Source organism: Dryobates pubescens, chromosome 18 (genome assembly GCF_014839835.1).
Source record: "Dryobates pubescens isolate bDryPub1 chromosome 18, bDryPub1.pri, whole genome shotgun sequence".
Classification (NCBI taxonomy): Eukaryota; Metazoa; Chordata; class Aves; order Piciformes; family Picidae; genus Dryobates; species Dryobates pubescens.
In genome coordinates, this window is record NC_071629.1 from 5,750,463 (window position 1) to 5,852,367 (window position 101,905).

Consider the following 101,905-nt stretch of genomic DNA (forward strand, 5'->3'; position numbering starts at 1 on the left):
CTGGCTGATCCTTGGGGTCCCTTCCAAACCCTAACAATTCTATGATTCTATGATTTCTCTCTTCCTATCCACACCTGGTTTTGGGGGTCTAAACACAGCCTTTCAGAACGCGTTTTGCTCCATCAGCACAGCTCTTGTGGAAGCAGAAGCTGTTGAAGAAGCTTTTAAAAGCAGGAGGTGCATGGAAGGAGTGCTTCTTGTTGGTACTCCAAGTATTCAGTGTTGCTCCTTTTGGAGGCAACTGGCATGAGGTTGCTAGCTAGAAAGTTCCTCTCAGTGTAGTTAGTTCCATGAGGTTCCTTTGCATCCTTCTCACTGTGTGCTGACAGGCTCTGCTCCTAACTCCTGCCTCACCTACCTAGGATGAAAAAAGAGCTACCTTGGGCTCAGCCATTCACCTGCTGGAGGCTGTAGCAGGCACTACCTGAGGAACATGCTGATTTTTGAGGGCTCTCTTTGAAACGTATTTTACTGAAGATCAGTTGTGTTTTGGCTGCCTTCCCTGGGCTTACAGCAGTGCCCTAGAAAAGCTTCACAGCTCTTCATGTCCACCTTCTAACAATGGTGTGACACTAGAAACTTTTGTTCTCAGAGCCTCAAAAGTGGCTGAAAGGGTAGGCTTGGCCTCCCCACCGTGCTGGCCACAGCAGTGGGCACCATGAGGTGGGTTGGGCACTCATGCTCTACGTGACAACATTTCCTGACTGATGTTCCTCGATGCAGGGCCCAGGGGAAGCCCTCTGACACCATGAGCAGTTTGCCAGTCCCATTTTCCTTTGCTGTGAGAGGTGTCTCGGCCAGAAATTCCTTTCAGAAGCACAGTGGAGTTGTGAAGCTTTTGTTGCATCTCCATTCACCGGGTCTGAATGAGCCAGGTGAACCTGCGTACTGAGGTACAACCAATCTACCCTTTGTGAGGAATAAATGGATGAAAATGGGCAACCTTTGCAAACAGCAGTGATTATTTCTGTGGAACAGGACTGTGTGAGTACAAAATTAACAGCTTTAGTCTGTCAGCTCTGGCAGAACAAGGGCTAGGGCTCATTAAAGGTTGTTCTGAAAAGGACCAAGCTTTAATTTTCCCAGGGAGAGGCCAAGAGAGTCTAATGGCTAAAGCATGGGGCTGGGATCAGATTTGAATCCTCTTTCTGACCAAGTTAATTAAGTGTTTCTGTTTGTGTAATATGGGAATAACATCACTGGCATCCTGAGCAGCTGGAAATCCTCGGGTGGAATAAGCTGCAGAACTGCTAACTGTTATGTACAGACTGAAATCCCAGCCCCAGGTCTGCTTCTGTCCTCAGCCAAGCCAGCAGCTCAAATCCTTCTGTTTCTTGTGAAGACACCCTGAGACTTTAAAAACCTTGGATCAGGATTTCTCTCTGCCTTGGAATACTGGCTCTTCACCCCCAAAATGAAGTGGTTATCCTGTGGCCTTTTTGCTCTGCGTTTTTAAATTGGGATGGTTTAAAGGTGTGACATGTTATACCAGACACCAAAACCGTGGGGAAGAAAGGTGGTGAATGTGCCTGGGGTTTTCCAGCACATGCATGGCCATATCTGACCTAAAATGAGAGCAACCAGTCCTGAAAAGGGGGTGGGGAGATGCCGGCGAGCAGCAGGAAGCATGTCTGAGCCCGGCAGCCCGTGGCAGGTCTCCGGAGGTCAGACCCAAACGCCTTTTGTGCGTTCGTATTTCTCCTCCCCTCCCTCCTTTTATTTCCTCCCTCTCCATGTGTATTTTGTCTCCTCCTCCCGTTCATGTCTTCGCATCTCCGCTCATCTCCCTCCCCTCCTCCGGATCGCTCGCTCGCTGGCCGAGGAGACCTCCAAAGGACCAGCCGGGCTGTGGAATCGTCCTTGTTCTTTCGCGTTTGCCGAGTCAAGGGTAGCTCTTTGCCGCCTCGGAGAGATGCTGTTACTCCTGGTGATGTGATTGCATAGCAACACAGCAGTGCGGGGCGGTGGAGGAGGAGAGGCAGGCAGCGTGCAGCCAGCAGCGCTCAGCCTCAGCATGCATCCCTGTCACAGGGTCTCCTTTGCTGATTCACAGAGGCAGCCCCAATCCTTGCTTCCGAAGCCCGGCGGCCACTGCCCCCGCATCTCAGACCCGGTGGACTTGGAAGGTAGGCCATGACAAAATTTGTTTCCCACTCAGATACCGGCTGGGCTGGAAAAAAAGGGGAATGCTGTCGGCTGGTTCACCTCGGAAAGGCACTCTCTGGGCGTGTGTGTGTGTGTGTGTGTGTGTGTGCATGGCTGTGCTCCTTCACAGCAACGCTGCCCGGGGATGTGCCGCTGAGGAAACTCACAGAGGCGAAAAGAAGGCTGTCAGGGAGGACACGGTGGGAACAAGAGAGGTGGCCAAGACCCATTTGCACGAGGGAGAGGCTGGGAAGCAGTAAATGATGCAGCTTCCCGTGGCAAACACCGGTAGCTAGCACCCCGTTTTCCCCAGCCTTGGTTCTTTGCACACTGAAGGCTTATTTCCACTGACAGTATTTTTGCCTGACCCCAAAGGACTGCTCTGGGCAGGGTGCATGGTGGCCTTCTAGCATCCTCCTGGGAGGATTAGACAGCAGAGCAAGGCGGGGACCCAAATATTTCTCGAGTAGTAAGCGGGGATTAGGCTCTAGTCCTGGCTCTGCCCATTTCATTCACTGTCTTGCCCAGTCCAGCCTTGCGTTTTTATGTGTCCAGCCTCCCCTTCCCCAGCTTCTCCCCAAACCTTTTCACTCATTCCTCCTCCTCTCCCAAGGCCTTATGTTGCCTCCACTGACCTTCCCTTTGACGTGAGCAGTCTTAGCTGGCCATAGAAGCGCCTGCAGGAGGACCTTTCCTGCTCCCCAGGGCTCAGCTCTCTCCATGCCAGACAGGGCAGCCTGGGCAGTGGCCCTCCAAGATTGACTGCCACATTGCACAAGGTTATTACCAGTGCCCACTTCAGCTAGTTTCCTTCAGCCTTCCCTCCAGCACAGCACTGCAGGTGTAGGGCTGCGCTGGTAGAATTGGTGGCATCATGTTCATGGGGTCTCAGTGCTGAGATTGCCTGTGAGCAGAGACAGAGATGAGGAGCAATTACTCCCACACTTTGAAATGCTGTGGGAGAAACTGATGTTTGTTTGGGTTTGGGGTTTTAGTGTTGAAAAAAAGAATCTCTAGGCAAATCTTTGTCAGTCTGTGTTTTACCTGTAGCCTAATCCAAGGTCCTTGACAGCTTCTCTGATGCTCATCGATCTCTCCGGAGCCATGAGAGTTCCTGCATGATTATTCTCTTTGGTGGCCCTTTGTTGCCTGACCACAGCACCCTACAGAAACACTCTCTGCTAAGTCCCAGCCACAAGGCTCAGTGGTGCTGGGAGGGTTTTCTGGCAGCCATGTGTAGCACATGTGCCTGCTGTGCCTCCAGTGCCATCTCACATTCTCCCCTGCCAGTTCCCCATGCCGAAAGCTACTTTCTGCGCTGCTGCAGGAATTGGGCAGGCAGGGCTCTGGTGACAAGTGTGTGATGGCACTGTGGAAAGGGAACACACTCTGGATGTGCTATTTCCAACTATCTTGTTTCACAGCTCTGTGCCCAGGAATATGGGTGCCTGAAGTGCTGGAGTGGGAAGGTGTTGGAGTGGGTGCTGTGATGTGATGCTGTGCTCAGGTCCTCAGTGGTGACTGTGGAAATGAAGATGAGGACCATCTCTCTCTGGATGAATACCTGAGGTGGAGATCAATCCTCCTGGCTCTAACTGGCCACTGTAGCCATGAGGAGGGTTGCTCAGGTTGGAGTGACTCTTTTCAAAACTAAACAAAGTGAGACAGGGAAAGGGTTAAATGAATTGATTCAAACAAAAGCCTCGAGTCCTGGAGCTGTGTGAGGAATCTCTGATTATAATGCTGTTTTGAGAAACCATCTGCCCCTGTACTCAGCACTGGTTAGGCCACACCTTGAGTACTGTGTCCAGCTCTGGGCTCTTCAATTTATGAAGGACATTGAGACTCTTGAATGTGTCCAGAGAAGGGCAACAAAGCTGGGGAGGGGTCTGGAGCACAGCCCTGTGAGGAGAGGCTGAGGGAGCTGGGGTTGCTTAGCCTGGAGAAGAGGAGGCTCAGGGGAGACCTTCTTGCTCTCTGCAACTCCCTGAAGGGAGGTTGTAGCCAGGAGAGGGTTAGTCTCTTCTCCCAGGCAAGCAGCACCAGAACAAGAGGACACAGTCTCAAGCTGTGCCAGGGGAGGTTTAGGCTGGATGTTAGGAAGACGTTCATCCCAGCAGGAGAGATTGGCCATTGGGATGTGCTGCCCAGGGAGGTGGTGGAGTCCCCATCCCTGGAGGTGCTCAAGAGGGGACTGGACGTGGCACTTGGTGCCATGGTTTAGTAGCCATGAGGTGTTGGGTGACAGGTTGGACTCGATGATCTCTGAGGTCTTTTCCAACCTTATTGATTCTCTGATTCTATCCAAGGCTCCCACCTGAGGCTGGATGCCTATGATAAAAGCATTAAAGAAAAGAAAAGGAATTGTAAGGCTCAAGGAACAAGATTCACCACAAAGAATTCAACTTTCCAACCCCCCCCCCCCGATTTCTCCCAGAGTGTACAAAGATGAAACTGAACTTTTCAGAATGCAACCAAAATAGCTCTGTGCCATTTTCCTTTGCAACTTCCCTTAGCATAAGGATAAGATTGCTCTTACACCTCTCAAGAAAGAAAGGAAATGTGACTTCATGTGGCACACAGCCTGCTTATGAAATGCATGGCCTCAGGGGGCTAGAGAAGCCCATGCTTTGCCTGGGGGTTTATTATAAACCCAAGCATTTTGGGGGGCAAGGCAGACTATTCAGTGCAGAGAAACAGATGCCAGTTTGACACTGAGAGAAAATATCCAGGAAGCCAGGAGTTAGCACAATTACCTTGGCTGTCTCTGTGTGGTGGATGTGCTCTTCCCACTCTTGCTGCTCAGTTATATGGTGTGGCAAATGGGTGCTCTGCAGCACGCAGCAAGATTTGTTTCCTGCCTCCGACAGCGGAGAAGGGAAAGCTCAGGCTCCTAGAGGAGAAAAGCAGAGGCAGGACACTCAGGATTTTCAGCATCTTTAGCAAGGTTGGTTTCAGGGTTGCAGGACACAGCCAAGCCTCTGAAGGACTGGCTTCAATTTGCATGGCTGCTGCAATCATTAGGCAAGTTACTGCCACCCTTGCCATCCCTTTTGGGAGCCTGTTTGCTGCTTCCCCTTGCTCCTTCTGTCTGCTCAGGTCTAACAGATAGCAACTTCTCTGTGTCCAGCACGGTCGGGCTGTGTGTTTACAGCTTGAGTCCTCAAGCTGCTCAGGTAATTATGTTGTAGTCCTTGTTTAATTGAAGGTGAAGAGACGGGGAGAAATGCTTGGCAAAGTGAGTTTTGGAGCGAGCAGCTTAAAACCCAGCTGGGAGTCTGAAACAGAGTGTGAAAGGAATTTAGATTTCAGTCTTCCTAAATAAATTTCTCTAAGTTATTTTTAAACAGAGAGAGAGGAGCAGTCAGTTCTGCGTGGCCATGGTGTGGGCCTGGTTAGCTGGGGACATCACTGTCCCAGTTTCTGGGTGCAAGACTCACTGGAGCCAGTTTTCAGCTGGAGCTTTTGTGTGCATGTTGTGGCCTTTTGCTTGGGAAAAAACGGGGAGCGAGCACAGGCGGTGTTGCTTCTTTGTTCTGACCTCTGGCACCTCTTTATCCACTGGATTAAAGCACCTTTTTGGTCATGAGCTGCAAGTTTTAAGTGGTCATTTAAGAAGGCAGCTGATTAGAAGCAGGAGTGCCCCACTTCAGCCACCCTCAGACAGGGTGCCACTTGCTCACTGCCAGACACAGCAAAGGTTTTATGCTACTTCTTAAGGACAGCTGCTTAATTGAAGGACCCTTCAGTCTAATTAATCAAGGGGACCTGGTACTCAGGTGGAAGTGCAGTGTGAAGCCCAGCTGAAGCTTTGGCATCTGGAGTTTTTAGCCCTGGGGTGACAGGGATGAATGCCTGCCTTGTGTGGAAGATTGCTGATGGTCCTTTCCCCCTTCCCTTGTACACAGGAGCCAGGGAGAACCAGGAGACTGCTGGGGTGATTTTTGTTTTAAGGAACCTGTTTGGGTATCTGTTCCTGGTTAGTAAAGAGATGGAGACTAAGGGTCCGTGCTCCAAGAAAGAGTTATGTTGTCTGCAGGCTTGGTCCTAGCGGGACAAAGACTTCTCTTCCTTCTCTCTCATCAAACCTTGACCTAGTGGGGTCATGGGAAGTAGGTCTGCTGGCCCCCTATCTCAGGCTTCAACTACTTAATTCCAGTGCAGAAAGCAATTTTTGCTGAAACAGGATGTGCTCTTGCACTGCCAAGGGAGTCCTGCTGTCTGACAGCTTGGGAATGCTCCCTTTGTTAGCATCCACATGGGAGCTGAACTTTGAAATAGCCACAAGCCTCCCACCTTTCCCCTTAAAGGACACTGAGCATGCTGAGCTAAGATGTTATTACTTCTCTTTGTACAGTAAGTTAAACAACAACGAAGCCATTAACATTTCCAGCAGCAGGGAATGTGTTTGGCTTTCCATTCCCCTCGTGGGACAAAGGCTTGAGCTGCCTTGCCTCAAAATCTTGCCATGGGTTTTTTTTTTTCCCTGATAGGCCAAGATCTGAAGTGGAAAGTTTCAGCCCAGAAAGAACAGTTTGGAGGAAATTAGCAATTCAAAGCATAAGCCTTGTGATCAAGAGATCTCTTGACCTATATGCTGCATTTGCTGCTGAGAGAAGTGGTAAGGAGCTGGAAATTCAACATCTGACGTTGGACTCTAGCTTCTGTGGCAGGTCCCTGATCCTGGGGGTTACCTTCAGCACTGCAGATCAGCCGTGGTGATAGTTCCCTCCACGTCTGGGAGAGTTTGGGTCTGGGTTTGCCTGGGGAGGGTTTTGAACAAAGGCAGCAAAATGGCAGGGACTTGCTGTGCAGCCTGTGCACTGGTGGCAAGCTGTCATCTTCCTGCTGGCTGGGATGGAGAGGAGCTGCTGCAGAAGATGGGGCACAGGCTGTGCACCCGAGCGCTGCCTCTCCAGCCAGCTGCTGCAGCAGATCTGTCAGCAGCAAGGGTGCAGAGGTCACTGCGTGGAGCAGTAAGTTGTGTGGTAGAGCTGAAGCAGAAGTGGTTGAGCAAAGACCATTCCAGCTGCCTTTGGCAAGACACAGTGCGGTGAGGCAGGCTCTCCAGTGCTGAATTCAGTACAGGGACAGCTCGTGGAGGAGGGGGGAAAAAGCTTCTGCTTCACTTTGAATGCACCCTAATGCCCGAGCACTCCAAGGTGAAATGGAGCACCAAAGCTTTTGGCTGTCTCATTTTTCAACCAGAGGATCATGGTGGTTTCCAACTAGACTAAAAGGTAGTGGGTTGGTTACTAAAGTGTTTGAAAGCTGCAACACAGCACCCTGAAACATCCAATGCTTCATTTCCTGAGGTGTATTAAGAGCAGAGGCAAGTGTTGGGTGCTTTTAATGTGGGAGGATGCAAACCAGCACCATGTAATGAGGTCGTACTGGCTCCTTCTGAGGAAGGGTCTGATCACCTTTGGGCACCTACAACAAAGACCAGGTGAGAGACAGCAGGGGGAAAGGTTTCACTCCTTGTTTTCTCCATGGTACAGGTGCAGTGACTCAGTGCCTGCTCTGTGATGACTTTAAGACTGCTTCTTGTGATGTCTTCCTGTGGCAGTCCTCACATGGGCCTTCCTGGCTTTCCTTCTTGCACAGAAATGTGCCTGGGGGACCAACCTTGCTTTAAAACTGCTCGATGTCATCCTGTGGCTGTAGCATGCTGGGTCTCCAGCACCAACCCAAAGCTGAGTGCAGAGGGTGAGGGCTGGTGTGGGAGAGGCAAGGTGAATCACAGGGTCTGTTCTTGACAGGTGTAGGCAGCAGGCAGCAAACATGTAGCTGAGAAGAATCCACAAATAAACTGCTCCACATGCTGCAGTGCCCAGTCACAGCACCACAATGAAGCAATAAAGTAAAAGAGAGAGAGAGAGTCAGAGCTGTTTCATGTGCCACACCAGAGGAGCAGAGCAGATCAAGAGTGTGTCTCCTTGCCTGGTTCCTATAATAGCAGGGGATCTGGCAAGGCACCCTGGTTTGCCTGCAGTCTTGCCTCACCGTCTGGTAGTGTCTCCTTCTGCCACTGAATGTCCTCCTTTGGGCTGGTTGCTGTGCAGCTGAGTTATTTTCACATTATCTTGGGTTCTCCATGTCTGGGCTTTGTCTTTGCTATTGCATAGTGGCAAAGAGCAGCTGAGCCATTGCTGTCAGCCCTGCAATAAGAGTTCTGTGTCAGCAAGGTGTTGCACAGGATGTGCTTCAGACAGTGGCCTTCTGCTGGCACTTAGCTTCTCAGCTTGAGCCAGGGCTCCATGTCCTGATAGACTCCGTGACAGCTGAAGGAGTTCATGAGCCCAGCACTCCAGAGGGGAGCCCAGAGCTGTTCTTCATGCCATAATGCTGGCAGAGAGCATGCAAACACACAATGTCCTACAGGTGGATGTGGTTTACCCATGTCTGTCTCCAGAACTGCACTCACCCTGTGCATGGAGACTTATCCCTGAGCAAAATGCAGTGACCTCCCCAGTATGGAATGGAATGGAATGGAATAGAGTAGAATAGAATGGAATGGAATTAACCAAGTTGGGAAAGACTTTTGAGATCATCAAGTCCAACCTATCACCCAGCACCATCTAATCAACTAAACCATGGCACCAAGCACCCCATCCAGTCTCTTCCTAAACACCTCCAGTGATTGCTTCCATTCTGCAGCACTGGTGGGAGGAACAGGAGACCAGACTATGCAGGGAGGACTGGGAGCAGGGAGCCTGAGTGTGTGTGGTGTTGGAGGTCTGGCTGCACCTGCTGGGCCAGCACACACTGCTGCAGTTACATTGCCTTGCAGCACAGGAAAATGGAAACCTCAGGATGGCAGCTGCAGTGAGACATCACAGAACCTCACCAGCAGGAGCCATGGAGTTCCCAGTCATGCAGCAGAGCTCAATGGCATTCCTCTGATGGAGGCTTTGAGGCAAAATAACTTTTCATGCCCTAAGAATTATATCTCTGCTAGGTTGAGCCTCGCTTAGGGGATGGGAGACAGCTCAGATCCCAAGTAGCACGAGGACTGGAGGACTAGGGTGTGGGTTTACCTGCTGTCAAAGACAGAAATCATTCACTTGGATGGTACTCTTGGAGTTACTTAAGACTCTGGAATTTACAGCTATTAATGTGTCCTGATTGACCCTAGGTGCATGGGAACAGAGCAGAGCAAGAGCGCCGTGCTGCACTGTGCACAGCATTCATTTGTGCAAATGGGCAGGAGGGGCAGAGCACCTTGGATTATCTGCATGTTGGAGAGCTCAGCACAGGCTGTTCTGCTGGAGAGGGAGAGAACTGTGGCTGTAGAAATTGCTAAGGGATTAAAAGAATCATAATGTGATAAGCTGTGCTCTTAATGTGTGTAATGGAGGAGGGAGAAGCAGCGAAAGCTCAGGCAGGGGAGTGAGGGATGCGAAAGCCTGAGAGGTGGGCAGTGTGTACCAGGACTTGGGGGCTTTCTTCTCACCCTGGCTGTCCAGTGTGACTGCTGGTTATGCAGGATAGGCTGACTGCTCCTGCCTTGCCAGGACCAAGCAGGAATTTTCTCAGCTGGTCCAAGTGAGCTGGGTATAAAGGAGCCAACGACCTTCTTCCAGCAGCGTTGCTCCATCTGTACCTTGGAAGCAGCCCCATCTCCACTTGGACATGATGTCTGGCTGCTGCAGCCAGGTGATAATTTACTTCTAAAAGTAGGAAAGCAATCACCAAGTTAGGCAGTGGGCTGGACAGGAGACAGCAGAGTGCCTCAGCACTGCCTCAGCCATCACAGGCAGTATTCAAGCATCACTCTTGATGTTGCTCTTCTGATCTCAGATGCGTGGAGCCTGGCCTGGGTGAAGCCCTGTGTAGCATTCACAGCTCTTGTATGGCAGCTCCCCATGCTCCTGTGAACTTCTGAGTGCTCAGCTCCTTTCATAGCACTACCAAAGGCAGAGTTGTGGGATTGTGCTTCTGCTCTAGAAATGTGCCAGACACAGGCTAATGAGGCACTGATTTCTCTGGCCTTTACCTGCCCATGGCTTCTTGTAAAGCAAGATCAGGCTGGCAGTGAGATAAATCGTGATTTTTAACTTAGTCAGAGTCCAAACAACAAAACAAAGCAGCATTGTGACCTGAGGTTGGGTTTCAGCTCTACAGAATGGGCAAGAGCCCATTGCTAAGTGACTTTATGGGTCATACCATACAGTTTTTAAAATGGGATTAAAAAGGGGAATTTTATAACTCATCATGAGTAAAAACTCATTAAAAAGTAGCTGATAGCTACTGAGGGGATTGAGGCTCCAGGCAGTTTTCCTTCTGAACATAAAAGGAAAGAATGTATTTGAAAATGATGCCTGTTATGCCCAAGCATAAGTGGTCATGACAGTGAGACCCTCCCCTCTCCCTTTAAAGCCTGGCTACCTCCTGGAGTTCAAGAAATCCAAGCCTTTGTCAAATGACAACACAATCTGTGGCACTCATGAGGACAGGAAATCATTACAGCGATTTCTATAACCAGATGGAAAGGGGGGGGGGGGAAGAGAAAGAAAGGAGTTTGGCTTAAATTGCAACACTGGCATGAATTTATTTAAACAACAACAGCAACAACAAAAATCTGCATCACTGTAGCCTCCAGCCTTGGTGAAGGCAGCGCCCCAGGCAGCGCCCCAGGCAGCTAGGGAGGAGCTGAGCTCCTTGCTCAGCTCCGGCAGGAGTTGCAAGCCGACCGAGGGACTTTCCTGCTGCTTTTCAGGTGCTGGTGCCCAGAGCTGTCTCCATCCCCATGAACATCGGTTCTGATGCAGCCCCTGGTGATGCAGGAATGGCCTTATGTCCTCCCGCGATGTCCTGAGTGGCATGCCCCAGGGCCGGTGCAGCACGCCAGCGCTGCCCACCCGCTGTCTCAGGTAAGAGCTGGCTCCGGGAGCCTTTCTCGTGGCACTTCCTTGCAGCAGTTGCAAGCATCCGCGGAGCAAGCCAGGATCTCTGTTCCTAGTGGCAGGGAAAGCTGTTAGCTCCAGCACTGCCCTCCCCCTCCTTCCCCAATCAGCACTGCTCTCCTTCTCCTTCCCCATCAGCTTGCACTTAATGAGTGCTAGCTCTCCTTCGGCGTTTTGGCTGCAAACTGTTTCCCAAAGCAGAGCAAAGGAGACGACCTGCAGAGCTGGATTTCAAGCTAAAGAGCAAGAGGCCACCATTAACAGCTCTTGTGTATCTGCTTGGGTTTCCTTTTTTTTCCCCCCAAGAACTTGGAAGAACATCACCTTTGGCTGAAAATGTAGGTTTCTAACCTTCCTGGTTGCAGAGAAGGAAACAAGCCCCTGGTGAAAGCTGGAAGGCAGAGGAGGAGTCTGACCTCTTTCCAGTCTAGTTAGCTTGAGGAACAGAGCATGGGTGCTCAGCTGCTGGTCTCCCTCCTCCTTCACTCAGGATCTCTAAGCCAGCAGGCCAGACTCCTCACCTAAGCTGTGCAGGGAGGTGAAGGTTGGTGGGATCCCCAGGGTAAAGTAGAGGAGGCAGCACATGAGGAGGGAGCAGACATCCCCTGCTCAGGTCACAGGCACCACAGGTTTCCCCCAGTGCCTGCCTGAGCCTAGCTTTCTCCTGTGTGGCTGTCAGTGTGGTGGGTGCCGTGCACCAGCTGGCTACTGGCTCCTGCAGTGTAATGGCAACCTGCCTTGGTCAAAGGGTCTGCCATGTCCTCCTCACAGGTGTAGGTGTTGTCACCTAGGAAACAGCTTTCCTCACTTGTCCTTGCTTGTCCTGAAAGCTGCTGACAGGCTGCAGACAACACATCCTTAGTTGTGCCCTGGCCTTGCTGAAGCCCCCTCCTCCAGTCTGGGAGCTGGTCCTGCATCTGTTGTGCCTGGGAGGTGGTGGGGAGAGGAGGCTGACCCTGCTGGTGCCAGAGGGAGGAACAGCAGGAGTCAGATGTGCAGGCAGGGAAGGAAGGGAAGAGAGGGAGAGATAGAGGGAGCTTTTCATCGCCTCCCTGTAGGTGGAGGAGAGCACGTAAACAATGCCGGGCAGCAGGACTGCGGGGGGCACAGGGAGCCAGCCCAGAGCCTTCTGGCAAAAACACGTATTTGCACCCAGTCCAGGCAGGAACATCTGTGTTGGCACCCAGCACTGGGGCACATGGTGGGCAGGGAGGGCATCTTTGACTTCTCAAGGACCTGACTGTTTACCTTCCAGTAAGACAAAGCTTGCTGGGGTTATTCCCCGGTTAGAGCTTTTGCCTGGCAAACACTCCTGAGTGCCCTGCATGTGCTCCAGCGTCTGAGGGCAAGGTCTCTGCTGGTGACCCCATCTCAGCCCTCTATCTCCTTTGCCATGGCCTGGCAGAGATGGATCTCCCCCAGTTCCCGGAGCAATCCCTCCGTGCACAGCCAGCTTCCCGCCAGGAGCTTTCCCACGCCGGGATGCCCTGCAGCGGGCAGATCCCTTTGTGCTTTGCCACAATGGTACCCTCGGGGTTAAGGCAGGTTGGAGGCTGCTGGAATGCCTTTGGACAAAGCTGGGATTGAGGCACTGCCGCCTCCCTGAAGATTCCTGGGGGGTCAGTGCTCAGGGTGTCCCTGCTCTGCTAAACAGCGCTCGGCTGCTTCCCTGCCGGTGCTGCCCGCGGCGCTCGGAGGGGCGGGAGGCGATGCCCGCGGCGCTCGGAGGGGCGGGAGGCGATGCCCGCTCCCCTGGCGCAGCTGGGCAGCCCTGCGGCGGATCTGTGGCTAAGCACAGGTAGAGGTGTGCTCCAGAGCTGGTGTGAGTGTTCTGTGCCTGAATGTCAAGCTGCTCGGGGGTGGAGGAGCAGTGCAGATCCAGGCTGGGGCTCTGGGGAAGGGGATGCTTAGAGGCAAAGCTCTGCTTTTCCCCTCTGTTGGCTCCACAGGGAACAGATGTTCAACACCTGGGCCCTGCTTAGCCATTGTCCCTGGCTCATCTACTGGGCACGGCCTGCAAAGGCTCGATGGGCTTTTAACTTCTTCTTAAGGCTGGGAGGATTGTGTTGCCTGCTGAGCTGTGCTGCAGTTGCACTCAGAGCTGATCTCCTCCTTCGGTATCCTCTGGGATGGACGGGTGGGCTGGGCTGGAGTGTTCCCTGGCAGCACTGTGGGGCTAACCTACTTCAGCATCGTCAGGATGTGCACATGCAGAGTATTGATTTTCTTACCTGCAAGCAGCAGTTTTAGCTTGAGCAGTTTGTTATTCATGGCTCTAAGATTGCTGTGAGCTCTGTGGGTGATGCTTATTTCCCTGTTTTCTCCATGCCCCTGGAAAGACAGGATGAGAAGGCAGACGTCAGATGTCTTTAGATGAAGAAAGCTTAGCACCAATGTCAGCAATCATTTGGTTTTTCTCTGAGAGCTGTGGTGTGGGGAGGGTATTCTTTTGGCTGTGTGGCCAAATTCCTTGCTTGGTGGTTTCCTCCTACCTGTTGTTCCCCTTGCCTTGGCTGGATCTGTCCACTGGACTCCCGGGAGCCCTTGGACAGGGACCAGTGGCAAATTCCCCTTAGAAGAGCTGCTGCTTTTCCCCAGAGGTGGCTTCCCTTCCCTGGCAAAGAGGTGCCTGTTGTGTGTTCTCTTCAGAAAGTGCTAATGCGTTTAATTATGGTTGATTAATCACCTGGGGATAATTATCCCGACTGAGCTCTGATCTCAAAGTAGCATTAGAGGGAACTGCTGCCGCTTCCACAGCAAAGCACTTCGGGGGCTCACTTGTGGAAAGGCAACGTGACGCCCTGCTTTGCACAACAAACTGCTTTGTGGAGAGGAAATCCCCTGCCACTCACCCAGTCCTGCAGGAGATGCTTCTAGTCCTGCTCCTGTCTTCCTTGCCATCACAGGCAGGAGCATGGTGCAGTGCTACCAGCTTTTGAGAGGATTCCTTCCCCCATCTACTGAGGATTCTGGAGCACAAGCCCTATGAGGAGAGGCTGAGGGAGCTGGGGTTGCTTAGCCCAGAGAAGAGGAGGCTCAGGGCAGACCTCATTGCTCTCTACAACTACCTGAATGGAGGTTGTAGCCAGGTGGGGGTTGGTCTCTTCTCCCAGGCAACCAGCACCAGAACAAGAGGACACAGTCTCAAGCTGTGCCAGGGGAGGTTTAAGCTGGATGTTAGGAAGAAATTCTTCACAGAGAGATTTGCCATTGGAATGTGCTGCCCAGGGAGGTGGTGGAGTCACCACCCCTGGAGGTGTTTAGGAAGAGACTGGATGGGGTGCTTGGTGCCATGGTTTAGTTGATGAGATGGTGTTGGGTGATAGGTTGGACTCAATGATCTCAAAGGTCTTTTCCAACCTGGTCTATTCTATTCTATTCTATTCTATTCTATTCTATTCTATTCTATTCTATTCTATTCTATTCTATTCTATTCTATTCTATTCTATTCTATTCTATTCTATTCTATTCTATTCTATTCTATTTCCATTTGTTGTCCAGGGACCAGCATTTGGTTTTCCAGGCTGAGTGGTGTGGTGCAAAGAGAGCTTCCTTTGTGCAGTTGGGTTAGGATTTGCTGTCATCTGCTTCCATGGCTTCTCAGAGTATCCTTCCCACTGCACCTCCTTCTGGAGAGGTGTGCAGGAGAAGTAGCACTTCAGGTTTGCTGTGCAGGTTGGGAATATCCTTGTGCTTTGGGGTATCAGCTTTGGAGATGACATAAAGGAGGTTCGCAGGTCCCCTTGGTCCTTAGAAACAGCAGGACCCACAGTGCTACCTCCTCTCAAAGGACAGCAGCCCCATATGGCATGGAAAAAAATGGCTGTTAGCCCTGCAGGGACTCTGACACACGAGGGCCAGCTCTGATTTAATACCTGTCAGTGAGATAAGGTCATTGCTGGACAACTGAGGAGTACAGAGAACCTGCAGAGCAGAAGCCGAGTTATGCCTTCCTTCAGCCTTTACTTTATGTGCTGCTGGTGCTGGCACTTCATCCTTCCTCCAGGCTTAGCCATGAGCTTCCCTGGAGCTGCTGGCAGACCTGTCTTGAGGACAGGACACCCTCCTTGTGAGTTGCAAAGCCAGGCAGGGTCAGGACAAAGTAGGGTAGGTATCCACAGTCTGGTGCCATAAGCACCGGGCAGCGATCTCTGGCTGCAGTGTGGTTCTCTTTCTGCCTAGGTTGATGTCTCACAGGATGGTGCAGGACCTTCGTGCATAACCCCCCGGGCTCTGAGCAGTGCTGCTGGGCCCCAGGCCCCTCTGGAGATGAATCTTTGCTGGAACGAGATCAAAAAGAAATCCCACAGCCTTCGGTAAGGGTCCCTGCCCGGAGCAAGCTCTGCCCTGCCCTTCCAGCTCTGCCCTGGAGCAAGCTCTGCCCTGGAGCAAGCTCTGCCCTGGAGCAAGCTCTGCCCTGCCCTTCCAGCCTTGCCCTGGAGCAAGCTCTGCCCTGGAGCAAGCTCTGCCCTGCCCTTCCAGCTTTGCCCTGGAGCAAGCTCTGCCCTGGAGCAAGCTCTGCCCTGCCCTTCCAGCCTTGCCCTGGAGCAAGCTCTGCTCTGCCCTTCCAGCCTTGCCCTGGAGCAAGCTCTGCCCTGGAGCGAGCTCTGCCCTGCCCTTCCAGCCTTGCCCTGGAGCAAGCTCTGCCCTGGAGCGAGCTCTGCCCTGCCCTTCCAGCTTTGCCCTGGAGCAAGCTCTGCCCTGGAGCGAGCTCTGCCCTGCCCTTCCAGCCTTGCCCTGGAGCAAGCTCTGCCCTGGAGCAAGCTCTGCCCTGGAGCGAGCTCTGCCCTGCCCTTCCAGCCTTGCCCTGGAGCAAGCTCTGCCCTGGAGCGAGCTCTGCCCTGCCCTTCCAGCCTTGCCCTGGAGCAAGCTCTGCCCTGGAGCAAGCTCTGCCCTGCCCTTCCAGCCTTGCCCTGGAGCAAGCTCTGCCCTGCCCTTCCAGCCTTGCCTGCTGCATTTGCTTTTTGAACTTGTTTGCTTGATGAGCCACATGAGTCCATGGTGACCTTGATTCAGTTTTCTCCTCTTGTCCACAGATCTGAGTCGTTCTCCTTATGCTGAAAACCATTGCCTTAATTTCCAGCCATCCCCTCCTCGTCCCCCATCCCCTCCTCTTCTGCTTGCTTTCTGCTGCTTTCTCTATCCTCCTCTGCTGCTGTGCTTGCAACTGGTCTCTTTTCACCTCACTACCTTGCTGCCATCTCCTCTAGCTTGTCCCTTCCCTGGGAACCCTCTCCACCTCATGGGGGGCACCACCTTCCAGACCATCAGAGGTTGCAGCTCCACAGCCAGCATGACAGAGAGCTTGACTGGGGTGTGTTAATGGTCTCTTGCCTCAATGCAAGGCTTCTGGAAGCTACTCAGTCATGTCAATGCTGACCCAAGCCCCCTCTGCTAAGCAGAGCACAGTCCTGACCTACAGGAGCAACTGTCTTCTGCTCTGGGTTCCAGGGTGATGAACAGCCTCAAAGTTTACACTCCCCACACCTCCATGCTTCACCCCACGTGGCAGTGCAGCATCTGTGCTGGCTGAAGGTTGTGCACAGTCACTAGTGAGGTCCTGGGGCTGCTTGGGGGTCACCACCCCAACTATGGTGCTGTGCCTCCCCTCCCTAAGGAGTCTGCTCCTCTGCAGCTGACCACCGTCTCGCTGTCCTTGCTCTCCTGCCAGGGCTCGGCTGGAGGCCTTTTCTGACCACAGTGGGAAGCTGCAGGTGCCTCTGCAGGAGATCATAGACTGGCTGGGGCAGAAGGATGAGGAGCTCTCAGCACAGCTGCCCCTGCGGGGTGATGTCCTTCTGGTGCAGCAGGAGAAGGAGATGCATGCGGTAGGTTCCCTCACGCCTCCCCTGCTGCTGCTCTGGGCTACCATGGGCTACCAGGGACCTGCCCCTGCCTGGGACCCCTACGGAGGGGTCTCATGCCCACAGCCTGTGGGCATCCCAGTCCTTGCCTGTCTCCACCTCTGCTTCCTGCAGAAAGGCAGAGCCTCACTCCCAAGCAAATATCTATGGTATGCCCCAGGCAGAGCCCAGCTGGGCTCAGAAAACAAATCCACCCTCAAGTCATCTGCAGGTGCTGTGGCTGGTAGTGGGTCCCATCCCTTCTCTCCTAGTTTCCTGCTTGTGTCCTACCTCTGCAACAGGGGGAAGTGCCTCTCACTCTCCTCTGCTTTTGGGATCTTGGGCCTGAGAAGGACATTTGGTCTGAAGATGACCTGGTGGTCAGGACATGAGTGATTCCTGTAGCAGCACACATTATCACCACACCTGAAACTGGGGTAAAGCCAGACAGATCAGAACCTCCTGCTTCCCTGATCTTGCTGCCAGTGACAGTTGGGCTTTAGTTGTTTTTAACAGGAAAACAAAACCAAACTGTTGCTTTGTCTCTTAATTTCTCTCTGTATCTCCACTGAGGTTTGGATCCTCAAGTGAATAAATCCCTGCAGACCTTGGTGAGGGGGCAACAGGGGCACAGCTGTCCAGCTCAGCCTGCTTTCTTGTCTCTCTGCTCTGCTCTCCAGGCTTTCATGGAAGAAGTGAAGTCTCGGGGACCATACATTTACTCTGTCCTGGAGTCGGCACAGGCTTTCCTTTCCCAGCACCCCTTTGAGGAACTAGAAGAGCCAACTTCAGAAGGCAAAGGTCCATGGAGCTCCCCTTTCCTTCTTGTTTCATGGCACAGCTCCTCCTGGGCTGGACCAGAGAAGATGAAATGAAGGTGGTTGGTGTGGCACCAGGCTGCATGTCAGTGCTCTGCCTCGTGCCATCATGCACCAGGCTGTTTCCAGTCCTTTGGCCAAAGAGCAGACCATTTGCAGGGCAGTGCTTCAGTCCTGGGTGCAGGCAGAGGCTGCTGGTGCAGAACATGGTGGGGTATATCTCACGTGGCAGTATCAGATGTGCTCCAGGGTAGGTTGTTTAAAGGGCATGAGGGCCTCTGCCTGTATGGATGGCCAGAGGAGGGCAGGCTGGATGCCTGGGGGAGGCGGTGCACAGATGGATGCCACCTGGTTTCCCTCCCTCTTCATAGTCTCCCCTAGATTAAAAAACCCCATCATCTCCTTTTGCCCTGCTCTCCCTCCATCTCTTACCCACTCTCCTCGGGGCTGGGCTCTCATTTTTGCTCTCTGTCGCTGCTCTGCTTTGCCTTTGCAGATGCCTCTCCCCGGCACCGGATCCAGAACCTCAGCCGCTTCGTCTGGAAGCAGGCGAACGTGGCCAGCGAGCTGTGGGAGAAGCTCACCGCCCGCTGCGTGGACCAGCACCGCCACATCGAGCGGACGCTGGAGCAGCTGCTGGAGATCAAAGGGGCCATGGAGGAGCTCAGCACAACGCTGGACCAGGCTGAAAGCGTGCGTGAAACCTGGGAGCCCATCGGGGACCTCTTCATTGACTCCTTGCCAGAACACATCCAGTCGACAAAGGTACTTCTGCCTCCGCCCCCGGGGGTGATGAGATGCTGCTTTCCCCGGGGGCACTACTGCTGCTCCTTACTGCTCAGTCAGATGTAGCCTCATCCCCTGGGGTCTCGGGGGCCAGGTCCTCCCTCTGACAGCCTCCTAGCTTTGTGAGGGTGGGTTTGGCTCACAGAGACTTGAGCACCGTGCTGAGCACCGTGGCGTTGCGCAGAGCTTCGCAGGCACAGTGGCTCAGCAGAGATGAGGCATTGTCCGTGTCTCACTTCTCAGGAGGTTTGAGTAATCTCCAGCCTGCCTGCTTTGTTCTGTGAGGTATTTTTGCCTGCTAAGGTACCATGTGGAAGGGTTAGTCAGCAGCATCTTGCCAGCCACTAGCCTGCCCTAGCTTGTAGCAGAGGAATCAGATGCAAGTTCTGACCACTTGCCTACTTCTTTTTCTTCTTCCCTTGCCCTGTGCCTGTTCCCCCCTGGCATGGGACTCCAGCTGTTCAAAGAGGAGCTCTCCCCCATGAAGGATGGGGTGAAAGTGGTCAATGATCTTGCACACCAGCTTGCCATCTCAGATGTCCACCTGTCCATGGAGAACTCCCGCACCCTGGAGCAGATCAACACTCGCTGGAAGCAGCTGCAGGTGGGAAGGAGGCAGAGCCAAGCACTGCAAATATATCACAGGCAGGGGGATGCTGGGGAAGGGCTGTCACTTTTGAGCTTCAAGGATGATAAAGTAAGGCTTGGCACAGCAGGGGTGGCATAGATGGTGGTCCTGGAGGAAGAGAGCACCAGTGCAGTGTGAGGAAAGTGGCTGGTAAATCTGTAGAGGTCTTAAGCAGGAAAAGGCAATAGGGGGAGCAAAGGAAGCTGTCTGAGGAGAACTAGGATCTGAGGGAGGGGTCAGTACCAGCTGTGACTTGGATATGGATATAGGGGAGCTGGAGATGTGACCTGTGCTACCTCAGCCAGCGGGAGGAGGTGTAGAAAGCTGAAGAGACTGGGGCAAATATCAAAGCAAGCAAGGACAAAAGAAGACTTGCATGCTGGAGCATGTCTGAGTCCATCCACAAACCTTCCTGAATGGGGCTTCAGTTTGAAATGCCTGATGGGCTACCATTGAATTCTCCTGTCCTGTTCTCCAGGCCTCCATAAATGAACGCCTGAAGCAGCTCCAAGATGCCCACCGGGACTTTGGACCAGGCTCCCAGCACTTCCTCTCCTGTATGTGGTTGCCTCCTCCTGGCCTCCTGCCATGAGACTGCAGAGTGGCTTAGCATGGGCTGTGGTAGGGGAGAATAGGGTGCAGAGTTCTGTTGCTGTACCCAGAGCTCCTAGAACCACACAGAAAATGGCTCAGGTCAGTGCCTGGTGCACAGGAACCAGAGCAGGAGGCATCTCCCTAAGTTAGCATTGTGCTACCTCACCTTCTGGGATGAAGAGTGGGACATGAGTGTGGTTCCTCTTCAGAGCATGGAGCTGTGACACTTGTGGCAGCAGCTTCCAGGTGATGCTGAGACTGTGCCAGCCCCAGAGACTGAGTGGGCAAGAAAACAGATGGCAGGAAAAGGCAGTGTCCTGTATAGCCACGTTAGTCATTTGAAGGCCAGAAATGTATGCTTTAAGGAGAGGTGAGGCAGGGGGATGCTGTTCCTGTAGAGCTGAGCTGCTGCAGGCTGATCACCCTCAGACCTGCAAAGGATGGAAAAGCAGGTTGTGTTTCAGCACCTGGGATCCATCCTCAGAGGTGCTGAGCCCTGCAGGGTCTCCAGAGGTCAGTGGGGTTTGTGTGCCCGTGTTTCTCTGCAGACCATGTCCTCGTGTCTGAAAGGAGGAACAACTTTTCCAGTTGCTGGAATCGATAAGCTGCCTATGACAAGGGAAAATAACTGAGGGTCATAAGAGGGCTTTCAATCTCCTGATCACAAACATAAGGTGGCAGGCAACTGGTATGGGAAGTGTCCTCATCTTCCCAAGATACTGCAGCTGATAGAGCATGAGTAATGAGAACAGCAGATGCTATGGGTGCCCAAGCCTGGCCATAGCAGACAGTGCTCTGTGTGTGCCCAACTGCAGCTGCTGTGAGCCCTGCCTACTGTTGACCACAGTATTGCCTTGGGCCTCATCAAAATCGTCAGTAAGTGTCTCTTTCTCTGTCTCAAGAGAGGCAAGATACCTCTGGCAAGCCCAGCAGACCCGTTTCTTTCTTATAGGCAGCATCTGCCTGCCTGCTCCAGCACCCACAGCTGGTGATTTGGGCAAGGACAGCCTCTTCAGAGGCTCCCACCTGCTGGCACAGTGCCACTGGGCTCTCATCAGAAACAGCATCAACATAAAGGGATGCTTGCAGCTGATCTGACCTCTATGCCTCTCTCCTTGCAGCCTCTGTCCAAGTCCCCTGGGAGCGAGCCATTTCCCCCAACAAAGTGCCATACTACATCAAGTGAGTGTGCTCCCACCTGCAGCCCCTGGTCTGCCCTGGCCCAGTGGGAACAGGGACTGGAGGCAGTGAGCTGACCTCCAGCAAAGCCTGTCAATCTCAGCCTGCCAGAGCCAGGCTCTCCCTGCCTGCTGAGATGCTCCAGATGAAGGGGGGTGCTAGCTGGAAGCAGGGAGTGGGCTGGCAGCAAGCTGGGGCATCCTCAATGCTGCTGTGGCTGAGGAGTGTGCTGGCTGGGGTGCAGCAGCTCCAGCATCTGCAGACTCAGCCCCAGGGCTGGCTGGGTTCTTGTTTAAATCTCTCATGGCAACGCAGCTTCTTCAACTTGTATCTTCATTTCTGCACTGAGAGGGAGGGATCTCAAGCACTGGAAGAGACCCCCTCAGGGAGGTGGTTGAATCCCCATGCCTGGAGACGTTTCAAAGAGGCAGAGACACGGTGCTGAGGGCCATGGTTTAGCCCCAGCCTTGGCAGAGTTAGATGGTGGTCGGACTTGATGATCTTAAAAGGGCTTTTCCATCACTTCCATGATTTCGAGACGGGCAAGAAGGACTGGCTGAGTGGGAAAGCTGTGCTTAAAAAGTACATTAAATCACTCTACGTGTAGTGAAGTTGCCCAATTCCCAGGCTGACCCTTGATGTCCTTCTGTTTTCCTTCCAGCCACCAGGCCCAGACGACATGCTGGGACCACCCGAAGATGACAGAGCTGTACCAGACGCTGGGTAAGGAGGCTGCCACAAACCCATCCCAGCACCTCTGTGCAGCGTGGGGTGCCGTGTGAGATTCCTCCAACCCACCTGCTTCCCTCCGTGCCACTCAGCCCCAGCAAAGCAATGGGTGCAACCCCCTGCCGGGCTCTGTCCCTCATCCTCTTCCCCCGTGCCCCTCGCACTCTGCTTCTGCTGGCGGGGCTGGTGTCTGGCAGCTGCCACTGCTGCTTCCTGCCCTGGAGATAAATGGCTGTCAAGCTGCGGGTTTATTCTCCTTCTCCTGTGTTATTGCAGCGGATTTGAACAACATCAAGTTCTCAGCCTATCGGACGGCTATGAAACTGCGGCGAGTGCAAAAAGCCCTGCGATGTGAGTGCCGGGAGCGGTGCCCTCCTGCTGAGCCTCCCCTGAGAAAGGCATTAAACTAACACAGGCTTTTGTCAGCACATCAAAGGCAGGAGCCCACCAGGGGACAGGTAGCTGAGGGGAGAAGCGCTAGGAAGATGAGCGTGTGGCTGGAAACCGAGCAAATCCGGCAGCGAGGGGTCTGTGTCAGCTCCTTTCTTTGCAGGGGTGGTGGTTTGAAATTAGCAACCCCCCAAGGTAAAATTGCCAGACCAGCTCGGTTGAAAGCAAATGAAGCTGTGCTTACAAGCAGAACTGCAATCTAAAATATGGACTTCAATGAATATGTACAAAACATACAACATTTGCATGTGTTTGCAATGTAGAAACAACACAAGAACCCCCCACTGGGCTAAAACCAGGGGGCTAGCAACAGCTTCCCCACTCCCTGCTCCCTTCCCCACTGTACAAGGTAAAAGGAAGAGAAGAGCAGAGAGCTGCTGTTAGTACTTAACCACAAGAAAGAACACAGCAGCCAGGGCTAGTACCTGCTAGAGCAAAGGAAGCTGAAAAGAGAGGAAGTTCATTTACCAAACTGCTTCATGTTGGTAATCAGACCAGTGACATTATTTAGACCTTACCATCGTTTTGCTTTGTACATCCAATGGTCATTTATTTACATTCCACCACTCCCCTACTCAAGATCTGTGGAAATGTTTCTAGGCATAGCCTAAATCTGCCACAGCAGGCTTTAGGTGAGGATGCCTCAAGGGCTGGTGTCAGGTCAAAGGGATTTGAGAGCAAAGTGGTCTGGCTCAGAGTTACAAAGCTGTGGGATCAGGCAGGGTCTGCCCCAGGAGCTCCAAGTGAGCCCAGAGAAGCTTTGGATGTAACCTAGAGGAGCAACCAGCCTTGCAAGCAGGGGCTGGGAGGGCTCCACTGCTTAAAGAGGAGGAGGAGAATCAGTAGAATTGACTGCAGTGGACAGGAGATTTAACAGCCAGGTGAAGCTAATGCAATGGAGTTCAACACGATGCTGGCGCTCTGAGAGGCAGCTGCTCTAGGGGAACTGGTGAGCAGGCAAATGGCAATCTGAGAGATGGGGCACCCTCAGCTGCTGGAAACCTTTCTGCAAGGCCTCTCACCTAGGGCCCTGCCAAAATAAAACAGCAGGGACACCTATGCTGTTTGACATCTTGTGAAAGGCCTGGAAGAAGGCAATGAGTGAAGGTGAGAAGAGGTTTGGTACTTAGGAGAGGTGAACACTGACTCATGACCAGGCTGTCCTATACCGGTGGGCATTCAGGGACAATATAGTGTAAATGGGGGAGCACAGCAGCTAGCTTTAGCTACCCTGCCTCCATGCAGCAGCAGCTGCAGAAGGACCAGGCATGGTGAGGAAAAAGGCAGAGCAAAGCAGAGGCTTTCCTTGTGCTGCTTGTGCATCTTTGGTTGCTCTTCTCTTGCATCTCATATGCTGTGCTGGCAGCTTCTTCCAAGCCCAGAAATGAGGTGGAGGAACGTGAATAAGTGCTTCTTGTTCAAGACTTACTTGAGAAGGGCAAGAAGGCTGCCAAGGCTTCCTCATGAGAGTTTTGACAGAGTGAGTGGCAAAAAGGAAAGAGGCAGTGTGGGACACGTCAGAGCCATATGCAGCCGTGGGCAGTGCGGATGCAAGGGTGAGCAGGAGCAACGCTCACCGGCATGTGAATTGGGTGTCCCCAGAGCAACTCTCAGCAGCTTTGACAGAAGCAGGGAGGACTTTTCCAGAGAATGAAGTTACAGTGTTAGGGTTAGTGATCCCCATGGCACTGAGAACAGGAATGCTTTCAGAGATGGAAAGACTTTCAGGAAAGAAAGACTGCTAGGCGCTAAACACAGACACAAAGCTGACAGCAGGGTAGCTCATGCTGTCCCAGCTCCGTTTCAGGTTTGTGCCTTTACACCTGCTGCAGGTCAGAGCTGGGCTCAGGTCTGCTCCACCTCTGGGCAGTTGCTGATAGGGTCTGTGTGGCTCTGTGCTCCCTCAGCTCCCCAGGCCAGCCCTGCAGGGACCTGGCACAGGCTGGGTGCCTGCGACTCTGCACGGTGCCTTTCATGGGGAGCAGCTTTGTGACCATGGCTGGCTACAGCAACAGGGAAGGAGGGTCACACAGCATGGTGGATCAAGTTGACTATAGGTGGAGATGTGGATGTTTTGGGAGAGGCTTGTGGGTGAGAGAGTAACCCTGGGAGCTGTGTCCACCCTGCTAGCATCTTCCCTGTCTCAGTGGGACTGAGATGCCGCAGGTCAAGGTAGGGCTGCGTCTCCTTCCTCTTGATTCTTAACATCTTCTGTTTTCCTCTCTGCCTCTGATCCACCCTCTTGTGCTTTCTGCACAGTGGACATGGTGACCCTCACCACAGCCTTGGAAATCTTCAACGAGCACAATCTGCAGCCCAGCGACCGGGCAATGGATGTGGTAGAGGTCATCCACTGCCTGACTGCCCTCTACGAGAGGCTGGAGGAGGAGAGGGGCATCCTGGTGAATGTCCCACTCTGTGTGGACATGAGCCTCAACTGGCTGCTGAATGTCTTCGACAGGTACCACTCCCTCGGCATCCTCTTGAGCTGTGGGGCTGCCATGCCTGGAAGGAAGCCTCCATGGTGCTCTTCCAGCTGGCAGTGCTGCAAAAAGGTCCTGGCCACTAGCAAGGGGGCTTCTGGTGACCCCTCTGCATAAACCCCCTCCAGGACCTTTGCAAACCTGTGCAATGTCTTCACCTTGCAGTGGCCGCAGCGGGAAGATGAGAGCGCTCTCCTTCAAGACAGGCATTGCGTGCCTGTGTGGGACAGAGGTCAAGGAGAAGTTTCAGTGTGAGTGCCCCATCTCCCTCCTCCAGAGCCTGGTGTGCTGTAAACTGGGGAGAGTGGAACTGCTTTTGTTCTCTGGCTTGCCTCTTCTTTGCCCAGAAAGAGCAGAGAAACAGCTTTCCTGCAGTGACTAATGTGCTTGCATCACCTCCCTCCCTCCCCCCCTCCCCAGGCCTATGCTGCCTAAATCAGGAGGTGTTTTTGCAGACTAGCTGGTGCTGTGATGACCTTGCTTTCGTGGCACTGTAAGGAGAAGCTAACAAGCAACAGTTATCCAGTGCTTCCCAGAAGGAAATTGTGGAGGGTGTGTGGCTGGGGAGGAGGTTTCAGACAAGTTAAGGGAAGCCTCTTTCCTTGCTGCGTTTTAACCGTGGTCCTCTCTGCCATGGGATGCTGGGGGTGGGGGGTAGCACAGGAGGAACCAAGGGGTTAAATAAAGGGATTGGGCAGAGGTCAGCTGTGGCCATTCAAGAAGTGATGTATGGAACCTCTGTCTCAAGAATCATAGAATGGTCTGGGTTGGAATGGACCTCCAAAGGTCATCTAGTCCAACCCCCTCTGCAGTCAGCAGGGGCACCCTCAACTACAGCAGGCTGCCCAAAGCCCTGTTGAGCCTCACCTTGAATATCTCCAGGGATGGGGCCTCAAACACCTCCCTGGGCAACCTGCTCCAGTGTTCCACTACCCTCATGGTGCAGAACTTCTTCCTAACATCCTATCTAAATCTCCCTTTCTCTAGTTTGAAGCCATTGCCCCTTGTCCTGTCACTGCAGACTTTGTTTGAGCTCCCTGCTGGAGACAGGCAGTGGGACCCCCGGTGTGATCTGCACATGGCTCCCATGTGCCCACGTCCTGCCCGGTGTGCCAGGGGGTCAGCTGTGTCTCTAATGGGGCTCTGTCTGTCCTGCTGGCAGATCTCTTCAGCCAAGTGGCGAATGCTGGGGGACTGTGTGACCAGAGGCACCTCGGCGTCCTGCTCCACGAGGCCATCCAGGTCCCACGCCAGCTGGGGGAGGTGGCAGCGTTTGGAGGCAGCAACGTGGAGCCCAGCATCCGCAGCTGCTTCCGCTTTGTGAGTGGGGTGCCATGGCCTGTGGGGTGCCATGGCCTGTGCCCTGCCCTCCGCAGCAGCCCTGCTGGGGGGAGGCTGCCAGAGGCGGCAGTGAGCTTGCGTCCCGTCACAGACGGATCTCGGCTCTCTGAGCGGCTCCTTCCTCTCTCCTCCCCAGAGCAATGGGAAGTCCACCATTGAGGCATCCCAGTTCCTGGAGTGGGCCAACCTGGAGCCGCAGTCCATGGTGTGGCTGGCCGTGCTGCACAGGGTGACCATGGCCGAGCAGGTGAAGCATCAGACCAAGTGCTCCGTCTGCCGGCAGTGCCCCATCAAGGGCTTCAGGTAGGGGTTGTGACGTGGGACCTCGGTCCCCAAGAGAAGGGCGTGGTGCCCTACAGGAGGGATCTGAGTTGGCTGCTGGGGTAGCCTAGACCTCTGCATCAGCAGTGTTTCAGGCAAGGCAGGCCATGTGTCAGCAGAGGGGGAGCAGAAAGATGCTCTCCTGGGGATTTCAGCCATCGGCATTATGGGCTCAGTGGGATGGGAGAGCAACACAGACCACCTCCGTCCAAGGTTCAGCTCCAAAAGGCTGTGGGGTTTTTTGCTGCCTCTCACTGCCTCCCTATGGGCTCTTGATCTCTGCAGGTATCGGAGCCTGAAGCAGTTCAACGTGGATATCTGCCAGACTTGCTTCCTCACGGGGCGAGCCAGCAAGGGCAACAAGCTGCACTACCCCATCATGGAGTACTACACCCCGGTACGGCGCTGGGCTGGGCTGGAAGGGTCCCACCTCACGTCAGGCCCCCATCAATGGCAGCAGCAGGGTGGTGCAGCCCCTAAGTGGATCTCTTGTATGGTTTTGTTACCCTCCATGTGCTGGAGGTGGTCCCTGCCATTCTGGGACTCCTGATGAGTGGGATGCATGGTGCCCACCGACACCCAGCTCAGCCTGTGCCGGACAGTGCTGGCAGAGCTGCTGTGTGCCCTCCTTTTGTCCTTGAGGTCCTTTCCAACCTTACTGATTCTATGATTCAGTTTTGCCTGTCTCTTCCTCGTGCCCAGAAGAGATATTTTTTCCCCTGCAGATGCTGACCTGTGGTCCCCAGCTTTTCCTTAAGCACCACCTTGGTCACGTTTGTGTCTCCACAGACTACGTCCAGCGAGAACATGAGAGACTTTGCCACAACGCTGAAGAACAAGTTCCGGTCCAAGCAGTACTTCAGCAAGCACCCACAGAGAGGTTACCTGCCTGTCCAGTCTGTGCTTGAGGCTGACTTCTCTGAAACGTGAGTCAGCTGTACCCCAGGCTGTGTCTTTGGACCCTGCCTGATGTGTGAGCTCCACAGATGGAAGCTGCCTCTCAGCTGTGAGAGAAAGGCTCCCACGGGAGGGCTGGATGCGGCACTTCATCTAAAGATGGTGTAGCACCTGGGAGGAGATTTCAGTCTCCCCCTTCTACCCTGGCTTTTCTCAGCTGGGGTGAGAGCAGGGCAGCCCCTCCAAGCCCTAGGTTTGAGTGAGAGCTGCCCAGCCCTGCTGACCAGTGTGCCTCTCTTGCAGCCCAGCCTCCTCCCCGATGTTACCGCATGCTGACACCCACTCCCGGATCGAGCACTTTGCTAGCAGGTATCCCCACTGGCACTGCTGCCATCACAGGGCATGGGGCATGACTCTGGTGGACGTGGAGGGGGTTTGGGGAAGATACATGCTGATCTCCTGCTGCCTGCAGCCCCCTCCATGCTTCCCAGTATGCTGCCAGGTGAGCAGAAGCCAGCTGTGGTGGCTCAGGCTGCAGTGCTGTTGGGAAGAGGAAGCTTCAGGGCCTGGCAAACCTTCCTCAACAGCTTTGCTCCTGCCTGGGACACAGCTGATACCACTTGAGATGGCAGTGAGCACTGTGAATTTGACAGCCAATGTCTTAGTGATGAAGTAGCCTCTGTGTACCTTCCTGCTCTTCCCAGTATGAGCTGATGGTTGGATGCTCACCAGGCAGATCCCTCAGTGCCTGCCCCTGTGCTCACCAGTGCTGGTTGTGTCTTTCCCATTGCTGCTGCCTCGTGTTTTTTAATGCCTCACCATGGGTCCAGGCAGAGTGGGGACCTGAGAGAGCACAGGGAGCCTGTGACTCAGGCTCTAGGGTGGAGCTGGTAGGCTTTCACCCTTTCCTTTGCTTCTGCAAGAGGAGGCTGAGCCAGCTGCATGGCAGCAGCACTGTGTTTCAGAGACTGTCACCCAGAGCAGCAGTGTCTCCAGAGCCTGTAAAGAGAGACAGACTGCTGCAGGCTAGCTGGCAGACCTGGCCTTGCAGGGGCTGCTGTAAGTAAAGTGCACTGAGCAGACATTCAGGGTGTCTCTGGCCCTATCTCAATCTGTTTCTCTTTCTTCCAGGCTTGCAGAGATGGAAAGCCAGAACTGTTCCTTCTTCAGTGACAGCCTGTCCCCTGATGATAGCCTGTGAGTTCCTACTTCCTTTCCCTTCTGCTCAACTCCTACTGAGTCAGGGCTTCTGTGTCTTCATCCCTGCCTAGCCAGGGCACAGAAATGCTTTCCTTCACAGCTCTTTGGGTCTGAGGCTCTGGGCATCCCCAGCTATCCAGAAGTGCTGAGGCAGTTCTGAGCTCTAGACCTGGAGCAGCCAGAATGAGATCCCCTAAGAAACCACCTCCCTCCAGGCTGTCCTTCCCCAAGGGCACCCAAACCCCATGGGTGTGATGTTCCTCACTGAAGTGTCTCTTCACCTACTGCAACAGGGATGAGGACCAGTACCTGCTGCGCCATTCCAGCCCCATCACGGACAGGGAGCCTGGGGGCAACCAGCAGGTTCCAGGAAGCCTCAACATGGATGACAAGGGAGATCTGGAGAGAATCCTGGCCCACTTAGAAGATGAAAACAGGTAGGGGCACGGGCAACTCTGAAAGTAGGGCTTGTAGTCAAAGGGGAAGGGGCTGGAGAAGCCTGGCAGAGCTCAGAATGGAGCCAGGGAATAGCTGGCTGAGGCTGGAGGGAGGGATCAGAAGAGCTGAGTGGGCTGAGCCATAAACCTTCATGGGTATGCTGGGTGAGGGCATGGCCTCTAAGGAAAGGACAAGAATTTGTTCCCCAAAATGCTCCTGAACTCCTCCCCAGAACCTGTTACCCTCCTGAACTCTAAAGTGGTTGAAATGAGCCCAGGCCATGGCTGACCCTCTTGTTCCTGAGCACCTCCCGGGCAGTGGTGGCACTGCTCTGGACCACGTGGGGTGAGAGTCCAGGAAGAGCAGATCAGCTTAGGAGGAGGTGATGCTTTCCCTGCCCTTGTCCCCATCTTCGTAGGAAACAGCTGCATGTCTGTTTTACACCACTGGAGCTGGGTAGAGCTGCAGGCAGGCCACCATGTGGTGCAGGGACAGTGTCTGGGAGTGTGCTAGTCCTCAAGCCTCACATCTGGCAAAGCCCTGGTGCTGTCTTTGAGTCATGGGCCACCCCCAGTGCCCAGCTGCAGGTGTTGCCAGCAGTCTCTAGATAGGAAAGCAGCGATGCTGACCTAGGCTGTCTTGCAGAATCCTCCAGGGAGAGCTGAGACGTTTGAAATGGCAGCATGATGAGGCAGTGGAGTCTCCAACCTTGGCTACAGGTTCCCCTGAATCCGTGCAAGACCCACACAACGACGAGCTCCTGGCCGAAGCACGGATCCTCCGGCAGCACAAGAGCCGCCTGGAGACTCGCATGCAGATCCTGGAGGACCACAACAAGCAGCTGGAGTCCCAGCTGCACCGACTGAGGGAGCTCCTGCTGCAGGTACTCTCAGGGCAAGGATTCAGGCAAGCCTGTCCTTGGGCTGGACTTTGCCCTAACAGAGTTGGGGCAGTGGTGGAAGGGGATGGTCTAAAAGCAGGTAGGAGACAAGGACAGAGATTGTGACAAGCCCCTTCTCTCTCCAGCCTCCAGCAGAGTCAGAGGGCAATGGCTCAGCAGTCTCCTCCTTGGCTTCAACTCTGCATCAGTCTGAAGGCAGCCAGGCAAAGGAGAATGAGCACAACACCCCTGACACCGAAGCTGCCGGTGAGGATTGGGGTTCAGCTGAGCTCTGAGTCCCGATCCCTTGGTTCCTTGCTGGAGGAAGCTGCTGCCTGTGCCCTTGCAGAGGTGCTGCCTGGCAAGGCAGATGCCCAGAGAGCCTGCTCACCCACACCTGCCCTGTTTCCTGCTGCAGATGAGGTGGAAGCCAAAACCCAGGAAGTCAGCGTGTGCCTGGAAGACATCATGGAGAAGCTGCGGAGCGCCTTCCCCAACTCTCGAGGTACTCGAGTGAAATCCCCCTCCATGGCCTCCTACTGCTCCCTCAGATGAGGTTTTCCCCACAGACCCCTGCCCCACTCCCAGCTTCCCTGCCACGGATGACCCCCCCTGCAGCACCTGCAGCCAAGAGCTCTGCTGCCACTGCACTGCTGGGACCTGGGCTCAAAGGATGAGGATGAGGTTTCACATCTGCAAGGAGAGGCAATCAGGGCTGCCAAGAGTACAGACCAACTAGATGCCCTTAGATGAGCTGCAAGGCAGCCTCCTGCCCTGCTCAGGACCCCCCACACTGCAGGGTTTTCCACTGTGAAGATGGAGAGACCTGCCAGCATCGAGTTTGCAGTGAGCATCTTGAGCAACCTCCTCATTTCATCCCTGTCCAGACCCCTGCTCAGGAGAGGTCAAGGTCCCAGAGACCTGGCAAGATGGCAGCAGTGGTGCAAGACGGAAGCAATGGTGCAGACTCTCCTAACTGCTCATGGACAGCTCTTTCCAGCAGGAATGGGGACTAGGGGATTCGTGTGTGGATGGTGCTCCGCTCACCCAGTGGGGTTTGGTGTTGGTCTTTCTGCTGCCCCCCTGTGCTCCAGCCTGGGGGCAGCACTCGGCCCCCTGCCCAGGCTGCCCATGCATGTGCTGGGGGGAGATGCTGCTTGGTGCCATCACTAACATGATGCAGAGCAGAGCTGCCCTCTTTGCCCATGCAGACCCTCACCCAGTTTCTGGCCTCCCTGACCAAGACCCTCCTGACTCTGCAGCACCCTCATGCTAACCAGGTGGCTCTGGGTCCTATTTTCCTGACCTCTCCATTTCTCTTTCAGGTATGACCTCCCTTATCTAACACCTCCTGTGAGCCAGAGGCTTTTCCTAACCAGCTACCTGGCTGCTTTCCTCCCCCTCCTCTCCCTGCCATGCTCCCTGTGCTGCAGCAGACCTCGCACAGACTCCTTCCAAGCCGGTCGTGCAGGATGCTTGCCAGCTCCAGAAGATCTCAGGGGAACATAGGCCATGCAGGAGTGGGACCATGGGCTCCCCAGGAGGCTGTCTCAGCCACTTGGCTACAGTGCCTAAGCCTGAGTGGAAAGGTTCAGAAGGCAGAACTGAAGCTGTGAAAGCTGCCTGTCTCCCCCAGCACTCATGGGCTGCTGCCTTTGACTGCAGCTCTTGGGGGATGCAGAGCTCAGCATTCCATCCCCTTCAGTTTTGCCCAGACACATCCAGGTCTCTAGGCACCAAAAAAACCTCCTGGAGCCAACTAGTTTTTATAAGAACTCTTTCTAACAGCACCCAGCTGCCAGCCTTACAGATGGAACTGTCTCTGCTACCCAGGGCTCTGCAGCCAGCCAGGCACATACAGAGAGTCTGCAAGGTTTATGGAGCAGGGATGAGTCCATGCTAGAGCTTCAGCCCTGCTAGTAGCCTTATCTTGGGAGGGTCTTTATAACAGAGCCTTATCCTTTAATTTGCATATATTTCTCTATGTTATATACATATTCTGTACTCAAATACTCTCATGGACTCACTCCATTAAATTCTAATGCTCTTAAGTGTAGCTGCCCTTCAGTCCAGCCCAACATCTGCTCCCTTGAGGACCAGCACCTTCCCCATTGCTGGTGCTGCCTTGGGGAAAGGCTGCTGCAAGGGGACCTCAACAGAGGACTGAACCAGCAGCAGGTACTCTGTTCTGCCTGAATTCCAGGGGAGCTGTGCCTTTGCCATAGCACAGAGAGCCTGTCCTGCCTGAACCCAGCTCCATTCCCTGGGGAGCCTCAGCTCCTGCAGTTGCCCATGCCCATAGCACTGCAGGAAGGGGTTTCTCCAGTCACAGCTCCAGCCCTGGGACCACCAGGACATTCAGCTGTGATGCAGGCAGGCACCTCCTTACTGCCCCCAAGGAACATCTGCCCCACTGCTGACCCCAAACTTGAGTTGGGCTGAGGGGCTGGAGGCACTTGTTGGAAGCAGGCAAGAACCACCAGGCAGTGGAGGAGGCTGTTCTGCAAGCTGGCAGGGTACCTCAGTGGTGATGGCTCCTGGTCCCAAAGGCTCCCTCAAGCTGGCTGTCTGGTGCTGTGTCATGTCGAGAAAGAGGCAGAGTCAGGTGCTGTGAGGTGCCCCAGGGCAGAGGCTGAGCTAACCCTGATGCTCTGGGGCTACAGGCTGTGAAGGGATGAGATACCTGAGCCCTGGGGCAGGGCTTGATGCTGGTGCAAAGCATCCTGCCCGAAACAGGGCTTGCTGTGAGGACAGGGACAGGGCTGTTGTCACTGGCTGGGATGGGATGCAGTGATGTGAGCTCCTTGGGGAGGCTGGGACCAAGGCAGCATGTAGGGGCACAGGGCTGTGCAGCTTCCTCAGCATGCTGGCAGAGCTGTGGAGCAGTGCCAGCCATGGGCATCAGGTTGTGTGAGCCTTATGGCCTGTGTCCACCAGCAACAGTGCCAGTTGCTGTCCTGGTTGTCCCCTCTCGCACTTGGGTGAGTGACAGGAGTGCAGTAGCAGTGGCACTGTGGCTGCTGTGAGCATTCTGTGTGCCAGGCTTCTTATTTGATCATGCTGAGGGACCACAGGCCAGTCTGTGGCAGGAGGGGGGTAAGATGGGAAGGAGCAAGGCTTTGGCCTGAGGATGGGGTCTGGAGCACCCAGCCTGGTGGGAGCTGGAGGAAAGACAAGGTAGGATAAGGACAGAGCTGCTGGTCCCAGCAGCGGGTGCAAGGAGCAGCGGTGAGCAGGCTGGGTGCTTGGGCTGTGTTTGGGAGCTGGGATGCAGCAGGGAGGGGAGCAGGCTGGCTAATGCTCTGGTAACCACGCACTGAGGTGCTGCTGTCCTCACTGCTTTGCACCATCTCTGCTCTGGAAAGACAATAAATTTGTATTTATACTGAGACCCAGATCAGTGCTCTGTCCTCTTCTGTCCGAGCACCCCGGCTGAGTCAGGGGCTGTGCCCCCCCTGGCACTGCTCCTGCAGAGCTGCCAGCACACAGATGGCTCCGTGCTCTGTGTCACCCTGGCTCTCCACACCAGCTGAGGCAGAGCAGAAGTTGTGAGCAGGGCTCTGGGCTCCCCAGACACAGGTGTGTGTCCCAGCCACCACATTCCATCATGCTCTTCCAGCCAGCTCTGCTCAGCGCCCTGTGGCAGCGCCGTGGCTGGGCCAGGAGCTGTGTGGGGATAGGCTCTCTTCTTCCACCAGCGGCTTCTGCTGCAGCAAATCCTTCAGCCTCAGGAAGGACTTAGACAGTAGTGGGATGCTGAGCAGGCAGTCCTCTCCCTCCATGCCTTCTCCCTGGAGCCCCATTAGGTCTCCAGTGCCCAGAGGGGTCTGGGTGCCTCTGCCCCAAGTGCTGCCCATGTTCCCAGTGCCCTGGTTTTACAGTGAGTGCCTCAGCTTAGGACTAGCCCAGGGCAAGGCTGAGGGCTTTCAGGCCCTCCCCACTGCACTGAGTGCAAGCCCAGCCTCAGCTAATGGTGAAGCCTGCTCAGGACTGATACACTTAGGGCTGGCCTTGCTCTCAGCCCTGCCTGGAAGGGCTGGCAGTGCTGGGCAAAGGTCTGACACGGTGCCACTGCAGGGCAGAGCATGAGCAGCTGTCACCCAGGAGCGATTCAGGAGCTTTAACAGAGGTGAAATGCAGCCTCTTCAAGTCCCCCTCTCATGGGCAGAGCAAGATGCCCCATCCCTGTGCCACAGGCTCCAGGGCGAGGCAGGAGGTTCAGGCTATGATCAGGGAAGCTGGTCACGTCCAGGAACAAATCCAGCACATGGTGCCAGGGAAGAGCTTTTATTTCTCAGCCAGCAAAGCTCAGCAGGACACAGCTGAAAGCGCTGGAGCCGATGAGTCGGGGCAGGGAGGCAGCAGGGAGGGCTGCACAGCAGCAGCAGCGGGAGGACAGCTTTGTTCCTGTGTCACTGCAGTCCCCAGCTCTGGGGCTCTCTCTCAGGGTACAGCAGCCCTCCTGCCTGTGCTGTGGTCCAGCAGCCTTTCCTCCATCAAGGGGTAATGGGCTGGCTGTGGCCCATGTTGTAGCCCTGAGCTCTCAGCTCTTCCCTGGGCATGCATCATCCCCTTCCCTGGATACTGGGGGGGAAAGGGGTACTTGTGCCCCTCCACCCAGCTCCTCATCTGTCCCCAAACGCCCAGCCTGGAGCACTGCACCAGGGGTGAAGCTGCCAGGGTGGATGTTGCCTTCCTCAGCATCACTGGTGCCTGCTTGCTGCTCCCCCCAGCTCCCCTCTTCCACTGTCTCTCTGGGTGTTTCATCCTCCAGCTTCAGGGGCCCCTTAGATAGTCCCAGCCCCTTGCTGGGGGACTCTGGCTCTGGGGCTCTGCCTAGCTCAGTCCTGGCCCCACACCCTGTGCCTGCACCCTCTGACCCACTGGCTTCCCCCTCCAGCCTTTCCCTAAGGCTTGTTGCCTCTGTACACCCTGCTGCCCTGCATTGCACTACAGCCTGCTTTTCTGTCTCTGCTGCTGGGTTCTCCTCCTTTTCAGCTTCCCCCTCCTCCTTCTCCTCCTTCTCCTCCTTCTCTTTCTCTGCCTTCCCTTTTTCTGCCTCCTCCTCCCTCTCCTTCCCTTTTTCTGCCTCCTCCTCCCTCTCCTTCCCTTTTTCTGCCTCCTCCTCCCTCTCCTTCCCTTTTTCTGCCTCCTCCTCCCTCTCCTTCCCTTTTTCTGCCTCCTCCTCCCTCTCCTTCCCTTTTTCTGCCTCCTCCTCCCTCTCCTTCCCTTTTTCTGCCTCCTCCTCCCTCTCCTTCCCTTCTTCTGCCTCCTCCTCCCTCTCCTTCCCTTCTTCTGCCTCCTCCTCCCTCTCCTTCCCTTCTTCTGCCTCCTCCTCCCTCTCCTTCCCTTCTTCTGCCTCCTCCTCCCTCTCCTTTTCCTCCTCTGCCCCTCTTTCTGCTCCCCAGCAATCTGGCTTTGCATCAGAGGTGCCCAGGTTTACTTCTCCCAGTCCTGTCCCATCCCTCACTGTTACTTCTGTCCCAACAACCTGCCCCTGGGCTACTTCTCCTCCTGCCCCTTCACACCTGGCCCTTCCCTGTTCTGCTTGTTGAGCCCCTTGATTTTCTGCTTCTCCAGTCCCTGCACCACACCTCCCCTGCTCAGGGGTCTTTAGGACCCCGGCCTCATCCTGGAGTGCCTCTTTCTGCTGCCCTGACTCATCGCCCTCCTTCTCCTGCCCCTCACTGTCCCGTGGCCCTCGGGGTGTCTGGAAGAGCCCCTGGTAGCGCTTCCGATCCTCCACGTGCTTCTTCCTCATCCTCTCCCCCAGCTGCTTGAGCTCCTTCTTCACAGCAGCTGCCATGGAAGGGTCGAGGTGAGCCACCCGCAGGAAGTCCTCCCGTGCCTCCCGCTCGTTCCACACCGCAGCGTGAGCCTTCGCCCGCTTGAAATAGGCCTTGGCGTTGTCTGCAGGGAGAGGAGAGCCCCTGGCAGGGGTCCTGCAGCCCAGGGCCACCAGCCACGGGAGCTGGGAACCCAGGGGGCGAGGAGAACAAGTGCCAGCATAGACAGGGGAACATGGGGTGGGCAGAGAGACCTGGGCCAGGGGACATGGGGTGCAGGGATCATCACAGGCAAGGGGAAATCATTTGGACATTTGGATGGTGTGGAACAACATCGTGGGCACCTAGAGGGCATGGGGTGCAGGGGCCACTGAGGGCAGGGGAAACAAGGGACATGGGCACTGTCGTGGGCAGAGGGATCCACACTTGGGTTCTGCAGTGGGCATGGAGAGCTAGATGACACAGGTATCATCACAGGCAGAGGGACCTGGGATGAGCATTGCCACGACAGAGACAGAGGCCTCAGGGGCCACGGGCACAGCAGCAGGGGTGGGATGCAGGGCACAGGTACCATTGTGTTTCTGGAGGAGCTCTGTGGTGTGTTCCAGCACCTCATAGTACTCGCCCAGCTCCAGCTGGCACTGGCAGTAGTTGAGCACCAGCGGTGTCACCAGGCTCTCCAGCTTCAGCCAGCCATCCTCCCATGGCTTCTCCTGTCCAGGGAGCCACATCGAGCGGTTGATGCCTGTGACCTGGGCACCCAGGGCCCGCAGGGGTGGCAGGAGGTGGGTGGCTGAGCCCTGCCCACCTTGGCCTGGAGGTTCCTCAGGCAGATGACAGCCTCCTGGTACTTGGCTGCCGCCTGTGCGAACTCCTTGCGGAGGACCAGGCGGTTGCCCTCGCTGTGCAGCACGGGCACCGCTGCCAGCTTCTCCTCCTTGCTCATGGCCCAGGTGTCTCGCTTGTACGCCGAGGGCTCCTCCACCTGCAGGGGCAGCGGAAGCTCAGCTGCCAGCCCTGGCCCTCTCCGTGCCAGCAGCCCTCCCCCCGCTGCCATCTCGCTTACCCGGAACAACTCCATGATGAAGATGAGAGGCTGCGGGGTCCGCTGCAGCTCATCCAGGTCGGGGTAGCCCGTGCTGTGGTAGTCGAACATGTTGCCCATGCCACAGCGGTGCTTCTGCCCTTCCAGGGGGTCCCGGCCCTCTGCGATCCTCCGCATGCCCCTGGAGACCAGGGCATACATGCCTGTGTGCTGCAAGGACAGGGAGCGCTCTGCTCAGCGCCACCGCGCCAGCCCCTACCCCCTCCTCTGGGGCAGCCCCCAGCTGAGTGACACCTGTGCCCGCTCTGCTGGTGCCAGGCAAGGCTGGAGCACCGGTGGGGTGTTCCCTGGCGCCTGTGGGCCCCTCACTCACAATGGTATCACACCAGAACTCGGCCACCTCCCCGGCTCTCATGGAGCTGAGCAGCGTCTCCCAGATCTCCAGCTTGAACATCTTGCCCACGATGATCTCCATGGGGATGCCAACTTCCCTGCTGTCATCGATCACTGTCCGCTCAAAGTCATCCTTCAGCGTCTGGAAGTGGAAGGTGATCTGCCACAGGACAAACTCTGTGCTAGGAGGGGCAAGCACTGCAGGGAGACATCTCCCTCCCCTCCCTGGCCCCACATCCCAGTGCCAGCAGGGGCTGCTTTGATTGGCAGCTCTCCATCTGCAGCGGGAGACTGTGCCTCCTAGCCGCTTGTCTTAGGCAGCAAGCAGATGGTGAAGTGTCTTAGCACCCATCAGTGCTGGATCTTGCTGCACTCTCTGGATCCCCCTTTATAACCCAGTACAGAGTGCTCCCAACAGCATGCAGCAGGACCTGGTGGAACCAAGCCCAGACCCACAGGCTAGGAATTCTTGGAACCCCCCTGCCAGGAGCTCTGTCTTTACACCCCTGAACTCCTGTTTGACACACATCAGGAAAGGCAGATTTCCAGCAACCCATCGTGGCTGTTAAACTCCAATGACCCCAGGACAGAGGGAGGAGGTAGGTGACAGCACTAAGGCAAGGTGAGGGTTGTGGGTGGTGTCAGTAGCCACTGTGAGGGCAAGGTGGCTGCCTGCCTCCCACTTGCAAGGGATCTCCTGGAGATGGCATCTCCCTGTACCTCAGCTTATGAGGGAATCTAATGCTGAGCAGGGGTGTCAGACCCCCTTCCCTCCCCTAGGGCTTTAGGGTGACAACCAAGATGATTTACCTTGCTCCCATCCTGCAGCTTTGGCAGCTCCCCTTGGCCTCCATGCAGAATCTTCTTTTTGACCCCTTCAACATTCAGCAGGTAGGTTTCCTCCATGGCCACCTTTGCTGGCCCCAGAAGCAGGTCACATGCACACAGGTGTACTCTATCCTTCCCTAGAGCTGTGTCTTCCTCAGGTTATCACTCTTAATTGACTATCTGAACACACAGGTCATCTCCAGGGCTCTTGGTGGCCTCTTGCTTTCTGTGCTGGGGACAGAGCTTGGAAGCCTTCTTCCCCTCCCCTTCAGGCTGCAAGATGAAGGTCCTGCTGTGGTGCACCCTTGCTGAAGCCCCCAGCACCCTTTTCTGCATGCTGGAACTGCCTTTCTAATCCTCTTTCCACTCTGCCAGGTTAATCTGGGATTTGCCTGCCTGTTCTGTAAGGAATTAAAGAAGCTCTCTGGAGCTAGGGCCAAAGCTTGTTCCTTCCAAAGTAACAGATCTTGGGGGTCCTGTCACAGTCCCCTTTTGACCCAGCCCTGCAAGAAACATTTCAGAGGAGCCCAGCAATGCTGGTGCCAGCACCAACCAGGGGCTGTGTGTGGTAAGGCACAAGCTGGCAAGAAGCAGTGCCAGCCTGTGCTCTGGAGACTGAAGAAGAACAGACTGGGGTTAGAAATGGTACTTTATTGAGCCTGGTTTGCAGACATGAACATCCCACAGAGACAAGAGCAAGCTCCTACCAGGCCAGAGTTCATCAAATCCAAGACACAGTAAGATGCAGGAGGCTGCACTGCACTGTCCCAGGGAGAACTAAACCCCTCTGGGAGAATGGTGCAGAATATTTACAGTAAATTCCATGTTTTGGCTGCTCTCACAGGCATAGTCCAATGCTTTAGCTCCACCAGCCAAGCCCAGCACAATGTGAGAGCCCCTGGCACTGCTCAGCAGCACATGTGGCAGCAGAGGTGTGTGACTAGAGCAGAGACTTCAGCAGTGCAGGTGAGCACCACTTCCAGCTCTGTGCACAGACACAAAGACCCAGGCCTGCTCCTCACTTCTCCATGAGGGACTCCAGCTGCTCCTGAAGGGACATCATCTGGGAAGGAGGAGTGAGACATTACAGTAAGGCATGGCTGATACTCCTGGCAGCTCTAGCCCAAGTACTTCTGTGTTTCTGCAGATCTACCTGTGCCAGTGGCTGCTCTGCCTGTACATGGCAGAGATCTGTGCCTCAGCTCCTCAGGGGCAGAACTTGGTGCTGCCCCCAAAGTGAACCTGCACAACAGGAACCTGGGAGTGGGAACCTCCTGCCTTGGTACCTGGTTGAAACTCAGCAGAGGTGCCAAGGTCCTACAGCTACTGGCTTTCTTCTACATGAGTGCTAAGGGGCTCCTGTGTCATGTTTTAGCCCAGGCAGCAGTCCAAGGCTGCTAGGACTGCTGACCAGACATGTTTTGGCTCACTGCTCCTCCAGAAGGAACGCTGCAATCAACCCCATTGCCTGTACCTCCTTGGGCCTGAGGAAGCTGCAGCTGCATGGAGCTAAGGGACAAGCACAGCTGCCCTGTAACACTGTTGTGCAAAGCAGCTGGTGTGGTCCAGGATTCAGGAAACTGCCAGAGGCCAAGCCCAGAACCGTGTGGTGCCCCAGTACTTCCCACTCCACTGTGGGAGTTTCCTCACCTGCTGCTTCTCTCGCTCTTCCTGCTGCTTGAACTCATCCAGCACAGCCTGGAGACGGGTCTGCAGAGACAAATGTGCCAGGCCAGAGTTACCAAGGTGCTCTCAAGTGAATGGGTGCAGGCACAGCATGTCAAATAGTGCAGCGAGCCCCAAGCTGCACTGACAACCAGCCCCCTTATTCCCTGCAGTTTCATGGATTGCTTTGCCTCCATGGGGAAATGCTGGAGTGTGTATGGTAACACCATGATGGTTCTTAACCCTGCAGAAAAAGGCCCCTGGCTTCTCTGGGACAGCAGCTGGATTATCTGCTGGATCTAATGGGAAGGCAGTGCTAAGACTTTCAGAGATCCCAGAAGAGCTCTTACCTTGAGGGCTAGGTTCTCCACTTTCATGATGAGATCTTCCTGGCGCTTCCTCCTGTCCTGAGTCTCCTGGAGTTTACTTTTCAGGTTGTCAATCTGTTTCTGGATCCCCATGACTGGAAGGGAGAGTGAGCTCAAACCCAGAGCAGCAGCAGAACCGGGCTGCAGCGCCTGCCTGGCACCTCAGTGATTCTGCTGCACTCTGCCACCCACTCACCTATCTGGTTGGATCCCTCATTCTCCTGTTGCTGCCCATCAGACTCATTCAGTTTGTCCTGCAGCTGCCTCTCCAAGTCCTCCTCGGTGTCCATGATGTTCAGGTCCTCGTCATCATGATGATCTCTCTCATCTTCATCTTCACTGCTGCTGCTGATGTCATTAAATATCTCCCGCAGCTCATCGTGCTCTAGAGAGGATGCAGAGTCAGCACACAGCTGAGAACCTCCCAGCACCCTCTGTCTGCCAGGGACAGCTTCCCTGGCCCAACTGATTACTCAGTGGCTAGAAGAAAACAACAGCCTTCCCCACTGCACCTGAGCCATGGCCTTGCTTGTGTCCTGACATCCCTGGGGAGGAGATGTCCAGGCTGGTGAGAGAGCCATGGTTGTCTACTTCTTTTGTTTCATCTTCAGCAATGACTTCCCAGCCTGACAGCAGGATCAGGCAAGTCAAGGGAAAAACAGGAACATGCAATAGGGTAAAAGAATGCCAAAACCTGCAGATCACTGCCCCTCCAACAAGTCTGGCTTTGCAGCTATGGATATTGTACTGCTCATATGGATAAAGAAGAAAGCTTTTTTCAGCTTGATGGAATGGAATGGAATGGAATGGAGTGGAATGGAATGGAATGGAGTGGAGTGGAATGGAGTGGAGTGGAATGGAGTGGAGTGGAGTGGAATGGAGTGGAGTGGAGTGGAGTGGAGTGGAATGGAATGGAATGGAATGGAATGGAATGGAATGGAATGGACCAGACCAAGTTGGAAAAGACCTTTGAGATCATTGAGTCCAACCTATCACCCAGCACCATCTAATCAACTAAACCATGGCACCAAGCGCCCCATCCAGTCTTTTCCTAAACACCTCCAGTGATGGTGACTCCACCACCTCCCTGGGCAGCACATTCCAATGGCCAATCTCTCTGTGAAGAACTTCTTCCTAACATCCAGCCTAAACCTCCCCCAGCCCCCTTTCCATGGCTTCCCCTCTGCTTTTTCTGAAGCTCTTGCTCAGTACAGCTGTACAATCTCCCAAGGAAGGCCACCATGAAGAATCCACGAGCCTTGAACAAGGCAAAGATGAAGACCTGAAACTTCAGTGCTTCTTGTGTGCTTATGTCCCAGTCTCTCCCACCCACCCAAAGGTGAACCTCCCCTTTTCACAACTCCCAGCTCCACACAGAGCTTTTGTTTCCCCAGTCTCAAAAGGATACGGACACTGACAGCTTCAGCATCTGTGCTCAGGAGACGCTTCACCTCTTTCTCTACATCAGGAGACTCAATATACTGGGCCAGAGAGAGGAAAGAGAACAGAGGCACTGTTAAATTCTTTGTGCATGCTGCTGGGGCTGGGCTGCTCAACTCCAACCCTTCACCCCCAGACAGAGCCCTCTGTCAAGCTTTTCTTCTCCTGTGCTTTCTGCTCAGCCTTTGCTCATGCTCAGCCTAAAAATAATTCATGCACCTCCAAAAGCATTCCATCTGTTCTGTGCAGAGCTCCTTGGTGGGTTGTATGCTCTCACTTCCCTACTTATACTACTTATGGAATAGGACTCTCAGTGTATGCACAAAGTCCCTCAGGTGCTGTTTCCTGGTGTACCATCAAATCAGCTCCTCCCTATCTCGCTCAGAAGGTTTTATTTTTCACTTTTAAATTAACCAGGAACCTTAATGCAGTGATAACCAATCTCTCCTGTGGACCACAAGAATGCTGCAAGTAATTTGTTTCCCAAATGTCAGGCAAAACAGCACTTCATTCTGTTCTCAGAAACTGCAGAGCAGAGATGAAGCCTTCCCAGCCTTTTGGTGCTGCATCTTCCCAGTACCTTGCTTGGCTTCTCTATATGCACAGAGCCTCTGAGCTCCATCTGTTGTCACTCCCCCAGCTGAAATGAGCTATTCTATTTGTAGCACTGCCTGTTGGGGAACTGAACAAGCCCTGCACAGAGAGATTTTGCTTGAGAAAGAAGCAATGAATGAATGAAGCCTCATTTCCAGGCAAGTCTTCCTTTTTTTTCCCCCCTCTATAAGCAGGAAGAGACAGGAAGAGACAGCCACAAGACTGGAGTCCAGCAGTTCCCTGCACAGAGGATCTTGCCCTCAAGAGCATCTTGGAAAGCACGGAGGAATCACCCAAAGAAATGTTTAAATCTATCCACACTCCCTTCACTTGCACCTTGGGCAAGGAAACATGTGAAACAATGCTGGGAAATTACATGTCTTTTGAACTAACAGACAGTTCCAGCTCTAAGGTCTCTGCCTTCCTATCCTCTGACTACTGCATCTGCATGAGAAGCAACTCACTTTCTTCTTAGCCGTCTTCCGGAATCGTCTCTTCCGTACATTTTTCAGGGGAAGAGTGACTGCGACAGAGGAAACAGATGTCATGAGTCAGGCAGATGGCCTGTTGGGAGAGCTGCATGCCCAAAGGGAGAAGATCCCTTCAGGAACAGAAAAAAACTATGAAAAATGGAGCAGCAATGCAGTCAGGACATAGTGAGCCCCCGCACAGCTGTGAGGACACCAGGGTGGTGGGATGGAGGCTTTGGCACTGCCTCTACTCACTGCCATGGTTCCAGATGAATTTCTTCTCTCTGTCCTTGTCCTTCTTCTTGTTTGCCTTGGGGTCAGTGCTCACAGTTTGCTCTTCCAAAGGGGGGTAGAGATCACCATCCACAGTGCAAACAAGCATCTGCAATTCCCACATAAACAGAGAGGGTGCTGCTTGTAATCCGAGGACAAAAAGCTCTTCTGGAAACGAACACTGACTGCCCACTGCCTGTTGGGAGCCAGAGGGAACCACAGGCATGGGCTATGAGAAACATCATGTCTCACACCCAGCTCAGCTCATATCTAAACACAGCAGCAGTCAGGCTCAAGGACTGTCTGTTTGCATGCTTCAGAAATGGGATTTCTAAGCACCAAAGAGAGTGGGGAATTATAAACTGCCAATGCTGTGAGAACACAGAAACCGGCTGCGTGTTACTGGGTGCCCAGCTGCAGAGGGCAACAAGGGATGAAGCTGCTGGGCAGGAAAGGAGGACAGCCCCTACCTGGCAAATATCAGCTGTCTTATAGAAGGTTTTCTTGTCAATGGTTTTTAAGCTCTCGATGATGCAGGGCAGATCCACCAGCTTGGCCGCTAGCGGCACCCGGTCAACGCGGACGATGCCGTGGCGCCCATCCGCTGTGGGAAGCCATGGCACAGGTCAGTGATGTTGCTCAACAGCTAAACAGGAACAGGGGGCAGAAGTTTCAGAGGAAAACACATGCAGGTTGCTCTGATCCTGCTCACTCACCATGCAGCTCAATAGTAAGCCTGTCCTTCAAGTTGACGTTCCCAGACTGCACTGCTCGCCGCACCGTGGAGGCATATTCCTGGGAAGGTTGGACAGACTTAAGTCAGGACTGGGTGTGCTTCCCCCGAGAGTCACCAAAGGCTTCTGTTCAACCTACCCAACCTGACCCTGCCATCCCAGCAAAAGAAAAAAACAGCAGCAGGAGCTGCAGTGAAAGCTGCACCCTTCTCCCAACACCACGCACTAACCCTGCGGCTCTGCTATTCCCAGTGCCCTTCATACCCCACAATGCAGCTGTGAGAGCGGTGTGAGGCCCCTGACAAACCCTTCCAGAAGGCTGCAGCCCTGGGCAAGTTACAGCTCCCCACACCAAGCTCTTGTGTTCTCAGCAGGGCAGTCTCAGCATTCAGCGCCTAACAAATAGCATCAAGTGCAGACACCCATAGCAGCTTTAGACCCAGCACTTGCTAAAGGTCTGCTCTCCCAGAAACTTCCTCCCTAATCCTCCAAGCTGTCTTCCGAGCCCCCTGCTCTGTGTCCTGCAGCATCTGTTCACGGAAAATCTGCTCGAGTGAATGGAAATAGCCTGTAGGAGACCAAAAGCATCCAGCCCGCTTCCACATCCCTTGCCAAGTCTGCAGATTTCGCACTGAATTCGCACGCCCTGCTAATCCCTCTTCCCACGCCCGGTGCCCGCCAAGCAAGCGGGGCTGAGCCGTGCGCGGGCAGCCCCCCGAGCCGCGCCCGGCCGACAGGGCTCTTACCGGTGGCAGTCGCAGCACGAACTGGCTCTCCAGCTCATGCGGAGCATCGTCCTTGCTCTTACTCATCCTCTCTTCTTCGGCTTGGAAAACAACAGATAACTACCGTGTCGCCGAGAAGGCTCCCACAAGGTACCCCCGACCCTTTAAACCCCGCCAGGGCCAGGCTCTCGGCCGTGCGCGGAGGGGACGGCGCGGGGAACCGGCGCCTGCCGGCGGATGCGCCGCTGCCGGGATGCCACCCCCGGCAGGGCCCGGCCGGCGCTCACGGGCACCACCGGCGCCAGACCTTGCCCCGGCGCCGCTCAGCCGGAAGCCAGGCCTCGTGCCGGCGCCGACAAAGGCTGCCCGTGCCCGCCCGTTCCGTCCCGCCCGTTCCGGCGGCAGGGGAAGGCGCTGGCCGCTCACCGGAAGCGGCGGCCGCGCTGCTATGGGGGCCGCGGGCGGGCGGGACGGCTTCTACGTGGGGCTGGGGCTAGCCCTGGCCTCCAGCGTCTTCATCGGCAGCAGCTTCATCCTGAAGAAGAAGGGGCTGCTGCGCCTGTGCCGCCGCGGCCGCGCCAGGGCAGGTAGCCGCCTCCAGGCTGGGGCGCGGAGCGGGGCGGCGAGCAGCGCAGGGCGCCCCGGTGCCTCCCGTGCCAGCGGCTCGTCCCTTCTGCTTCCGGCCGGTGGGCACAGCCCCCCGGGCTGTCGCTATGTTGCCCGGGCACCGCAGGCCGCCTCAGCGCTGGGCCTTGGCTGCCCCGCTCCGTGCTTGTGGGGCGTTTGGGTCTAAAGGTAGACCCGTTTCTAGGAGCGCACACGTGTTCTTGAGAGTACTCTTTCAAACGCAGGAGAGCCAAGGGAGAAAGTCTCACAGGCTGCAAGAACAGGGGCTTGTCCGTGCCTGAGTCAGGCCAATGCGTGGCAAGGCAGGGAGCCCCAAGGCATGTATAGGAAGTCAGGCTGCTCCTGCTTGCTCCTCCGTGGTAGCTCTGGCAGGATAATGAACCTTTTGTGTAGCTTCACCTGAGCTGTCTCCTTACTCTTTCTTCCACACTCAGGGCAAGGAGGCCACGCATACCTGAAAGAATGGCTTTGGTGGGCAGGACTGCTGTGCAGTAAGTACCTGCTTGGAAACTAGCAAGATGTGCTTGAGACTCTCATTGTTTCCAGTTGCTTTTGTGTTTTATTATTATCTTCGTTCTTTGACTGTTTGGTTTGTATCTGAGGATGCTGTTGATCTAATTGCAACTCTTAAAATACTCTATAAAGTCTCATCCATTACCAGTTTCTCTGCTAAACAGTAGTTGAGGAGCTGGTCTAACTGGGATGGCCTGCCCAGAAAATGTAGTTAACAGCACATCCAGCATCATGCCTTTAGTACAGCAGCAGTTGCAGCACATCCAGCATCATGCCTTTAGCCCTACAGCAGTTGCAGCACATCCAGCATCATGCCTTTAGTACCACAGCAGCTGCAGCACATCCAGCATCATGCCTTTAGCCCTACAGCAGTTGCAGCACATCCAGCATCATGCCTTTAGTACCACAGCAGCTGCAGCACATCCAGCATCATGCCTTTAGCACTACAGCAACTGCAGCACATTCAGCATCATGCCTTTAGCACTACAGCAGTTGCAGGAGCCCAAGTTTACACTTTTTAACATTCATAACCAATTGGACTTGATTCACCCTTTGAAAGCTGTAAATTTTGTGGCAGGAGAATGTTGACTTAAGAAACAGAAAACCAGTCAAAACTCCTCACAGCTTTGAGGACATTAGGAAACTGTTTCTCTGTGCCTACTGCTCAGCTGCCTAGCCATGTGTGACTAAGGATCATCATGCATACCCTTGAGCCTTCTCTTCCCAAGAGAACCTATAGTGGGCTTCTACTTGTTACTGGTGGTTTTCTTTCATGCCTGGGAGAAATAAGAATGCTCAGGTGGAAACCAAGGTGCTCTTCTGACTGCACTCAAATTTGTATTATGCTGAAATGCTCCTACTTTGATGCTCAGCTGACACTTTCTCTTGCAGTGGGAGTTGGAGAAACAGCAAATTTTGCTGCCTATGCTTTTGCCCCTGCAATGTTGGTAACTCCACTGGGTGCTCTAAGTGTCCTTGTAAGGTATGTAGCCCCAGAAACACCCTTCCCTCACCTACCACCCCTTAGTGGTGCAAGCAGTCATTCTGCTCTCCTCTGTCTCTTCCCTCAGGTACTCCATCTCTTGGCCTGATTGTTTTGGGGTTGTTCATTTGGTATTTGTGGGTTTTTTTTTTTTTGCTATCTTTCAGTGCAGTTCTGTCTTCCACCTTTCTGAATGAGCAGTTGAATGTTCATGGGAAGATTGGCTGCATCCTTAGTATGCTGGGCTCCACGGTGATGGTGATCCATGCTCCACAGGAAGAAGAGGTTAACAGCCTGGAGTCAATGGCAGAGAAGCTGAAAGATCCAGGTACTTCAATAAAAGGAGTCCTGACAACTTCAGGCTTAGAAAGGACAGCAGAAGATGGGATACAGGTTGGCTAGACTGGGAAGGACTGAACTAAAGGGTAATTGAGCTGTTTTTTTGTGGAAGAAACATTCCCCTGTGACCAGGACAGCTTGTGGCTCACCTGCTGTGGTGGGAAAAGGCTGAGGTCTTCTTGTTCTAAACATGAGAAACTGGTGACAGTTAAACAACATGTAATGCACATGCTCAGAGGATTTACACCTTATTGAAAAGCTCAAAACACACAGGGACACATCAGCTTCAGAATGGCTTTTTTAGGACAGTCAAGTCCTCTTGAGTCCAGATGAAAGAAGCAGATGGGAACCAGCTTCAAAGAGAGTCTGGGTAATGCTCCCAAGTCACTGGGTCTGTGCCAAAGCAGGGATGAGAACCTGGGTCATGAAGAGTTACCAAGTGTGGTTTTTTGGTATTGTGAGGTGTAGATGCACAAAGTGAAGAGTATGGGAATTAGCTGCAGCTGTCAGCAGAAGGGGTTGGGCTGTGGCAGTGCCAGGGTAGGAGAGGGAATTCCTGTACATGAGGGTGGCAGTGGTGTGTCTGAGGGAAGACAGAGGAACTTCAGGCACAGATGAATGAGCAATTCAGGAAGTTACACTTAAGCTCAAGTAATGCTGGTATTTATGTTAGAGGGTTAATCAGGTTGCAAGGATATGATTTGCACAAAACAAGCCACAGAAGGTGGAAGAAGGAAGCATGATGGGGGGAAAAGCAAAGTAGAACTGCTGCTCATTAGAGGGAGCGGTGTGGCAGGGTTCTTCCTGGGCCTCCTGCAGAGCTGTGCCCCTTTGGCTCCACTTGTGCCATACAGGCTGGCTGTGCCCCTGCCCACTCCATCACAAGCAGTATCCCCTGACAGGTTGAAGTGGGAGGCAGTGCTGTGATTAGCACTGTAGAGCTGCTGTTTTCTCTAGACCTCAGCTCAGGCTGGAGATAACCCTGCTTCCCAACCCTGATCCCTACGGGTAGAAGCTAAAAAGATAGACAGATGGGGCAGTTACCTGCCTCTCCTCCACCCCTACTGGCTGTTCAGTTACATCTGTCAATGGTGCTGCTGCTTCCTGACAGAGCTCTTTAATTCCTTTCCCCAAGGATTCATTGCATTTGCTGTGTGTGTCCTGGTGAGCTCTCTTCTGCTCATCTTCGTGGCCGGACCCCGTTACGGACAGAGCAACGTCCTGGTTTATGTTTTGGTCTGCTCTGCCATCGGCTCACTTTCTGTGTCCTGTGTCAAAGGCTTGGGGATTGCCCTGAAAGAACTGTTTTCTGGGAAGCCAGTCCTGAAAAAACCACTGGGCTGGGTGCTTCTGGTGTGCCTGGTGGTCTGCATCACCATCCAGATCAACTATCTGAACAAAGCCTTGGACATCTTCAACACCTCTTTGGTCACACCCATTTACTATGTGCTGTTCACCACAGCAGTCATGATGTGCTCTGCCATCCTCTTCAAGGAGTGGCAACACATGGTGCTGGAAAACATCGTTGGCACTATCAGTGGCTTCCTCACCATCGTGGCTGGCATCTTCCTCCTACATGCCTTCAGGGATGTGCCCTTCACCCTTGACCTCCTGCCCCTCTTCCTGCAGCAAGGCAGGGCAGACTTGCAGGCTTCATGGAGGAGTGCAGACAGACATCAGTCACATCAGCACCAGCCTCTTCTGCCCTCAGAGGACAACGGCTGTCAGAGCACAGAGGAGGAAGAGGTGGAAGGTGAAAGTGTGTGAGGAAGCCTCTGAACTGGTAGCTTTCTGCTCCCACTTCTTGAGCAGCTCTCCTGCTACTGTTGCACTAGCAGGTGGCAGTTAGTGCCCACCTGCCTCAGGTGGGAGCTGAGTAACCTGCCACTGCCAGGAGGCTGGCAAAGACAGCAACCTCCTGGGGCCACAGACAGGTGCTCCAGGACCCATCTAATTCCTGAGATCTGATGCCTCTTCACTGTTGTTTTCCAGGAAGAACTGATCCCCCCCTCATTGGAATACAAGCTTTAGCTGCACAGAGGCCTGCAGCACTAACACAGTTCTAACCCTTACTGCATGTGAGGGCCATCCATTGGGGGAGGCCTCACAGCCCTTAAAAGAAACACATAAGTTACAAGATAATAACCTAACGTGGTGCTAGGATTATATAGAGAGAAGACAGATGTCTGGCTTTAAAGATGACATACCCAGAGCATTAACTTAAAAATTCCTGTCAAGTACTTGTTTTGCTCACTCTGCTAGGATTTATTTTCAGATTCACACCCAAGAACAGCATACAACCAAAACTGGAAACCTTCAGTGGTGCTGCCACATGGTGCTGTGGCTTTCAGAGGGATCAGACTCTTCATGCAATGTCTGCTGTGCAGGGTGATGAAACCCATGCTCACTGCATTCTATTAAAGCCAGATCTGTTCAGTTACTGAGTGGCTGCTGCTAGATTTGTACCAGAGCTGGGCCAGCACTGAACAGTGTGAAGGGGGGAGGAAGAGTTGTGTGGATGCTCAAGAGAAAGTCAGGGTAGGGCCAGGAGAGGGTATTGCTTTCTCTAGGAACAGGAGTGACCTTAGCTCTTGAGGCAAGTTTCTGAAAGGTAACCAGGCAGCTCTGTATCACTTACATTGGGCTGTATCTGCAACACTCTGCTTGACACAGCCTGAGTCTCAGGAAGGCTGATGGCTACAGGCCGCCCATACAGGAACCCACAGACCTTGTCCAGCCACCCACAGCAAATGGACTCGTGCAGAACTGCTTTACCAGGTTCCCTTGCAGAACTCCAAGCCAGGACCAGTGGGTCTCTCCTGGCTTCCCAGAGCCATGTGGAAATGCTGTGCTGCCTTTCCAGAGGGCAGATCAGTAGTTTGTTGCTTTTCCAGTTAGAACCTCATCTCTGTACCCTGGGGGCAGAGGTCTGGAAGACACAGCCATAGGTGTCCCTGCAGTGATCTCTATGAGGTTGTAAAGTAGCTGGTTACTTATTCCCTGCATTTTGTCTCCTTAAAGAAACTACACCTTTACAACAGGAACTGTTAACCCTTTGGGAAAAAGAAGGGAAAAGCCACAGCCTCCCCCACAAATAAGTTTGATTAATGGGGCCAAATTAACTGAGCAATCAATCAGAGTTCAGATCAGACCACCTAATCAGAAGGCAACTCTGCCCCCTCCCTACTAATTTGGTAATAAACAGGACCACTGGGAAGGAAAGGGAGTGACAAGGTGGCCAGATTGCCAATTCTCAGTGGTCATCTCCCTGCACAAATGAGAATGTCATGTTAAAAATTGACCCAGTTAATATTTATTACGTTGACCAGGGGAAAGCAGTTAATGGAGCAAGTCAGTATTGACAGAGTTGTGCTGCAACTTGAGAGTTTGTCTCTTGGCCACATCAATGATTTACCTATGGAAGCCTGAAAGTATTTTCCAGCAGTGACACTGCCTGGGATGATCACTATGCCCAACAAGCTCTTCTCGTACCTGTACTGGACTGCAGAGCGGTGGCACCTGCAGGGCTTGTCAGCTTCCACCCAGGAGGGTTCATTTCATGCAGCATCGTTTAAGGCAGTGGTTGCAGGCCGGCCCTACCCAGGGCTGAGAGTCATATCAGCGCTGGGAGCGGCCTGAGCGAGCATCACCAGCCCTCCCTTCAGCTGAGCAGGCGCGTTCCAAGCACCCGCTGCAGAGCAGCGGCGGCCCTGGAGTCCCAGCACAAAGACGGCTGCTAGAGCCAGGAGGTCCCAGCATGTCACCATGACAAGGAGCGACTGTCTCTCTGTTATGGGCTCTCATCTGACTGCAACTTCCTAGAGACTGGCATTTCAATTAAATCCTAAACCCCAGACCTGATCCTGGCTCATTCAGACAGCACAGTGACCAGAAGCCAGCGCGGCAGAGGGCCCGGCCTCGTGGGGGGGGGGCTGGCTGGTGTCCCCCGGGGCGCGGGTCCCGCTCAGTCGGATAGGCTCTCCGAGAAGGCCGACTTGGACTTCTGTGTCTGCTCCAGCCGGTTCAGGATGAACTGGCTGGTGTCGATGAAGCGCTCCACGCAGTTCACGAAGCACGTCTCGGCCCGGCTGTCCAGCTTCGGACCCGGCTTGTCCATGCACTTCTCCTGCACACAGCGGGGGACCCATTGGTCCCTGGACCACCGCGGCCCGACACCCCCGTTCCACCCCGCATATAGAGACTGTGCCTCATGGGTTCCTCCAGCCCTCGGGCATCACCCCCCCGCCTCGGTAACCTCATACTCTTGGGGACACCTAGGCCCCACCCGCCCGCGGCCGTCGGCAACCGGCGCTCCCCCCCTCTCCCTCCCGTTCCGGAGAGCCCTCCCCCGAGGCTCAATGGGGCTGGGAACGCTCGCACGGCCGCTCCATTTTGTCCTCCCTCTTCTCCCTGGGGACAAGGGTCAGCGCGGCGTATCTGCCTGCCCCACCACCGCGGCTCGCCGCCCGCACTCCCTCCCGCCGGCGCGGTCACCGGAGCCGGCACCTCCCGCCCGCCTCCCGCGGGCCGCCCATACCCAGCAGAGCTCGGTCATCTGGTGCACTAGCTGCTGGAAGCGCTGCTTCTGCGTCTCCACCTCGATGAAGCGCTGGAGCTGGGGGTCAGCGCCGCCCAGCCCGGCGGCGGACGGCGCGTCCATCGCGGTACCGGTGCCGCCGCGACCTTCACGTGCCGCGCTGCGCCGCCGCCGCGCACGCGCCGCGCCCGCCCCTTCCGCGTGCGCTGCGCACGCTCGCTCGATCCCCGCCCGTCGGGAGCCCCCTGCCGGACGGGCGGACCGGCAGCCGGCGAGGTGTCGGGAACCGTTTATTGCGCGCGGGCCCGGCGGGCGGCCCGGCGGGGGCGCTCGGCGGGGCCGTCAGGGGCTCCGCCTCTGTCCTTGGCCGTGAGGGGCTCTGTCCGGTCACAGGAGCTGCGATGGCAGCCGTGAGGACCCTACGAGGTCCCTGCTTGCCCACGAGGCGGCTGGTGCCGTGTCCATGACAGTGGTGTCGAGGTGCGGTGCGCAGGTCCGCAGGGCAGCGCCGGCCCAGTAGTGCCAGCCACCGGCACCAGGCAGGTGTCACAGGCCAGGCCGGCCCGGCTCGGGGTCAGGGCTCGTCGTCCATGACGTCCAGGATGCTGCCCAGCAGCGCAGTGAAGGTGGGGCGCTCCTCAGCCTTCTGCCGTGCGAGAGAGGGGAGCCGCGCTGGAGCCGGCCGGCCCTGCCGCCGCCGCGGAGCCGTGCCAGCCCCACGCAGGGCGACCGCGGGGGCTCACCCAGGGTGAGAGCGGCTTACCTCATGCCAGCAGCTGTACATGATGGCGTACACCCGCTCCGACGCCTGCTGCGGGCGGTAGAGGCGCAGACCTTGGATGACGTGCTCGGTTGTTTCGCTGTTGTTAAACCTCTCGTAGGGCATCTTTCCCAGAGAGTAAACTTCCCACATCAGAACGCCTGTTGGGGACAGGGCAGGGACAGCTCATGGCACGGGAGCGCCTCTGCCTGAAGCTGGCTTGCGGAGTCGCTGACTGTGGATGGGGCACCCTCTCTTCCTGAGCTCCCCCGCATTAGTGCTGTGCTCTTACCAAAAGCCCAGACGTCGGACTTGCTGCTGAACTTGCTGTACAGGAGCACTTCAGGGGGAGACCACCGCACTGGAAACTTGGACCCCATGGAGCTTGTGTACTCATCATCTAGAACGTACCTGCAGCAGGTAAACAGATCAGGGTGCCTCTCTTGGAGTTCACATTTCACCACCAAGCCCCAAAAGGCACCGACAGCTCTCAGAGTGACCAGTGGTTCAACAGGCAGAGAGGTCCCTGGGCAAAGTTGATGTTAGTCAAGATTGGGGAAGGGATAGGGTGACACAGAAGCGTAGCAAAAAGGGGATGTGAAGAGCAAGCTGCAGGCAGGAGACTAGAGGTGGGGGAAGGAAGAAGCAAAGAGGGGGAAAAGAGACTGGGGAAGTAAGGCAAGGATGGTGGAAAATAGAGAAGCAGAATGTTGGGCCAGATGGATGAGCCTTTCCAGAAAGACAGGAGAAGGTGGAGGGAAAACAGAGCTGGAGAATGGTGGAGAGAAAGATTCAAATGTGGAAGAGGCTGTAGGAAGAGAAGAGATACTGAGACAGAAAGGTGACACAGACATATCTACCAGACCTGGACAGCCCAAAATCTGATACTTTCACAATTCCTTGGTCGTTCACCAAACAGTTGCGAGCAGCCTGTGGGTGGAGAGATGGAGGCAGTCACTCCTACCTGCTCCTGCCTCTCCAGTCACCTGGTACCATCTGGAACTTTATCTTGCTCCTATGCACTTAAGACTTTGCTTTACTTTGTCCTGCAGGTTCACCTGGACTGAGGCCAGCAAAGATAGCGAGAGAGGAAGGACTCCAGGCACCCTGATTATCTATGGAGGGGCAACATCCCTAGTGGGGCTTTGCCTAAACAAAGCAGCACTGGAAGATCAGACATGGCACCCAAGAGGACTGCAAGCTGGCAATGCCATCCTAAGGCCCGAGGAACTGTAGGCTCAGCTTTTCATGGTGGTCAGGAGGTCCCTTTTCACATCTGAACTAGTGATGCTGTCTAATGCAAACCCTGCCCTAGCCACAAATGCATTTCCCATGCCCTGGAGAGCTACCCAGTCCTGCCCTTTCTGCAAGCTCTGCTAACTGGCTGCAGAGCAGTGACTTCAGAACATCCTGCCCATGCTGAGGGATGTTCTGCAGGGAAGGCTGCCCAGCTGCCTCTCATCACGTTGGTGAACTAGCTGGACCCTCTCTAGGACATGCTGTAGCTCTCCACGGAGCTGGAGAGGTGTCCTTCAGCCACAGCCCTACCAGGTCTCGGTGCAGGAACTGCTTGGATTCCAGGTACTCCATAGCCTCACAGACATCCTTGCACATCTCCAGCAGCTGGGCAGGCTGGAAGCGCTGCCGAGTTTCCCTCAGGAAGTTCAGGAGGCAGCCATTGGCCATGTACTCGGTGATGATGAAGATGGGACGCTGCTTGGTGCAGACTCCATAGAGCTGCACCAGCTTCTCATGAGACAGGTTCCTGTGTTAGGGACAAGAAGGGCAATGCTGAGCATCTAGAAGGCCAAACAGCACAAGAAGCATCTGTGAATAAAGAGAGTTTGGGAAGACCAATTGCTTCTGGCCCAGGTAAGAGTGGCACAGCTCCTGGGTAGTGAGTATGAAGGCAGTGGGTTCTCAGAGGTGTTTTACAGAGCGTGAGGCTGCCTGAGACAGTGCCTCCATGTCACCTAGGGGTGCAGCCATTCTGGCAAGGCATACCCAGCACTGAGCTACAGGCTGCTCACCACTTACATCATGACTTTGGCTTCGTCGATAAACTCCTCCTCTGACATGGAGCCCTCCCTGATCATCTTGACAGCAACGTCGTACTGGCCTCTCCATTTCCCATACTTCACCACACCAAACTGCCCTGTCCCCAGCTCTTTCAGGAAGGTCAGGTCCTTTGGGTCAATCTCCCACGACCCTAGGACAGAGAGTGCAAGTGTCACGTGGATGCAGGTGACCTCCCTGCAGGGTGCTCCCGGTCGTCTGATCTAGCAAGCCCAAGAAGAGCTCACAAGCATGTGCTGCCTGTAAAAGCATCCCCAAATCCACAACATCTGAGGCTGTTTCCAGCAGGGGATGGGGAGCAGAGCAGCTTGCGGTGTCTCTTGGTCAGTACTGTCACTAGAGGGCCGGTGAGTGTGAGGAAAGGAGTCCTGAGAAGGCTGTGGGCCCTGCTGCCCCGGGACAGCCAGGATCTCCGCTCTGGAAAGTTACTGCAGGTGGAGACAGGGAGACTTGAGGTAGCTGAGGCCAGCTTACCATAGCCGAGGCCAGCTGTGGAAGGGGCACTTTTCTGGCGTTGAGACACAGGGTACTTGAGTCTGGATATGAGCCCTGGAACACAAAAAGGGAGAGTGGCACAGCACGCTCCAGCAGGGCGCACAAGCCGCCTGCCTTCGGCACGGGAAGGTGAAGGCAGCCTCACGTCCGTGCCAAGAGCCCTGGCCTCGCTCTGTCTGCCCACACTGACCAGCAGAGTTGTGCTGATGGTAGGTGATGAGCTCGGGGATGGTGTTGAACAGATGCTTTTCTGCCAGGTAGTACTGGTGCTGGGGCGTGCAGCACACGACGTAGTGGCGGATCGTGCCTTGGGGGTCTCTGCAGACACATCACAGGGCGTCAGTGCCGTGGGGAGAAGGGGCAGAGCGTGGTGGGTGCCTAGAGGGGCTCTCTGAGGCAGGAACCAGCTTTCTCAGATCCACTTACACAGAAGACTTGGAGTAGACAGAGACAGTGTATTTCCCTGTCTTGCTGGTGGAGTCCCGGACAATGAAGCCTCCTTCCTTGCCCTAAGACAGAAAGGGAGGAGGAACGCGGTCGGTGTGGGGAGGCGTGAGTGGAACAGGCAAGACTTGAAGTGAGTGAAGATCTCAGCAGGGCTGGAGAGGGTGTGGTAAATCAGAGAAGCCCTGCTTCCAGTGCCCAGGGTAGTGAAGTGACACTCCCTTCCCAGTGCCAGCCAGGATCGGTCCTGTGCTGGACACAGTGTGACAGCAGCCCATGGAGGGTGGGAGCGTGGAGGGGACTCAGCCCCAGGAGTCAAAGCTTACCTCCTGTTTCAACAGCTGCTCTGCTTGGCTCCGGGTGATGTTCTTTGAGTACCACCTGGAAGAGTGGCACAGCCATCAGCCACTGCAGTTACCAGCCACCTGGCCCAGCCAGGACAGGTGGTACAGGGAGCAGCACAGGGATGGCTATCATGGGGCCAGAGGCTCTCCAAGGGTGTGCAAGAGGGAGTGTGGCCCAGCCAGACTGGGCTCATAGCCTGTAGGTTAACAGAACTGGATGCAACAAGTCTCCAACCAAGCACAGCTTGCCATGTCCCTGTGCCTTCTCCTACTCACTCAAAGATCTCCAGGGAATTGCTGGCTTCAGTGACATAGTTGCTGGGGATGTATCCTTCCCTCCTGCAGAGGAAAAGGGGCTGGTCACACATTAATGGAGAAGGCCAGGGGGAAAGCAGGTTCCTGTCCCCAAAGCCTGTGTAGAAATGAGCTCAGACTCCTTGGTACAAGCCCATTGGGGTCCAAGCTCCATACCTGGGGAGGGCTGGTACCACAGCCTGCTTCAGTCCCCTCACCCTCATGGGCCATCCCACGCAGGAGCCCACAGCCTCTCCTAGCCCCATGGTGCTCTGGCACCAGGAGGTGGCATCATTGCAAGGCAAGTGCTGAGGGCAGGGGAGAGCTTACCCGTTCTTGTCACGGCCTTTCCACCAGGGCAGGTGGCTCTCCTCCAGGATGAAGTACTCCTCACCCTTCTGCAGCTGCAGGTCCTGTGCATTCATTGGCAGGTAGTTGTAGAGGGCCACCACCTTCTTCATCTCACCTGCTGTGCTGGGGGCAGGCTCAGGAGGCAGGGGCTTCATCACCATCTTCCCCAGAGCAAGGGAGAGCGTGGCACACTGTGAGGCTGGCAGGCACACTGTTTCCCAGGCAAGACCTTCCCCAGGCCTGGCAGAGCAGTAGGCTCAGGCCAGGTCACCACAGCATTCATCTCAGCTCCCCCATGCATCTCCACCAGGGGATTGCTGGCTTCAGTGACATAGTTGCTGGGGATGTATCCCTCCAGCGCTTTTTGTTGCAACATTTCCTCACTTTGGAGCCCTGCCATTGAGGACCCATCCTCACAAAAGAGAAGGTTTTTTTCTGTCTACCCTTTGGCTTAACCCATGATTCCTCCACCCTATATCAGGGCTTCTTTATCCTCCCAGTTACCCCTGGGGAACCTCAAGGGTGAGATCATTTGACTTCCCTCCAGGCCTTTGGTCTCCATCCCCTGGTTCAAGCTCCTTCTCCCTTGGGACACCATCTTGACATTGCTCTCCAGAGCAGAGCCCTGGCCTGTACATCTCTGAGCAGTGCCCTGTCAGCCACTGAACATATCAACTTTTCCCAGAAACCCTTCCTTAAACACCTGGGAGCAAAGCCAGCTGCTGATCCTGGCTCCTACCTGTTCCTCCTCGGGAGTTGGGGGAAGAGGCTTCTTTGTCTTGCGATGCGACCGCCCGACTTTCAAACCTTCAGTAGAGAGCAGGCAGTAAGGTGCCTTGCTGTGGTGGTGCCCAGGGGCTGGGGACAAGGCAAGGGGAGGGAGCCCAGTGTCTTACTGCCATTCCTGCTCTCCAGGATGTGGCAGCCCATGGCGTTCTTGGCTGTCTGGGAGCAGCACAGGTACTGGCCGTCGATCCAGAAGCAGGGGTGGTACTTCTGCACCAGGTCGCTGTTGTACCGGATCACTGCGGCGCAGGAGGGCAGGTGTCTGTGACCCAGCCTGCTGCAGAAAGCCCTCTGCTCCTTGGATGAGCAGTCTCACTAAATCATTTCATCCTCTCTTGTGCTACTGATACACAGCCACACGTGGCCCTGCAGCTGCTCAGCACGCTGCTCGTGTTTCAGTGCTGGGGCTGTGCAAGCCCTGTACCATAACCCCCTGCAGGCCCAGGCCTCTCCTCTTCAGCAGCTCTGCAGAGGGACTCAAGTGTGCTTGGAGGAGCAAGGCTGTGAACAGCCCTCCTGCCAGCTGAAACACCCAGCACCTCCCAGGTCTCTGAGGTCCAGGGTTCACAGCATTTTTAAACCCTTTTCTTCCAGAAGCAGGGAGGGAGGCCGGCTCTGTGCCTGGCTTGCCCATGAGAGGGCAGAACACTGCTCCCATTCCCTTTCTGCTCAGAGGCTTGCCCTGCTGTCAGACTGCTTCCTTGCCAGGCAGCTGTCAGCCAGTTTCCTCATGCTTCTCCCCAAGCCACAACTGGATGTGCCTAAACACCACCAGCATGGTGCTGGCCCACAGCAGCTCCACAGGGTGTAGGGACTCCTGTCTTTGGAGGAGCTGGCCTGAGGGCATCCCAGCAGCAAAAGGCCAGCATTTTCTCTCTCCTTTTCCCTGTGGGTTCTACACTGCTTCAGCTGCCACAACAACCCCCCTCTTGTAGCAGGGAAGTGGGGAGAGGGCTGGCTGCCTGCTGGAGCAGAGCAGCAGGGCCCTGGTGAGAGAACTGACTTCCCTGTTGTCAGCCTGCCCTGCTTCCGCCTCGCGTGGGCAAACTTCCCTGTGTCACTTGAGCAGCTAACCTAATCCCCAGCACAAAGCCACAGGCACCAAGAGACACAGGCAGCCACAGCAGGTTTGCAAGCACCCAAGCCCCTCTGCACAGTGCTTCTGCATCGTGCTCTCTGCTCCAGGAGGTAGCACCTAAGCTTGGGATGGGTTGGGAGAGATACTCCCTGGCTTCCAGAAGGTTCTTTGTGCTTCCTAAAGCCCCGGGGGCCCAGCCCCTGCCTTGCATAGCAAGTACAGCTGCAAGGCCACATCTGCCATTTCCTCCTGTCCTCAATAACTTCTAAGCCAGGCTGAGCTAGTTTAGAGGAGGCTTGAAAGAGGGTGGGAAGCCTCAGCTGAGGGGGCTGTGGTGCTGCAGAAGTCAGGAGGTGACAGAGGTGTCCCTCTCCCCTAGGTAGGAGTGGCTGTTAGTGCAGGCGTGTAGGGACAGGGGAAACTTCAAGGGAGAAGTTTCTGAGCAGCTCTCTCTCTTCTGTAGACATGGGTTACTGTAACCATGAGATAGCAGTCCCCGGAAACCCGGGGCTCTGGGGCTGCGCTGCACACACAGCTGGTGGTTTGTGTTTGCCTTCAGGGGGAGCCACGGGGCCCCTAACTCACCGCTCTTCAGCTGGTGGATCCAGCGTTTGCGCAGCTCCTCCGTCGGGGAGAAGACGTAGAGGGGCCCTTCGTCATACACCACCTGCAGGACCACACACCTCACTGCCCTGCCCGGGGGTCTCCCGGGGGGAGTGGGGGCAGCTGAGGCTCATGGCGAGCCCAAACAGCCAGTGCAGAGCAGAAGCCATGCCAGTGTGTGCTGGCCCTGCGTGGTGCTTGTGGGACCATAACGGAGAGGCTATAAATAACTCCCTCCCCCAAGACTTTCCACTTCCTTCTCTGACTTTCGGTGTGTCAGGGGCCACGCCGGGTACCAGCAGGGGCAGGCAGCTGGGTTGGGAGCTGAGGGGGCAGTTGGCACATGGCATCCCCCCAGCATTGGCCAGGGGACCAAAAGGGGCAGGGCAGAGCTCAGAAGAGGGTTTCTGTCTAAGCAGCCTCCTTAAACAGAGCTGCTCAATTCCGTGGAGCTCACAGAGGCTCACTTGCCTGCCTCACTCAGTGCAGACAGCAGCAAGGAGTCCCCAGATAGCTGAGTGCCACCTGGCAGTGGGACAGCAGTGCCATGTTTGGCCCCAGGTTCCTCTGGAGTCCCCTCACCAGCACCCTGTAAGCTGAGCAGAGGCAGACTGGCAAAAGGGGAACAGCAAGGACTCGCCTGGAAAGGGTAAGGGAACCGCTCGATGATTGAGATCTGCTCCATGTTGTTGCCATCTTCTCCTTTCCTCTGGAAGAGAGGCAGAGATGGATGCTAAGCATCCTGCTGCTCGGCTCCTGGCATCTCCCCTGGAAGCCACAGCTTTTGGCACCCCCTCCTGCCCAGCATCACACTGGTATGGGACAGGCTGTGGGTGCAGAGCCCTCCGTGCCACGCAGGGCTGTCCTCCATTCCCACCACACCACGGCAGGGTAACTCTCCCTAAGTGCCCAGCAAGGACACTTGTGGGGACCCCAGGTCCTTCCTCACCGGGACCTGCCGCTCAGGGGGAGGGTTGTGCTCAGGCACCACTGTCTCCACACAGGTGATCTTCTCAATGTCCACTGAGCCCTTCTTACTGCCACGGCGCTACGAGAGATGCAGTTAGTTCAAATGACTGCCCAAGGTGGACACCTGAGGAGATTCAAGCCAGCCACCATCGCCAGCCAGCCACCATCCCCAGCCAGCCACCATCCCCAGCCAGCCACCATCCCCACTAGCCACCATCCCCAGCCAGCCACCATCCCCACTAGCCACCATCCCCACTAGCCACCATCCCCAGCCAGCCACCATCCCCAGCCAGCCACCATCCCCAGCCAGCCACCATCCCCACTAGCCACCATCCCCAGCCAGCCACCATCCCCAGCCACCATCCCCAGCCAGCCACCCTTTGGGCTGGGCAAGAGCCAACTGGTAGCGCATGGGCATTGCCATGGCACAGCCTCTGTGGGCACCGACTCACCCCTCTCTCAAAGTCATACTCATAGTAAGACAGCTTGCTCTCTGTCAAGAGGAACAGGCGCTTCTTGAAGTTGAGGGGAGAGGTTTTCTTCTTCTGCTGTGAGCGCTTCAGGAAGATGCTCTCCAGGATGACAGTGGCCATGGTGGTCCTGCCGGCCGCCCCTGCGCCACGCTCGCCGGGCTGCTGTGGACAGGACAGCACTGACGCTGCGCTGGCTCAGCTGAAAACCTGCCCACTGCTGCACCTTGCTCAGGTACACTCTGTCCCTGGCCTGAAGGGCAACCAGGGGGAGTCAGCTGCAGAGGTGCATGGGCAGGGCAGGGTATTTGAAATGTGACCTCTCCTGTCCCCGCTCCGACGCCAGACTGTGGACCAAGTGACCACCCAGCCAGCATCAGCTCCCAGCGGATGCTGGAGAGGCTCCCCGGATGTGTGGATGGGTAGATGGACACACACCACAGACTGACAGATGGACACACACCACAGACAGACAGATGGACACACACCACAGACTGACAGATGCACACACACCACAGACTGACAGATGGACACACAGCACAGACTGACAGATGGACACACAGCACAGCCGGATAGAGAGGGAGGAAGCCAGGGAGGCTGCGAGAAGCGTAGCCCTGGGGAGGAGCACAGAGCCTGAGCAGCACCACCCAGCAGGCTCCCTCCTCCCCTCCAACACTGCTGTGTGTTTGTGGGGGCCATTTCCTCCTGCCACACCGCAGAGGCTTTGTGCCAGGCACAGGTTGACTTGGCAGCATGCAAGGGACAGCCATGGGAGGCCAGCCCCTAAAAATTTCTGGGTAGGTCCTGACCCTGAATAGCTGCAGCACAGAGTAGCCCTAAAGTCTTCCCTTCCCTCTGCCTGCAGCAGTGCAGGAACAATGCTCAGTGCCCTTTCCTGCCCTGTGAACAGCACTCACTGGAGGCTAGGCTCTTAGGGCTGCCTCCAGTCAGCAATTGGAGGGGTTAAGTCCTCCCCTGGCCCTTCTCAGTGAAGCTTTCCTGATGAGCTCCTCCAGGGATGGTGCATCAGGAAAGGGCTGAGGTGAGAGCCCCGTGTCCCACTGCTGCCCTGCCTTCAGAGGGTTGGGTGTCTGCCCTGGCTCATCTCTTGAAGCAGGTTGTCCATCTCACCTAGTCTCACTCTGTGCTGCACCCAGGCACTTGTGACACCCAGACAGTTCCAGCAGCCCACAGGGCTATGTGGCTGCAGCTGTGGGCACCTCTTCCTCTGAGGGCTGTAACCAATACCTGACTCCAGCCTGGACCTAGCTGATGGAGCTGTGTGGAGCCACTGCTGAACTGTGATCTGTGTCTCCTGACATGCCCTTCTCCCCTCTCATTTCCAGGTTGTTCCCTTTTTTTCTCCTATAAACACAGCTTTGGAGGGCAATCTGGGAGAAGCTGCTTGCCTCTCCTGTTGCTCACAGCCCATCTCCTCTGGGGGAAGCTCAGAAGTGGGCCAGAGTCAGAGTCTGAGCCCATCCTGAAACCTGTCCAGACAGACCATTCACTCCTGCTCTGCAAGATGCAGGCATTAACTCACTTGTAACAGGGACCAGGTGGGGACCAGAGATGCCAGAAGCTGCTCCAACCCTCTGTGCCTCATGCCCCAGCCCTGGTGATGCCCTCAGCCTCCCAGCAGTTACTGCTGGTGTAGTCCTGCCCCTGCCCCACTGTGGTGCCTTTAGCTAGGCTAGGGACAAGCAGGGCTCCCTCTATCCCAAGGTCCCCCCTTCTCTCCTCTTGTGGCCCCCGTGGCTCAGGCCTTTCCTGTTTGTTTGGGTGATTAAAAACCCCCAAGACTTTAAAATGAGCCATGAGTCTTTCAGGAAAAAACAGCCTCTGTTGGCTGGGGAGGAGGGAACCGTGGTCTCTGCTGGGGACAGAGCAGGTGGCTGGAGTGACCACTGACCTTGGACTGCTGGTGGGGTGGTGGGTGAGACCACAGTGACCCCAGCATCCTCCTGTAGCCCCATCCCTAACTATAAAATGTGGCTACTGGTCCTGTGTCCCAAGAGCAGGAGGGCTCCCATTGCCCTCCCTGGTGCAGACACAGGGGCTGAGCAGAGCGGCCCTGGGCTCTCGCCCATCCCAGCTGCAGTGCTGGCTCCCCAGAAGCTTGGCCTTGAGTCATAGCAGTGGGGGCACTGCCAGCAATGCCAGGCAGATGGGACATGTCTCACTGTGTCCTCTGGGGTAGTGCCACCTGAAAGTACAAGCATCTCAAAGGGCTGTTCTCAGGGGGCATGGCACAACTGTCCTGTCACCAGCATTGCCACCTCATACCCAGCAGGGCACACCCTCCCTCTTCTTGGAACTGCCACTGGCCCCTCCTGGCCTTCCCTGTCTTTGGGGCAGTGGGTGCTCCACAGGACTCGACCCCTCAGCTAGGCATCACTGCTGTGACAGCAGTGGTGGCAAGCGGGTAGGTGAATGCGTGTCCTGTGCATCTCTCACCAGCTAACATGACTTCCTGCCACTGCCACACCTCAGCCAAGTGTGTTCTGACACCATCACCAGGCCCAGCACACACCACTGGCCCTGTGCCCCACGTGGTCCCCCCCACATGCAGACTGCCTGGCCCCTGCACATGTCCTGGTAAGGAGTGGAGCCTGTCTGCCACCGCTGGCTGATGGGGGCTGGTGGGGGGCTAGCAAGCTCAGGGCGAGTGGGAAAGGTGACAAACTCCACAGCCCCGCTGTGTTTCATGTGCAGCCTTGTCCCATTCCCTGCTGCAGCCCCAGAACCTTGACATACACTGAACACTCCACACTCCTGCTCCCACATGGCCCTGGGGTCCACCCTTGCAGCCCCTGGCACACCCACACTGCCCTGCTCTGCCGTGCCCCCGTGGCAGCTGTCCCACCCCAGTCAGATGCTGCCTGCTCAGGGCTGGCCAGGCTGTGGGACAGGGCCGAGCTTTCCCAGCTTGGCAGCATGTGGCCTGCACCCAGGATGGCTCTCCTGCCCCCCAGCAGGTGCCATGATCCCTGGCACCACCGAGCAGGCGAGCAGAGATGCCGCATGGATGCTCCTGCCTCCCGCTGCCATGGCTTCCCCTAGCAATGTTAATGGGGCCATGCTGGCACCCAGGGGACCGCCACCTTCCCACTGTGCCTCTCCTTGTGCCACACAGCGCTGGGACACAACTCCCCTGCCCCTCCAGACCCTGCTGTACTCACCCGGCCCTCCTGCTGCCGCTCCAGCCAGCCGGGCTCGCGCTGCCCCCCTCTTGCCCCGTGCAGCCCAGCCTGGCGGCTCGGGGAGCAGAGAGGCAGAGCAGCGTCCGCCGAGCAGGGAGGAAGGACAGGGCCAGCCAACCCCACCCTTTCAGTTCTGCTTTTTACGGCTTCTGACTCAAAAGCAGCAGCTGTGTTTCCTCCTGGAGGCAGCCGGACCACCTCCATGAGGCTGCCAGGGCTCTGGCTGTGGCCAGGGCTTGCCCATCATGGAGGGTATGGAGCCTGGACATGGCTCCAGGGGTGCTGGGACTTGGAGACTGGAATGCAGGAAAGGGGCTGGGTGGGGGGCAGTGCCATGTCCTTGCTGGCTGCCTGCCCCATGTCTCACACCGCACATCCCACAGATCCCTCATTGCAGTCACCTCCTGGCACCCCTGCAATGACAGAGCCCCATCCTTTACCCCTGCACCCCTACTCCTCTGCAGCTCCCCACACTGCCAGGAAGGCCAACAGCATCCTGGCTTGTGTCAGCCATAGTGTGGCCAGCAGGACCAGGGCAGTGTTTGTCTCCCTGTATTCAGCACTGGTGAGGCTGCACCTCAAATACTGGGTTCAGATTTGGGCCCCTCACTACAAGAAGGGCATTGATGTGCTGGAGTGGCTCCAGAGAAGGGAAATGAAGCTGGTGAAGGGTCTAGAACACAAGTCTTGTGAGTTGCACCTGAGGGACTTGGGGTTGCTTAGTCTGGAGAAAAGGAGGCTTAGGGGAGACCTCATTGCTCTCTACAACTACTTGGAAGGAGGTTGTATGGAGGTGGGTTTCACTCTCTTCTTCCAGACAACATTGACAGGGTGAGAGGAAATGGCCTCAGGTTGCACCAGTGGAAGTGTGGATTGGATATTACCTGCAAGAGTGGTCATGCATGGTAGCAGGCTGCCCAGGGAGGCACCGGTGTCCCTGTCTCTGGAGGCGTTCAAAAAACGTGTGGCCGTGCCACGTCGGGACAGGGTTTGGTGGCCGCGCTGCTGTTAGGCTGGCCGTTGGTCCTGGTGATCTTAAAGGTCTTTTCCAACCGCAGTGATTCTGTTTCTGCGCAAACCCGCGCCCGCAGCACAGCCCGTCGGGGCCGGGGCCGCGGCCGGCGCCTCGCCCTCCCGTCGATAGAGGGAGCCGCAGGCGCAGCGCCTGCGTGAGCCGCTCTCCCCCCTTCCTCTCCATGGTGTCGCCGCTCCCATCGGCTTCCGCTTCCACGCTGCCCCTTCTCTTCCGGCCGCCGCCGACAAGATGGTGAGTGCTGGCGCAGCGGCCCGCCTCCATCTGCTGACATCCGCGCCAGCGGCGGAGCGCTCTGCCCGCCTGAGGCGCCTGGCCGCTGCGCTGGAGGCTTGGGTGGCGGCTTGGCCGGGTCGGGGAGCGGGGGCAGGCTGCGGGCCCGAGATGGCGGCGCAGGGCCTCCCGCAGGGGAAGGGAAGGGAGGAGCGGCCGGGCGGCGCTCCGCAGCGTCGGGGCGAGGGGGGCCCTGGAGTGTGGCGTGGCGTCTCTTCAGCGGTTCCCGGCTGTGCTGACCGACTTCTCTCTGCCCCTCCAGGTGAACGTCCCCAAAACCCGCCGGACCTACTGCAAGAAATGCGGCAAGCACCAGCCGCACAAAGTCACGCAGTACAAGAAGGGCAAGGACTCCCTCTACGCCCAGGGTAGGAATGGGTGCGCGGCAGGCGCCTGGCACACGGCCCGCAGGGAGCGGCGTGGGGCTTTGGGTGGTCATGCCTTGCGCCAGGGTCGTGGCTGTGGGAGAAGGTGCGATTGCTGCTAATCGGGTGTGCAGCTGCAGGCCTGTTAGGGTTTAGAAAGGGCATCAGCTGTGCTTGTAGTACGTCTTGAGTCGCTTACTAAAAAGAGCCATTTCCTCCTGCAGGAAAAAGACGCTACGATAGGAAGCAGAGTGGCTATGGGGGCCAGACGAAGCCTATCTTCCGTAAGAAGGTGAGTGCTGTTCCTGGAAGAAGTTCTTTAGCAACCCACATGCCTAGCTGGAGATCGGCACTCAGCCTCCTGCTGCTTTGCCGTGGTCCTTAAGCTCAAGCCGCGGTATGGCAGCTCTGTGCAGGGGCAGGTCTAAGCTCCCAGTCCCCTCCTCGTCCCTGCCGCTCCTGTCTCAGGGAAGTGCTCCTTTTTTTGGAGGAGTGATGGAACATGCTGCAGGGAGCTGCGATGCTTTAGGGGAGCAGTGCCTCCTTGGAAAGGATCCCTTTAATGGAAGGAGTTTTTCTTATTGCCTGTCAAATGCTGAGTGAACATCGAAGGGGCAGGGAGGTTGATGCTGGCATTGCTTATGTTCATGAAGTGGTAGTTTATGACTGGACTTTTTTGTGAGGCCCTCTGCATGGTGAGTCTGTCTTCACTGATGAGTATGATAGAACTGCTCCTGTAGGTGGGCATCATTTTCTTGCAGTCTGCAGGGAAATCCCTATCACTGAGCCAGCAAATGACAGCTGCTGTGTTAGGTCTTCTCCTGAGAGCTCAGAGCAGCAGTGTATTCTATTACAGATGAGGTGCAGAAACCTGCTGCTGTGTTTTCTTCTCTCAGTGTGGGTACCTGGAACTAGCCTTACAGCACTTCTTCCCTCTGTGTGTCTGTGTACCCCCTGCCAAAGAGCTGGGGGGGGAGAGAGGGAAATCAATTGTGTTTACAACAGGGACACAAACCCCGAGGAGTTGATTTGTTACAGTTTCTGTGTGAACTGTTCAGTTGTGCTTATAGAGCTCCTTGGCTTCTGGCTGGAAAGCCTTGGTGTTCTGCTGGACATGTTTAGGAAGCCTTCCAGCAGGAAGGGGGAAAAAAAATGAGCCTGCAGTCTCTCAAGTTGACTTTTTGCCAGTAAGTGGGGAGACCTTGCAGAAGTGCTTCTGCAAGCAGGGTGCACAAAGCAGCTGTACTGTTCTGCAGTTTGGCACTCTCCACCTGGACATTGCCATGCTCATTTCTCCCTAGTCAGCATTGTATGTGTGGTTGGCTGAGGTTTTACAGCTGGTGTTCACAGCTCTTTAGGTGCTCCAGGAGTCCTGCAGCTTTGAATTCTTCCCTCTGTATTCTTTTGGGTTTCATCTAACATCTCAGTAGCTGCAGGTTTAGATTGAGCATGTTAATGATGCTGCTCCTGGGCAGAGTTCATCAGTTGTGCTGCTTCCAGGTGTGTCTTCTACCCAGCTTTCTGCTGAGCTTGTCCTGAGCAGTGTCAGTGTTCTCCCATGCTGCAGAAGCTCCTCCTTGGTGTGCTCCCTGGCACAGGCTTTATTCAGCATAGCTGATCCCTGCAGGATCAGGGCTTGTGCTGATGTCTTTGTACTCCTGTACTGGTCCTTGAAGTGCCTTCTTGTTTCTAATGGAGGGAGCCAAACTCTGTTGGCCATCTTTATCTTTACACTTTGACTCTTCATGAGTGCAGATAACAAAGGGTTTTCTGAGCAGCAGAACATTTCTGAGCTTCTGAACATTTTGTTCACTGATACACATAAACATTTGCTCCTCTTCTCCCAGGCTAAGACCACAAAGAAGATTGTGCTGAGGCTGGAGTGTGTGGAGCCTAACTGCAGGTCTAAGAGGATGCTGGCCATTAAGAGGTGCAAGCACTTTGAACTGGGTGGAGACAAGAAGAGAAAGGTAGGTTTGTGTAGTGGAAGTGGCTGAGGAATGGTGGTGACATTGAGTGGTGAATAAACTCATTCCTCCTCTTCCTTCTTACAGGGCCAGGTGATCCAGTTCTGAGGTCCCTCCTCTGTGTTGTTATGAGCTGTATTAAAGTATCTGGAAGTGATCCCTTTCTTAGTTTTCTGTGTCTTGCCTTGTTTCTGGAGTGGGACTGGAAAGTACCTCAGCCCAACAGGAAGGGGTTGCTTGTGAAGCTGTTTGGTAAGTGAACAGTTTGTGATCTGAAGGCTTTTGGAAATGACCTGCTGAGGGCTAAGGTCTTCTTACTGTGCTGCCAAGGGGGTGGTTTAGGATATACTTAGAGCCTGAGACTCTGATGGCTTTTTGCACCAGTGGTTTATCTGTGAGCAGTGTGCTGCTGCTGCTTTTCTTCAGGCTTTTTTATGAGCTGCTGTGGTAGAAGGCTGTCTTCAGAAGGGCCTGCTCTGAACTTCTACAGCTCTTAAAACAGTTCATCTCTCTGTTCCAGTGGCTCCCTTTCAGGAATGCTGTGGTGTATGTGAACTGTTGGTAGATGAAGTAGTGATTCAGAAAGAAAAGCAGAGCTGCCTGAGTAGGCCTTCTTGCTCTCCAGGCCCTTGCCCAAGAGGAGAGGTAGCTAAGAGTCCTCACACACAGCTGTGGTTTCAGCACAGTGGGGACCAGAGTAATCCAAACTCCCCAGACAGCTTCTGCACTTGGCTGTTGGCCTCTTTTTACTAACAGGGAACAGCTGCACTCCCTAAGGGGCAAAATGTGAGCAAAGGTCCTGGAGCAGCTAGTGAGCTCAGTACCAGGGGCTTTATCTGATGAAGTGTCACCTGCACCATTAGGCAGTGCATTAGGTGCTGTGCCAGCAGGTGCTCACACTGTGGTCATGAGCACTGTGCAGTGGCTGTGACTCTGTGGTCCCTCAGACACAAAGGCTACTGCCTGGAAAGCAAAGCACACAGCTATTTCTGGGAGGCAGCTCCCTGAGGAAGGGGACTCCAGTGGCCCTATGAAGGCTGGAGAGAGAACTGTCATGTAAAGGGAAGTGACACACTGCTGAGGCAGACTTCTGAGGCAAGAAATTCTCAAAAGCTGAGTCCTGATACTTAATAACATTTATAGTAATCACACAGCTATAAAGAAAGCAGGTGCTCAGAAGTGATTTTGTCCAGTCCCTGAGGTGTCAGAAGACAGAAGTAAGAGGTCCATGCTCTGAGGAGAGCATTGGGTGGAGCAGCTTGTCTTGGAACTGTGTGCCCCAGCCTGGCAAGGCAAGAGCAAGGCAGCCTGGGTGTTCCCCTGTCGTCCCTGAAATGTTCAAGCAGAGCTGTAAGATGCTGCATGCAGCCTTTGCATTTCTTTGGTTGCTAGTGGATGTTAACAGGAGTTGCTGCCCTGCTGAGGCCCTTACAGCCCCTTAGAGAACAGCTTAGCTGAAATGCCAGAGAAAGGGCAAAGGGGGGAGAAGCAGCATCCCTCTCTCTGTTGGTGATAGTGATGGGTGTCATGTTAAGCTGAAGGTTTGAAGTCCATGCAGAAGCACTTGGCTAGTGAATGCTCAGGAGAGAACAAAGGCACCCTGCTTGGAGGGAGGAGACAGGCTCCTTAGGATAAGCTTAGGCAGTCTGAGGCTCACAGGACGTTTGTCTCCTATAGTGCCCTTATTTTCAGCAGCACAGTCCCTGTTGGGTTCACCTCCACGCTTAGGGAGGAGACCCAGCTGTGAACCCCCCAGTCCCTGCAGGCTGGCAGGACCTGCTGGACTGAGCAGGCCGGGTTGCAGGCCAGCCCATTGCCCAGGAAGGAGAGAGAGAAGGTGAAGTTCTGGGGTCCCCCAATCTCCTGCTGGTTCAGCACTGCCACGGCATAGGCTTGGCCAGACAAGGGCCGTTCCCACAGCTCAAAGTTCTTGTCCTGCCAAGAAGAAAACAAACCCAGGGCTGGTGTTAGGGGAGGCAGGACTGACAGTCTCCATGCCTGTCTGCTTAGGCAGGCTTCAGGAACAAGTGGACTCAGTGGGCCCTTGTTCCCAAACCCTGAGCACTCCTCTGTGCCCCCTGTTTGAGGAGGCTGCCTGGCTGTGCCCCACGCTGCACACCCAGCCCTGTGCTGCCGTACCTTGGTGATTCGGTATCCCTGCTTGCCCAGCGCATCTTGGTTGATGGCGATGACCTCTCTGTTCTGGAGCAGCCACTTGGCCTCGGGACTGATGTGCCTCAGGTCATTGGACATGAAGAGGGGAGCTGCCATGATAGCCCACATTGCCATCTGAGTCACTGCCTGGTCCCAGCTCAGCCCAAAGTTTCCAATCACCAGCTGTGACAAGGAAACAAAGACGCCTGGTAACACAGCCTGCCCAGGGGAAACTGGGCCAGCCTGAGCACTGGGAAATGACAGCATGCTGAGGGTGGGCCCCCTGGCTGGGGACTGGTTTAGACAAGCTGAGTGCTAAGAGCAGGACCAGCTGGTTGGGAAAGGCAAAGGATGTGTGTGGCAATTCAGGATGAACTACTGGTGGAGGTGAAGAAGGATCCTTAGCAAGCTGGGCAGCACTTAGGAATCTGCTTTCGGATGCAGCTGTTCTTGCAGTGCTGCCAGCCAGGGGTTTTCCCTCTGGTGGGAGATGAGCAGTTTGGAGACTCCCACTGCCATGCTTGTGCTGGTAAAGCCTGCATTATACAGAGACAGTTGCTTTCTTGGTGCTGCCTGTAGTTGCAGTTCTCACTCTATTTCCAGTCAGAGAATCCTCTCAGGCTCCTGATCTAGGGCCCCATCAGAGCTCACTGTTTCACCCCCAGTTCACTCCCCTCCTGTTCTCAGCTTAGAGCTGAAGAGAGGATGTTTTGCTGGTGTTGGATGAAGGTGGATGTTGCTCTACTTACCATGTCAGGATCATTCCAACCCCCTGGCCCAGCTATCTTCACAATGCTGTCCTGATGAAGTGCTGTCCAGTCCAAGATACTCTTGATGCTGCTCCAAGAATCATAGACATCAACAAAGTTCCTCCAGTGATTGCAGTACTGCTTGATCTCTGTGTAATTGGGCTGCCAAAAGGATGAGTGTGATTAGCCAGAGAGCTGGGCTGTACAACAACAAGGCCATTCACAAGGCTAGGCTGGATTAGGGATAATATGAGGAAGAGCTATGGTAACACCTTCCATACCCAGCTGATCTGTGCATGTTGGTTCCTTTGGAGTTACTGGACTTAAGGCACCCTGTCTGCCATGCTCCAGACAACACTTTTGCTTCCCTCAGGAGCAAGCTTGTGGCCATCAGCTCTGTTGGGAAATTCCTTTGGGTGCTGCTTTACTGAAGGTGCCATGGGGCCAGTAGGATTAAACTGGACATCCCAGAGTGTGCTGCCATCCCTTGGGTTACACCCTTTGGTGATTAATGCATTTGACTCCCAGGGGGAAGGAATGGCACCATCCTGTCTTGGTGGCAGCTGTGGGTGGAGAGCAGTGTGTTGGGCATGGCCCTGGCTGGCAGAAACCTGGTGGTAAACAATGAGGAGAATTCCTATGACATAGGCTGTCTTAAGTCTCTCCTGGTCCCCAGAGGCGACAGTAGGGCTGAGTCTGCAGCACTCTGTGTCCAGGAGGAACACCACCAAGCTGTCCATTAGCTGTGTCTGCATTGCCAGGGATTGTTTTTTCTTTGCTTGGTTCCTTGGAGAGAAAGCAGATGGATGTTGGCTATGCCTTCATCCTGTAGGATCCTGCTGAATGCTTTCCAGCAGAGTAATGACTCAGCTCAGGTGTACTTCAGGGCTCTAGAGCAAAAAGTGGTCTTCCTCTCCCTTAGTCTTGTTTCCTATCAGCTCAGCAAGTTTCTCAAGAGGCTGTTTTGCAGCTTTAATGCTTTTCTGTTCTTCCCAATTTTAGCCCCAGGATAAGCCTTGAGGAAACACTCCTTCCTTACCTGCTGCACAGGCCTCAAGTAGAAAGGCCACTCACAGGAGTACACAATGCCCCTTCCAGTCTTGTTCAGGGCCACAGACATGCGCCTGTACCCTAAAGGAAGAGGACAGATGCAGGTTACACAATCTCCTGGCTCACAGAGGAACTAATCCAGTGTCTCAGGTTCAGGTTTCAGTTCAACTCTTGCAAAATCATGGCCTGAGATGGCACAGGGAGGACAGCAGAGTGCACAGTCTGCAGCCAGGCTCCTGCCTCCCAGGGACAGGTGAGTTCTTTGCAGCTTTGCTACAGGTCATGGGCTCGCTCACTGCTCTGAGACTGCTGATCTCTTTGCACACAGAGCCATGGAAGAGGCTGCTCTTTGCTCTGTGGCATTTTTTTCCCTAGGGAAATACAAGTTGCTGGCTATCAAACTGCTTGGTACAGCTTTGCTGGCTAGTGCTGCAGGAGTCTGTTTTTGAGGCATTTACACCATATGGAGTGGGCAGGAATGCAAAAGCACTGGATTTATCCTGTCCTTGTCCTCAGACAGCCCTGTTCAGTCCATTTAAATCAGCAGAGTGGCAATGAAGTTCGCTCCCTCCCCTGGAACTGCTTCAGTACAACTGGATAATAACAGGGTTACACACAGGATCCAACAAGAGCTTTTGGCTCAGCTGTCACTTGCAGTGCTGTCTTCCTGGCTGTGGCAGCTGACATATGCCCCCACCAACTGGCTTCAGTGGGACTGTCACTTGGGTAGGTTCTCCCTGCCAGGCAGAGCCAGGATTCCTGCTGCCAAACACTGTGCTGACTCTGCCAGCAGTGAGAAAATGGCCCTCAGAGTGGCATCGTTCTTCCCACAGATCTGCTCCTGTGGCACTGGGATTTGCTCATGCTTGCAGAGAGGCTGCAGCCAAGGCCCCTTGCCATGCTGAGCATCTGAGCTTTCAGCTGCTGACTTGCCAGCCTGAGTGCAAATGCCTCCTGAACTGAGAGTTACACTGGTGTGTTTTAACATGAAACCCCCAGCAGGATTTTCATGCCAGAATTCCCTTCTTTCTTTTTTTCATTGCCCTGATACCTGCCCTTTGTGGCTGACACAAGCTGTTCTAGCTTCAAGCTGATTGGTGTTGGTGTGGCTTCACCAAAGGGATGGAGTTAAGTGTGTGGAATGCTTTGAGTTCTCCAGTAAAGGCACTGCAGAGGAGCAAAGCCTCTGCCTCATTAATTGTTGGGGCAGCAGTCTGCACAGAGAATTCCCCAGAGTACAGCACTGATGTTGGGCTGGGGAGCTGAGTCTCACACCTGCTTTTGTAAGCAAATTCCTTACGTAAGTATGCTCAGGGAAAAGCAACTCCCTGGATCCCACCCTGGGCCTAGAAGTGCTGCTGCCTGCAGAGTATTTCCACCCTGTGGCACAGGGCTGCCTTGAACCCACAGTTACCTTCTGCCAGGAGCTCCAGCGTGCCCGAGCTGCAGCCATCAAACTTCAGCAGGTCCACACCCCAGGAGGCAAACGTTTGGGCATCCAGGTCATAGTGATTGTAACTGCCAGGGAAGCCAGCACATGTCTTGTTCCCAACATCACCATAGATTCCCAGTTTCAGCCCCTTGGAGTGAACCTGTGCTTGTAGACAGAAAACAAATGGGAATGGGGCAGGAGAAATGAGCTGGGCCAGCAAGGGAAGCAAAATACTGCTCTGGCAGGCAGGGCTTTAGCTCAGCCCCACTCTGCTCCCAGCACAGCGGCAGGCTGGGCTGCTGACAGCTGTCCCTGCCCTGCTCGGCAGCAGGCAGCACTCACGTAGTCAGCCAGCCTGCGGATCCCGCTGGGGAACCGTTTTGGGTCAGCCTGGAGCCTGCCTTGCTTGTCCCGGGTCGGGGCCATCCAGCAGTCGTCGATGCAGACGAACTCGTAGCCTGCGTCCCTCCATCCCTCGGTAACCATCACATCGGCCATCTCCACGAAGAGCTGCTCGCTGGCGACGGGGAGGCAGGATCAGGAATAACGCGGGGAACGTGGCAGTACCGACACGCAACCGGTGCGGCCTGTCCTGCGAGGGGCTGGGCCAGCCTAAGCACCCAAACAGCAAAGGGGTGCGAGGAAGGCCCCGGCTCCGGGACCAGCCTATCTCTCCGCCTTGGCACAGGGACGGCACACTGGGGCGCCAGGGGACAGGGCATCATTCCGGGCCGGCTGTCCCCAGCCCTGGCACTCGGTAGAGTTGCCGGTACCGGGGCTACCCTGGGGCCAGTATCCCCTGCCCCACCTCGCTCCCGGGGCATCCCCGCCCGCCGGTGGCGATACCTGACGCAGCGACGCGGGTCGGTGGCGCAGTCGGTGGCACAGAGGAAGCGCTCCCAGTGCAGCCAGCCCATCGGCGGCGTCCGTGCCAGCCCATTGTCCAGCGCCAGCGCCGCCGCTAGCGCTGCCAGCGCCGCCAGGGCCCAGAGCAGCTCCCGCCGCACCGCCGCCATAGCCGCCGCGCCGAAGGGGTGTCCGAACGGCCAATCGCCGCGCCGAAGGCGTGTCAGAACGGCCAATCGCCGCGCCGCGCCCACTACGCCTCCGCCAATCCCGGTAGAGGACGCGCCGCGGCCCGCCCTCTCCCCGCGCAGTCACGTGGGGCGCGGTCATGTGGGCGCGGCGGAAAAGGTGGTGGCAGGGGTGGCGACCGGGACCGGGACCGGGACCGGGCTGGGGCTGCCCTTTCCCGGCTGCTTTAGCCAGGCCCCGTGTCCGAGCAGCCCGGAGTGGGTGGTCTGGGGCTGATGTGAACACAAGGGCAGTGATTTGTGCGTGCTCCGCGGTGTCAGTGCTGAGTGTGTGAGCAGGGGGTCCCGTGGAAGCGGGGTTTGTGTCTCGGGGTCCCGGGGCTTGGGTTGAGTCCGTTCTTCAGCCCCGCCTAAAAAGCTCCTGTGTGCGGCTCCTGAATGACCCTTCTGAGAGAGCTTTCCTCCTCGGAGTGCTTTCTTCTGCTTTCCTCCTGTGTCACCACCGCCCTTTTAACTGATCTGGGTTCTTTCACCCTTCTGAGACCCCTTGCTAGGTTCGTCTTCCTCGCCTTACCTTAACCGTGACAGCTTGTCCGACGTCAGTGGAAGAGGAGGGGTTTGGTGTGCTCGCATTTCTTCAGACTATCTTGTGTCCTGCCTGTCCCGCCTGCCCGGGGCTGTTTGGGGCATTAGGTCTCTTGAGCGCTCTGCAGCGCTGTGGAGCTGGCAGGGTCTCTGCTGTGAGTTCAGGATGTTATGTGGTGCTGTAGGTTAGGAAGTAAGGAAGGGTGATGGAATTTCTGCAGAGCTTGGCTCTCCTCTTGCAAGGGGTCCAAGGATTAGAGTGAAGCCTAGGGCTGTATCCAGTTATGGCAAGAGGCCTGTTCAGAGATGGGGTATGGCCAGGCTGTTCACTGCTGCTCTGCCTGCTTGTGGAGATCCCTGATGGGCTGGATCCAGTGGGTCTCTGTCTGGGGTGCCTTTGCCCATCCACATCTTTGCACACAGAGATGCTGGTCTCTCTTCAAACAAGTTCAGCCACAGGAATAAACCATAGTGAGCATTGCCCCATTTACATTGATAAAATCAGCTTGTCTGGGGGTTGAGACAAGAACATCTGGAGACCTTTAAGGGGCACCTGCATCCCAGTCAGTGTTGAAATGAGCCCCAAATTTAGTGCCTTTTTTTGCAGGAGTCACACAGCTGTGAGCAGTGCTGAGCCTCACCCCGCTGAAGGTATCAGCGTTGGCAGCACACATGGCCTGCCAGGGAGGCACGAAGGCAATAGTGAGAGTAGGGGGAAATGGGAAACAGGGAGCCAGTTCTTCCCTGCTATTCATCTCCTCCAGGGTTGGACCGGCCCCTGCAGCCCCACTGGAGCTCTCATCGTGGTCCCTGCTATAGCAGGAGGAGGGGAGCTGGATGGAGCCGCTGCGGGGCTGGGGCTGCCATGGCTCTGGTCTCTGGCTGCTGCTGGAGCGCAGGGCCACTGAGGCATCTCGCTAGGTGTCCTCCGATCCCTGCTCTGAGCTTCCAAGGAACAAAAGCTCTTCAGAGCCAATGATGTGATAATTGCTCCTTGTTTCAGTGCCAGGGTCCTCTCCCTGCCCCTCGAGGGGCTGAAACGCAGAGGCTGCTTCTCAAAGTTGGACAAAACAAGCCACTTTGGGAGGTGGAAAACCTTGCTTTGTTTTTGCTTGTGTAAAACCACAGGCAGTTATCCTCTATTATTCCCAGGGCTTGGGAGCACTGTGGGGCTGATCCCTGCCTGGCTCTAGGTTCCCTTGCTGTCCTTTGCCAGCTGTCCTGCCTGCCTCCAGGAGTACCTGGCACACTGACACTTCTGGACTGGGGAGTATGTGGGGTGCCCCATAGCCTGCATGTGCTTGCTGGTTTCCCCTGAGCAGCACAGACAGGTCCCACATTGCTGCTGGGGACAGAGGGTGTAGATATATCTAGGGGGGTGTGGGGTTTCTTGTGGCACTGGTGGAGTCCCTCTGAATGGGCAGAGGTGACAGGCTGTGGTGTGGTGGGGGCCAGAGTGTCCTTTGGGTCCAGGGACTCCTCTGTCTCAGGGGCACCACTGGCACAGCTGTGGCTGCTGGCACAGCCATTCTACTTGAGCACCCTGCACCTTGACCTTCCCTGTGGTGGAAGGATCCTGCCCCTGTGGGGCCAATCACAGCAGGTCTACAATCTTGTAAGTGCCCTGTGCACCGTGGCATGGCACAGAGTATTGTGTCCAGTTTGGGGCTCCCCAGTTCAAGAGGGACAGGGAACCACTGGAGAGAGTCCAATGGAAGGCCATGAGCATGATGAGGGGAGTGGAACATTTCTCTTCTGAGGAGAGGCTGAGACCTGGGGCTCTTTAGCCTGGAAAAGAGACTGGGAGGGGATCTTACAAATGCATATAAATATCTGAAGGATGAAGGTCCTGAGGTTGGGGCTGGGTCCTTTTCAGTGGTGGCCAGTGACAGCACAAAGGACAGCGGGTACAAACTACCACACAGGTTTCACTTCAGCTTGAGAAGTTTCTTTACTTGTAGGGTGCAGGAGCACTGGAACAGCCTGCCCAGAGAGGTTGTGGAGTCTCCTTGTCTGGAGACTTTCAGAACTCACCTGGATGTGTTCCTGTGCAACCTGATCTAGGGGACCCTGTGCTGGCAGGGAGGTTGGACTAGATGATCTCCAGGGGTCCCTTCTAACACCTACCATTCTGATTCCACGTTTCTGTGGCTGGTTCCTAACACAGGCACGCTGCCAGTCCAGCTCCTGCTGCTTCCCTTCTACCTTGGTTTCCTCTTCTGTAAGGGGCAGCCCTGGCCCTCTCAGGACTGTCTGCCTGACTTTGGAGCCTGATATTTCCTATTAAAAAGATCTGTGCCCAGGCATTATCTGAAGGGTGCTGAGTGCTCAGCGCCTCCAGCAGAGCTGTCGCTCGTTCTTGCTGCGTTGACCTCGCCTGGTTCCGAGCCCAGGGCTGTGCTGCCCCTCACCTGTGTGTGCCCATGGCTGCCCAGCCCTAGGTGTGCTGTTGGCAGGCTGTCAGGAAGCTGCCAGTGCTGGTGATGCTCATATCTGGGAGTCCTCTTAACCTGGTGTAACTTCATTGGCTTCTGTTTAAAGCAGCAATTAACTCGGCCGCGGCGGTTGGTCCCGTGGCCACAGCTGCTTCCCGTGGTGGCTGAGATGCATCCCCCCAGTGCACAGCCTCGGGGAGAAAATGGAAACCTGACTCTGTCAGAAGGCTTTGCTGGGGCATGAAGTCACCTTGGCTGGCCCCTGGTCACACTGTGATCCCCTGTGAGCATGGGGATCAGCACCCCAAGCCCGGGTGCTGCTATCCCCTGGATATGAGGCACTCGCTGGAGCTGCGTGCTGGAGGGCAGTGACAGCCCTCCAGCTCTGTGGTGTCTTAGCAGCTCCCAGTCCAAACTAAGCTGCTGGGAGAGCCAGGAGTAGGGGCTGAGTGCTGTTCTGCCTCTAGGGCTGCTCCCAGGGCCACCCAAACCACAAGAGTCTATGGTGCCATGTGGTCCCCAGCAGTGAGGCTCCCCCTCCTTGCTGCGACCAGCACATGATGGGACCTGGGAGCTTTAGCTGGGGAAGATGTGTTGCATGTTTACCATTTTTCTGGGAGCTGCCAGTTCCCAGAGCCAGGTGGCTTGGGGCTGACTGTAGCACTAATCTCCCAACAAATGCCAGGTGCCCAGCCCTCACAAGGGAGAGAAAGGAGAGCAGGCAGTGGAAGTGAAGAAACCGGGCACATCACCCTGGTGGTGAAGTGGCTCCTGCTTGTCCCCTTGGCTGCATCCTCTCTAGGCCTGGGGTGGGGACAGGAGCAAGAGCTCAGGTACTTTGGTCTGTCCCACCTGAAGAACAACCCCAGCACCAAACTGACGTGGGTGTACCTCGCTTTCTCTCCTCCCCAGCGCAGAAAACCCTGATGGGGCTGGGTGGGTGATGGGGCTGCGAGGTACCGACAGAGCCCGTCTGTGAAACTTGGCCAGGAGGACAGAGGGAGATTGATGTTGGCTTGGGTGCCTGGCCTTCAGCTGCAGGCTCTGCCTGCCTCTGTGCCAGCTGGGGACAAAAGCGCCGGCCCTGGATGGCACCACAGGGCTGGCGTAAGTCCCCTGGGGACAGCTGACAGCTCTGTGAGGCTGGCGCCCACCCAGCAACTGGCACCAAGGGGCTGTGCAGGGAGGCTCTCCCGCCAGGGTGCTCACCCATGGTCCAGTGTCTGCACTCCACCACGGAGCTGGAGCCCCCCCAGCCCCACGTCTGCCCTACCTTGGGTCTCCTGTCCCTTGGCCAAGCCTGGGTGTGGTGGAAAGGAGCTGGGGTGGCCTCAGGGAGCACCCCACAAAGCTGGGAGTGGGGAGTGGAGTTTGGGACTGGGAGCTCATGGAGGTAGAGGCTCCTGCCTAGCCCTGCTGGCATCTCCTGTGTGGGAGATAAAACCTGACAGCCACCACCAAGTACATCACCACCACAGGGTCCCTGGCAGAAACAAACCCCCAGCACACCACTGAAAATCCAAGAACAGCTTTATTTGTGTAGGAAGATTGATGCTGTCTAAAAACCCATCGCTGCCAGAGGGTGGCTTGGCCACCCAGCACCTACAAATGCTCCCAGGTGCTGGCACCTCCCTGTTCAGTGCCACCTAGGGGATGTAGGTGCCAGGCAAGCCAAGGAGAAGAGGTGCACCCCTTCTCTTGCCTCCAAATGGGGCCTCCCAAAATGAAGTCTCAGAAGCCTGGCCTGGGCCAATGGTGGGGGCTCGTGGGGACCCTCTGCAGTGGGGAAGGCATGCATGGCAGCAGGGTGGAGCTGGCTCAGCCTGTCCTGGTGGGTCCTGGGCATGACATGGGGCTGGGCATCCACCTGCCCCGTTTGTGGAATGGGTGCATGCAGCTGAGTGGTCTGCAGGATTTGTGGTGCTGGGCAGGAGGTGCAGGGCTTTGCTTCTGGTGAGTGGTGTGAGGGAGTGGGTGATGCCTGCCTCAGGAGCACAGCCAAGGGCCATGGGGGGGGGGGGGGGGGGTGTTGCCTGGATATGGCTTCAGCAGGCAGTGCCAGCCTCCCACCCACGTGCCCCTGCAGGGTCCCTCTTGCCACGACAGGTGGGTCACTGGGGCTCTCACCATGCCACAGTGGCACCACAGCCTCCAAGGAAAGGGGTCGGTCCCATTTCCTTCCTGCCCTGCCTGGAAGACCCTGTGCCCTCTTTTGCACCCAGAGTCATGGGCAGACAGGCCCCACTGGCCTGCCAGCCCTTGGGGCTGGCTGTGAGCAGAGGGAAAAGAGAGCATCAACACATTTCTCTCTGTAGGACCTACGTAAACATCTGCTACTACTTTTATTTCCTGCTAAGCACAGAGGATATCCAATTCTGGAGAGCTGGAAGCCTTGCTGAGCTTGTCCTCTTGAGATTTTGGATGCCCTCTTCTCTGGTGCAGGAGCAGCAGGGATGAACCTGCCTGAGGGACACTGCACCTGGGGCCAGGGTGGACAGAAAGCTACAGAACAGGACAGTTGTTACCTCTGGCTCTTTGCTGGCACTGTGGTGCTGTGGGAGTGCAGCAGTCTGGGGATGCCACTGCTCCTACAAAAGGACTGGCCAAGCTGCCCCCACTGATTTCACCCCCAAAAAATCTCCCTTTGGAGATAGGCTGTGGGCCCTAGCCTGCAAATAGTGGCAGTGCCAGTCCCCAGTGCCAAGCAGCTCCCCTCTGCAGCTGCAATGGCCATCTGCACCCCTTCACCATCAGTGGATCCAGGCTCACCTGCTGCCTGCCTTGAGGCTGGTGTTGCCTCAGAGGAGATGGAGCCACCTGCTCAGTGTCCCTGCCCCAGTGCTGGGGGCATCATGAGCAGCTCTGGTCTCCACAGGGAGGAGAGCTTCCCTGGCCTGCTGCTTTGCTGTGCGTTGGAGCTGGCTGGGGGCTGAAGAGACCCTGTCTGTTCCTGGGCTGGGGGCTATGGGGTCATAGCACTCCCCACAGTCTGGGTGCAGGCAAGGGTGCTACCTGCTGTTCCCTGCAACTGAGCTCTGCGCCAGGGAAGGAGAGAGGATTGCAGCCTCTCACCTGGCAGCTCATGGCCTGCAGCTCAGTGATGCAGCCAGCCTGGAGAAGCAGCAGCCTGACATGGAAGATGCAGAGTGTTTGTCTGGAAGGTGGTGTGCTCCCTGGCCACCAGCTATGCAGCATCCCAAAGTACTGGGGGCTCCCTTGTGCCATGGTAGTGCAGCATCCCTGCGTACCTGGGGCTTCCCTGGGTAACTGGGGGGGACACCATGCAGGAGGAAGGAAGGGTCTCTCTCCAGCTGACCGTGGGTACCTGGCCTTGCTCCTCCCCACCTCCCTCGGTGCTCCAGCATCCAAAGGGGTGTGGGGGGCTGCCACCTGTCCAGGTTCCAAAGTTTCCCCCCAGGCTGTGCCACTGCTCCAGGCCAGAGGAAAACGCGGTTCTGGCTGAGCTCGTGGTGCCAGGGTGCACTCTGAGGGGTCAGGCTGGGAGGCAGTCATGCTTGCCCAGTCCTCAGGGCACGGTGTGGATGTCCTCTGAGCGCAGCACTTTGTAGACGACCCAGTAGAAGATGTTGAAGACCAGGAAGGTGAAGGGGAAGATGGCTCTGGAGATGGTGTCGATGCGCTTGGCCCGGTTGACGTAGCGCCTGTGGAGGCTCTCCCCTTCCCGCAGCAGCGTGCTGGCTGGCATGGGGCTGTTGAGGCCAGGGCCTTCTCCAGCCCCATCCTTGGGCTGCAGGCAGTGGCCCAGCCCATAGCCTCGCAAGTAGAAGCGGCTCTCCCGGACAAGCTCTTCCTCCTGGAGAAAGCAAAGGCTGTCAGCCAGGGCAGCCGGTGGGCACGGGTGCTGCGGGGCTGCACAGACCCTCCTGCTGGGCAGTGTGGCCGTGTGAGTGCCCCCTGCAAGGCTGGCTGCCTTTCCACGGAGCCCAAAGCATGCAGGCAAAAGCGTGGTGCCCGGCGGGCAGAGGCAGGTGGCGGAGTGCTTGGTGTGGGTGGCAGAGCCCTGACCCACTGCCTTGCCCTGACCCACTGTGTTTGAAGGGTGCATGCAGGGGCAACCCCAAGCTGTGCAGCCTGACACTGATCCACCCCTGGCCTCCTCCCAGCTCTAGCTGTAGGGAAGCCCAGCTCTCCAGCAGCTGGGGGGACAGGGCTGAGCTGGGGGGTGGGGAAATGGACACACGAGGGTGCAGGGGATGTGGGTTGCATAGGGGGTCTAGGGGGCACTGGAGTGCAGAGCACTTAAGGGTGCAGGTTGCATTGGGGTGCAAGGAGTTTAGGGGCATGGGCACTGCTGTGACAGCCATGTTTGCTGCATGGTGAAAATGTGCCAGTGCCAGTGAATAGGAGGGGGCAGGCAGCTTGCTGGGGCAGACTGGGGCAGGGATGCAGGAGCCTGGCTACCACCAGGGCTTGCAGGACCTTCCAGTGCCTCCAAGGGCCCAGACCTCCATTTCTCCCTATGTCTTCTTGGCAGGTGTTGCTCAGGGCAGCAGAGAAGGGAGTCTGAGAGAGCTGGACTCCTTGCTGGTCTCTCTGCCCTTGCTTATGGCATCTCACTCCATATTGGTGGGGGCTGCAGGGAGGGCAGTGTGCCCATGGGGCCACGTGCCCATGACCAAGCCTGCAAGAGTGCCTTGAGAGCCAGGTGTCCGACCTCACCTTCAGGTAGCAGCCAGCTGCTACTGTTGATGGCACAGCCCTGCTCACCTTGCAGCCCCTCTGGTGCCCATGCTCCTCCCCACCAGCACACCACTGCAACTTGCCTTCTTTTATTCTCGTGGAGGGTTGTGTGTGCAAAGATTTGTCAAGGGACCAGCACATGAGAGCCCAGCCTGCACATCTGGCTTCTCTCAGAGCCCCTGGGCCACTTCGTCTCTGTGGCACATCCCACCTCTGCCCTCTGCCAGTGCCACATCTGTCTGCAGTGGGTCTCTTCTGCCAGGGCGTGCTGCAGGCTGGTCCCATTCCCCCCTGAAGCCTGGATACCGGATCCCAAACGCCATCTCTGACCGACGCTGCCCTCCAGACTGCGGAGAGCAGCCTGGCCGCTGAGGTCAGCGCTGAGCGGGCAGGGGGCTCTCATGCGGAGAGCGTTTGTCCTGGCATCTTGATTTAACTCAGCAATCCGCCGGCTAAGCAAGATCCCTCAGCGGGAGGAGCAGCCGCGGCTCAGATTGCTGAGCTCTCATTTGCAGCAGCTTTATTGCCCAGCCCCGGGCTGAGCGCTTGCGGCTGCCCCGGGGGATGCGGTGGAAGAAAGCTGGAGTGCCCTGGGGGTCAGCAGCCCTCCTCCATCCATCTCCAGCACGTCCACAGCCAGGGTGTTTGGGGGACAGGGCAGGTCATCCCAGATGGGTCCCTCTGGGCTGGAGCAGCTCCAGGGCACTTACTGGGAGCTGAGGCTGGGTGCAGGAATCGCCCTGGGCACGGCTGTGCAGGGTCTGTGGGAAGATTTACCATCGGGCTGCAGCGCCTGGGCAATGCTGTCTCAGGCACTGCTGGCACAGCAGCTGCAGGCAGCAGGATTCTGGTCCCTTTCTGACCCAGCAACAACAAGGGCTGCTTCTGCCTGCAACCAGTGCCTTGCCAGCAGCACCCGTGGGTGGCTCTGCAACTTCCACTTCTGTGCAGCTGCACTTTGATCTGTTTTAAGCTAGAAGATGGTTCCTAGGTTCGGCAGAATCTTGCCTTCTGTGCCCCAGCTGCGTGGGTGTTCGTCTCCAGCAACTGGACCTCAGGGGTTGTGAAGTGCAGGGAGCGAGGGTTGATGATAGCACAGGGGAGGCTCAAGGCAGCTCGGCTGAGCTGGGAGGCAAGTATGTACCAGACCTCGACACCTCCCTGGAGCTGTGGCCATTTCCCAGGGCAGCCTGGGAGCCTGCCCAGCCCCACCAGTCCTCCCTACACCTCGAGCTGCAAAGTGCCCGAGTACCCTGAGCAACTGCCCCTGAAGACAGCCTCCAGTGCCTCAAAACCTGCTTGCACCAGGAAAGCTGGGCAGGCAGGGCCCTCACCCTGCCAGAAGTGTGGGCACAGCCTGGGGAGCTGTGCAGCAGCCCAGGAGCAGACATTGGTCTGCCCCCCACATCGTTCACCCCTCTGCAAAGGGGGCTCCACCGGGGTCCCGCTTTACAGAAAGGGAAACTGAGGCACGGAGCAGGGGTGTCTAGGCAAATCTGCTCCGTTCCCATCCCCCTCTCAAACCCGTTTTCAGCCCAGGGAGCGGCAGCTCCATCCCTACGGGCACAAGCTCTGTGCCCTTGCTCGCCGCTGGGGCCGGCTCCCGGCGGGGCTCGTTCGGGGAGCGTGCGGCCGGCCGGGGGTGCGCTGCGCCGCAGGGCGCGGGGGCCGCCGAGGGCCGTGCGTTACCCGGGAGCTGCAGAGCGTCGCGTAGGGGTGCTCGCCGCCGTGCCGGCCGCTCGGCTGCCGCAGGGACTCCGGGCTGGCCGTCCCGCTGCTCAGGCCCTTGGACAGCACGCACCAAACAGAAACAGGACAGCGGGTGACCGACGGCTCTGCCCTGGCCCTGGGGACAGCGGCTCTGGGGGCCGGGATGGGGACAGCGGAGGGGCACGGTCTCTGCATTGGAGGGAACCGCCCCCAGTAGTGCCCAGGTGCCAGGATCTGTCTTCAGCGTGTGCCAGGTCCCTGTCGGCTGTGTGCTGTGTGTGTTTTCCATGGCAGTCTGGTGCCCTGTGGTGTGCTTGTGGCAAGATCATGAGAGTGGGGCAGCCATGTGCCTTCCCTGAGCATCTCACAGGTCTGGTGCTGGTGCTGCTGGGCTGACAGAGCAGAGAGCTGTCCCACCAGCAAGAGACCCTGCCTCTCCAGGCCCTGCTGCACTCCCATCTGCAGCCCAGACTCTGTCCATTGGTGCCACCGAGCCCCCTTGGTGCTTCACCACCCTGATGCAGCAATGGGCCCCGGTCACCACTGTGGCACAGCGAGGAGCCTGGGTTTGGTGCTGCAGGTAAGGGGAAAGGCTGTTTCCCCCAGGCTATTCTAGAGGAGGCAGAGCCCGAGGATGCCACGCTGGGCATGTTTGTGCTAGCAGGACCTGAGGCACCCACAGGTGCTGTGCACTGTGCTGCTCGGGCAGGGTTAGGCTGTGCCTGGTGTGCTCGAGGAACCAGGCTGCGGGACACAGCCCAGCGCTGAGCCCTGAGAAGCTGGCCCTGCGGCCCCAGAGCTTCTCCTGCGTGGCTGAGGAGGGGCAGATGCGGTGAGAGCAGTGGCAGGAGGGACTCACCATCCTCTGGCGCCGCTGGCGCCGGCGCAGGCGCATGAACTCCTTGTGCTGGCGCGAGACGAAGTTGACCGCCGCGTACTCCAGCAGGGCGGCGAAGACGAACAGCAGGCACACGGCCATCCAGATGTCGATGGCCTTCACGTAGGAGACCTGTGAGGACGAGAGGGAGCTCAGGGACCTGCTGCCTCTACCTCACTCATTGCCCCTACTGCCAGCTTTGCCCTCTGGGCTGGGACACGTGGGCCAGAGCTTGCCCAGCTGAGCAGTGCCACGTTCCCTCTCATGGTGCTCTGGAGAGCAAGGCTATGGAAGGCTGCTCCTGCCCTTGGGGCACTGGGGGCAGCAGTGGGCACTCTAGGTGCCCCAGGTAGGCTGAAGTGTGGAAGCCTGAGATGGAGCCAGCACTGACCTTGGGCAGAGAGGCACGGGAGCCAGCACTCTGTGTGGTCATGGTGAGCACAGTGGTGATGCCCAAGCCCACTCGGGCTGGTGCTGCATCCATGTTGATCCAGAAGGAGACCCAGGAGAGGATGACGATCAGCAAGCTGGGTATGTACATCTGGATCAGGTAATAACCCATCTGCCTCTCCAGATGGAACTTCACCTCAATGCAGGTGAACTTGCCTGTGAGAAAGAAGAGCCCCAATGGGCAAGAGGGACCTCCAGGCCACAGTGGGAGGGGTTGGCAGCATGTCACTGGGTTGCTCACCTGTGTTGTAGTACTTGGTGCAATAGCCCAGGTCCTTCTCATCTCTGAGGATGAACTGTGGGAGTGTCAAGCCCTCTGCCACCTGCACAGCCTCTTGCTCCTCTAGCCACTCAAAGATGAGGTCATTCATGGTGTAGCCAACTGGAGAGGACAGAGGAAGTCATGGGACTGGGGGACATGCAGCTCATTCATCCCTACTCTGAATGACCAATCCATACCATTCACCTCTCTCAGAAGCAAGCAGATGTCAGCCTTTGGGATAGGATGGGGGAGGACAAAGCACAGCTTGAACACCCCCACCCCCAGGTACTCACAGCTCTCCAGTTGCATGGTGCACGTCTGGATGTCCATGGGGAAGTTCTTGAGGTCCATAGGGCAGGACAGGATCAATGTCAGCCTGGAGCAGGCAGAGAAAAGGGTGGAGTTGCTGAGGGCTGGGGCAGTCAGTGGGGGAAAGCTGCCCCATGTGAGGGAAGAGGAAATCTTTGCCTCCTCCCTTGGGCACTGCACCAGAGGAGAAGGGTTCTACCTAATGCTGTAGAGCACGTTGCCGTTCTTGAAGATGCGCAGCAGCTTGTTGTCGGTGGTGACCTCGTGGAAATTGGCCCCTTTCTCGTTGGCAAAGAACAAGTCTGGCTTCCAGATGGAGTCAAGCATGGAGGGGTCAAGGTCGAGGGAGTCATCAGGGTACTCGTGGTAAGCCAGGCGGGGGTCATTCCACTGCTGCCGCAGGAAGACGTTCACCCGGTAGTCCTGGGGCAGGGGGCACCGCGTCAGCTGGGAGCGACCCACGGCGCTCAAGGAAGGGGAAGAGAGGGAGGAGGAAGTGGAAGGGGGTCTCCTGGTCAAGGCTCAGCCCTGTAGGTGCTGCCTGCCACGAACCTTACTTGGGGCAGGGGCAGCTCAGGAGCCTTCTCACACTTTCAGCAGCCAGGGGAAATGAAAAAGCCAAAGTGACAGCAGCCGAGAGGAGGAGGAGGAGGAGCAGTAAGTGCTGCCTGTAGTGTTTCTTGCAGGGCTATGTGGCCCTGTAGGGGACTGATGTGATGGCTGATGATGTTAAGGCTTTGGAGCAGCACAAACTGGACATTTTTATCCCTGGGGTTTCCTCAGAGGAATTCCACATGCACCTGAGGAGGCTGGGGATGGCAGGTACACAGAGCTTGCTTGCATTGTGAGGCACCTGCTGAACCTGCAAACAGCACAGAGTTACTGCCAGCTGCCTTGCTCCAACCCTTCAAGGTGTTATTTCTAGCTCAGGCACAGGGAATGTGTCCTACACAGCCCAGAAAATCCACAGCCATTTGCTATGGCTTGGCATGACCCTAGCATGGTGCCAGCACCAGTTCTGGAGTAAAGGCCACAGGGCTCCTCCTGTAAGCACGGCTGTGGGCTCAGGCAATGGGACCTGCATGCTCCCCAGCAGAGTGACTACCAGCCCCGAGGCAGGGGGAGAGGAGCCTGCACTGCTGGCAAAACCTCTCACCATGGTGGTCTCAGTGACGGAGCCAAAGCTGTTGATGAAGATGTTGCACGTCACGTTGACAGGAGGACCTGGAAAACAGCATGAAGTGTCCCCTCGCTGCCGGCTGGGGAGACACGGGCGCTGCACAGCCACCCTCTCCCCCCTGGGGTCACCCCCACAGCGTGTCGGGATGAGCCCCAGCACACCCTGCAAGCACGGCAGGTGCCCGCACTGCCATGCAAAGCTGGCACAGGCAGGGCAGTCGGGACTCTGGGGAGGAGCAGTCGGGACTCCGGGGAGGGCCTTGGGAGGGAGGGGCTTGGGTCAGGGCCCTGCCCTCAAACCCACACCCGCCGGTTCCCCGGCTTTGAGCAGCCATAGGCAAGGGTTGCTGTCAGGTTTGGGAGCCTCACATCCTCCCCTTACCTTTAAAGTTGGGTCGAATCCGGGCGTCGTAGCCTGACGTTCTTCCCATAAGCTTGTCCAGGAAATCAGAGGGTGACATGGGCTGGGGCAAGCTCCTCGAAGCAGCTTTAATCTCCTCCCGCCCTGAGACCAGCCTGTGGGGCAGAGAGGCAAGTTACCTGTCTGCTGGTACCAGGGGTCTGCAGGCACATTGGCATCCCACAGGGATTGCCAGCTGCCAGGACAAGGGGCTGTGCCCACCCTGCATTGATTCCGGCTCCAAGTTAATGCACCGACCCCAATACATCTTCCTCCTGCTGTGATCCCAGCAGCTTGTCCCCTTGCCTGCCTCAGCCTGAGTGCTGTGTGCCTGTGTTCTGCATGTCTTCTGCCAGCAAAGCCCCTGCCTGCCTTGCCCCCTGCCATGGCATTCAGAGCCACGTGCCTCCTGGCTCCAGGGCTGTAGTGGGCAAGGGGCACAGCAGATGATGGACCTGTACACAGCAGCCAGGCTCTGTGCCAGTGCTGGAGGGGCAAAGCAAGGAGGGTCGCCCCTGGTCTAATCACCAGCACCAGCCTGAGTTGCTCAGCAATTGTCCATACCCTACCTGGCACAGACTCATGGCTTGGGGGTACTTGGGAGACACAACATCTCATCCTGAGCCATGGGCTGGCCTGGTGTGAACGAGGAGGTGCCGAGGAGCACAGCTGGGGTTGTGACACTTTGCCAGAGGCCAAGACCACATGGCAGGAGGGAAGCAGCAAAGCCTACCTCTGTGCTGGCTGTGGTGTGGAGATGACAGGAGCTCTCCCACGCAGCGCTCCCAACCGTGATGGAGACTTATTTAAAGTGACCTTGGAGGGGGTATTTTTGTGAATGCATCCTAGCCCACGAGTTTCTCTCCCCCCACCGGTCTGTAATGATCACTTCAAGGAACAATGTGAGACGTTTGCTCACCACACCGCCAGGCATGTGGCTGCAGTGGAGAGGAATTAGCTGGAGACCTCTGGACACAAAGAAAGCTTTGAGCTCACTGCCGGTGCTGCTGCATGCTGCCTTCTAACTGCAAGGGCCACGTCCAGGTAGATTCCTGCTTGGGGCTACAACCCTATTACCACAAATAGAGGATGATGGGGGGAGCTGGGACCTTCTGTGGTCCTTGTTCCTACCTCCTCTCAGAGGAGTGGGATCCATCCTGGAGGAGCTTATGTGCATCTTTGCCAGCTAGAAGCAGCCACTACAGCCACCCCAAAACGATCCAGCCTGGCAGATTTTTCCTTAATTGGAGATGAGCAGCAGAGAATACTCAGTACCTGGTCAAGAGCAAAAGGCTCCCTCCGGGAGCTGCATTAGAAACATTTGTCTTTGAGAGGAGGGCTGCGAAAGGCCAGGGTAACAAAGAGTTAAATCAGGCCTCTTCCTGCCACATAGGTATTAGCCATGTCCTCCTCCTTTGGAGAGGAGGATGAAGGTTTCCTCCCTTGGAGCGTGTGGGAGGAAGGCTCCCTTGGTGCTCAGCAGCTAGCTCCTTGAAGAGGGAGGCTCAGCTAACTGGCTGAGCAGCGGTGGATCTGCAGCCCCAAAGATGCTCGGACCTTGGGGACTGCAGGAGGTGTGGAAACGCCCCAGGTGCAGCCACCTCCAGCACATCACTGACAGGGCCATGCTGGCACACAGCCCCTGGGACCTGGCTCTCCTCAAGGTTTGGCTGCGGCTCTCCAGTCCAGGCACTGTCGGCCCCGGGGGGAATCTTCCACTAACCTGGCCCAGGCACTGCGGGGCCCTGGAGCTCAGCACCTCCATGGAGCAATGGGATGGTGGGGCTGGAAAAGGGCCATGCCTGCCTAAAAACACCACCCTGAGACAAGCAGTTCCGGCGTGTAAAGCGATGACATTTTGATACAGTTTCTCCCCTCCCCACCACAAACGCTGCGGCTCCCACCCGTGCTGCTCCAGCCCTACTGGAAGGGTGGTGGGCGGGGGAGAGGGGGCAGGGAGCAAGCTCAGTCCAGGGGCACTACAGCCCCCCAGCCGATCCCTGCCTGGTCCACTCACCTGCATCCCATTTTGCCCTGATTGCACCCAAAGTGGCCAGAGGCAAAGGGGCACCTGAGGGCTTTGGATTCTCCACCCAAGTGGGTCAAGAATTGTTCCTGCACCGATGGGACCCGGGGTCGGGGTCTGTCCTGAGTCCCCCCCAAACACCCTAAAAGCCAGGTGAAGGTCTGGACATAAGAGGCTTTGCAACCCCGGAGCAGGAGCTACCTGGGCAACCATCTGGCTCAGATCACCCTTACTCCAACCGAGGCAAGGATCCCCAGCGGGCAGACACCGGCTGTGTGCAGCTGGGGCTGGAGGGGGAAGGTCTGGTGGGTTCCCGGGGTGCTCGGTCAGGGTCCTGGGCTAAGGAGGATGAGGCCAGGTTTGGAGAAGCTCCGGCAGCCTGCGGGGAGGTCCGGATCGGGGCTGGCAGGGTTCTGGATGGGGAAAGCAACCCCTGGACAGGTCCGGATAGGGGCTGAGGGTGCGGGTCCCGCTGGGTCTGGAAGGGGATGCCTTGGTCTCGCAGGAGAGATTAGGGTGATGCCAGGGATCCAGAAGGGGAAGTGTGGCTCCCGGAGGAGGGGGGACCGGGTACAGGAGGAAGGGGGTGCAGGGGGAAAGGTGCGGAGAGCGGCGGCTCCCGCAGCCCCTGTCCCGCGAGTGGACCCGCACCGTGCGCTCACCTGAGCGGGCCGCGCCGGGGCAGGAGGCAGCCGAGGAGGAGGAGGAGGAAGGCGAGGGCGCCGGCCCGGAGCTCGCCCATTCCGCCGCAGCCCGCAGCCCCGCCGCCCCGGGCGCACAGGCATGACCCGGCCGGCGACGGCGGCGCCCCCGCTCCCACTCCCGCCTCACCGGGGCCGCTGCCGCCGCCCCCCGCCCGATCCTGCTCCTCATAGTCCGGGCGAGCGGGAGCCCGCCGCGGGGTGGGCGCCGGCCGGCTGCGGGCCCCGGGAGCCGGGCGGAGCCTCGCCTGTCGCGGTGGGGAGGAGGCGGGCACGGCGGCGGGGAGCTCCCCGCCTCCTCCCCGCCGACGCGGGGACCTCTGCTGCCCCGTCGGGGCTGTCCCGGAGCCCACGTCCGCCGTGAGGGCTCCTCGGCGAGGGGCGGCAGGGCCCTGCCCCGCTGCTGGGGAGGGAGGCTGCTCCCTGCGGGATGTGCGAGGGTCCGGGGGTGCCGGGGCTGAAGGAGGCGATGGAGCCCTGGGACCGAGAGATGCGTGGGGTGACGGAGTGTGCGGGTCTGACGGCTGCGCTGAGATTAGAGGATGAGCAGAGCTGAGGGGTGCTCCGGGAACGTGCTGGGATGGAGTGCTCTACAGGGGCTGGGGGGTGCCCTGGTGATACTGCCCGCCTGAGTGGGCACAGACGGGCTCCTTCCTCCCTCTGCCTGGCCCGGCGGTGCCTGCCCTGGGGCCGCAGCTCAGGGCCATCCCGCGGGCAAGCTGGGGCACAGATCCAGGTGGGCTCAGCCCTGCTGTTGGGACCCCTGTGCTCGTCCTTGCCAGAGGCTTAGCGGAGGGGTGGGTGATCCTGTCCCTCAGCGGCAAGTAAGCTCCTCGGAGAAGGTAGGCTGGCCAGGCATGGGCTGCGCTATCTGGGGGGCTGCAGTGCCTGCCAGGGAGAGGGAAACCGAGGCAGAGCGCGGGGAGCTGCTTGTTAGCCAGGGCTCCCACAGGCAGAGCTGAGAGTCGGGTTGCTCGCCTGCTTCTGCTCAGTCCCCTGAGACCACGCTGCCAAGCCGCAGTCACATCTGGTCCCAGGCAATCTGTGATTAATTTGCAAGGAAGTGAATAGTATTAAAAAGAGAGAAAAGCGCAGAATAAATGATCCCCGGCGGATATGTTGTTCAGGTTTCCATGCATCCTACTGTGGCCAGCTCATCTCGTTTATTTGCAGTTTGGTAGTGGCTAGGAGCCACATTGCTGCAGGGGTTCCTAGAGCAGGATCTCAGCGGAAGAGGAAGGGACCCCCTGCCCTCCCCAGGCCATACCGAGGGGCTGGGGTCTGAAACGGCTTCTCCTCGGCAGAAAGCCAGAGCAAGATTCCGAGAGCTCCCCATTGAGTCTGCTGTTGGGAGGCGATGTGAGTGAGGGCTGGCTGTGTGGAGCCGAGCCCTGGGAGCCTGACCCAGTGCAGGGGAGAGGACAGGGGACTGCAGGCAGTGGGCACCTAGCTGCAAGGCAGTGTGCAGAAGTCCTCGCCCTCGCTCATCATCTCTCCCAGCACCAGGAGCTGGGAGAAGTCTCCTCCGATTACCGTTGCCATTAATGTTTACAGGGCTGCCGTGCTGGGAGGCGCAGGGCAGGATCTGGAGCCCCGGGGCGCACAGCAAACGCACGCTGTGTGACAGCTTCCCTTCCAGAGGCTGTCCGACTTAAGCGGACCTGACACTGTTCGGGGGAGAGGAGCCAGCCGTATCCTCTCGGCGCTCCAGGGAAACTGAGGCACCCTCGCACTGTGCCTGCATCCACGCCTGCATCCGTGCCTGCCTCTGCCAAAGGGTCTGGGAATGGCTGGGGCGACTGTGGAGCTGTCTCTGCAGGTGGCCATGAGCACGAGTTCTCAACTGCTGCACATCCTGTGGTCAGCAGGGCACTGGAGCCAAGATAACAAGGCCTTTGGAGTGGCCAGTGAAGCCAGTGTGGCAACACAGATACCTGACAGGCAGAGCTGCAGGGGTCGGTGAAACCATAGCCCCCCTGCCTGCCTTGAAGCTCTGCAGGCAGGCAGCAGTATGAGGAGCAAAGCAGTGCTGAAAATGAACTGAGAAAATGAAGGCAGTGAGCATCCCATCGGGAAGGCGAAGGCAGCTCTGATTTGTTGCCAGCTGGGTCAAGGGGGTGGAGGAGGAGCTGCAAAAGCAGAGCCCAGCCGTTCCCTGGGGGACCCCAGGCACTCTGCTGCATCCTGGCCAGGGGATTTTTGGGAGTGACAAGAACAGATTTCCCCCTCCCCACGTTCTTCAGATCAGAGCATGAGGTGGTTTTGTGTAAAGAACAGTGATGCCAGCCAGCAGGCAGCTGCTAGTGAAGAGCTCATGGAGACAGGCATCCACTGCCAGGCTGCCCTGCAGCTCCTCTTCCCAGGGGCAGGAGGCCCAGAGGAGGCAAGTACCTCACTCTGACCTGGTTTGTGGGTGGCAGCAAAGTTCCCAGGGCTGGCACTGGCATTGCCCTTTCTGGGGATCCCTGTGCCACTTCCCCAAAGCCATCCTCATCATGGTGCCATGGCTCTGCTGATAGGAGAGATGCAGGCAGCAGAGGCTGGGGTTACTAAGATGAGAAGGAAAATGCAGTATCTTATTCCCTTTCCCTCCACTACCTCTGAACCCATACCAAACTGCTCTCCTGGGACTGGAGACTCAAGCACCACAAATCTGCTTGCTTGGATCTAGAACCTAGAGGAGGGCTGTGCCAGACCACAGTGCCTAGCTCCTGACCTCTCTCTGCTGCTCAGACCCCTCAGTGCCACATCTGTGTATTTAATCCCCCTTGATAAACCCTCTGGCACACCTGCAGACAACATAATTCTGAAGGGTTTGAGAGCAGGCTTGGTTTTTTTCCCAGAGGAAGGCTGAGAGGTGCTTAAGCTCAATCTCAAGATGAAGAGTTGTAAGATCAGTTTTATGCTGTCTGTGCTGGGATAGGGCAGCAGGTGAAGGCATGCACTTTGCTCTTCTTAGAGGGCCACAAAACCCCTCTGGGCTCCCCTGCTAGCAGCCCTGTGTGAGGGCCTGGGACTGGGATGTTGCAGCTCATGCTGCTCCTTGGTCTGTCTTTTGGAGTTACCACCAAGCTTTGCCTTTGCTGTGGAGCCAGGAGAACCTGCAGCACCAGGAGGAGTGGATGCTTCAGGCAGGCATAGGTTTATGGTGGACTCTAAGCAACTTGTTTCAGCTACCCTCCAGCAGGCTTCAGGGGCAGGTCTCCAGGGGTGGGGATTGGTAGCAGCTTAGAGGCAGCTCCTGTTTTGGGGAGCACTGCATGCTCTGCATCTCATCCATAGCCCCAGTGAGGGACCCTCAGGTTGCCAGCCTTCCACTAAAGACCACTCCATGACTGAGCAGAGGTAAACACTCCAGGAGACTCTTATTTTAATCAGAGAGTGTCACACAGCAGGCATCTTCATCCCACGTCTCCTAATCCCCTCCTGCCTTCCTTCCCCTCTCCCAGGGCTCCAGCAGCTCAGCTTCTCTTTTGCCCCAGGACTGGGATGGTTCATTTTGCAGAAGCCAAAGTGTGAAACAGAGACACTGAGTGCAGAGGGCTCTGCCAGCCAGCATGCAAGGGCTGCTGTCTGCCTCTGCTCTGTACTGGCTGCCTCAATGTGTGAAGAGCACCGGGGACCAAAGTGTTCCCTGTGGAAGACTGAAGGCCTCTGTGCCTTCAGCTTAGGGCTACACCAGCTCCCCTGTCTGTTGCTTAATCCTCCAGCCAAAGCAAGGGAGCACAGACACAGCCCTGTCACTGCTTCTAAGGAAAGCAGCTAAACAAATAGGAAGCCCTTGTGAGCCTGCCTCTGGGGACAGGACTGCCCCTCTGCCCCAGGATGGGTGGTGGAAGGCTCCCCTGAAGCAAACATTTTGAGCAGTCTGCTTGAGTGTAAAATTAATGCTGGGGAAAGCACGCTCTCGAGGGTGGCTGTGCATTGCTGCTAGCCTGCAGCTCTCCCTGGCTGGCTGGTGTGTGCCCAGCTTGGGCACTGCCTTCTCATTTAATGGCACATTCATCTGGTTCCTTAATCTCATGCTGCTCTCCATCTTTCCCTGTGGGAGAAAGGAGTTCCTTCCTTCCCCCAGCAGGAGCAAAAATCATCTCAGGCCAATAAATGCATGGCTAAGGGATTAATAACTGTGATGGTGCTTTGGTGGGGGAGACTGGGGCCCTGCTGGCACCAGAGCATGGGCAGAGCCCAATCCCCACCATGCCTTAGCAGGGCAAGTGGGCGCTGGGTTTGGATGTAGCTACCAGCAGGACAGGGCAAGACTTCCCTGCCAGTGGCCCAGGGAGGTCATGGGATGCCAGGGGGTTTGTGGCTGCTCCTAGGGCATGGTAGCACCATGGCTTGGGAGGAGGGAACAGGATGGCAGGGGTGCTGGGAAGGCCAGTGGGTGCTTGGTGCTTATACAGGGGCTTGGAGCACAGCCCTATGAGGAGAGGTTGAGGGAGCTGGGGTTGCTTAGCCTAGAGAAGAGGAGGCTCAGGGGAGACCTTACTGCTCTCTACAACTACCTGAAGGGAGGTTGTAGCCAGGTGGGGGTTGGTCTCTTCTCCCAGGCCACCAGCACCATAACAAGAGGACACAGTCTCAAGCTGTGTCAGGGGAGGTTTAGGCTGGATGTTAGGAAGAAGTTCTTCCCAGAAAGAGAGATTGGCCATTGGAATGTGCTGCCCAGGGAGGTGGTGGAGCCACCATCACTGGAGGTGTTTAGGAAGAGACTGGATGAGGCACTTGGTGCCATGGTTTAGTTGATCAGATGGTGCTGGGTGGTAGGTTGGACTCGATGATCTCGAAGGTCTTTTCCAGCCTGGTTAAATTCTATTCTATTCTATTCAGTGGTGCCTTGCCAAGCCAGGCAGGGTGACCCAGGGGAGGCTGCAAGGTGAACAAAGACATTGGTCCCAACTCCAGCAAATGTCACTGTATGATTTTGTGGCACTTTTCCAGGCTAAAAATACCCCTGCTGGTGGTGTGGTGCGGGTGCGGCATGCAGCGGCTTGCAGAGGCACTCTCCGTGCTGCCGAGGGCAGCTGGCTGCTGGGGCTGGGGTGCCCTGCAGTGGCCGTGGGGCTGGCCCTTGGTGCTCCCTGAGCAGCCAGGCACAGAGGTCACCTCTTCTCTCCTCCCGCTCTGACACCTCTCTCCAGGGCTGTGCCAGATGGAACCACTCAGCCAGAAGTCCCCAAAAGCAGTCTGTGGGGGGAGAGTGTCCTCAGTGACCTCTGAGCTGGCCTTCAGCCCAACACTGTGTCCTTTCCTGATCTTGAGTGGGCACTCTGGCTCCTCTGGGTGCTCCTTGGGAGCTGTGGCTAGGACACACTGACTCCTCTGGGTGCTCCTCAGGGTGTATCTGGCTCATATGAGCCAGCCTGGGTCTCCCAGCCAGCCTGGGAGAGGAATGCTGCAGCCTGAGGAGCTCAGTCCATCAGTGTGGCTGTGGGGCTGCTGCATGTGCTAAGGAAATGTGCCCCCCCGGGTGGCACTGGGCCAGGGGACCTCATCTGTCCCTCCTGGGAAGCTGAGTTTGAGACATGTAAGTAGGTGACTGAAGTGACACAGGGATGGAGAGTCTCTCCCAGGTCTGGAGGCAGACCCAGCATGCCAGGATCTGTCTGGGCCAGCCTCATCCACCTTCATCACCCTCCTTGCCATGTGGGGCAGCTCAGCCCTTGCACCGCTCAGCTAGCACAAGCAGATTGCTCAGAGCTGGGCAATGAGAAATGCAGGATCTGGCCCTGGGCCCACATCTGCTTCCATGATGGGAGTTTTCAGTGTGATCCACAGGGATTCAGTCCCCTGTGCCACTGAGCAGCCTTGGAGTATGTGATGCTATCCCAAGCACAGCTGCGATGGAGGCCACACGAGCAGAGCGCGGCTGTCGTCGGGGCTGGATGCTGCGCTGGGTGGGAGCCAGCTGGGCAGCTGAGGGAGGGCCAGGGCATGGTGTAGTTCTGTGCTGCCCTGGGGAGCTCTTCTGTGCTCTGTTGTGTTGGTCATTGCCCTTGGGTATCCCCTATGCAGATGCTGCTCTCCTGAAAGCTCTCAAAGGAAAGAGAGTCCAGTGCTTGTCCTTCAAAGCCAGCCCTCATCTAACAGGCACATAGCCCCATGCATCTAACATGTTTCTGATATTTCATGGCAGGTTCTCAAGGAAATACTTCATGTGCATCCCTTTCACCATGTGTGAGCAGGGAAGTCCCACTGTGATCTGGAGACGTGGCCTAGGTGGTCCTGGCTTACCTTTTCCCCTCCTCGGGCTGCAGATCCTGTGCTTCCCAGGACTGGTGGTGCTCTGCTTTGAGGAGAAGAAGTGTAAGAGGGAACTGCAGGCAGAGGGAAAGCTGGAGCAGCAGCATGGGCTGATCCTGTGACCTTGGCAAGCTGGGCTCGATGAACGGGGAGATTTAATTTAGATAAGTGTCAGGCGTGACTCTTGGGGCCAGCAGCAAAGCCTGGCTCAGATTCCAACCCCCTCGGTGGTCACCTCACTCTCCCAGGGTGTCCTGGCTCTTTCCCAGCTTTGTGTCCCTTCTTCTCCTTTCCCATGTGTCACCCCCTTGCTGCCTGCCTTGTCCCCAGATCGCCCTGCAGTACAGGCTGGTTTCCTCCTGAGGCTGGGGGCGCAGGAGGGGACTTACAGGGAGGAAGCTTGGACTGGAACAGGCTGAAGATGCTCCCAGCAATGGCTCTGCTTTGGTGAGAAGAGCGATTGGATGGGACTGGGAACTGCTGCTGTGCTGTGGGGAGCGCTGCTGGGGTGGCCTGAAGCCTGCTTCACTTGCCTCCAACATTTCCAATTACTCTGGGGCAATTCTACTCTATTTTGACACTGCAAGACTCCCCAGCCCCTAACCTCTGCCTCCTCTAGCCCCCCAACCCCCCCACAGCTCTACTCCCTGCCAGAAGCTGGTAAGGAGAGGAGCTGCAGTACAGCACTGGTGCCTCAGCCAGTGCTGGGGCAGTGGTGGGAGACGGTGGGACAGGGTCAGTGCGGTGCCTCGGTCTCCTTTCCACTCAGGGTACCCAGCGCCGTGCACCCCTGGCCGTGGTTGCCATGGTGACACTCATCCCTGGCTGCAGCAGGAGGGCTTGCCTGGTTTGGGTAGCTCAGTTTTGCTGTTCTTGCCTCTGCAGCTGTCCTGCCCTCAGCCCCAGCGGGCTCCAGGCATGAAAGCAGGAGGAGATCACCAGGAGCACAATGTGCGGGAGCGCTGCGTGGCGATAGCTGCAGGCTGCCTGCCTCCACCTCATTGGATGGCGAGTTATTTATTTATTTATCTGCTCTCCCACTAGAGGACCACCCCCACCCCCCCCCACCCCCCATTCCCCCATCCCCCCTCCCCCCCGAGAGGGACAGCTTTGGAAAATGGAGCATTACCCATCTGCAACAGCCAGCAGCACGCAGGCAAGAGAGAGCAGCCTGCCTGCACTGCTTCCCCCCCGGCATGGCCACCGTGGTGGGGATGAAGGATTTGTTTAATTAGGCAGCAAATCCTCCTGCTGCTGCACAGATGCCGACGGCAGAGGCTCAGGCAGCAGCTGCTTCCTGCGGGAATCTCGGCCGTGGGAGTCGGGGAGCGGGGCTGCCGTGACGGCGCTTGCGTGCCGTGAAGCTGCTGCGTGCCACTGTGCCAGCAAAGCCGTGTCTGAGGTGGGTGCCAGGTGCTCCCCTGGTGGTGGTGATGTGGCTGCAGAGGGTGGTGTTGTAAGGAGCCTGGGTGACCCCTGGTTTGACTCCCCAACTCCACTCGCTGCCTCCTAAGCTGCTGTGGGCTCTGAGGTGGCTGCGCAGGGCTCCCTGCTGCGGGTGGCATCCTGGCACAAGCTTCTCCTCTGTCCCCATGCCATCCCCAGGGAACGAGGCTGATTCTCCCTGTGAGCTGCTGGCAGGTAGGAGCTGTGCAGTGGCATCACCTATGTCAATGTGACAATGGAGAAGCAAACGAGCCCCCTGTCCCCAGAGCCACCTGGAGGAAGGAGCCTGCGTGGTGGTGATGGCTTGGTTTTGCTTGGCTCAGCTGCAGGGGGGATGCAGGAGGGTTGTTGTGTGGCTGCTGCTCTCCAGCCAGCTCTCTGAGAGCTGCCTGCATCTGCAACCCTGGGAAGAGGCAGTGGGTGCTGGGTTGGAAATATTTGCATCTCTCACGCCCACCTCTTGTTCCTGCCGTTGGGTTTGCTCTCCAGGGAGCACTAGAGCATGCTGTGGCTTGGGCACAAGGTGCTGTGACAGTAAAGCCACCCTGGGGCTCTCGCTGCTGTCCTTTCGCTGCTCATCCCAGCTGTCACCTTCCTGATGCCCACTTGCTCATCTCACTTGCCAGCCACAGCTGGCACCCACTGGCTCTGAGAAGGGTCGTGCCAGCCCAGGGACAGGGCTTGGAGCACCCAGGTCAGACCCCTGTCCCCTCATCCATGGAAGGGGCATCGACCCTGGCACACATGGGTGAGCTGGGGCTGGGACCAGAGTGGAGGCATGCAGGAAGAGAAGCATCTTCCCAGCCTCTGGAGGGAAATACAGGGGAAAAGCATCCTCTCTGAATAGAGATCCAAGGTTGTGGGCACAACCTCTGCTTCCCAACGACCATCCTGGCTAACCCAGGATCTCCCTCAACATCGCTCTCCTTCCCCTGGGCTCAGGGAGAGTGAGAGACAAGTGTGCAGCTCCTTGCCTCTTTAGAGGCCCATAAATCCACCTGAGCATTTCAAAGTGAGCAGCAAGATTGGGGTTGCCCCAGAGCTGAGCCTGTCCCCAGTGCTGCCTGCACTCTCCCTTTCCAGAGCCTGCTCCAGCTTTGCAGGCACCAATAGAAACAATGATCCTGGGCTGCATTTGCTCTTCAGATCCAAGGAGGCAGAACAACATTTGTCTTTTCCCCTTCAGGATTTTCTGCAAGGTAAATGAGAACAGTTCAAGAATGTGACCCCATGAACAGCAGAGCAAGAGACTAATGAACAGCCCTGAGAACATCAGCGTGAGGCTTTTGTTTGTGCTGCTTTAGGAAGGAAAAAAAACCCAAGGAGAAAGGCAGTGGATGTGAAAGGCAAATCTCCTGGAAAATCAGACATGGAAAGGAAAAGAAAAGAGCCACCTTTCCCCCAAGCATGTAATTAACCCAGGGGACTGGCTGCACTGAACGAGGAGCTTGGTGAGAATCTGGGGAGGAAACGAGAAAGTAGACTAAGGAAGCAGCTTGGCTCAGCAGGGCGGTTTGTGCAGTGAGGAACAGGGCTAGTAGGTGGGTAAAAGGAGCTGCAAAGGGTGCCTGGGCTGCCTCTCACATCACCTGGGCCCCGAGTTGCCAGCATCCTTGATTCCCTGTGCTATGTGGCCCTGCCATCCTGGGCTTCACAGCTCGTGACAGATGTGGGGACAGCAGGGCGGCAGCAGGGTTCGTGCACACATTGCCTCTGGGATGCCAGACACCTTGCCCAGAGCACAGCTGTGGGGCTGGTGGCCTCCTCTGGCCCCCCCAGGCTGGTGACCTCCTCTGCCCCCCAAGCTGGTGGCTCCTTCCACAGCAGCCAGCCCAGGCAGGGTGCATGGCTGGACAAGAGACCTTCCCAATTTTCAGACTTAGTGTTTAAAGGAAAATCAGGCTCTTGCAGGGGCAAACATCAGCCAGGCACATCCAAAAGCAGGCATGGGCAACTGCTTGTCTTCTCTGGAGGGTGGCTAGGTGGGAAGGTGAACTCAGCCTGGGTGTAATCTCAGCTTCCTGGCACCTCCGAGGCTGCCTCTGTGGTCCCAGATAAAATCTGGCAGCTGATGCAGGCAGGAAATAGGCACTGCCACCTGGGAGGAGGGCTCTGCCCCGGGATATCCTGCAGGGCTTTGTTGCACTGCCTGCAGCCCTGCGTGCTGGGGGGCTCTTGAGAGCCTTGGGGCACTTCTGGGGGATGCTCAGGGTGTGGGCTCTTGCTGCTACCGACTCCCACGCCCAAAGCTCATACCTATTGCCCAGCCCTTGGCTGAGCCTGGCTATGATTCTACCTCACTCCTCTCCTGAAGAGTGCCTGCCCTTCCTCTGTCGTCCCACAGCGCTGGCCTCTCCCTGCGTCCTTCAGCGTGCCTCCCTTGTCCTCTGACAGCCTCTGCCAATTGCTTTTTTTGGTTTTATTTTTAATCTATTGTTTTTATTAGCACACTTTGCAGCCTTGCAGCAACCCAGGAATACAAATAGCACAGCGAGAGCAGCCAGGCCTGGGCAGCAGGGAGCTGGGATGGCTCCGCGGGCATCCTTGGCACCGCAGGAAGAGGCAGCTGGGCAGATGCTGCCGGTGCCGCCGCGACCTTCCCACAGTTGCTGCCTTCTATCCACTTGGAACATCCCTAGGCATCCCTGGGTGCTGTGGCCATCTGCCTGGCTTGCCCTGGCCACAGAGCTGCCCCGGGGCACCGCGCAGCAGGGAAGATCTCGGGCTCCCTGGCTGGGGTGGTTGTGCCTCGCTGATGGTTGAACGGAGGCAGCGAGGTGGTGAGTGAGGACAGCTCAAATCAGCAGCAGGTAATGAGAAATTCAGCCTGGCCAGAGAAGTGGCTGCCTAAAAATAGCAGCAAGGTTCTCAGCTGTGACAAGATACACTGGGATTGCTGCTGCTGCCCCATGTATAATGGAGAAGGGCACTGCCTGTGCTGGTGCTGGCTCCTCCTGGGTGTGCCAGGGCTGTGCCTGCATTTTGGGGGTGCATGGTGGAAGGGCTTGCTGTGTCTTGAAGGGTTGGCACCCTCTAAAGTGTGTGATTTTGGGCACCATGCATCTTTGAAAATCCAGCCCTGTGCCCAGGGCAGTGCAGAAAGTGAGCCTGTGGGGACACAATCAGCCAGGGGGGGAAAAGCCCTCCCTGAAACTGCAGGGTTGTGGCTACTCTCAGAGACCAGAAACCCTCCCAGGTGGTCCCTGCTGTGCCTGGCCTCCATGCTGCCTCTGAGCTCACCCTGGGGAGGGCTGCCCAGTGTGTTTGGTGTGTGCCAGGGGGAGCAGGGCGAGCAGAAGGCTGTCCTGTGGCATCAGCATGATGGGAACGAGTGTGACAGGCTGTCTGTAGTGATTAGGGATGAGGAGGCTGCATATGGGCACAGGCACAGGGAGGAGGCTTTGGTCCTCTGCCCCATATGCTCCTGCTTGCTTCCCCTTCTCGTTTCTTTGTGCATGAGGTGGAAGAGTGGAGAGCAGTGGTGCCCTTGTGGCTCTACCCTTGCTGTCACCTGCTTGTCACACCAGCCTGGTGGCCTAGGGAAAGCCTGAATCTGAGTTGCAGGTGCAAAGCACCGAGGACTGAAGACCCCAGGAGCACCCCAGAGAGGCCTTCCCATGCAGCTGTGTTCAGAGGTCTACATGTGTGCTTTCCTCCAAAGGCTTCATCTTGGTGCAGACCATTCTAGTGTCTTTGTGCAGATGGTGGGTGGCTGAGGAAGAGGTGGGTGGCCTTCTCTGAGCCCAGCCCCTGGCATACCTTGCAAGGGGCAGAGTGGCAGTTCCCAGGCTCTGTTAATGAGCACAGGTAGTTAACCCTTAACTATCCTCATGGGGGGTGGCTTTGGGCATAATTGTCCCAAGAGGCAGAACAAATTGCAAGGTGCTCCAGACTGATGTATCAAGATGTTTATTTGAGCCAGCCTGGCATGGCCCTCTCCTGGCTGGCAAACAGGAGTGCATCTCTCCTTCCCCTCCTGAGAGCTAGCAGCATTTTCTCTGGCAGGGATGAGCAGACAAGGAAACTCTTATGTGGACTGGCAGGCTCCCTGCAGCCACAAGGCTGCCCTTGGGGCCTCACCCAGGAAGAGGCTGAGCTGCAGGATTGCTCCAAGCGGGCGCTTACGCACTGAGGATTTTCAGGAGATGCTCTCCCGACCTCTCCAACTGAAATGCAAAGATAAAGGGATGCAAGGTCTCACCAAGCATTTCCATGGCCACACATACCCCTGGGGCTCTGCTCTCCTCGGTGCAGGCACAGCGTGCAGCGTTTAGGGTGCGCTGCTGGCTGCCCACCCAGCTGCTCGGTGCAGGCTGCGTGCTGGGCTGGCAAAGGCAAGGCATCTCCAAAGGCTTTCCTGCATGCTTTCTTCTGCCTCAACCCTCAGAAATCCAGGGAAGAGGAACTCCCTCTTTTTCTCATCTCCCTGCTTTGTGTCTGCATTCTGGAGCACCTACAGGAGAACTGCTGGGGGGACAGGCTGGTCCCTACTGCCAGGGGGTGATGCTGATGCTAGCTGCAGCAATGAGGAGATGCCATCCCAGGAGAGAAACCCTTGCTGACAAACTGCCTGATCACCAAGACTTTTAATCCACTTTGTGATGAAATTGGTCTCTCCTGGTTGCCCTCCTTCTCTCTGATGAGGTAAAGCTTCCCCTCAGGGTGTTCAGGAATTGCAGAGTCGGCAATATTGGAATTTCTATGGAAAGAAAAAGAAGGACTTGCATTCCCCACCCCCCAGCATCATATCTACTAATCTCTCTCTTGCAGTATGTTATATTTGATATGCTATATTTACAGGGTTTCTTTATGTCAGTTTTTTTTCCCTCCTGGTGTCCAGGGGTCTCTCTTCCCTGCCCTGGGGTTCAGGCTGGGCTCTGCTGATTTCCAGTGGCCATGAGAGTCGGGGGTTATCTCCAAAACTCTGCTGCAAAGGATGTTGTCAGCCTCCCATGGCCACTACAAGGTGGCTGTGGTTGGGTGACATCACTGCCAGGCCACCTCAGTGACACCTGGATGGGAAAGAAAGGTGCTCAAGGATGCTGCCCACAGTGGAGGCAGAGGCTGCCTGCTCTCTTGTCCCTTCCCAGCCCTTTCCATCGCACAGGTGGCTGGGGTCCCTGGGCAGCCCTCTGCCACCCTGCCTCACGGTAGGAAACAAAGGTAGGAGGGGGTGCCAGGGGGGCAGCAGCTGGGTCCCACTGATTAGGGTGCAGCTGGCCACCGTGAAGCCCTGGCAAGCGTTGCACAGCTGCCCAAGTGATGCTTCTCCCAACACAGCAGCAGGCAAGCCAGAGAGTGGTTGTTTGGGTGAGAGAGGAACAGAAAGGAGTCCCCACAAGGTAGCCCACCCTGATCCTGCTCTGCCACAGCCCAGAAACCCCCCAGCCTGCCAGCATCCCCAGCCCCAGGGACAGCCAGGCCCTGCCACCTTGCTGCCTGGCACAAAGCAGGGCATTGAGGGACACAGCGAGGCTTTGTCCACCCTGTGCCTGCCGGGAAGGGGCCGGTTGCCCTCTGCAGGCTTCCATGGCCCCGTGCTGGCTCTGCAGCTGCAGTGCCCAGGGGACCTGTAGCACCGATGGAACATGGGGCACACGAGGGAGCTGGCTCCATCTGTGCAGCCTTGGAGCCATACTCCTCACCTGGGGACCCAATGGCTGTGCCCACCTGCCCACCTTTCCTTCA

General features: G+C 56.5%; 9 protein-coding genes across 15 annotated transcripts; 3 read left to right on the top strand and 6 right to left on the bottom strand.

Moving 5' to 3' along the window:
* Nucleotides 1-1,645: 1,645 nt before the first annotated feature.
* Nucleotides 1,646-33,030, top strand: DRP2 (dystrophin related protein 2). 6 transcript variants are annotated; one of them, XM_054169417.1, is made up of 24 exons: nt 1,646-1,664; nt 2,054-2,126; nt 10,868-11,021; nt 15,237-15,370; nt 16,726-16,882; nt 17,578-17,698; nt 18,212-18,480; nt 18,959-19,105; nt 19,608-19,686; nt 20,845-20,905; nt 21,564-21,625; nt 21,908-21,982; nt 24,341-24,542; nt 24,730-24,815; nt 25,727-25,884; nt 26,042-26,208; nt 26,512-26,623; nt 27,016-27,152; nt 27,427-27,492; nt 28,255-28,320; nt 28,617-28,760; nt 29,407-29,644; nt 29,788-29,908; nt 30,060-33,030. In XM_054169417.1, exons 3-24 carry the CDS (start codon nt 10,914-10,916, stop codon nt 30,194-30,196), a joined length of 2,847 nt encoding a protein of 948 aa, XP_054025392.1. In that variant the 5' UTR covers nt 1,646-1,664; nt 2,054-2,126; nt 10,868-10,913; the 3' UTR covers nt 30,197-33,030. The 6 variants fall into 6 exon arrangements, with proteins under 6 accessions (XP_054025392.1, XP_054025393.1, XP_054025391.1 ...); XM_054169418.1 differs by lacking the exon at nt 1,646-1,664 and having other exon boundaries at nt 1,742-2,126; nt 30,060-30,146; nt 30,967-33,030; XM_054169416.1 differs by lacking the exon at nt 1,646-1,664 and having other exon boundaries at nt 1,742-2,126.
* On the bottom strand, nt 31,706-37,826 carry LOC104306384 (aryl-hydrocarbon-interacting protein-like 1). The gene is made up of 7 exons (XM_054169795.1): nt 37,676-37,826; nt 36,846-37,025; nt 36,494-36,682; nt 36,236-36,412; nt 35,999-36,140; nt 35,112-35,551; nt 31,706-31,780 (listed from the first exon to the last, which is right to left on the bottom strand). Exons 1-7 carry the CDS (start codon nt 37,769-37,771, stop codon nt 31,706-31,708), a joined length of 1,299 nt encoding a protein of 432 aa, XP_054025770.1. The 5' UTR covers nt 37,772-37,826.
* Nucleotides 37,827-38,329: 503 nt separating this feature from the next.
* Nucleotides 38,330-44,063, bottom strand: TAF7L (TATA-box binding protein associated factor 7 like). Its single transcript, XM_054169447.1, has 11 exons — nt 43,984-44,063; nt 43,220-43,298; nt 42,974-43,107; nt 42,486-42,612; nt 42,225-42,283; nt 41,135-41,207; nt 40,219-40,352; nt 39,923-40,100; nt 39,709-39,821; nt 39,344-39,403; nt 38,330-38,756 (listed from the first exon to the last, which is right to left on the bottom strand). Exons 1-11 carry the CDS (start codon nt 44,047-44,049, stop codon nt 38,712-38,714), a joined length of 1,068 nt encoding a protein of 355 aa, XP_054025422.1. The 5' UTR covers nt 44,050-44,063; the 3' UTR covers nt 38,330-38,711.
* Nucleotides 44,064-44,393: 330 nt separating this feature from the next.
* Nucleotides 44,394-48,526, top strand: LOC104306356 (magnesium transporter NIPA2). Its single transcript, XM_009907319.2, has 5 exons — nt 44,394-44,549; nt 45,024-45,080; nt 45,994-46,084; nt 46,252-46,412; nt 47,559-48,526. Exons 1-5 carry the CDS (start codon nt 44,411-44,413, stop codon nt 48,188-48,190), a joined length of 1,080 nt encoding a protein of 359 aa, XP_009905621.1. The 5' UTR covers nt 44,394-44,410; the 3' UTR covers nt 48,191-48,526.
* Nucleotides 48,527-48,559: 33 nt separating this feature from the next.
* Nucleotides 48,560-51,155, bottom strand: TIMM8A (translocase of inner mitochondrial membrane 8A). Its single transcript, XM_054169439.1, has 2 exons — nt 50,961-51,155; nt 48,560-50,549 (listed from the first exon to the last, which is right to left on the bottom strand). Exons 1-2 carry the CDS (start codon nt 51,081-51,083, stop codon nt 50,388-50,390), a joined length of 285 nt encoding a protein of 94 aa, XP_054025414.1. The 5' UTR covers nt 51,084-51,155; the 3' UTR covers nt 48,560-50,387.
* A 155-nt stretch (nt 51,156-51,310) lies between these two features.
* BTK (Bruton tyrosine kinase) lies at nt 51,311-60,459 on the bottom strand. The gene is made up of 18 exons (XM_054169444.1): nt 59,613-60,459; nt 59,141-59,239; nt 58,832-58,900; nt 58,174-58,255; nt 56,621-56,749; nt 56,464-56,531; nt 55,704-55,885; nt 55,356-55,418; nt 55,062-55,116; nt 54,718-54,800; nt 54,482-54,609; nt 54,271-54,345; nt 53,758-53,929; nt 53,269-53,485; nt 52,586-52,650; nt 52,013-52,131; nt 51,724-51,881; nt 51,311-51,606 (listed from the first exon to the last, which is right to left on the bottom strand). The coding sequence occupies exons 1-18, from the start codon at nt 59,751-59,753 to the stop codon at nt 51,535-51,537; spliced, it is 1,977 nt and encodes a 658-aa protein (XP_054025419.1). The 5' UTR covers nt 59,754-60,459; the 3' UTR covers nt 51,311-51,534.
* Nucleotides 60,460-64,022: 3,563 nt separating this feature from the next.
* Nucleotides 64,023-66,656, top strand: RPL36A (ribosomal protein L36a). The gene is made up of 5 exons (XM_009907347.2): nt 64,023-64,100; nt 64,402-64,507; nt 64,729-64,796; nt 66,352-66,474; nt 66,559-66,656. The coding sequence occupies exons 1-5, from the start codon at nt 64,098-64,100 to the stop codon at nt 66,577-66,579; spliced, it is 321 nt and encodes a 106-aa protein (XP_009905649.2). The 5' UTR covers nt 64,023-64,097; the 3' UTR covers nt 66,580-66,656.
* Nucleotides 66,657-67,986: 1,330 nt separating this feature from the next.
* GLA (galactosidase alpha) lies at nt 67,987-72,873 on the bottom strand. Its single transcript, XM_054169426.1, has 7 exons — nt 72,703-72,873; nt 72,199-72,373; nt 71,839-72,016; nt 70,414-70,505; nt 69,375-69,536; nt 68,611-68,808; nt 67,987-68,406 (listed from the first exon to the last, which is right to left on the bottom strand). The coding sequence occupies exons 1-7, from the start codon at nt 72,870-72,872 to the stop codon at nt 68,143-68,145; spliced, it is 1,239 nt and encodes a 412-aa protein (XP_054025401.1). The 5' UTR covers nt 72,873; the 3' UTR covers nt 67,987-68,142.
* A 5,076-nt stretch (nt 72,874-77,949) lies between these two features.
* LOC104306354 (glycine receptor subunit alpha-4) lies at nt 77,950-88,754 on the bottom strand. 2 transcript variants are annotated; one of them, XM_054169423.1, is made up of 10 exons: nt 88,487-88,754; nt 85,781-85,914; nt 85,376-85,443; nt 84,419-84,642; nt 84,204-84,286; nt 83,890-84,030; nt 83,590-83,804; nt 83,181-83,330; nt 82,301-82,396; nt 77,950-79,724 (listed from the first exon to the last, which is right to left on the bottom strand). In XM_054169423.1, the coding sequence occupies exons 1-10, from the start codon at nt 88,564-88,566 to the stop codon at nt 79,437-79,439; spliced, it is 1,479 nt and encodes a 492-aa protein (XP_054025398.1). In that variant the 5' UTR covers nt 88,567-88,754; the 3' UTR covers nt 77,950-79,436. The 2 variants fall into 2 exon arrangements, with proteins under 2 accessions (XP_054025398.1, XP_054025399.1); XM_054169424.1 differs by lacking the exon at nt 82,301-82,396.
* Between the last annotated feature and the right edge of the window lie 13,151 nt (nt 88,755-101,905).

Bases quoted from the DNA above. Each gene is read 5' to 3' on its own strand.
- DRP2 (XM_054169417.1), top strand. From the start codon at position 10,914: ATGCAGCCCCTGGTGATGCAGGAATGGCCTTATGTCCTCCCGCGATGT. The intron at 21,983-24,340 runs GTGAGTGCCGGG...CTTTCTGCACAG, and splicing joins AGTGCAAAAAGCCCTGCGAT to TGGACATGGTGACCCTCACC. The intron at 28,321-28,616 runs GTGAGTTCCTAC...CTACTGCAACAG, and splicing joins CTGTCCCCTGATGATAGCCT to GGATGAGGACCAGTACCTGC.
- LOC104306384 (XM_054169795.1), bottom strand. From the start codon at position 37,771: ATGGAGGAAACCTACCTGCTGAATGTTGAAGGGGTCAAAAAGAAGATT. The intron at 35,552-35,998 runs GTACCTGTGCCC...CTCTCCCTGCAG, and splicing joins GCTCCTCCAGAAACACAATG to ACAACGCCAAGGCCTATTTC. The intron at 31,781-35,111 runs GTGAGGGATGGG...GTCCCCTTGCAG, and splicing joins TTGTTGGGACAGAAGTAACA to CAGCCTTTCCCCAAGGCAGC.
- BTK (XM_054169444.1), bottom strand. From the start codon at position 59,753: ATGGCCACTGTCATCCTGGAGAGCATCTTCCTGAAGCGCTCACAGCAG. The intron at 54,346-54,481 runs GTCAGTGTGGGC...TTTGTGTTCCAG, and splicing joins CCATCAGCACAACTCTGCTG to GGCTCATATCCAGACTCAAG. The intron at 52,651-53,268 runs GTAGGGCTGTGG...CTCCACCCACAG, and splicing joins AGTTCCTGCACCGAGACCTG to GCTGCTCGCAACTGTTTGGT.
- TAF7L (XM_054169447.1), bottom strand. From the start codon at position 44,049: ATGAGTAAGAGCAAGGACGATGCTCCGCATGAGCTGGAGAGCCAGTTC. The intron at 42,284-42,485 runs GTGAGTAGAGGC...CCTCTGTCGCAG, and splicing joins ATTCATCTGGAACCATGGCA to TCACTCTTCCCCTGAAAAAT. The intron at 39,822-39,922 runs GTGAGTGGGTGG...TCTCCCTTCCAG, and splicing joins TGAGGGATCCAACCAGATAG to TCATGGGGATCCAGAAACAG.
- LOC104306354 (XM_054169423.1), bottom strand. From the start codon at position 88,566: ATGGGCGAGCTCCGGGCCGGCGCCCTCGCCTTCCTCCTCCTCCTCCTC. The intron at 84,287-84,418 runs GTAGAACCCTTC...TGCCTGCTCCAG, and splicing joins AACGTGCTCTACAGCATTAG to GCTGACATTGATCCTGTCCT. The intron at 79,725-82,300 runs GTAACGCACGGC...TGCTTTCTCCAG, and splicing joins CGACGCTCTGCAGCTCCCGG to GAGGAAGAGCTTGTCCGGGA.
- RPL36A (XM_009907347.2), top strand. The intron at 64,508-64,728 runs GTAGGAATGGGT...TTCCTCCTGCAG, and splicing joins GGACTCCCTCTACGCCCAGG to GAAAAAGACGCTACGATAGG. The intron at 66,475-66,558 runs GTAGGTTTGTGT...TCCTTCTTACAG, and splicing joins GTGGAGACAAGAAGAGAAAG to GGCCAGGTGATCCAGTTCTG.
- LOC104306356 (XM_009907319.2), top strand. From the start codon at position 44,411: ATGGGGGCCGCGGGCGGGCGGGACGGCTTCTACGTGGGGCTGGGGCTA. The intron at 46,085-46,251 runs GTATGTAGCCCC...GCTATCTTTCAG, and splicing joins GCTCTAAGTGTCCTTGTAAG to TGCAGTTCTGTCTTCCACCT. The intron at 46,413-47,558 runs GTACTTCAATAA...CCTTTCCCCAAG, and splicing joins AGAGAAGCTGAAAGATCCAG to GATTCATTGCATTTGCTGTG.
- TIMM8A (XM_054169439.1), bottom strand. From the start codon at position 51,083: ATGGACGCGCCGTCCGCCGCCGGGCTGGGCGGCGCTGACCCCCAGCTC. The intron at 50,550-50,960 runs GTATGGGCGGCC...CGCTGTGTGCAG, and splicing joins AGATGACCGAGCTCTGCTGG to GAGAAGTGCATGGACAAGCC.
- GLA (XM_054169426.1), bottom strand. From the start codon at position 72,872: ATGGCGGCGGTGCGGCGGGAGCTGCTCTGGGCCCTGGCGGCGCTGGCA. The intron at 72,374-72,702 runs GTATCGCCACCG...CCCCGTCGCCAG, and splicing joins GACCCGCGTCGCTGCGTCAG to CGAGCAGCTCTTCGTGGAGA. The intron at 72,017-72,198 runs GTGAGTGCTGCC...CTACAAGCACAG, and splicing joins TCCGCAGGCTGGCTGACTAC to GTTCACTCCAAGGGGCTGAA.